Below are 144,179 nucleotides of genomic sequence, written 5' to 3'. Positions count from 1 at the left end.
TAAGTTACAAATCTTGTACCCCCCCTCCGCCCCGGAACTTTGTGAGAGCTATCTACTGAAATGTTAGGAGATAGAGAATGCTTGATGTGGAACTGAATCAGAGGAGTTAATCCTGTATGTAAAAGGGGAAACTGAGGGACTCCCAGCAGCTGCCAAAGCCCTGTTGATTCAGGGAATTACCTCCTTCCTTCCCTGCACTGTAAGGATTATGCCACCTCTGTCTTGTTAAAAAAAGAGAAAAAGAAAAAGGTGACACTAAATGCAGTAAAGTCACCATGGAGACACTTTATTTTACATTTCAGGTTGCCCTTCTGTGAAAACATCTGGTCCCCTTGTGGGGACATCTATGGTGCCACTGCTGTAGGAGATTTTTCTCTTATCTGCTCTGGTTTAAAGGGTTCTGTCTGACAGCCATAGTCTGGACCTCCTTTCTGTCTGTATTGTGTCTTAGTTTCTGGCCCTTTAAGACATCTGCAATAATGTGTTGATATTATAAATTGTTTTTGGGGAATGATCTTAGCTGAATGTGTGTCTAAATGATGATGTTTTATTTTAACAATCTGGTAACTGAATGGGTTTTTGAAGCATTGCACAATCTTGGAGTAAAAAGTCGGGTTTAGGTAATTGTTTAGTTTATGATTTCAGATAATTCATGCCAGAGAACTTAAATACTTAGGATGGATAACTGAAGAACTCTACTTCCAAGTTGGCAAGAAACTTCCCAATCATACGGTCTTTTCTTTTTTTTTTTTCACCAATTTTGAATTGGGTAGCCTGGGAAAATGTCACTGTGTGTACCAGTGCATTAATTTGGACATAAATAGTAAATCATAGTATGGTGTCTGTTGACAAAACAAGATGTAAAGATATAAAATTTTGTGAATTGTATCTTAAACTTGTATCATAATTTTCAACATCTGAACCTGAAAATTATGGTTAAAATGCCTTAGTCCTGAGATGTCTGTTCAGAATAGCAGTTTTTTTGCTGCTCCTTCCAGACCTCAGCCATGACTTATGTTGAAATGCAAATGAAAGAAGCCTGCAAGCTTTGTAGGAGAGTGATTTGAGGTCTAAGGGAAAAAAAGGTAAATTGTATGTTATTTACTAATTACTGGCAAGTCATTTTTTCTAGGACTCTTATTTTTTTTCTTAGATACTTTATGTTTTTTGACCTCATGATTTTGAGCATACAGACCTAGGTTAATGTTTTTCTGATCAGTTCTATCTTTGACCAACTGTGGACTTTTTGAAACATTGCAATAAAGATTTCAACTACGAAAAGCTACAAGGCCTTTACTATTATTATGTGTGCACAAATTGTTATGTGTTGTATGTCTATATATACATATATCCGTATATCATATATATGATACACAAATTAACATATATAAGGAGCGCTCATAAAAAAATAGCGCTCGTAAAAACAAATTTTAAAAACGTGGATCCAAAGATCTTTAATTCACGTGATTTAAATGTTTCAATTTAAATTGGATAAAGAGATAAAAACAAATGTCTTTAAATTTAAGCTTACAAAGTTTTCTAGGTGTTCAAACATCTAACAAAATATTAACATCTACAAAATGTCTAATATGCCTTGGCTCTAGTACCTTTCCTTCAACATAAAAATGGTTTACACTGTTCAATACATTTCTCTAACTTTTTGATAAATAAGTAAAGTAAATTTGATATGGGATTACTCATTCATGAGTAATTTTGTTAGATATCTGATTGATTTACTAAGATCTGTATTTTTTTTAGTAAACTCTGTATAAGATTGTAAAAATCAGTCATGTGTTAATGAGACAAAAATTTCTTAAAACATAAGTTTACCCATAACATTGAGTTTATTAAGATTTATGTTTTCTAGAGCAAGCAACCATAAAAATTAAACAACTGATTAAATAAAAACTGTTATTTTAGAGCACTGTACTGCCATTTCTTTAAAAGCCAAACTTGATTAATGTAGAAACATAAATGTAATTGTTATGCTATTAATGTTTTCATATCTTACAGGTATGGAAGTCTGTAAGGTAGAAACGTTTAAAGAGTATTATATCAAGCTGGTGCTCTGAAGTTGTGTGGTAAAAAATATATTGTGGATTTATTTACCTGTTATCAATAAGATATGTAAATTTTTATGTTACTTTTTACATTGGGGAACAATTTAAATGTATTTTTAAGTTAATTAGAGCCTAATCTTTGTAAAGGTTAAAAACTTTCAGCCTTTATTAATTCATGTTTTAAATGTGATATCATATGGTGTTAGCTAATGTTCATGTGACCTCAAACAATTTATTTAAACATTGTCAAATGATATTTAAAAATAAAGATCAGCTTTAGAACTAAAATAGTTAAGATTTATAAAGAGCCCTGCCTTTCCTGAGATAAGGCTGTGTGTCCCATTTTACTACATGTGAGAATGACTATGAAACGATTAGGTCAGATAATATTTCTTTAAAGTTATGTTAAAAAGTTTTTTTTTTATTGTCAATATTCCTAGGATCTCAAACAGGGGATATAATGTATAACTCAGCCAAAAAATTCAGGGAAGATATTACACGAACTAAGTATTTTTACTTTTGTTAATTTTAGTTTGAAATTTTCTTATAAGTGATCTAAAGATTCCCTGTTAGTGTTTTACAAATGCGTTGCTATAAGAACACAACATGGGTTTATTCAAGATAATAAGTCATCAACTACAATACAGACAGAATAATACAGATCCCAATTAATAAAAAGGTAATTATAAAGTTATAGACATTAAAGCCCAGTACTCTTAATGTAAGGCTGTTAAAATTTATTTGCTGGATTTTTAAGATTAGGATTTAAAATGAATGTTAAATGAAAAGGGCCAAGAAAACCAATATTTGGCTCTTGCCCTCTGAGTCAGTCTGAATCCAGGGAACAGGGGACTTCTCTAAAGAGCTTTGCAACTCTGGGCCACATAACCTCCTGATCAGGGAGATTAATGAGACCACTGGAGAACAGAAAGCCAATCAGTGCATTTGTTACAAAGAGGAGAGTCATCAGAGAAAGGAGACATCCCTGATGCTTCTGAGGGAAGCCAAATGGTCAAGCAAGACCTGGACCCACCTAGCGCAAATGGCACTAGCAGAACTGAGAATCTCCTCTCAAGTTTCCCCAGAATTGATTCCCACAAAAGCTCAGCTGACTGTTAACAATAGATAGAAACAAAAGTCAGTTTGACTGCTTCATCTTAAACACTTAGCAAAGACAGTTAAGACCAAAATACAGCCACTCCTGGGCATTTTAAATAATAATAATAATAATAATAATAATAATAATAAAATTTTAAGGTATGCACTTTATCTTATCCTCCCAAAATAAGTAAGACTGGAGGCTACAAAGAAGGATTCTCACACAGGAATGCCTAATACTTATAAAAAGAGACTATCAAGAAGAGCTGCCACAGGCAGAAGTTTTCAGTTTAAGACCTACAGATATTCCTAACCTACACAGGTAGGCTTGGTGTTTGCTAGTACGATTATCCAGCCCTGAGTAACAGAATTAAAGGTTTCTCTATTAGACGCAGAGGTCATACTAGTAAAAGGATTTTACAAGATCAGATGACATTAAATTATTAAACTGTGTCTTATTGGGAGGGCCAACTGTAACACTTAAAGTTAAATATTAAGTTGACAGTCCTGATAATTGGGGATATTAAAGACTGGTGAGGGAATTTCTATACAGTGACATGTTCCAGCTGCTGCAACATTTATTCAGTACTCATGGTTTTTGTTTCACTCATAGAAGAATCCATTCACAGATGACTTTACAACCTGTTCTTCCCCAACCTGACTTCAAACCGAACTGACTTCTAAAGGGCAACTCATGTCTCTCAACTGACTTCTAATAGTCAACTCATGTCCCTCACGACGAGCCCACTAACGTCACCCTGTCTCAGGAGAGAAGAAGAAAAAATTAGTGATGCCACTCTTTTTACAACAATGGAGAGAAAGATAAATAGACTATCAATATAAATAATTAATTAAGTCAGGTAAAATCAGGGAGATCGGTTTTGGGTGAGTTGTAAAATTTTGGAGACTCTTATCTGAGGGATAAAAATTTCCTCAGTGTTCTTCCCATAATCTATCAAAGATTTGAAAGGGACACAGAGAAAAGGGGGAAATTGTAGACCCAACCTGATCTTTTATTAAAATTGGGAGCCATCATGCCACAAAGCCATGAAAAGATAATTTTGGCTTTACCATAAATTACTTCAAATTCTGAACCTGCGTGGAATGCCTGCCCACGTCTTGAACTCACGCATGCCCAGCTCTCTGACCAGATAGCAGCCCTCTCTGAAACTTTAGTGACACATCATAAATATTTGCCTTCTCTGGCCAGACAACAACCCTCTCTGAGGCTCTAATGGTCCTCATGAATTCTGATGTAGTGACAGCAAAAAAATTGTAAACTACCTTTAATGTGATGTTTATCAGAGTTCTGTTATCTGTAACCCCCCTTTTGTGTAACTTTCTGGGCTATAAAACTGGGCTGTAGGAAAGCTGGGGATGCTGTCTTGTTCCCACCATTTTGGGAGGGAGAGGCAGCACGGCCGGTGGAAATAATAAGCTTAATTTTATTTGATTTTAATTTGAGTCAGTGGTCTTTTCTAGCGTCCTGGTCTAACAGGTAAACACTCCAAAGACGTGGAGTTCTGCCGGCCTAAAGACTTCTTGAGAAACTTCCTCTGAGGTTGGGCACTTGAAATATATGTTGTTGTAAGGAGATTTAGCTTCCTTTCTAGTGACACCATAAAAGCTGGGTCTGCATCTACGTGACCTGGAGGACATGGTTTTTTGTATTCTAATGAACATGAGGCAGCAGTGCTGAATTTTGTATTTATAGGTAAACTGTGGCCACTTGGTTCTCAGTGTCTCCCCGTGTGAACTGTGAAGCCATTTGGTCATCCTCCACTTTTCGTGGTGTTTCTTGCTGCTGCACTGGGAGTTTGGTATTTGCTTCATGAAATACAACGAGTTCAACTGGGACCCAGTATTGGAGGGAGTTCTGTCACTTGTGGTGACAGAGAATGCACCAACCAGGCTTCTATCTCACAAAGCTTGCCCATTTGTCCATAGAAATCTGACTCTGAACTTTGCCCAGAAACCTCTCCATGTAACAAGAAGGGTCTGCTGGCTGCACCATATCAGTCACAAGCCATTTTGAAGGCAATGGAAAATCCTCCTGGCCACACCACAGATGTATTATCACACACCTGCCCACCACTGCAATAGGCCCACTACTCAGCAGGGTCCAACTTACTGGCATCTTTGTTCTACACCATTTTCATGAAACCCCGTCAATCATGGCATTCTCTTGTACACTCATGATCAGGAAAAAGACATCCAAAGGTTCTCCAGTGCCACCTGGTTAAGGGAATTTCAAAAATTTTATTGTATTTATTTAGCCATTTTTCATGGATGAAGTTGGAGGCATTGTGGGTTTCAGTTCATTCAGGAACCATTAAATGGTGAGGAAACTCATTTCAATGAAATCTCTGGAGAAATCTCACAGGCAAGTCATCCCATAGAGTGGTCAAAAGGTCACATGAAGCCAGGCCCATTGAGGTCTTCAATGTGACGTCCATGGGTGTTCTGACTGTCAACTATGGCTGCCACATCTTTCAGAATAAAATCATGTGATATCTTAGCTGAGATTCCAAGGCTCTGTGGAAAGTCACCCTTCTTTTTTGATCTCAGTTTCCAAGGGGAAATCCAATGTGTGGCCTCCTAAAATCTGAACACAGTTCATGGCAATATTTCTCTGAGATCAGTTCCAGAACTCAGACTCTAAGGGGAATCACACCAGAGTTCAAGCCCAGGTAGACCCTGTCATCACTTCCAAGCACTACACAAATGACCACAATTAAAACCAAAACACTCCCACAAGGCCCTCATCTTCTTCCATATAGACACTCATCATAACCTGTGGCTGGAGGTTTCCATGAGGGGCTCAGCCCAAGACAGTGTACAAAATAAACTCCCTTGCCCATAATTTGCCTAAAGTCAGGGTTGCCTGGATACCCTTCCTGAGAACCAGGGGTGATCAAATAAGCCTGCCATAAATACTGCTCTGCTTCTCCAATTTGAGGCCTACTGACTCTCGGGTATAGACTCTTTATGTGAATTGGAATCATGAGAAAACCCAAGCACATATGGGCTATCATCTGCAGTGTTTTGAGAACTCATTTGACACAAAGGATCCCTATTTTCACTTGATGGAGGTTAGGAACGTTACAGAGGAAGGCGAGAGACTTCGTCCACAATGACTGCTTTTTTGGCCATTTTGGTTTTGGAAGCACACGTGGGAACTTTCTTTAGATCCATCAGGTGCTGAGAATCTATGCAACAGCCTCACACATGGCCAAGAGTCTGATGCAGACACATTCCTTTCCAAAGCAATTAAGCAAAGAGCAACAGATGATGCCCATTAATTCCCCTTGAAAACCGTTTCCTTCAGGCTTCACAAAGGAGTGGCCTGAGGCAAAGACCTTTCTGACATTCAGGGCAACAGAACAATAGATAAGCAAATGGCCCATTGCAGGGTTTCTGGAATGATATCTGAGTTTTCTGAGATGATCCCATTCCCTTCAGCTATCCAGTACATGGCCATGTCACAGAGCTTGGAGGTGGTACATATCGTGGACACAAAACCCTGAACCTATTCTGGAGAGTGGCCAGAATTCAAGAAGACATACAGGAACTTAGGAAGATAGTAGTTGTTGCCCATCCATTAGGAAAGCCACAGTCCATTCATAAATTGGGCAGGATGAATGCTGTGAAGTTTTCTACTAGACAGGACACATCCATTGATGCATTCTCTTTTCTAATGTCTACAACCACGGACACAGTGGGATAAACAGACATAGAAACACTCGCATTGTCAAAAGACTTACTAGAAACAGTCCACTCCAAATCAAACAAACCGACTTTCCTATATATTCTAAGATCATGAGACAAAACCACAAACTCACACGCACACCCACAAAGTCAACTCCTTCCCCCAAGTAGGTCTGTGACTATCCGGAGTGTCCTCTGACTGATGGGACATACTACGTTTCCCCGAAATGGGCTGTCCTATGTCACATCTGGTCTCCTTGGCCAACACTGTGAAGTTGTCAGGTGCCAGTAGTGAGACACTACCTGCTTTCTCAGGAAAGGCCCCTCTTCAGAGCTCTCCTGGAATTTGGCTATCCTCACATCAGTAGTTACACAGAAAGACCGATTCTGTCCTTGGTAAATCCAAACATGTGTGGCCACTGGGACTGGGACTGGGAATGACTCTGGGTACCTGGCTTCCTGGATCCCAAGTTCAGAGAGTTCCATCACCAAGAAAGTTATATAGGTCACTTCCTTCAGGAACTGAATGAGGTCACTGCCTTGGCAACATCTTTGTCCTAACAGTTGCTTCCAAGTGTCCCAATAGATGGAGGCTGCCCCTACTTCCTGTGACACTTTCACAAGTAAGAATGGTATATCAAACATAGGCACCCGTAAACAGCTCTCCACACAAGCCTGGTTTGGTCCATCTTCTCTACATTAAGAAGAGAGAGACTGCTTCAGACACACCCCTTCATCCTGACCTTTTTTTTTTTTTTTTTTTTGTCATGAAAGATGACTTTTGCTCTCTCAGGTCCTTCATAGCTTTCTATATCTTCCCCAGGGTTCACTTCTGCATGGACCTTTGAGGTTCTCAGCAGGTGGAAGATCTCTTACATTTCTATATAAGAACAACTTTGTCCTTGCTTTTCTGTAAAGTTAGGTTGAGGAAACAAAGTATGGTTAGGATTAATAACATGATTGATTTGGGTTAGGAATCATTCTGCTGCATGAATAATGGTATTGGGAACCTGCAATATTTATAAGGATATATAGAGGTGAAATATATGTATGAAAACACAAATCTAGGTAAGATTTGAAGCCCAAAAGGGCATTGGATCCTTGATTGGGATACTTTTCTCTGAATTATGTTGTGCACATGTGTCTCAGATAAATCTATACATAATGGCATAGGACCTTGTACCTTGGATAATTGAATGTTGAAGAGAACATCCAGTCAAAAAAGGATAGTTGGTAGGATTAGGAAGATACTTGATAGGATTAGAAAAAAGAGTCAGTATAGGATTTGGACAAAAACTTTTTTAGCAATAGGGTTTCAGGTAGACAGAAAATGTAAATGTCAGCACATTTGAAGAGTCAGTCACAATGATGAACTGGGGAAAATATGTAGGAAAGCAGATATCATTAGAGACATTAGGAAATCAGGCAAATGATGAAGTGATTGATAGGATTAGACATTTTCAACAGGCTTGAGGTTGAATACATAATCTTAGGAAGAAACAAATATGTAGTCACCAATAGGATTGACATTTGAGAGCATTAGGCAACATGGACATGGGTGATTTTCATAATCCATACTCACATTCCATTTAGGCTTTGGTACAATTGTAAGTGTGACTTTGCATTTTGTGGCCAGAATATTACTGTGATAAAATGTATATGTAGATCAGGTGACATGAGTCTTTCTTGCAGCATTTCTGGGAGCAATATTTAGAAGAGATATAAATTAGTATTGGGGCACAAATAGGTGTACCATGTGTGAATATATAATATAACAGATTCCAACTTTAGAAATTGGAATAAATTGATATCTGGAAATACACAGGAAATGTCATATTGACATACATACATTCATTCCAACCAGTTATACATCTAATGGTAATATTAGGGTTGTGGTTTATCATAAAGTGTGTGTGAGTTTTGCTTCAAAATTGATTATGGAAATCGAAAATAATGTGTTTGGAAAGAAGTCTCAATAAATAACCAGTCAAAAGCAAGGAGGAATACATGTGTCCTGAAGCAGGAAGTGATTGAATGTGTTTCAAATGTCTTTAAATTTGTGAACTTGTGGATGAAATGTATATACTATGATGTACAAAAACTGAAGAAATAGTAATGTACCAGTGTTAAATAAAAATGAACGTCAAAATACACATCATGCCCCTTTGGAATCTACTTGCATTGATGTTAAATTGGGTCAGTTACAGTAGAAATATAAGGATTTGTTTGCACCATTCAGTGAAGTGAGTTTTCAGTACTAGAAAACAAATATGTATTTCAGGTGGATGAATATTTCTGAAAATAATCGTATGAAAATTTGATTATAAAACCACATACATGAGCATGAGTGAATTATTTAGGGAGTGTATAATAGGACACATATATTTTATATTTGGAAAAATCTAGAGAATATATATATATATATATATATATATATATATATATATATATCTCACAGAGAAACATTAGAAAGTAGCAATATATATGCCAATCAAAATTCATCGTGAAATATATATCATCCACCGATCCAAAAATATTAATTTTACTGAACATGGATTTATGTATAATGTTGTTCAACTAAAAATCTCACTCATAGTTTGAATTTTCAGTTCCAAAAGCGTTTAGGAGGGGTGATCTCTTCTCATACTTTGTTTCTGCCAAGTTAGCCACCTCACAAAAATGTACGTGTGATGCCAGGTATGATTTTATACGTGCATATAAAAATACATGTGCTGAATTGGCTACAGAAAAAAGGAGACAGAAATTCACATATGTGTTAACTTTAAAAACACATGGAGTACTATTTCAACAAACAATTGACAAGATTTATAACTCCTACACTATATCATGCAAAAGGCAAGACCAACTATACACCATGCCTCCTCTGAACTGCTTGTATTAATATTATGTTTGGGTTATTTGTCTCCATCATATTAGGATTAGTAGTCAGAGTCTATTAGGGTATGGGTTACTGACAGGGATTCAGTATTTCGAATGGAAAATTGGAAAATGAATCCAATGTGTATGTAAATATGTGCTACACAAAAATCTTCCCACTCTCATCCAGAACAATACCTTGACAACACCTTCACCCCATGTAAGACACAATTAGAGGAGAAGAGTTAGAAAATCCATGAATACATATCTGGAATGGAATGCGATCAGAAGTTCACAACCTTGGAAGTGTTAGAGGAGTTTCCAAAAGTAAGGGACAGGGTAAACACTTCAAAAACATGGAGGTCTGTTGTCCTAGAGACTTCTTGAGATACTGCCTGTGAGGTTGGGCACTTGAAATATATGTTGTTGTCACGTGCTTTAGCTTCCTTTCTAGTGAAATCATCAACCTGGGTCTGCATCTATGTGACCTGGAGGACATGGTTTCTTATTTTCCATCCGTGGGTGGGCCCCTTGCTTAAGAGCTCTGGCTACTGGACAAATTTTACACAAAGAAGCCTCTAATCTGACTTTTGGGGCCCCTTGAACTATCTACTCCCCACATCACTTGAAAGATCTTTTACCTTAAAAGGGTCTTCAAACCCTCCCTACATCCAGAGTTCTGTCGCTCCTCACTTCCTTTCTGGAAAACCCTAATATTATTTTCCTCCCCTGCTCTGCACTGAACCCTGCCTCACTGCTCCCAATAACTCCCATGTCTCACACACCAACTCAAAATTGCTTGGAAAACTTAGGTGATTTCCTCCCCTGTCATTCTTCCATTTTTGAGAGACCACTCACCAAGCCTGACCTTATCTGGTTTACTGACAGCAGTTCCTTTAGGCAGAATGGAACTCATTACTCTGGATACGCTGTATTTTCAGCCACTGAGATTATAGAGGCCAAAGTTTTGCCTTCAGGAACTACAGACCAGCAGGCTGATTTTATAGCATCCACTCGTGCCTGCCTTCTAGCACAAGGCAAATCCCTCACCCTCTAAAATGATTCAAAATATGTCTTCCATATCTTATTATCCCATGCTGCAATTTGAAAGAAGCGAGGCCTACTTACCACCAAAGGTAATGCGATCACTAATTCAGCTCTTATAACCAATCTGATAGAGGCCTCCCACTTACCCACCCAGTTGGGAGATGTCCATTGTAGGTCCCATCAGAAGGACGGCTCTCTTATCACTGAGGGCAATGCCAAAGCTGACCAGGTGGCACGAATGGCTGCTACCACTTCCAATCATGGCCCCCATGGTGGACATATAATGGCCACTTTAGACAGCTCATCTGAAGCCCCCACTTCTTTCAGTAAGAACAAGCATCTTTTCAAGTTCCTTCATACTCTATTCCTTTCCAATTCTCAGTCTTTGACCCTCTTTTTACAGAGTTTCTTCTTCCTCACTCCCTCTGACAAGCCATGCTACAGAATATAGCCTCTAATTGTCAGATCTGTCAGCGGACCAACCCTCATACTCCTTTAAGGCCCAAACGTTTCCCTTCCCAACAAGCCCGGGGACACATTCCCTCTGCTGACTGGCAGGTAGACTTCACCAACATGCCCACAGTATGGCACACTAAATACCTCCTTGTCTTTGTGGACACTTTCTCTGGTTTGGTTGAGGCATTTCCCACTTCCAATAAAAAGGCTTCCACTTTAGCTTCAATCTTACTGACAGACATCATCCCCAGGTTTGGTATGCCCACTTCCCTACAATATGACAATGGCCCTGAGTTTACTTCTAGGATCACACAAAAGGTCTCTCAAGCCCTCTCCTTCAAGTGGCATTTCAACTGTCCATATTTCCCCCAGGCTTCAGGGAATGTGGAAAGGGTAAATCGTACTCTAAAGGAAGTCCTTACCAAATTGACAATGGAATTAAACATAGACTGGGTCAAACTCCTTCCCTTGGCTTTGCTTCGAATCAGAGCTCTCCCTAAGAAACCATCTTTACTGTCTCCTTTTGAGATAATGTATGAAAGACATCTTATAACCCCTGCGTTGGTCATTTCACAAGGACCTCTCACCCGAGATTTGTCTTTGCCTCTCTTGCTTCATCTCCGCTCGGAACTCTGGAAATATCAGGACTGGCTTCTTCCGGACCCAGTCTCCTCTCCAAACACTCCTCCCTTAACACCTGTTAGTCTAGTCAATTATAATACCCCAGAGGAGAAAGGGACTCTTGCCCCAAAATGGGAAGGCCCCTATCCTGTCATTCTCTGTACCCCCACCGCCGCCAAACTCTCCTTACCAGACAACCGTCTCACTCCCTGGAATCACATGTCTAGGTTGAAGCCACATCACCAGGAGGCCCCACCTGCTGACGACAGGGCCACCCCAGAGGAACTCCAAGAATCACCTCCTGAACCTCCCCTTTACTCCTGCTCTCCACACCCATCTCACCCATTTAAGTTGCGGCTCACACGGTTTTCCTTGCAGCCCAATTCCTTTTAAAGAAGGCACAATGAGCTCTCCCAACACCCTAGTCTTCTCTAACTGCTTGTTTTTTGTGCTCTGCTTATTTTCTGTGCTCTGTCAGGACTGGTCTTTACCCTCCTCACCTACCATGCATTTATTCACTCTTCGGGAACGATACTCAGAACATGGCATGCAGACGGTCCGCGGAGTGGATGCAACTACTTGCTTCATCCACAACTGCACCTCTATTTCCCTAAAATTGTCACCTTCAAGGACCTTCGTCCCTGGTAGCTGGAACTGGCCTTTCATTTGCTTCCTTTTTGATCAAACAAAAGATTATTGTCATTGGTGGCCTGAGATATATAATGGGTGCCCCTATTGGTCATGCAGGTTCCATGATGAACGTGGTAGCTATTCTTACCACTCACTCGGTTACCCTGAAGGGTGGACTTCTAGTTACATAAAGTGGCATAAAGGCTCTTCATCCAATAACAATGGATGGTATACTTTAGATAAACCTGACCACAAGGCCAAACGTTGGGGCTATGTTGAGTTTGCTGTCTATGCTCAGACAACCTCAGTCAGACCCACAGGGTGGATGACTATTGGCCGCACCCTGATTACGCCACCTAAGGCAACCATCCAGGTAGTCGAACACATTAAGGACTCAGAATCAAAACTTCGAGATCGTATCCATAGCTCATCCAAAGAGGATTCAGAGCCTTCAACCCCCTCAGGTCCCTCTCCCACATGGCTCAATTTGCTACACCAAACGTTTTGATTATTAAACTCCACCCGTCTTTCTTTGCCTACTTCTCAGTGCTTTCTCTGTGCTTCACTTAGTCGTCCACTTCTAGCAGCAGTCCCATTAGCGGCAGAAAATATTCCAGCAAAACCCTACAATTTCTCTAAAAAGGACAAACCCTACATGTGACACGTAACCCACTGTGGGAAAGTTATTCCACCAATACTTTATTTCCTTTCATCTGTTTCCACCTGCCAATAATGAATCCTTTACCCGTTTGTTCCTTGAGCTACAACACCCCATAGAGCCCTGTGTTTAGGCAACCTGAACATTTCCTCTGGTGTAATGGGTCTTTAAGTACCTCAACGATCAATGTCTCTGGCACCTGTTTCTTGGTTACTGTAGTTCCTCAGCTATCTTTGTATACTCCCACCGAATTCCGACAGTTGGCCCTACCTTCCCGCACCCGTAAGGTAGTCTTTCTGCCGGTTCTGGTAGGCCTCATTTTAACAACCTGAGTGACGAGTCTCGGACTCTCTGGTGGAGCTATAGGTCATGCTCTTTGGGCATCCAATGACCTTCAACAAAAACTGCAGGAAACACTCAATACCATGGCTGAGTCTCTGGGTTCCTTGCAGCGGCAGGTTACATCATTGGCACAAGTGGCTTTACAGAACCAAAGGGCAATTGATCTTCTCACTGCAGAAAAAGGGGTTACATGCCTATTCCTCAGAGAGGAATTTTGCTATTATGTTAATGAATCTGGGCTAATAAAAAAAAATGTTGTTAAATTGCAGGAATTATCGACCGAATTTCTCAAACATACCTCCTCCAATCCCATCATAGGGTTCTTCCAATCCTATCTTGCCATGTACTTACTACATATCTTGGGGCCCCTTATTGGGATGCTCCTTTTTGTGCTCTCTTGCCCTGCAAAATGAAGTGCCTTCAAACCCAACTGCAAAAAATTCCTAATCAAACTTTCAACCAGCTTTTGCTTAGGCACTACCAGCCTCTGATGACCGATGAACCCCCAACATCTCCAAGAGAACAGTAACTCAGTGATGAAGCTCACTACCAGGCATGATGGAATGCAATGGGTATCAGACAGCGGGAGACAACGAGCTCTGAGAACCTCTTAATCTGCCATCCTGGATTCATGAGTCTTTACCACCTTCTAAGATTTCTCATGGCCCTTGGCCTCTTCTATGTCAGTCCCCCAACATGGAACTTCTGCCAAAAAATGACATTTCCTTTAATTTTTATCTTCATTCTGTTTTTATTTTCTCTGATCTTCTTCAGGTGCTGGTGACGCCATGTCCAGGCAACGCTTCCAGTATTTCCTAGAGTCTCTGTTACAGGACCAGTGGCTGATACCAACAATCTCTTCCATCCAGGACTAGTTCCATGCCATCGACAACTTTGGCTTCAGGGAACATTCATTGACTTCACCCCTACGAAAGTAGCTGTCTATAGCCACTGGGTTTTATTTCTGGCTGCCATGATAATCCCAAACCTGCTCCATGAGCATTCCTCCACTTCTCTTTCTAGGCCCCACACCACCCCCACACAGCAGGAAGCAGCCGAATCTGACAAATGACGCCCCACTTCCTAAGAAAACAAAAAGGGTGGAATGTTGGGAAAAGAATAAATGGCAGCCATACCCCAGAGAAAAACCTCAACATGGCGCCTAAGGACTTCTTCTTCCTACCTTCTTCATTTCTGCAGTGGCGCAAAAAGTTCCCACCCTTGTGAACTCTCACGTCAGCGCCAATTTCAAATCTCACTTGTGGGGAACCTTAGCCCCAATGAGAACTAATTCCTGGGCTCTGGAGCTGATATCTGAAAGAACTTGCCAATAAACGGGTTGCTGCCATTTATCTAAGCCCTACCATCTCCCCCTTAGTTCTATATAAGCACACAGCTTTGAGCAATAAAATTGGAATTCTCCCAGTGAAGTGTCATTGCGTGGGGAATTATTTCACTCATGATCAGCAACAGGATATCCAAAGGTTCTCCAGTGCCACCTGGTCATGGGAATTTCAGAAATTTGATGGTATTTATTTAGCCATTTTTGAAGGATGAAGTTGGAGTCACTGTACGTTTCAATTAATGCAGGAACTATTATGTGGTGAGGAAGCTCATTTAAATTAAAACTCTGGAGAAATCTCACAGGCAAGGCTTCCCAAAGAGTGGCCAAAAGGTCACATGAAGCCAGGATCATTGAGGTCTACAATATGAGTTCCATATGTGTTTAGATTCTCAACTATGGCTGCCAAGTCTTTCAGAATAAAATCATGTGATATCCTGGCTGAGATTCTCACTGCACTGTGGAAAGACACCCTGGCACTCGATCTCAGTTTTCAAGGGAGGCTTCTCATGCGTGGCCTCCTAAAATCCCAACACATTTCATGGCAATACTTCTTTGAGGTAAATTCCAGAACTCAGTCTCTAAGAGGAATCATGCCAGAGTTCAAGCCCAGGTGGATCCAGTTATCTCTTCCAACCGCCAAACAAATGACCACAATTAAAACCAAACACTCCCACATGGCCCTCATCTTCTTCCATATAGACACTTATCATAACCTCTGGCTGGAGTTTTTCATGAGGGGTGCAGCCCAAGACAGTGTCAAAAATAAGCTCCCTTGCCCCTCATTTGCATAAAGTCAAGGTGGCCTGGACACCCATCCGGTGAACCAGGAGTGATCAGATAGGCTAGCTGTTAATACTGCTCTGCATCTCCAATTTGAGGCCTACTGACTGTCAGGTATAGATTCTTTATATGATTTGGAGCCATGAGAAAACCCAAAAACCTATGGGCTAGCCTCTGCAGGGCTGTGCATAACTCATTTGACCCAAAGGATCCGTATTCTCACGTGATGGTGGTCAGGAACCTTACAAATAAATGCGAGAGACTTCATTCACAATAATTGCTCTTTTGGCCATTTTGGTTTTGGATGCACACATGGGATCTCTCTTTATATCCATCAGGTGCTGAGAATCTAAGCCACAACCTCACACAGGGCCAAGAGGCTGATTTAGACACATCCCTTTCCAAAGCAATTAAGCAAAGAGCCACAGGTGGTGCCCATTCATTTTCATTTGAAAACTGTTTTCTTCAGGCTTCACAAAGGGGTGGCCTGAGGCAAAGACCTTCCTGACATTCAGGGAAACAGAACAATTGATAAGCAAAAGGCCGAAAGCATGGTTTCTCAACTGAGACTTTCTTGGTCACACTGATATCTGTGTTTTCTGAGATGCTCGCCATTCCCTTCAGCTATCCAGGACATGGCAATGTCACAGAGCTTGGAGGTGGTACATATTTTGGACACAAAACCATGAGAATATTCTGGAGAGTGGTGAGAATTCTGGAAGAAACAGGAACTTAGGAAGGTAGCAGGTGTTGCCCATGGATAAGGCAAGCTGCAGTCCATTCATAAATTGGGCAGGATGAATGCCGGGAATCTTTCTACTATACAGGACATATCAATTGTTGCATTCTATTTTCTAATGTCTACAACCACGGACACAGTGGGATACACAGACATAGAAACACTTGCCTTGTCCAACGACTTACTAGAAGAAGACCACTCCAAATCAAACAAACCGTCTTTCCTACCTATTCTCAGATCATGAGACAAAACCACAAAATCACACCCACACCCACAAAGACACCTCCTTCCCCCATGTAACTCTGTGACTATCCGGAGTTTTCTCTGAGTGGTGGGCCATACTATGTTCCCCCAAAATGGCCTGTCCTATCTCAGATCTGGTCTCCTTGGCCAACTCTGTGAAGTTGTCAGGAGCCTGCGGTGAACCACTACCTACTTTCTCAGGAAAGGCCCCTATGCAGAGCTCTCCTGGTATTTGGCCATCCTCACATCTGTAGGTACCAAGAAAGACTGACACTCTCCTTGGTAAATTCAAACAAGTGAGCCTACTGGGTCTGGGACTGGACTGGCTCCAGGTGCCTGGCTTCCTGGATCCCAAGTTAAGAGAGTTCCATCACCAAAGAAGTGAGGTAGATCACTTCTTCAGGAACTGAATGAGGTCATTGCCTTGACAACCACTTTGTCCTAACAGTTGCTTTCAAGAGTCCCATGAGATGGAGGCTGCCCCTACTTCCTGTGACACTTTCACAAGTTAGAATGGTATATAAACCATGGGCACCCGGGAACAGCTCTCCACCTAGCACTGTTTTGGTCCATCTTCTCTAAATTAAGAAGAGAGAGGCTGATTCATACACATCCCTTCATGCTGACAAGGTTGTTTGCCATAGAAGATGACTTTTCTCTCTCAGGTCTTTCGTAGCTGCCTACATCTTCTCAAGGGATCATTTCTGCATGGACCTTTGATGTTCTCAACAGCTGGAACATGCCCTACATTCCTGTATTTTAAGAGCAACCCTGTCCCTGCTGTTCTGTAAAGTTCGATTGAGAGAACAATGTATGGTTTTGGGTTAGTAACATGTTCAATTTGGGGTTAGGAATCCTTCTGCATGACGAATAATGGTATTGGGAAACTATGATATTTACAAGAATATATAGGTGAAATATAAGTATAAAAACAGATATCTATGGAAGATATGAAGTCCAGAAGGGCATTGGGCCCTTAATTGGTACACTTAGCTTTGAATTATTTAAGGGAAATTGCTTGGAAATGAAAGGAGACCCTCAGATAAATCTATATACAATGGCATAGGAGCTTGTACCTTGGATGATTAAATGTCGAAGAGAACATCCACTCAAAAAGGGATAGTCGGTAGGATTAGGAAGATAGTCAGTAGGTTTACAAAGAAGAGTGAGAATAGGATTTAGACCAAAAGTTCTTAAGCAATAGGGTTTCAGGTAGACAGTGAATGTAAATGTCAGCACAAGTGAAGAGTCAGTCACAATGATGAACAGGGGAAAATATGTAGGAAAATAGATATAAATAGAGACATTACTAAATCAGGCAAAGTATAAAGTGAGTGATAGGATTAGACATTTTCAACAGGCTTGAGGTTGAATATATAATCTTAGGAAGAAACAAAAATGTAGTCACCAATAAGATTGACATTTGAGAGCATTAGGCCACCTGGACATGGAAGGTTTTAGTAATCCATGCTCACTTTCCATTTAGGCTTTGGTACAAACTTAAGGGTGACCTTTGAATTTTTTGTACAGAATATTACTGTGATAAAATGTATATATAGATCAGGTGACATGAGTATTTCTTCCACCATTTTTTGAGGAATATTTTGAAAACGTATAAATTAGTATTGAGGGTAAAAATAGGTGTACCCTGTGTCTATGAATATAGAGATAATGCATGAATAGATCATACAGTTAATAAATAATATAACTGGTTCCCCTTTAAATAATGTATTGAATTGATATCTGAAAATATATAAGAAATCATATATTTTTTTAATTAATTTTTATTGTAGGTTGTTCAAAACATTACATAGTTCTTGATATATCATATTTCACACTTTGATTCAAGTGGGATATGAGCTCCCATTTTTACCCCATATACAGATTGCAGAATCACATCAGTTGCAGAACCATTGATTTACATATTGCCATTCTGGTGTCTGTTGTATTCTGCTGCCTTTTCTATCCTCTACTATCCCCCCTCCCCCCTCCCCTCCCCTCTTCTCTCTCTACCCCCTCTACTGTAGTTCATTTCTCCCCCTTATATTTTCCTCCTTTCCCCTCACATCCTCTTGTATGTAATTTTGTATACCCCTAAGGGTCTCCTTCCATTTACATGCAATTTCCCTTCTCTCTCCCTTTCCCTCCCACCTCTCGTCCCTCTTTAATGTTAATCTTCTTCTCATGCTCTTCGTCCCTACTCTGTTCTTAGTTACTCTCCTTATATCAAAGAAGACATTTGGCATTTGTTTTTAAGGGATTGGTTAGCTTCACTTAGCATAATCTGCTCTAATGCCATCCATTTCCCTCCAAATTCTATGATTTTGTCATTTCTTAATGCAGAGTAATACTCCATTGTGTATAAATGCCACATTTTTTTTATCCATTCGTCTATTGAAGGGCATCTAGGTTGGTTCCACAGTCTTGCTATTGTGAATTGTGCTGCTATGAACATGGATGTAGCAGTGTCCCTATAGTGTGCTCTTTTTAGGTCTTTAGGGAATAGACCGAGTAGGGGAATAGCTGGATCAAATGGTGGTTCCATTCCGAGCTTTCCAAGAAATCTCCATACTGCTTTCCAAATTGGCCGCACCAATTTGCAGTCCCACCAGCAATGTACAAGAGTATCCTTTTCCCCACATCCTCGCCAGCACTTGATGCTGTTTGACTTCCTAATGGCTGCCAATCTTACTGGAGTGAGATGGTATCTTAGGGTGGTTTTGATTTGCATTTCTCTGACTGCTAGAGATGGTGAGCATTTTTTCATATACTTGTTGATTGATTGTATGTCCTCCTCTGAGAAATTTCTGTTCAGGTCCTAGGCCCATTTGTTGATTGGGTTATTCGTTATCTCATTGTCTAATTTTTTTAGTTCTTTGTATATTCTGGATATTATGGCTCTGTCTGAAGTGTGAGGAGTAAAGATTTGTTCCCAGGACGTAGGCTCCCTATTTACCTCTCTTATTGTTTCTTTTGCTGAGAAAAAACTTTTTAGTTTGAGTAAGTCCCATTTGTTGATTCTAGTTATTAACTGTTGTGCTATGGGTGTCCTATTGAGGAATTTGGAGCCCGACCCCACAGTATGTAGATCATAGCCAACTTTTTCTTCTATCAAATGCCATGTCTCTGATTTGATATCAAGTTCCTTGATCCACTTTGAGTTAATTTTGTGCATGGCGAGAGAAAGGGATTCAGTTTCATTTTGTTGCAAATGGATTTCCAGTTTTCCCAACACCATTTGTTGAAGATGCTATCCTTCTTCCATTGCATGCTTTTAGCCCCTTTATCGAATATAAGATAGTTGTAGTTTTGTGGATTGGCTTCTGTGTCCTCTATTCTGTACCATTGGTCCACCCGCCGGTTTTGTTACCAGTACCATGGTGTTTTTGTTACTATTGCTCTGTAGTATAGTTTGAAGTCTGGTATAGCTATCCCGCCTGATTCACACTTCCTGCTTAGCATTGTTTTTGCTATTCTGGGTCTTTTATTTTTCCATATGAATTTCATGATTGCTTTCTCTATTTCTACAAGAAATGCCGTTGGGATTTTGATTGGCATTGGATTAAACCTATAGAGAACTTTTGGTATTATCGCCATTTTGATGTTGTTACTTCTACCTATCCATGAACAGGGTATATTTTTCCATCTTCTAAGATCTTCTTCTATTTCTTTCTTTAGGGTTCTGTAGTTTTCATTGTATAAGTCTTTCACCTCTTTTGTTAGGTTGATTCCCAAGTATTTTACTTTTATTGAGGATATTGTGAATGGGGTGGTTGTCCTCATTTCCATTTCAGAGGATTTGTCGCTGATATACAGTAATGCCTTTGATTTATGCGTGTTGATTTTATAGCCTGCCACTTTGCTGAATTCATTTATTAGCTCTAATAGTTTCTTTGTAGACCCTTTTCGGTCTGCTAGGTATCGAATCATGTCATCTGCAAATAGTGATAATTTGAGTTCTTCTTTTCTATTTTTATGCCTTTATTTTTTTTCGTCTGTCTAATTGCTCTGGCCAGTGATTCGAGAACTATGTTGAACAGAAGTGGTGAGATAGGGCATCCCTCTCTTGTTCCAGATTTTAGAGGGAATGCCTTCAGTTTTTCTCCATTCAGAATGATGCTAGCCTGAGGCTTAGCATAGATTGCTTTTACAATATTGAGGTATGTTCCTGTTATCCCTAGTTTTTCTAGAGTTTTGAATATAAAGGGATGCTCTACTTTGTCGAATGCTTTTTCCACATCTATCGAGATGATCATATGGTTCTTATTTTTAAGCCTATTGATGTGGTGAATAACATTTATTGATTTCCGTATATTGAACCAACCTTGCATCCCAGGGATAAATCCTACCAGATCATGTTGCACAATTTTTTTGATATGTTTTTGTATCCGGTTCGCCAGAAGTTTATTGAGGATTTTTGCATCTAGGTTCATTAGAGATATTGGTCTGTAGTTTTCTTTCTTTGAAGTGTCTTTGTCTGATTTAGGAATCAGGGTGATGTTGGCCTCATAGAATGAATTTGAAGTTCTCCCTCTTTTTCTATTTTCTGAAATAGCTTGAAAAGTATTGGTATTAGTTCCTCTTTAAAGGTTTTGTAAAACTCTGCTGTATACCCATCCGGTCCTGGGCTTTTCTTAGTTGGTAGTCTTTTGATGGTATCTTCTATTTCCTCAATTGATATTGGTCTGTTAAGGTTGTCAATATCCTCCTGACTCAATCTGGGCAAATCATATAACTTAAGAAATTTATCGATGCCTTCACTATCTTCTATTTTGTTGGAGTATAAGGATTCAAAATAATTTCTGATAATCTTCTGTATTTCTGAAGTGTCTGTTGTGATATTGCCTTTTTCATCCCGTATGCTGGTAATATGAGTTCTCTCTCTTCTTCTCTTCGTTAGCGTGGCTAAGGGTCTGTCGATTTTTTTTATTTTTTCAAAGAACCAACTTTTAGTTTTGTCAATTTTTTCTATTGTTTCTTTCGTTTCGATTTCATTAATTTCAGCTCTGATTTTAATTATTTCTTGTCTTCTACTTCTTTTGCTGTTGTTTTTCTCTTCTTTTTCTAGGATTTTGAGTTGAAGTATTAGATCATTTATTTGTTGGTTTTTTCTTTTTTTAAGGAATGAACTCCAAGCAATAAATTTTCCTCTTAGAACTGCTTTCAATGTGTCCCATAGATTCCAATATGTTGTGTCTGTGTTTTCATTTATCTTTAAGAATTTTTTAATTTCCTCCTTGATGTCTTCTATAACCCATTGATCATTCAGTAACCTATTGTTCATTCTCCAAGTGATGCATGATTTTTCCTTATTTCTTTTATCGTTAATTTTCAATTTCATTCCATTATGATCAGTTAAGATGCATAGTATTATCTCTACTCCTTTATAATATCTAAGAGTTGCCCTGTGACATAATATATGATCTATTTTTGAGAAGGATCCATGTGCTGCTGAGAAAAAAGTGTAACTGCTTGATGTTGGGTGGTATATTCTATATATGTCAGTTAAGTCTAGGTTATTAATTGTGTTATTGAGCTCTATAGTTTCCTTATTCAACTTTTGTTTGGAAGATCTGTCCAGTGGTGAGAGAGGTGTGTTGAAGTCTCCCATGATTATTGTATGGTGGTCTATTAGACTCTTGAACTTGAGAAGTGTTTGTTTGATGAACATAGCTGCACCATTGTTTGGGGCATATATATTTATGATTGTTATGTCTTGTTGGTGTATGGTTCCCTTGAGAAGTATGTAGTGTCCATCTTCATCCCTTTTGATTAACTTTGGCTTGAAATCTATTTTATTTGATATGAATATGGACACTCCTGCTTGTTTCCGAAGTCCATATGAGTGATATGATTTTTCCCAACCTTTCACCTTCAGTCTAAGTATGTCTTTTCCTATCAAATGCGTCTCCTGAAGGCAGCATATTGTTGGGTCTTGTTTTTTGATCCATTCTACTAGCCTGTGTCTCTTAATTGGTGAGTTTAAGCCATTAACATTTAGGGTTATTATTGAGATATGGGTGTTCTTCCAGCCATATTGGTTTATTTATGTTACTAAACATGGTTTGTTTTCCTCTTTGATTATTCCCCCCCCCTTCACTGTACTACCTCCCACTGTTGGTTTTCATTGACATTTTCCATTTTCTCTTCCTGTAATATTTTGCCGAGGATGTTTTGAAGAGATGGTTTTCTAGCTGCAAATTCTTTTAACTTTTGTTTATCATGAAAGGTTTTAATTTCATCTTCCATCCTGAAGCTTAATTTCACGGGATACACAATTCTTGGTTGTAACCCATTTTCTTTTAGTGTATGAAATATGTTATTCCAGGATCTTCTAGCTTTCAGAGTCTGTGTTAAAAGATCAGCTGTTATCCTGATTGGTTTACCCCTAAATGTAATCTGCTTCCTTTCTCTTGTAGCTTTTAAAATTCTCTCCTTATTCTGTATGTTGGGCATCTTCATTATAATGTGTCTAGGTGTGGATCTCTTATGATTTTGCACATTCGGCGTCCTGTAGGCTTCTAGGATTTGGGATTCTGTCTCATTCTTCAAGTCTGGGAAGTTTTCTCGTATTATTTCGTTGAATAGATTGCTCATTCCTTTGGTTTGGACCTCAATACCTTCCTGTATCCCAATGACTCTTAAGTTTGGTCTCTTTATGTTATCCCATATTTCTTGAATGTTCTGCTCATGGTTTCTTAACAGCTTTGCTGAGCTGTCTATGTTCTTCTCCAGTTGAAATACTTTGTCTTCATTGTCTGATGTTCTATCTTCTAAGTGTTCTACTCTGCTGGTAGTATTCTCAATTGAGTTTTTATGTTGGTTTATTGTTTCCTGAATTTCCAGGATTTCTGTTTGTTTGTTTTTTATAACCTCTATCTCCCTGAATAATTGATCTTTTGCTTCTTGGATTTGTTTATGTAATTCATTGTCGAAGTGGTCGAAGTGGTCTTTCATTGTCTGATTTTGCTGTCTAATGTCTTCCTTGAGACTCCAGATCATCTGAAGCATGTATATCCTGAATTCTTTATCTGACATTCCATCTGCTGCAGATATTACCTCTTCTAAAGTTGAATTGACCTGCATTGCTTGTGGTCCTTTTTTTCCTTGTCTTTTCATACTGATCGCGTTTCTTTCTGCTTGGTGAAACTGTTGTGTTATTGATTTTTCCCCCTATATATTTATATTGCTTTAGTATAGCTGCATCGTCTCCCTTGCAGGCTTTGGCGGTGGTTCTGCCCCTCCTTCAATTGAGGCAATGTGCCTACCACGCCGGGAGGCCGCTGTGCCTCTACTTTCGATGGGCCTGTTCTTTCGGTGGTCACAGGTCTGCCTACCTTGCAGGAGTGAGCAGCGGTTTTGCCCCTCCGCTGGCCACTAGGCCTGTTCTGTCTGTCGGTTGCAGGTATGTCTACCTAAAAGGCGCTGGTGGCGGCTCTGCCCCTCTCCCAACCGGGGTGATGTATCTGGCGGGCCACTGGGCCTGTTTTGTCGGTGGTCACGGTTCCGCCTACATTGCACGTGCGTGGAGCAGCTGTGTCCCTCTGAGAGTTGCTGAGCCTGACCTGCCGGTGGATGGCAAGTCTGCCTACCTTGCAGGCGCAGGGGTGGCTCTGCCGCTCCGCGGGTCACTGGGCCTGATCTGCTGGTGAGTTGCAGGTCTGCCTAACTTGCAGGCGCCCGGCGGCTCTGCCCCTCCCCCAACCGGGGCGGGGCGATGTGTCTGGCCGGCCGCTGGGCCTGTTCCGTTGGTGGTCATGGTTCAGCCTACCTAGCAGGCACGTGGGGCAGCTGTGTCCCTCCGCAGTTTTTTGGGCCTGACGTGTCGGTTGGTCGCAGGTCTGCCTACCTTGTAGGCTCGGGGGGTGGCTCTGCCGCTCTGTGGATTGCTGTGCCTGTTCTGCTGGTGGGTCGCGGGTCCGCCTACCTTGCAGGCACCCGGTGCCTCTTCCCCTCCCCCAACCGGAGCTATGTGTCTGGCGGTCCACTGGGCCTCTTTTGTCGGTGGTCACGGTTCCGCCTACCCTGCACGCGCGTGGAGCAGCTGGGTCTCTCTGAGAGTTGCTGGGCCTGACCTGTCGGTGGGTGGCAAGTGCGCCTACCTTGCAGGCCCAGGGGTGGCTCTGCCGCTCCGCGGGTTGCTGGGCCTGATATGCTGGTGAGATGCAGGTCTGCCTAACTTGCAGGCGCCCGGCGGCTCTGCCCCTCCCCCAACCGGGGTGGGGCAATGTGTCTGGCCAGCCTCTGAGCCTGTTCTGTTGGTGGTCAGCGTTCTGCCTACCTAGCAGGCTCGTGGGGCAGCTGTGCCCCTCTGCAGTTTCTTGGGCCTGACCTGCCGGTGGGTGGCAAGTGCGCCTATCTTGCAGGCCCGGGGGTGGCTCTGCCGCTCCACAGTTGCTGGGCCTGATCTGCTGGTGAGTCGCAGGTCTGCCTACCTTGCAGGCGCCCGGCTACTCTGCCCCTCCCCCAACCGGGGCGGGGCGATGTATCTGGCCGGCCTCTGGGCCTGTTCTGTCGGTGGTCAGGGTTCTGCCTACCTAGCAGGCTCGTGGAGCAGCTGTGCCCCTCCGCAGTTTGTTGGGCCTGACCTGCCGGTGGGTGGCAAGTGTGCCTACCTTGCAGGCCCGGGGGTGGCTCTGCCGCTCCGCGGTTGCTGGGCCTGATCTGCTGGTGATTCGCAGGTATGCCTAACTTGCAGGCGCCCGGCGGCTCTGCCCCTCCCCCAACCTGGGCGGGGCGATGTGTCTGGCCGGCCGCTGGGCCTGTTCTGTTGGTGGTCACGGTTCAGCCTACCTAGCAGGCACGTGGGGCAGCTGTGCCCCTCCGCAGGTTTTTGGGCATGACCTGCCGGTAGGTCACAGGTCTGCCTACCTTGTAGGCTCGGGGGGTGGCTATGCCGCTTTGTGGATTGCTGTGCATTTTCTGCTGGTGGGTCGCGGGTCCGCCTACCTTGCAGGCGCCCGGTGGCTCTGCCCCTCCCCCAACCGGAGGGATGTGTCTGGCGGTTCACTGGGCCTGTTTTGTCGGTGTTCACAGTTCCGCCTACCTTGCACACGCGTGGAGCAGCTGTTTCATTAGTGCCTGGGCACACTCTTCTTGTTGGCCTCCCTCAGGCCCTAAGTTTGTAGAGCTTGGGGCTGAGAAACCCCAGCCAATTTGCTTACCTTCTGGTAGCCACGCCCCCATATCTGGTGCAAGAGACCTCAGTTGTCAGCACTGGTGGGAGCGGTAGCCGTGAGTCCCACGCCGAGGCAAGTCGGTGCAAGAGACCTCAGTTGTCAGCACTGGTGGGAGCGGTAGCTGGGAGACCCGCGCCGCGCAGCTACCGCCGGCTCCTGTGCCAGTGCTGCCTCCGGGTTTTCTTGACTACCACGCCGGCAGGTCGCTGGACCTGTTACGGGCCCGGGCGGCGGCTCTGTTCGGCCCCTCTGGCCTCCACAGTATTCAGCAGGACCCGGACTGAGAAACAGTTTCCGCGGGTTCTTTATCACCGGGCCAAAACAGTTCCGGGAGCCAGAATTCGGCCTCTCCGGACTTGGTGCATGCTCCGACAGGAGCAGGCTCCAAGAAGCAGTTTCAGCGGGTTCTATAGCCCTGGGCCAGAGCAGCTCCGGGAGCCGGAACTCCGACACTCCGGGCTCGGTGCGTGTTCTGATAGGAGCAGGCTCCAAGAAGTAGTTTCCGCGGGTTATTTAGCACTAAGTCTGAGCAATTTGTCTGCGAGATGCAGACAATTGTCAGCCTGAAATTACCTGTTCTATAGCTTAAAGAGCTGCAATCAGTCGAAAACAAGGATGGTGACGTCAGCTCTCCAAGATGGTGGCCGCTGGCTTCCTCCGTGGTCTGACCGGTGTGGAGAACCAACCTGGACCGTTTCCTTTCCCTGTCTCCAACCCAGAATTCAGCTCCGAGCTCAGCAAATGCCTAGCTGGCAGGAGCCCACAGAATCAGCATTGCTGTATCTCTGCGCCACCAGCCTGTCATTTCCCAGCGCGCGCCGCAGACTCCAGCCATGGGGTGATCTGCCGAACAAGCAGCGCTCCATACAGACGGACAGATCGCTCGCATTTGAGCCCCTGAAGCTGATCCTCGTGCGATGAAAATCCTTCCACTAGGTTTTGGAGCACCCCAATTTTGCTGGAAATTCCTAACAAGATAGCTTTTAGCCGTTCTAACTCGTCATTTTCCCTCACAGTGACGCAGTACACGGAGTTACTGCACTCCCTTTGCGGCCATCTTGCCTCTCAAGAAATCATATATTGATATAGAATCATTCATAACAACTAGTTATACATCTAATTGTAATCCTAGGCTTATGGTTTATCATGAAGAGTGTGTGAGTTTTGCTTCAAAAGTGATTATGGAAATCAAAAATAATGTGTTTTGAAAGAAGTCTCATGAAAAGACCAGTTTGAAACATGGCGGAACACGTGTTTTCTGAAGCAGAAAGTGATTGAAAGTGAAATATATGCCTATAAATTTGTGAACTTGTGGATGAAATATATATCCTATAATGTGCATAAACTGAAGAAATAGTAATGTACCAGTGTTGAAATAAAAATGACCTTCAAAATACTTATCATGTCCCATAGGAATCTACTTGCATTGATGTGAAACTGGATCAGTTACTGTAGAAATATTAGGATTCATATGCACCATTCACTGAAGTTAGTTTTCAATACTAGGAAAAAAATATGTATATCAGGTGAATGAATATTTCTGAGAAAAATCTTGTGAAAAGTTTTTTATAAATCCACATACATATTCATGAATGAATTTAGGGAGTGTATAATAAGACACATATATTAAATATTTTGAAATATCTGGAGAGAATATATATATATATATATATATATATATATATATATATATATAACCACACACAGATTTTAAAAATTAGCAATATATATGCCAATCAAATTACACCGTGAAATACATATCATCCACAGATCCAAAAATATTCATTTTACTGGATATGGATTTATGTATAACTTTTTTCAACTAGGAAGCTCACCCATAGTTTGAATTTTCAGTTCAAACAGCGTTTAGGAGGAGTGATCTCTTCTCACACTTTGTATCTGCCAAGTTATGTAACTCACAAGAATGTTCGTGTGATACCAGGTAGGATTCTAAATGTGCATATAAAAATACATGTGCTGAATAGAATACAGAGAAAGGGAGACAGGAATTCACATATTTGTTAACTGTAAAAGCACATGGAAAACTATTTCAACAAAAAATTTACTAGATTTATAACTCCTACCCTATATAATGCAAAAGGCAAGTCCAAGTATACAACGTGCCTCCTCTGAACTGCTTGTATTTCTATTCTGTTTCGGTTATTTTTCTCCATCATATTAGGATTAGTATTCAGAATCTAGTAGGGTATGTGTTAGTGTCAGGGATTCAGTATATCAAATGTAAAATAGAAAAATGAAACCAATGTGTATGCAAATATGTGCTAAACAAAATCTTCCCACTCTCATCCAGAACAATTCCTTGACATTTCCTTCCCCCAAAGTAAGACACAATTAGAGGAGTAGAGTAATAAAATCTGTGAATAATATGCTCAGGAGTTTACAACCTTGGAAGTGGTAGAGGAGTTTTCCTAGTATGGGACAGGATAAAAACTCCATATATATGGAGCTCTGCTGGCCTAAATACTTCTTGAGAAACTGCCTCTGAGTTTGGGCACTTGAAATATATGTTTTTGTCAGGAGCTTTAGCTTCTTTCTAGTGAGACCATCAAAGCTGTGTCTGCATCTATGTGACCTGGAGGACATGATTTCTTATTTTCCAATGAACATGAGGCAGCAGTGCTGAATTCTCTCTTTGTAAGTAAACTGTGGCCACTGGGGGCTAAGGGTATTCCCATGTGGACTGGGAAGCCATTTGGTCATCCTCCACTTTTCGTGGTGTTTCTTGCTGCTGCACTGGGACTTTGGCATTTGCTTCATGAAATAAAAGAAGTTCAACTGGGACACAGTTCTGGAGGCAATTCTTTCATGTGTGGTTGGTCAGGGTCTGCAGGAGAATGCACCAACCAGGCTTCTATCCCACATAGCTTGGCCACATGTCTATAGCAACCTGATTCTGAACATTGCCCGGAAACATCTCCATATAACAAGAAGCCTTTACATGGAAGGGTCTGCTGGCTGCACCATGTCAGTCACAAGCCATTTGGAAGCCAATGGCAGATCCACATGGCCCCACCACAAATTTTTTATCACACATCTGCCTACCACTGCTCTAGGCCCACTGCTCAGCAGGTTCCAACATACTGGCATCTCTGTTCTACACCATTTTCATGAAACCCACTCAATCAAGGCACTGTCTTGCATATTTACGATCAGCAACAGGACATCCAAAGTTTCTCCAGTGCCACCTGGTCATGGGAATTTCAAAAATTTCATGGTATTTATCTAGGCATTTTTCAAGGATGACGTTGCAGGCACTGTGGGTTTCAATTCATTCAGGAACCATTAAATGGTGAGGAAGCTCATTTCAATGAATGCTCTGTAGAACTCTCACAGGCAAGGCTTCCCAAAGAGTGGCCAAAATGTCACATGAAGCCAGGCCCATTGAGGTCTACAATGTGACGTCCATGGGTGTTGTGACTCTCAACTATGGCTGCCTAGTCTTTCAGAATTAAATCATGTGATATCCTGGCTGAGATACCCAGGGCTCTGTGGAAAGCCAACCTGGGCCTAGATCTCAGTTTCCAAGGGTGATTCTCATGGGTGGACTCCTAAAATCCCAACAAAATTCATGGCAATACTTCTCTGAATTCAGTCTCTAAGGGGAATCACACCAGAGTTCAAGCCCAGGTGGTCCAGGTCATGTCTTCATACTGGACACAAATGACCAAATTTAAAACCAAAACCCTCCCATATGGCCCTCATCTTCTTCCATATAGACACTAATCACAACCTCTGGCTGAAGGTTTCCATGAGTGGCGGAGTCCAAGAGAGTGTCCAAAATAACTCCCTTGCCCCTCATTGGCGTAAATTCAGGGTGGTCTGGACACCCTTCATGTGAAACAGGAGTGATCAAATATGCTAGACGTTAATACTTCTATGCTTCTCCAATTTGTGGAAAACTGAGTGTCAGGTATATATTTTTATGTGATTTGCAGTCATGAGAAATCACAAGCACCTCTGCAGGTCTTTGAAGAACCCATTTCACCCAAAGGATCCCTATTCTCACTTGATGGAGTTCAAGAACTTTAAAGAGGAAGGCGACAGACTTCATCCACAAGGACTGCTTTTTGGCCGTTTTGGTTTTGGATGCACACATGGGATCTCTCTTTACATCCACCAGGTGCTGAGAATCTAAGCCACAACCTCACACAGGGCCAAGAGGCTGATTCAGACACATCCCTTTCCAAAGCAATTAAGCAAAGAGCCACAGGTGATGCCCATTCATTTCCATTTGAAAACTGTTTTCTTTAGGCTTCACAAAGGGGTGGCCTGAGGCAAAGACCTTCCTGACATTCAGGGGAACAGAACAATAGGTTAGCAAATGGCCCAAAGCAGTGTTTCTCCACTGAGACTTTCCTGGTCACACTGATATCTGAATTTTCTGAGATGCTCACCATTCCCTTCAGCTATCCAGTACATGGCCATGTCACAGAGCTTAGAGGCGGTACTTATCTTGGTCACAAAATCATGAGCCTATTCTGGAGAGTGGCCAGAATTCAGGAAGAAAACAGGAACTTAGGAAGATAGCAGGTGTTACCCATCCATAAGGCAAGCCGCATTCCTTTCATACATTGGGCAGAAAGAATTCTGGTAAGCTTTCTACTAGCCTGGACACATCCTTTGATGCATTCTCTTTTCTAATGTCTACAACCATGGACACAGTGGGATACACAGACTTAAAAACACTCGCCTTGTCAAATCACTTGTTAGAAATCGTCCACTCCAAACCAAACAAACTGCCTTTCCTACCTATTCTCAAAACATGAGACAAAATCACAAACACACACTCACACCCACAAAGTCACCTCCTTTCCCAAAGTAGGTCTCTGACTATCGGGTGTGACCTCTGACTGGTGGGCCGTACTATGTTCCCATCAAATGGCCTGTTCTGTCTCAGATCTGGTTTCCTTGGCCAACTCTGTGAAGTTGTCAGGAGACAGCGGTGAGCCACTTCCTGCTTACTCAGGAAAGGCCACTCTTCAGAGCTTTCCTGGCATTTGGCCATCCTCACATCAGTAGATACCAAGAAAGACTGACTCTGTCCTTGGTAAATCAAAAGAAGGGAGACCACTGGGACTGGGCCTGGGACTAGATTTGTGTGCCTGGATGCCTGGATCCCAAGTTCAGAGAGTTCCATCACCAAGAATGTGAGGTGAGGTCACTTCCTTCAGGAACTGAATGAGGTCAATGCCTTGGCAAGCACATTGTCCTAACATTTGCTTCCAAAGGTCCCATGAAATGGAGGCTGTCCCTAATTTTTTTGACACTTTCACAAGTTAGAATGGTATATCAAATATTGGTAACCAGGAACAGCTCTCCACAGAGGCCTCGTTTTGTCCTTCTTCTCTACATAAAGAAGAGAGAGGCTGATTCAGACACATCCCTTCATGCTGACCAGGTTGTTTGCAATGAAAGATGACTTTTGCTCTCTCAGTTCCTTCATAGGTGCCTACAACTTCTCTAGGGATCATTTGCGCATAGACCTTTGAGTTTCTCAGCAGTTGGAAGATCCCCTACATTCCTGTATTTTAAGACCAACTCTGTCCTTGCTCTTCTCTAAAGTTAGATTGAAGGAACAGTGTATGGTTAGGGTTAATAACAGGTTTGATTTGGAATAGAAATCATTCTGCTGGATGAATAATGGTATTGGGAATCTGCGATATTTTCAAGAATATATAGGTAAAATATAGGAATCTGAAAACAGAAATCTAGGTAAGATTTGAAGCCCAGAAGGGCATTGGGCCCTTGATTGCGGTATTAAGCATAGGACCTTGTAACTTGGATGATTGATTTTCAAAGAGAACTTCCAGTCAAAATGGATAGTCAGGAGTATTAGGAAGATAGTCGGTATGTTTATAAAGGAGAGTGAGTATAGGATTTGGACCAAAAGTTCTTTAGCTATAGGGTTTCGGGTATTGAGTGAATGTAAATGTCAGCACATGTGAAGAATTAATCACAGTGATGAACTGGGGAAAATATGTAGGAATGCAGATATCAATAGAGACTTTAGGAAATCTGGCAAAGTATAGTCGGTAGTGAAATGTTAATAAAATAGATTCTTGTCACTTCCTGTTTTTCTGTATGCTTAATAAAACACTGTTGAAATCTTGAGAAGTGTTTTCTAAACTTTTTCCCAGAATGTGCTGTCCCCAACAGCCAAACTTCAGAATGTACTCCCTCACCCAGTTGCACGCAAACTGCTCACCCGCCCAGGCCCATCAATAAACTTTCCTCCCTGCCCTCTTCAAGGAAAGTATATAAGCTCTGCTTAAGCTGTTCTCAGGGTTCTCTGCTCTATTCAAATGAGCTCTGAGCCCCAGCATGCTGGACCCCCAATAAACCCTTTGTTTTTGCATGAGAGAGTCTCTTAGTGGTCTCTTCCCCCAATGCTCTTCCGATCTTTATATATGGAGGTTCCACCGAAATCCAGCAGTGGTGAACTAGAGACCCCAATGGGCTACTCTCAGGGTAAGTAAGGCGCCTCTTTCTGGTTTCAGGTTTCAGGTTAGGGCTTGGCAAAATGGCTGTCGATGAAGTGTGTGAGCTCTCTTTGATGGTGGCTGGCAGACGTGTCACAGAGCCACAAGCCAAGTCCCTGGGGGAGGCCACAGAGGACTCGGGAATCGAGGAATAATAGTCCCCTTGACTCAGTGATACTTTGTTTCAGATTCGGTATTGCCAGCCCATCGGGTTTTGCCGCCTGCTCAGTCTTGGTCTCAGTGTTGGACGTCCATTGCCTGTCTTTATTGTTTTCTCTTGTCTGTGTCCTGTGTCGTTGTTTTTACTGTTTGTGTATCTTTCATTATGGGACAGATCACTTCAATGCCTCTGTCCCTGACCCTTGATCTATGGACCAAAGTCCGCTTAAGGGCTCAGAATGTTTCTTTTTCAGTAAAACACTGGACCTGGCAGACTCTGTGTGCCACAGAATGGCCCACCTTTGGATTCGGATGGCCCCTAGAAGGATCTTTCTACTTACCACTAATTTAAAAAGACAGAGATATTGTCTTACAGCCAGGGCCACATAGCCATACTGATAAACAGGAATATACCTTAACTTGGCAGGACCTCTGCAAATCTCCTCTTCCGTGGGTGAAGCCTTTCCTTGCTGTGTCCCCGTTCCTACTCCTTCCCCCATGATCTCTCAACCCCTCTGCTCCTCCTCCTCCTCCACCCTCTGTTCTCCCTGAGTCACAAGATTTGACTCTACTGGACTCTCCTCCCCTTCCTTATCTTCTACCCTTGTCCCACAACCCCCAACACCCTCTAAGTGATTCTCCAGCTGCTGACTCAGCCTCTCCGCAATTGGAGGACGCTAAGCCAGCCCAGGGCCCTCCAGATAACTCCCCTGCGTCACACACAGCCCCTCCTCCCCTGGAGGAAGCTGGACTTGCTAAAGGAACTCGCTGGTGGCAAATGATTGAAAACCCTGGAACTCCCGTGTTGCTTCCCTGCATCCCTAAGGGCCAATGATTGACGATGGCCATGGGGAAAAAAATGGAAGCCTACCAGTATTGGCCTTCTCCTCTTCAGACCTATATAAATGGAAAAATAACAATCCCCCTTTTACCGAGGACCCAACCTGGCTCTCAGGTCTGGTGAAGTCATTGATGTTTTCACACCAACCTACTTGGGATGACTGCCAACAACTCCTAGGCACTCTCTTCATGACAGAGGAACAAAAGAGAATCCTCCTGGAGGCTAGAAAAAAGTATCCTCGGACCAAATGCGTGACCGACACAACTTCCCAACATATTCAAAGCCGGCTTTCTCTTGAAACGACCCAACTGGGACCCCAACACCTTTGAAGGTAGGGAGCATCTGTCCACTTATCGCCGGGCTCTAATAGTGGGTATCTTAGTGGCCGCTAGGTGACCAACTAATTTGGCCAAGGTAAGAGAGATTATTTAAGGGCCTGATGAATCTCCCTGTATGTTCCTAGAGATAATTATGTAGGCATATAAGAGACATACTCCTTTCGATCCTCAGGCAGAGGACCAAAAGGCATCTGTCACAATGGCCTTTATTGGGAAAGCTGCCCTGGATATTAAAAGAAAGTTACAATGCTTAGATGGATTACAAGATATGACTTTGAGGGATTTAGTCAGAGAACCCGAGAAGGTATACTTTAAGAGAGAAACTGAGGAAGAGAAGGGAGCTGAGTGAGGATAAAAGAAACAAAAGACAGACTAAGGCATTGACTAAGGTCCTGGTCACAACAACAAATAGGCCAGAAACTAAGAAACAGAGAGACAGGAAGGGATACCTGGGCACACACTAGAGGCCACCCCTGGCCTCAGATCAATGTGCCTACTCTAAAGAAAAAGGACACTGGGCCAAAGAGTGCCCTAGAAAGAGACAGCCATGCCAGCCAGATATTCTGACTCTGGAGGAATACTAAGAAAGTCCGGGCTCAGATCCTCTCCCTGACCTCAAGGTAACTTTTGAAATGGAGGGGAACACAATAAACTTTGAAGTAGATACAGGGGCAATATACTCAGCCCATAAGGCCCATTGGGCCCTCTACCGAATAAAAGGTCTCTAATTCAAGAGTCTAACAGAAGTAAATATCGGGCTTTGACAACTAAGAGGACCATGGACCAGGGAAAAGGAAAAATCCATCACTCCTTCCTAGTAATCCCAGAATGCCTGGCCCCATTGATGGGCAGAGTTCTGCTCACCAAGCTCTGGGCCAAAATAACTTTTAACCCTGAAGGCCCCCAAGTGGAATTTTTTAATCCTTCAGTAACTACTCCTATAATCATGGCTCTAACTATGTCAGTAGCAAATGTTCATCAACTCACTCACCTTTGTTCAAAGAAACTGCATTCATTCGTGAAGGATCAAGAACACAGTTTTCCACTAACCTACTCACAGCAAAAGGAAATAACTGAATGGGTAACAAAAGCCTGTCAGGTCCATTAATTGGTTAAAGCTTACACTTCCAAGCTTCCTGCAGGAAAGCACCTATGAGGAACCAGACGAGGACAATTCTGGGAAGTGGACTTTACTGAAATTAAGCCAGTAAGGTATGGACTTAAATAACTCCTAGTCTTTGAACATACATTTTCAGGATGTATTGAAGCCTTCCCCACACACACAAAAAAAAGAAATAAAAAAGAAGAAAAAAGAAATATCGCAAATGGTTGTAAAGAAGATCCTGGAAGATATTTATTCTCCCCTTGACGACCAGTAGTCTTAACCCTCATCAGCCCCTTAAGCTGCGATGGCTGATCACAAATCCTACTGGACACGAAGTATGGCCTATCTCGAATACAGCCCCCTTACGAACCTGGTGGCCATCTCTCCACCCAGTCATTTGTCAGCTGGCTATAGGTCTTTCCTATTGGGATATCCCTGATTAACAGGATCCCACTAAAATTCCATTAAATCCCTTCCGTACCATAGATAATGGAAACAAACATTATAGATGTAGGGACACGTGAGCCAGATGCAGGTTGGCTAGCCTAGATTACTATGTTTGCCCGGCAGACTATCAAAGCCACAAACAGTCACGGCTGTGGGGGGGGAGAGCAGACTTCTATTGTAAGTCATGGGGATGTGAGCATACAGGGACTGTCAGATGGAACCCAAACTCCTCATCAAATTCTGTACACAGCATTGGCCATATTACGAATTAGATAACCAAAACCGATGGCCCCCAGAGGGGTCTCTAGATCCTCAAATTCTGTGTGACCTTTTTAAGTTCTGCAAGTGCTCAAAAGGGTGAAAGGAGATTCCGCTATGTGGAGGCCTTCTCTCTCCTTTGCTCACATCCTGAACTATGCTTCTCCAATAGATGCTCACCCTCAGCCTTGTGCTCTAGACTCTCTGCTGTCACTCCCACCTCAGCAACTTGATTTCTCCCCTCCAATATCTAGATCAAAAACCCAAATCTCGACTGGTTCTCAGACCATTGCTCCCTTGCTGAGGTTGCAGGTACTGAGGTACCACTCCATTCACTCACTCCTCTCCTCTCCTGTCAGTGCCCGCACCGGGTCCCACCCAGTCCTCTTACCACCTAATGGAAAGCTCAAACCCGCTGAGAAGAATCCTCAGACCCTAATACAAGATGTAATGAAAATGGCCTTTAATGTTGCTTTGTCATCACTAAAAACAGGTTACTAAGAATTTAAAGTCCCTCACAGGCTTTTTGGAATCTCACTCCCGTCTTCCCCTCTGTTCTATCTGTTCTACTGCTCAAGTTTTTGTTGCTATTAAGATCCCAAAGCCCTCTCCCAATATTCTTTTACATCTCTCCTTCCTCATTCTCAGATCCACAGAGCTGCTCTTATTTCTGCCTTCCAAATTGTCCCCCTCTGTACCAGGCCCACAGAAAAGTCTTAACTGACCTTCTCCAGAAGTCTTCACCATGGCTGATTTAGGACTTTCAGCAAAAGAGTCCCTATAAAAGAGTTCACTGTAGATAAACTTCCTATTTTTGTGTTGCCCTGGTCTCCTTGGCAACTGGCTAAAAAATTAAGCACTCCTGATCTAGACACACCCTTACTAGTTTTTCACAAAATATTTGAAAAAAAGTCCTCTGGCCTTGAGCTGGGGCTTCACAGAGATGGCTACATTTCTAAGATAAAGAAGTTACAAACTGGGCTGTATGGAAACAGCTGGAAGGGGGAAAAAAAGAAAGGGAAGACACCCACACCCAGGTGTCCTTGAAAAGTTAACTTGCCCAAACTGAGAAAAAAAGAGAAACAAAAACTGCTTTTTGTGAACTTCTGCAGACTGTGAACTTCTGAGCCCCTTCCCTTACGTGTTGGGTACAAAATTCTGAAACTACGTAACTTGGGTTTCAGGGGATTAATTGATTACAACAGAAGCAATGCCCTCTGAATCTGGTTGAAACCAAAAAAGACTGTTTCCGTGTCTTTGGTGCTATCTTAGGTGCCTTGCCTTGTCCATCCCTACAACAGTATAATTCTATATACTTAAACATTGTTTATGTTATCATGAAATGGTCAACAGATGTGATTAATTGTGAAATGGAGCAGATGTTTCCCAGAGTGCTCTATCATGACGCAGGTTCATCTGAAGATCAAAGAGGGGGACATACAACCCGGTTCCGCTGGGAACATATGTCCCTCACCTTAGCCATTCTATTACGAATAAGAGTTGCTGCAGGGTTGGGCACAAGAACCACTGCTCTGGTCCATGGGACACAACAAGTGACCCAATTAGAAGAAGCAATAGATCAAAACTTAAAGATTTTAGAAACCTCCATCACAGCTTTGCAGGAATCTTTAACCTCTCTCTCTGAAGTTGTTTTACAGAAAAGGCGAGGGTTGGACCTCCTTTTCATGACAGAAGGGGGCCTTTGTGCTTCATTGAGGGAAGAATGTTGTTTTTATGTTGACAATACTGGAGTTGTAAAAAAATCTATGAGTAAATTAAAAAGATGCCTTGAAGAGCAACAACGAGAGAGAGAGGCACAAAAACGGTAGTTTGAGTCTTTTTTTACACAGTCCCCCTGGTTAATTACGTTTTTATCAACCCTGGCTGGTCCAATAATAATCCTCAAAGTATTACTAACTATAAAACCCTGTTTCCTCAATCATGTAATTTCTTTTCTCCAAGCTCAAATTGGACAAATTAAAATTATGGTAATACCCCACTAGCAGACATAGAATGTGACACCCCACAATGATCACTTTTATGATTAAAAGTAGCCAGAAAAAGAAGTGGGGAATGAAAGGTTAATAAAATATGTACTTGTCACTTCCTGTTTTTCTGTACGCTTAACAAAACACTGTTGAAATCTTGAGAACTCTTTGCTAATCTTGTTGCCAGAATGTGCTGTCCCCAATTGCCACTGCAGAATCTACTCCCTCACCCGGTTGAATAGAAACCTGAACTGTACTTGGATCATTGAATGTAGAAGAGAACATCCATTCAAAAAGTTATAGTCAGTTGGATTAGAAAGATAGTCGGTAAGTTTAGGAAGAAAAGTGAGTATAGGATTTGGAACAAAAGTTCTTTAGCAATAGGGTTTTGGTTAGAGAGTCAATGTAAATGTCAACACAAGTGAAGAGTCAGTCACAATGATGCACAGGGCAAAATATGTAGGAAAGCAGATATCAATAGAGACATTAGGAAATCAGGAAAAGAATAAAGTGAGTGATGGGATTAGATATTTTCAACAGGGTTGAGGATGAATATGTGAGCTTAGGATAAAACAAATATGAAGTCAACAATAGGATTGACATTTGATAGCATTAGCGTAGCCCAAGACAGTGTCCAAAATAAGCTCTGTTGCCCCTCATTTGCCTAAATTCCCAGTGGCCTGTACACCCTTCCTGTGTACCAGGAGTGATCAAATAGGCCTGCCCTTAATACTGCTCTGCTTCTCCAATTTGAGTCCTACTGAGTGTCGGGTACAGATTCTTTATGTGAATTGGAAAGATGAGAAAACTCAAGCACCTATTGGATAGCCTCTGAATAGATTTGAAGAACTCATTTGACCCAAAAGATCCCTATTCTCACTTGATGGAATTCAGGAACCTTACAGAGGAAGGCAAAATACTTCATCAACAATGACTGCTCTTTGTGCCATTTTGGATTTTATGCACCCATGGGATCTTTCTTTAGATCCATCAGGTGCTGAGAATCTAAGTCAAAGAATCACACTGGGCCAAGAGGCTGATTCACACACATCTCTTTCCAAATCAATTAAGGAAAGAGCCAAAGGTAAAGCATATTCATTTCCATTTGAAAAATCTTTCCTTCAGGATTCACAAAGGGTTGGCCTGAGACAAAGACCTTCCTGACTCTCAGGGCAACAGAACAATAGGTAAGCAAATGGCCCAAAGCAGGGATTCTCCACTGAGACTTTACTGGTCACACTGATATCTGAGTTTTCTGAGATGCTCGCCATTCCATTCAGCTATCCAGTACATGGCCATGTCACAGAGCTTGGAGGTAGTACATATCTTGGACACAAAACCATGAGCCTATTCTGGAGATTGGCCATAATTCAGGAAGAAAACAGCAACTTAGGAAGGTAGCAGGTATCGCCCATCAATAAGGCAAGCCACATTCAATTCATAAATTGTGCTGGATGAATGCTGGGAAGCTTTCTATGAGACAGGACACATCCATTGATGCATTCTCTTTTCTAATGTCTACAAGCACGGACACAGTGGGATACACAGACATAGAAACACTTGCATTGTCAAACGACTTACTAGAAACAGTTCACTCCAAACCAAACAAACCGCCTTTTCTAACTATTCTCAGAACATGAGACAAAACCACAAACCCACACCCGCAATGGCACCTCCTTCCCCCAAATAGGTCTGTGACTCTCCGGAGTGTGCTCTGACTGATGGGCCATACTATGATCCTCCGAAATGGCCTGACCTGTCTCAGATCTGGTCTTCTTGGCCAACAATGTGAAGTTGTTAGAAGCCAGGAGTGAGCCACTATCTGCTTTCTCAGGAAGAGCCCCTCTTCCGAGCTTTCCTGACATTTGGCCATCCTCACATCAGTAGGTATCAAGAAAGACTGACTCTGTCCTTTGTAAATCCAAAAAAGTGAGACCACTGGGACTAGAACTGAGACTGGCTCTGGGTGCCTGGCTTTCTGTATCCCAAGTTCAGAGAGTTCCATCACCATGGAAGTGAGATGAGATCACGTCCTTCAGGAACTGAATGAGATCACTGCCTTGGCAACCACTTTGTCATAACAATTGCTTCCAACGGTCCCATGAGATGAGGGCTGCCCCTACTTCCTGTGACACTTTCACAAGTTAGAATGGTATATCACCCGTAGGCAAAAGGGAACAGCTCTCCACACAGGCCGGGTTTGGTCCATCTTCTCTACATTAAGAAGAGATTGGCTCATTCTGACTCAACCCTTAATCCTGACCAGGTTGTTTGCCATGGAAGATGATTTTTGCTCTCTCAGGTCTTACATAGCTGCCTACATCTTCTCCAGAGATCATTTCTGCATGGAGCTTTGAGGTTCTCAACAGATGGAAGATCCACTGCATTCCTGTATTGTAAGACCAACACTGTCCCTCCTCTTCTGTAAACATAGATGTGAATTGGAGTCATGAGAAAACCCACGAACCTATGGGATAGCCTCTGCAGAACTTTAAAGAATTCACTTGACCCAAATGATCCCTATTCTCACTTAATGGAGGTCAGGAACCTTACAGAGGAAGGCAAGAGACTCTATCCACCATGACAGTTCTTTTGTCCATTTTGGTTTTGGATGCACACATGGGATTTTTCTTTAGACCCATCATGTGCTGTGAATCTAAGCCACAGCCTCACATAGGGCCAAGAGGCTGATTCAGACACATCCATTTCCAAAGCAATTAACCGAAGAGGCACAGGTAATGACCATTCAATTCCATTTGAAAACTATTTTCTTCAGGCTTCACAAAGTGTGGCCTGAGGCAAAGACCTTCCTGACATTCAGGGCAACAGAATAGGTAAGCAAAAGGCCCAAAGCAGGGTTTCTCCACTGAGACTTTCTTGGGCATACTAATATCTGAGTTTTCTGAGATACTCACCATTCCCATCAGCTATCCAGTACATGGCCATGTCACAGAGATTGAGGTGGTACATATCTTGGACACAAAATCATGAGCGTATTCTGGAGAGTGTCCAGAATTCAGGAAGAAAACAGGAATTTAGAAAGATACCAGGAGTTGCCCATCCATACGGCAAGCTGCAGTCCATTCATAAATTGCTCAGGATGAATGCTTTGAAGCTTTCTCGTAGACAGGACACATCCATTGATGCATTCTCTTTTCTACTGTCTACAATCACGGACACAGTATGATATATAGACACAGAAACACTCACGTTGTCAAAGGACTTACTAGAAACAGTCCACTCCAAAACAAACAAACCAGCTTTCCTAACTATTCTCAGAACATGAGACAAAACCACAAACTCACACTCACACCCAAAAAGGCACCTCTTTCCCCCAAGTAGGTCTGTGTCTATCCGGAGTGTCCTCTGACTTGTGGGCCATACTATGTTCCCCAAAAGTGGCGTGTCCTGTCTCCGATCTGGTCTCTTTAGCAAACTCTGTGAAGTTGTCAGGAGCCCGTGGTGAGAAACTACCTGCTTTCTCTGGAAAGGCCAGTCTTCATAGTTTCCAGGCATTTGGCTGTCCTCACATCAGTAGGTACCAAGAAAGAGTGACTCTGTCTTGTTAAATCCAAACAAGGGAGCCCACTGGGACATGGAGTGGGTTTGACTCTGTGTGCCTGGTTTCCTGGATCCCAAGATCACAGACTTTCATCACCAATAATGTAAGGTGAGGTCACTTCCTTCAAGAACTGAATGAAGTCACTGCCTTGGAAACCACTTTGTTTTAACAGTTTCTTCCAAGGTTCCCAAAAGATGGAGTCTGCCTCTACTTGCTGTGACTCATTCATAAGTTAGGATGGTATATCAACCATAGGCACCGGGGAACAGCTCTCCACACAGCCATGGTTTGGTCCATCTTCTCTACATTAGGAAGAGAGAGGCTAATTCAGACACATCCCTTCAACCTGACCAGGTTGTTTGCCATGGAAGATGACTTTTGCTCTCTCAGATCCTTCATACCTGCCTACACCGACTCAAGGGATTATTTCTGCAGGGACTTTTGAGGTTCTCAGCTGGTGGATGATACCCTACCTTCCTGGATTTTAAGACCAACTCTGTCCCTGCTCTTCTGTAAAGTGAGATTGAGGGAACAGTGTATGGTTAGTGTTAATAGCATGTTCGATTTGGGTTAGGAGTCATTCTGCTGGATGAATTATGGTATTGGGAACCTGTGATATTTATAAGAATATAAATGTGAAATATATGTATGAGATCAGAGATCTAGGAAAGATTTGAAGCCCAGAAAGGCATTGGGCCCTTGATTGGTATACTTAGATTGAATTATGTTCTGCACCGAGGTCTCAGATAAATCGATATACAATGGCATAGGACCCTATACCTCGGATGATTGAAAGTAGAAGAGAACATCCAGTCAAAAAGGGATAGTCTGTAGGATTAGGAAGATAGTCAGTAGGTTTAGGAAGAAGAGTGAGTCTCGGAGTTGGACCAAAAGTTCTTTAGCAATTGGTTTTCAGTTAGAGGGTGAATGTAAATATCAGCACATGTGAAGAGACAGTCACAATGATGAACTGGGAAAAATATGTAGGAAAGCAGATATCAATAGGGGCATTAGGAAATCAGGAAAAGTATAAAGTGAGTGATAGGATTAGATATTTTCAACAGGCTTGAGGTTAAATATATAATCTTAGGAAGAAACAAATATGTAGTAACCAATAGGATTGACATTTGAGAGCAGTAGGCTCCCTGGACATAGATGCTTTTAGTAATCCATGGTCACTTTCTATTTAGGCTTTGGTACAATCATATGTGTGACCTTTGCATTTTGTGTCCAGAATACTACTGTGGTAAAATGTATATGTAGATCAGGTGACATAAGTATTTCTTCCACCATAAAGGGGAGTAATATTCTGGAAACTTATAAATTAGTACTGGGGATACAAATAGGTGTACCTTGTGTTGATGATTATTGAGATGATGCAGGAATAGACCATATTGTGAATAAAGTATGTAACTGGATCCAACATTAAATAATGGATTGAGTTTGCATCTGAAAATCTATTGGAAATCTTATATTGATATATATACCATCATTCCAACGAGTTATATATGCAATGGTATTATTAGGGTTACGGTTTATCGTGAAGAGTGAGTTTTGCTTCAAAAATGATTATGGAATCGAAAATAATGTGTTTAGAAAGAAGTCTAGTGAAAAGACCAGTAAAGAAACATGGAGGAATACATGTGTTCTGAAGTAGTAAGTAATTGAAAGTGAACCAAATGCCAAAAAAATTTGTGAAGTTGTGGATGAAAAAATACATCCTATGATGTCCATAAACTGAAGAAATAGTAATGTACCAGTGTTGAGTAAAAATGAACTTCAAATTACACATCATGTCCCATAGCAATCTACTTGCATTGATGTTAAACTGGGTCAGTTACTGTAGAAATATTAGGATTTTTAAGCACCATCCACTGAACTTAGTTTTCAGTAGTAGGAAACCAAAATATATTTCAGGTGTATGAATATTACTGAGAATAATCTTGTGAAAATTTGAATTTAAATGAACATAAATGAATATGAATGAATTTAGGGAGTGTATAATAAGACACATATTTTTCATATTTTTTTAAAATCCGTAGAATATACACACACACACACGCCCACACACACACACACATTAATATTTAGCAATATATATGCCAATCGATATTCATCATGAAATATAATTCATTCACAAATCCAAAAATATTCATTTTACTGAACATGGATTTATGTATAGTGTTTTTCACTAGGAAGCTCACCCATAGGTGGAATTTTCAGTTCCATCATTATTTAGGGAGAGTCATCTCTTCTCACAATTTTTATATTCCAAAGTCAGTGATCTTACAAGAATGCACGTGTGATACCAGGTAGGATATTGTATATGCATAAAAAAATTACATGTGCTGAATAGGATACAGAGAAAGGGAGACGGGAATTTACATATGTGATAACTTTAAAAAAATCATGGAGAAATATTAACATGAAAAGTTTACTAAATTTAAAACACATACTCTTGATAAAGAGGAAGACAAATACAAATATACACCATGCTTCCTATAAAAGGACTGTACTTCTATTCAGTTAGGTTTTTTTTTCTCCATGATATTAGGATTAGTAGTCAGAGTCTAGTAGGGTATGGGTTAGTGTCAGGGATTCAGTATTTCAAATGGAAAATAGGAAAATGAATCTAATGTGTATGCAAACATGTGATACACAAAAATCTTCCCTCTCTTATCCAGAACAATACCTTGACATAACCATCGCTAAAAGTAAGACACAATTAGAGGAGAGGAGTTAGAAAACCTGTGAATACATATGTGGAATGAAAAATGCTCAGGAGTTCACAACACTGGAGGTGGTAAAACAGTTTACAAAAGTATGGGAGATGGTAAACACTACAGAAACATGGAGCTGTGCTGACCTAAAGACTTATTGAGAAACTTCCTCTGAGGTTAGGCACAAGAAATATATGTATGGCAATATTTAAATCAATGGTTCTGCAACTGATGTGATTCTGCAATCTGGGTCTGCATCTATGTGACCTGGAGGACATGGTTCTTTATTTTGTAATGAACATGAGGCAGCAGGTCTGAAAACTCCCTTTGTAGGTAAACTGTTGCTACTGGGAGCTAAGTGTCTTCCCGTGTGGTCTGTGAAGCCATTTGGTCATCCTCCACTTTTCAGGGTGTTTCTTACTGCTGCACTGGGAATTTGGTATTTGCTTCATGAAATACAATATGTTCAACTGGGACACAATGCTGGAGGGAGTTCTGTCATGTGTGGTTGGTCAGGGTCGGCAAGAGAATGTACGAACCAGGCTTCTATCCCACATAGCTTTCCCCTTGACTATAGCAACCTGATTCTGAACATTGCCCTGAAACCTCTACATATAACAAGATGCCTTTACATATAAAGGTCTGCTGCCTGCACCATGTCAGTCGCAAGATTTGGAAGCCAATGGAAGATCCAGGTGGTCCTACCAAAAATATTTATTTACACACCTATAGTCCACTGCTCTACGCCCACTACCCAGCAGGCTCCAACTTACTGGCATCTCTGTTCTACACCATTTTCACGAAACTCAGTCAATCAAGGCAGTGTTTGTTATACTCATGATCAGCAACAGGATATCTTAAGGTTATCCAGTGCCACCTGGTCATGGGGATTTCAAAAATTTCATGGTATTAATCTAGTCATTTTTCAAGGATGAAGTTGGAGGCACTGTGTGTTTCATTTAATTCAGGAACCATTAAATGGTGAGGAAGCTCATTTCAATGAAAGCTCTGGAGAACACTCACAGGCAAGCCTTCCCAAAGAGTGGCCAAAAGGACACATGAATCCAGGCCCATTGAGGTATACAATGTGAGGTCCATGTGTGTTTGGACTCTCAACTATGGCTACCAAGTCTTTAAGAATTAAATCATGTGATATCCTGGCTCAGAATCCCTGAGCTCTGTGGAAAGCCATCCTGGGCCTAGATCTCAGTTTCCAAAAGCGATTCTCATGCGTGGTCTCCTAAAATCCCAACACTATTCATGGCAATACTTCTCTGAGGTCAGTTCCAGAACTCAGTCTCTAAGGAGAATCACACCAGAGTTCAAGCCCTGGTGGACCCAGTCATCTCTTCCAACTACCACACAAATTACCACAATTAAAACAAGAACCCTCCCATATGGCCCTCATCTTCTTTCATATAGACACTCATCATAATCTGGCTGGAGGTTTCCATGAGGGGTGCAGACCAAGACAGTGTCCCAAATAAGCTCCTTTGCCCCTCATTTGCCTAAAGTCAAGGTGGCCTGGACACCCATCCTGTGAACCAAAAGTGATCAAATAGGCCTGCCGTTAATAACTCTCCAATTTGAGGACTACTGTCTGTGGGGTTTAGATTCTTTATGTGAATTTTAGTCATGAGAAAACCCAAGCACAATGGGCTAGCCTCTGCAGGTTTTGTAGAACTCTTTTGACCCAAAGGATCCCATTCTCACTTGATGGAAGTCAGGAACCTTACAGAGGAAGTCGAGAGACTTCATCCCAATAATTGCTCTTTGGCGAATTTTCTTTTGGATGCACACATGGTAACTTTCTTTAGATCCATCAGGTGCTGAGAATCTAAGCCACAGCCACACACAGGGCCAAGGGCCTGATTCAGACACATCCCTTTCCAAAGCAATTAAGGAAAGTGCCACAGGTATGCCCATTCATTTCCATTTGAAAACTGTTTTCTTCAGGCTTCACAAAGGGGTGGCCTGAGGCAAAGACCTTCCTGACATTCAGGGCAACAGAACAATAGGTAAGCAAAAGGCCGAAAGCAGGGTTTCTCCTCTGAGACTTTTCTGGTCACACTGATATCTGAGTTTTCTGAGATGCTCGCCATCCCCTACAGCTATCCAGTACATGGCCATGTCACAGAGCTTGGAGGTGGTACATATCTTGGACACAAAACCATGGGCCTATTCTTGAGATTGGCCGGAATTCAAGACGAAAATAGAAACTTACGAAGGTAGCAGGTGTTGCTCATCGATAAGGCAAGCTACAGTCCATTCATAAATGGGGCAATATGAATGCTGAGAAGATTTCTACTAGACACGACACATCCATTGATGGATTCTCTTTTCTAATGTCTACAACCACGGAAACAGTGGAATACACAGACATAGAAACACTCGCCCTGTGAAAAGACTTACTAGAAACAGTCCACTTCAAATGAAACAAACCGACTGTCCTACCTATTCTCAGAAAATGAGACAAAACCACAAACCCACAACCACACCCACAAAGGCACCTCCTTCCCCTAAGTAGGTCTGTGACTATCCAGAGTGTCCTCTGACTTGTGGGCCATAATATGTTCCCCCAAAATGGCCTTTCCTGTCTCAGATCTTGTCTCCTTGGCCAACTCTGTGAACTTCTTAGGAGCCAACGGTGAGCTACTACCTGCTTTCTCATGAAAAGCCCTGCATCCGAGCTTTCCTGGCATTTGGCCTTCCTCACATCTGTAGGTACCAAAAAATACTGACCCTGTCCTTGGTAAATCCAAACAAGTGAGACCACTGGGACTGGGACTGGGACTGGCTCTGTGTGCCTGGCTTCCTGGATCCCACGTTCAGAGAGTTCCATCACCAAGAAAGTGAGGTGAGGTCACTTCCTTCCTGAACTGAATGAGGGCACTGTCTTGGCAGCCACTTTGTCCTAACTGTTGCTTCCAAGGGTCCCAAGAGATTGAGGCTGCCCCTACTTCCTGTGACATTTTCACAAGTTAGAATGGTATATCAACCAAAGGCACCCAGGAATAGATCTCCACACAGGCCTGGTTTGGTCCATGATCTCTACATTAAAAAAAATCTGATTCAGACACAACCTTTTATCCTGACCGGGTTGTTTGCCATGGAAGATGACTTTTGGTCTCTCAGGTCCTTTATTGCTTCCTTCATCTTCTCCAGGGATCATTTCTGCATGGACCTTTGAGGTTCTCAGCAGGTGGAAGTTTTTCTACATTTCTGTATTGTAATATCAACTCCTTCCCTGCTCTTCTGTAAAGTTAGATTGAGGGAACAGTGTCCGGTTATGGTTAAAAACATGCTCGATTTGGGTTAGAAATCATTTTCCTGGATGAATGATCGTATTGGGAACTTGCTATGTGTAGAAGAATATATAGGTGAAATATATGTATGAAAAAAGAAATTTAAGTCTGATTTGAAGCCCAGAAGGGCATTGGGCCCTTGATAGTGATACGTGGTGTTGAATTACGTTCTGCAGAGTTGTCTCAGATAAATCGATATACAATGGCATAGCACCTTGTACGTTGCATGAATTAATGTAGAAGGAACATCAAGTCAAAAAGGCATAGTCGGTAGTGAAAGGTTAATAAAATTAATAAAATAGGTACTTGTCACTTCCTGTTTTTCTGTATGCTTAACAAAACACTGTTGAAATCTTGAGAAATGTTTGCTAATCTTGTTCTAGAATGTACTGTTCCCAACAGCCGAACTGCAGAATGTACTCCCTCACTCGGTGTCATGCAAACCGCCCACTCGCCCTTACCCATCACTGAACTTCCCTCTCTTCCCTCTCCAAGGAAAGTACATAAGCTCTGCTTAAGCTGTTCTCAGAGGTCTCTGCTCTATTTAATTTAGCTCTGAGCTCCAGCATGCTGGACCACAAATAAACCCTTTGCTGTTGCATGAGACAGTCTCTTGGTAGTATCTTCCTCTGACACTCGCCTGACCTTTACATATTGAGGTTCCACTGAGTTCCAGCAGTGGCGGATGAGAGACCCCAACGGGCTCCTCTCAGAGCAAGTAAGGCGCCTCTTTCTGGTTTCAGGTTTCTTGTTAGGGCTTGGCAAAATTGCTGGCGATGAAGAGCCTGGGCTCTCTCCGACGGTGGCTGAGAGACATGTCACAGAGACAAAGGGCACCTCTCTGGAGGACCCCGCAGAGAACTCGGGAAGTCAAGGAACAATAGTCTTCTCGACTCAGTGATATTTTCTTTTAGATTCGTTATTGCCATACCATTGGGTTTTGCCGGCTACTCATTCCTGGTCTCAGTGTTGGACGTTCATTGCCTGTCTTTATGGTCTTGTCTTATCTGTGTCGTGTGTCCTTGCTTTTACTGTTTGTGGAACTTTCATTATGGAACAGAGCACGTCAATGCCTCTGTCCCTGACCCTTGATCACTGGACCAAAGTCCGCTTAAGGGCTCAGAATCTTTCTTTTTTTAGTAAAACGCTAGACCTGGCAGAATCTCTGTGCCTCAGAATGGCCCATCTTTGGAGTCGTATGGCCCCTAGACGGATCTTTCTACTTCCCACTAATTTAAAAAGTCAGAGGTATTGTCTTTCAGCCAGCGCCACATAGCCATCCAGATCAACAGCCATATATCTTAACTTGGCAGGACCTCTGCAAATCTCCTCCTCCATGGGTGAAGCCTTTCCTTGCCCCTACCTCTGCTCCTACTCCTTCCCCCATGATCTCTCAAACCCTCTCAACCTCCTCCTCCTCCACCCTCTGTTCTCCCTGAGTCACAGATTTGACTCTACTGGACTCTTCTCCCCCTCCTTATCCCCTGCCCTCGTCCCCTAACACACAACACACTCTAAGTGATTCCGCTGCTGCTGACTAAGCCTCTCTACCATTGGAGGAAGCTAAGCCGGTAATAGGATCTGACAATGGACCGATGTTCATGACCCAGGTAAGTCAGGAGTTAGCCAGGAACCTGGGGATTAATTGGAAGTTAAATTGTGCTTATAGACCACAGAGTTCAAGACAAGTAGAAAGAATGAATAGAACCATTAAAGAGACCTTAACGAAATTAAGCTTAGAGACCAGCATAAGATTGGACTATGCTCCTGCCTTATGCAATGTTTCATGCAAGAAAAAATCCCTTTGTTTCTTTGAGTAACCTTACCACATGTGAAATTCTTTATGGTGGCCCTCCTCCAGTAGGGGACCTAAGCCCAACTGTAAGACCTAAAGATCCTTTCCACACCCCCTTGCTTGACAGACTTAAAGATCTTGAAAGAACACAGTAATACCTGTGAAAACAGCTGGCCACTGCCTACCCAACTGGGAACCAGGGGATTCCACATTCATATCAAGTAAGAGATTTCATCTATGTAAGATGATATCAGGTGTCATCCCTGGTACCCCGCTGAAAAGGACCATACCAGGTGCTATTATAACACCTACAGTGGTAAACGTAAACAGAATCACTTCCTGGATCCATACCTCTCATCTCAAGCCTGCTGCCTATACAGAATCTTTCTGGAAACTGAAAAAGACTGGTAACAGTTTCAAATTGTGTATTGGCAATGTGAATAAGGTTATATACTCTCCCCTTGGCTACAAGTAGTCCTAACCCTCATCAGCCCATTAAGCAGTGATGGCTGATCACAAATCCTACTGGAAAAGAAGTATGGTCTATCTCGCATGCAGCCCCCTTAGGGACCTGGTGGCCATCTCTCCACCCAGACATTTGTTAGCTGGCTATAGGTATTTCCTATTGTGATATCCCTGATGAAGAGGATCCCACTAAAATACCATTAAATCCCTTCTGTACCATAGATAATGGAAACAAACATTATGGATGTAGGGACACGCGAGCCAGATGCAGATTGGCTAGTCTAGATTACTACGTTTGCCTGGCAGACTATCAAAGCCACAAAGAGTAATGGCTGTGTGGGGGAAAAGCCGACTTTTTCTGTATGTCATGGAAATGTGTGCATACAGGGGCTGCCTGATGAAACCCCAATTCTTCATCAAATTCAGTACACAGCATTGGCCACATTACCAATTAGACAACCAAAAACTATGGCACCCAGATGGGTCTCTAGATCCTCAAATTTTGCGTGACCTTTTTAACTTCTGCAAGTGCTCAAAAGAGTGAAAGGAAATTCCCCTATGTGGAAGCCTTTTCCCTCCCTCACTCACATCCTGAACTATGCTTCTCCAATAGATCATTATCCTCAGCCTTCTGCTCCAGACCCTCTGATGTCACTCCCATCTCAGCAACTTGATTTCTCCCCTCCAATAACTAGATCAGAAACCCAAAGCTCCACCAGTTCTCAGACCATCGGCCCCTTGCTGAGGTAGCAGGTACATAGGTACCGCTACACCGACTCATTCCTCTCATCTCCTGTCAGTGCCCTCACCGGGTCCCACCAGGTCCTCTTACCAGCTAACCCAATGCTCAAACGAGCTGAGGAGAGCCCTGAGACCCTTATCCAAGATGTAATATAATTGGCCTTTAAAGTTGCTTTGTCATCACTGAAAACAGGTTACTAAAATTTAAAGTCCCTCACAGGATTTTGGGATCCTCACTCCCGTCTTTCACTCTGCTCTACCTGATCTACTGCTCAAGTTTGCTGCTAGGAAATTCCCAATACCCTTTCGCATTATTCTTTTACATCTCTCTTTTCCCTCATTCTCAGATCCTCGGAGGTGCTCTCAGCCCCACCTTCCCCGTCTTTCCCCCTCTGTACCAGGCCCACAGAAAAGTCTTAAATGACCTTCTTCAGAAGTCTTCACCATGGCTGAGTTTTGAACTTTCAGCAAAACAGTCCCAATAAAGACTTTAATGTAGATAAACTTTCTCTTTCGTATTGCCCTGTTTTACTTGGCCACTGGCTAAAAATCTCAGTACTTCTAAGCTAGACAACCCCTAACTAGTTTTTCACAAAATATGTGAACAAGTCCTCTGGCCTTCAGCTGGGGCTTCACAGAGATGGCTACATTTCTAAGATAAAGAAATTACCAACCGGGCTCCATGGTAACAGCTGGCAGGGGGAAAATAAGAAATGGAAGAAAAAGCTCTCCTCCTCCCAGGTGTCCTTGAAAAGTTAACTTGCCCAGAACAGAAGGAAAAACAGAAACAAATACTGCTTTTTTAAACTTCTGAAGACTGTGAACTTCTGAGCCCCATCCCTTATATGTTGGGTACAAAATTCTGAAACTACCTAAACTTGAGTTTCAGGGGATTAATTGATTACAATAGAAGCAATGCCCTCTGAATCCGGTTTCAACCAAATAGGACTGTTTCCCTCTCTTGAGTGCTATCTTAGGTGCCTTGCTTTGTCAGTGCCTACAACAGCATAATTCTATATACTTAAACATCGTTTATGTTTTCATGAAATGATCAAGATATGTGATAAATTGTGTAATGGTGCAGATGTTTCCCAGAGTGCTCTATCATGACGCAGGTTCATTTGAAGATCAAATAGGGGGGGGGCATACAACCGGTTCCACTGGGAACATATATCCCTCACTTTAGCCATCCTATTAGGAATAGGAGTTGCTGCACGGGTGGGCAGAGGAACCAGTGGCATTGTCCATGGGACACAAAAGATGACCCAATTAGAAGCAGCAATAGAGCAAAAGTAAGATATTAGAAACCTCCTTCAGGGCTTTGCATGAAACTTTAACCTCTCTCTCTGAAGTTGTTTTACAGAACAGTTGAGGGTTGGACCTCCTCTTCATTAGAGAAGGGGGCCTTTGTGCTGCATTGAGGGAAGAATGTTGTTTTTATGCTGACTATACTGGAGTCGTAATAAAATCTATGAGTAAATTTAAAAGACACCTTGAAGAGCATCAACAAGTGAGAGAGGGCCCAAAAGGATGGCTTGAGTCTTGGTTCACACAGTCCCCCCGGTTAACTACGTTTTTATCAACCCTGGCCGGTCCAATAATAATCCTCATATTATTGCTAACTATAAAACCCTGTTTGCTCAACCGTGTAATGTCTTTTCTCCAGGCTCAAATTGGAGGAGTTAAACTTATGGTAATACCCCACTAGCAGACATTGAATGTGACACCCTCCAATGATCATTTTTATGATTAAAATTAGCCAGAAGAAGAAGTGGGGAATGAAATATTAATAAAATAGGTACTTGTCACATCTTGTTTTTCTGTATGCTTAACAGAACACTGTTGAAATCTTGAGAAATGTTTGCAAAACTTGTTCCCAGAATGTTCTATCCCCAGCTGCCAAATTGCAGAATGTACTCCCTCTCCCAGTTGCATGCAAACCGCCCACTCGCCCTGACACATCAATACAATTCCCTCCCTTCTCTCTCCAGGGAAAGTATATAAGCTCTACTTCAGCTATTCTCAGGGCTATCTGCACTATTCAGGTGAGCTCTGAACCCCAGCATTCTGGACACCCAATAAACCCTTTGATGTTGCATGAGATAGCCGGTTGGTAGTCTCCTCCTCTGAAGCTCGCACCACGTTTACTTGGATGATTGAATGTAGAAGAGAACATCCAGTCAAAAAGGGATAGTCTGTAGCATTAGGAAGATAGTCAGTAAGTTTAGGAAGAAGGGTGAGTATAAGATTTGGAACAAAAGTTTCTTAGCAATAGGATTTCGATTAGAGAGTGAATGTAAATGTCAGCACAAGTGAAGAGTCAGTCACAATGATGAAGTGGGGAAAATATGTAGGAAAGCATATATCAATAGAGACATTACAAAATCAGGCAGAGTATAAAGTGTGTGATAGGATTAGACATTTTGAACAGGGTTGAGTTTAAATATATAATCTTAGGAAGAAACAAATATGTAGTCACAAATAGGATTGACATTTGAGAGCATTGGGCAAATTTCAGGTGGATGAATATTTTGAGAATAATCTTGTGAATAGTTGATTATAAATCCACATACATGAACATGAATGAATTTAGGGAGTGAATATAAGACACATATATTTCATATTTTGAAAAATCTGGAGAGTGTATATATATATATATATATATATACACATATATACATATACATAAAACACACACACAGACAAAAAAAGTAGCAATATATATGTCAATCAAAATTCATTATAAAATATATACCATCCACAGATCTAAAAATATTCATTTTACTGAACATGGATTTATGTATAATGCTGTTCAACTAGCAAGCTCACCCATAGGTTGAATATTCAGTTCCAACAGGGTTTAGTAGGAGTGATCTCTTCTAACAATTTGTATCTGCCAAGTCAGCCACCTCACAAGAATGTACGTGTGGTACCAGATAGGAATCTATATGTGCATATAAGAATACAGAGAAAGGGAGACAGGAATTCACATATTTGTTAACCTTAAAAATACTAGGACAACTATTTCAACAAACAATTGACTAGATTTATAACTCCAACTCTGTATCATGCAAAAGGCAAGTCCATCTATACACCATGCCTACTCTGAACTGCTTGTATTTCTATTCTTTATGGGTTATTTTTCTCCATCATATTAGGATTAGTAGTCAGAGTCTGGTAGGGTATGGGTTAGAGTCAGGTATTCAGTATTTTGAATTGAAAATAGGACACTGAATCCAATGTGTATGCAAATATATGCTACGGAAAAATCTTCCCACTCTCCTCCAGAACAATGCCTTGACATTACCTTCGCCCCAAGTAAGACACAATTAGAGGAGAAGAGTTAGAAAATCTGTGAATACATATCTAGAATGGAAAATCCTCCAGATTTCACATCTTTGGAGGTGGTAGAGGAGTTTCCAAAAGTAAGAGACAGGGTAAACACTCCACAAACATGGAGCTCTGCTGGCCAAAAGACTTTTTGAGAATCTGCCGCTGAGGTTGGGCACTTGAAATATATGTTGTTGTCAGGAGCTTTAGCTTTATTTGTAGTGAAACCATCAAAGCTGGATCTGCATCTATGTGACCTGGAGGAAATGGTTACTTATTTTCAAATAAAAATGAGGCAGCAGTGATGAATTCTCTTTTTGTAGGTAAACTTTGGCCACTGAGGGCTAAGGGTCTTCCCGTGTGGACTGTGAAACCAATGGTCATCCTCCAATTTTCGTGGTGTTTCTTGCTGCTGCACTGGGAGTTTGGTATTTGCTTCATGAAATACAACGAGTTCAAATGGGACACAGTGCTGAAGGGAGTTCTGTCAGGTGTGGTTGGCAGGGTCTCCAGGAGAATGCACCAACCAGGGTTCTATCTCAAGTAGCTTGCCCCCTTGACAATTACAACATGATACTGAACATTGCTCTGAAACCTCTCCATATAAAAATATGCCTTTACATATATGGGTGTGATGGTTGCACCATGTGAGTCACAGCCATTTGGAAGCCAATGGAAGATCCACATGGCCCCACCACAGATGTTTTATCACACATTTGCATAACACAGCTCTAGGCCCACTACTTACCAGGCCCCAACTTACTGGCATCTCTGTTCTACACCATTTTCATGAAACCCAGTCAATCAAGGCCCTGTCTGTTATACTCATGATCATCAACAGGACATCAAAGGTCCTCCAGTGCCAGCTGGTCATCGGAATTTCTAAAATTTCATGGTAATTATCTAGCATTTTTTCACAGATGCATTTGGAGGCAATGTTGGTTTCAATTCATTCAGGAACCATTAAATGGTGAGGAAGCTAATTTCAGGGAAATCTCTGGAGCACTCTCACAGGCAAGTCTACCCAAAGAGTGGCCAAAAAGTCACATGAAGCCAGGCCCATTGAGGTCTACAAAGCGAGGTCCAAGTGTGTTTTGAATCTCAATTATGCCTGCCAAGTCTTTCAGAATAAAATCATGTAATATCCTGGCTGTGATTCCCAGTGTTCTGTGGAAAGCCACTCTGGGCCTTGATCCCAGGTTCCCAATGGCAACTCTCATTCCTGGCCTCCTAAAATCCCCACACAATTCATGTCAATACTTCTCTGAGGTCAGTTCCAGAACTCAGTCTCTAAGGGGAATCACAGCAGAATTCATGCCCAGGTGGACCCAGTCATCTCTTCCAACTGCCACACAAATGACCACAATTATAACCAAAACACTCCTACATGGCCCTCATCTTCTACCATAAAGATACTCATCATAACATCTGGATGGAGGTTTTCATGAGAGGCACATCCCAAGACAGTGTCCAAAATATGCTCCCTTGCCCCTCATTTGCTGAATGACAGGGTGGCTTGGACACCCTTCCTGTGAACCAGGAGTGATCAAATAGGCCTGCCCTTAATACTGCTTCGCTTCTCCAATTTGAGGCTCTCTGACTGTGGGGTCTAGATTCTTTTTGTGAATTGGAGTCATGAGAAAAGCCAAGCCCCTCTGCAGAGATTTGAAGAACTCATTTCACCCAAAGAATCCCTATTCTGACATGATGGATTTCAGAAACCTAACAAAGGAAGGCAATATACTTCATGCACATTGATTGAACGTTTTTCCATTTTGGTTTAGATGCACATATGGGATCTTTCTTTACTTCCATCAGGTGCTGAGAATCTAAGTCACAGCCTAAAACAGGGCAAAGGGCCTGAATCAGACACATCCTTTTCCAATGAAATTAAGCAAAGAGCCAGAGGTGATGCACATTCATTTCCATTTGAAAACTGTTTTCTTCAGGCTTAACAAAGGGGTTGCATGAGACAAAGACCTTCCTGATATTCAGGGCAATAGAACAATAGGTAAGCAAAAGGCCCAAAGCAGGGTATCTCCACTGAGACTTTCCTGGTCACACTGATATCTGAGTTTTCTGAGATGCTGGCCATTCCATTCAGGTATCCAGTACATGGCCATGTCAAAGACCTTGGATTTGGTACATATCTTGGACACATAACCATGAGCCTATTCTAGAGAGTGGCCAGAATTCAGGAAGAAAACAGGGACTTAGGAAGGTATTAGGTGTTGCCCGTGCATAAGGCAAGCCACACTCCATTCATAAATTGGGCAGGATGAATGCTGGGAAGCTTTATACTAGACATGACACATCCATTGCTGCATTCTCTTTTCTCATGTCTACTACCACAGGCACAGTGGGATACACAGACATGGAAACACTCACCTCTTCAAACGACTTACCGGAAACAGTTCACTCCAAAACAAACAAACCGCCATTCCTACCTATTTTCAGAACATGAGACAAACCACAAACCCACACCCACTCCCAAAAAGGCACCTCCTTCCCCATAGGTGTATGACTAACCAGAGTGTCCTCTGACTGGTGGCCATACTCTGTTCTTCCGAAATGGCCTGTCCTCTCTCAGATCTGTTTTCCTTGGCCAACTCTGTAAAGTTGTAAGGAAAAAGTGGAGAGCCACTACCTGCTTTCTCAGGAAAGCTCCCTATTCAGAGCTCTCCAGGCATTTGGTAATCCTCACTTCAGTAGGTACCAAGAATGACTGACTCTATCTTTGGTAAATCCAAACAAGTGAGCCCACTGGGACTGGGACTGGGACTGCCTCTGGGTGCCTGGCTCCTTGGATACAAAGTTCAGAGAGTTCCATCACCAAGGAAATGAGGTATGTCACATTCTGTGGAACTGAATGAGGTCACTGCCTTGGCAAAGGTATATCTTATGATGTGCAAAAACTGAAGAAATAATAATGTACCAGTGTCGAATACAAATGAATGACAAATTACATATCATGTCCCATAGGAGTCTACTTGCATTGATGTTAGACTGGGTCAGTTACTGTAGAATAATTAGGATTTGTATGCACCATTCACTGAAGTTAGTTTTCAGTACTAGGAAACAAATATGTATTTCAGGTGGATGAATATTTCTGATTATCATCTTGTGAAAAGTGGATTATAAATCCACATACATGAACATGAATGAATTTAGAGAGTGTATATTAGACACATATATTTCATATTTTGAAAAATTTGGAGAGTATATCTATATCTATATCTATATCTATACACACACACACACACACACACACACAACTCACAGACATTAAAAAGTACCAATATTAATGCCAATCGAAATTCATCAGTAAATATGTATCATCCACAAATGCAAAAATATTTATTTTACTGAACATGAGTTAATGTATAATGTTGTTCTACTAGGACGCTCTCCTATAGGTTGAATTTTCATTTCCAACAGCATTTAGGAGGAGTGAACTCTTCTCACAATTTTTATCTGCCAAGACAGCCACCTCACAAAAATGTACGTGTGATACCTGGTAGGATTCTATATATGCATATAAATATACATGTGTGAATAGGCTACAGAAAAGGGAAATAAGAATTCACATATTTGTTAAGCTTAAAAACACATGGAGAATAATTCAAATAAATTTGACTAGATTTATAACTCCTACCTTATATAATGCAAATGTCAAGTCCAACTATACAACATGTCTCCTCTGAAGTACTTGTATTTCTAATGTGTTGGGCTAATTTTCTCCATTATATTAGGATGAATAGTCTGAGTCTACTAGGTATGGGTTAGTGTCAGGGATTCAGTACTTCAAATGGAAATTTGGAAAATGAATCCAATGTGTATGTAAAAATATGCTGCACAAATATCCTCCCGCTCTCATCCAGAACAATGCCTTGACATTACCTTCACCCCAAGTAAGACACAATTAGAGGAGAAGAGTTACAAAATCAGTGAATACATATCTGGAATGGAAAATGCTCAGGAGTTCACAACCTTGGAGGTGGTAGAGGAGTTTCCAAAACTAAGGGACAGGGTAAACACTCCACAAACATGGAGCTCTGCTGGCCTAAAAACTTTTTGAGAAACTGCCTCTGAGCTTCCACACTTGAAATATATGTAGTTTTCAGGAGATTTGGCTTCCTCTGTAGTGAGACCATCAAAGCTGGGTCTGCATCTATGTGACCTGGAGGACATGGTTTCTTATTTTCCAATGAACAAGATGAAGCAGTGCTGAATCCTCTCTTTGTAGGTAAACTGAGGCCACTGGGGACTAAGTGTCTCCCCGTGTGGACTGTGAAGCCATTTGGTCCTCTTCCACTTTTTGTGGTGTTTTTGCTGCTGCACTGTGAGTTTGGTATTTGTTTCACGAAATACTAGGAGCTAAACTGGGACACAGTGCTGGAGGGAGTTCTGTCACGTGTGGTGGGTCAGGGTCTGCAAGAGAATGCACCAACTAGGCTCCTATCTCTCACAGCTTGCCCCATTGCCCCCTTGTCCATATCAACCTGATTCTTAATTTTCCTCTGAAAACTCTCCATATAACAAGATGCCTTTACATATAAGGGTCTGTTGGCTGCACCATGTCAGTTAGAAGCCATTTGGAATCCAATGGTAGATCCACATGGCCCTACCACGGATTTTTTAGCAAACACCTCCCCACCACTGCTCTAGACCCACTACTCAGCAGGCTCCAAATTTCTGGCATCTCTGTTCTACACCATTTTCATGAAACTCAGTAAATCAAGGCACTGTCTGGCATACTCATGATCAGCAACAGGATATCCAATGTTTCTCCAGTGCCACCTGGTCATAGGAATTTCAAAAATTTCATGGTATTTATCTAGCCATTTTTCAAGCATGAAGTTGGAGGCACTGTGGGTTTCAGTTCATTCAGCAAACATTAAATGGTGAGGAAGCTCATTTCAATGAAATCTCTGGAGAACTCTCACAGGCACGGCTTCCCAAAAAGTGGACAAAAGGTCACATTAGGCCATGCCCATTGAGGTCTACAATGTGAGGTCCATGTGTGTTTTGACTCTCAACTATGGCTGCCATTTCTTTAAGAATAAAATCATGTGATATCCTTGCTGAGATTCCCAGGCCTCTGTGGAAATCCACCCGGGGCCTAGGTCTCAGTTTCCAAGAGCGACTTTCATGCGTGGCCTCTTAAAATCCCAACAAAATTCATGGCAATGCTTCTCTGAGTTCAGTTCCAAAACCCAGTCTCTAAGGGGAATCACACCAGAGTTCAAGCTCACGTGGACCCAGTCATTTTTTCCAATGCAACACAAATGACCAAAATTAAAACCAAAACACTCCCACATGGCCTTCATCTTATTCCATATAGTCAATCATCTTAACCTCTGGCTGGAGGTTTCCATGAGGGGCGCAGCCCAAGACAGTGTCCAAAATCAGCTCGTTTGCCCCTCATTTGCCTAAAGTCAGGGTAGCCTGGACACCGTTTCTCTGAAACAGGAGCGAACAAATAAGCCTGCCGTTAATACTTCTTTGTTTCTCCAATTTGAGGCCTACTGATTTTAGGTATCGATTCTTTAGGTGATTTAGAGTCATGCGAAAACACAAGCACCTCTGCAGGGCTTTGAAGAACTCATTTGACCCAAAGAATCCCTATTGTCATTTGATGGAGTGCAGGAACCTAACAGAGGAAGGCAAGAGACTTCATCCACAATGAATGATATTTTTTGCCATTTTGGTTTTGGAAGCTCACGTGGGATCATTCTTAAGATCCATCAGGTGCTGAGAATCTAAGTCACAGCCACACACAGGTCCAAGAGGCTGATAAAGAGCCACAGGTGAGGCCCATTCATTTCCATTTGAAAACTGTTTTCTTCAGGCTTCACAAAGGGGTGGCCTGAGGCAAAGACCTTCCTGACATTCAGTGCAACACAACAATAAGTAAGCAAAAGGCCCAAAGCAGGGTTTCTGCACTGAGACTTTCCTGGTCACACTGATATCTGAGTTTTTTGAGATGCTCGCCATTCTCTTCAGCTATCCAGTACATGGCCATGTCACAGAGCTTGGAGGTGGTACATATTTTGTACACAAATCCATGAGCCTATTCTGGAGAGTGGCCAGAATTCAGGAAGAAAACAAGAACTTAGAAAGATAGCAGGTGTTGCACATTGATAAGACAAGCTGCAGTCCATTCATATATTGGGCAGGATGAATTATGGGAAGATTTATACTAGACAGGACACATCCATTAATGCATTCTCTTTTCTAATGTCTACAACAACGGACACAGTGGGATACACAGAAAGAGAAACACTCGCCATGTCAAATGACTTACTAGAAACTGTCCACTCCAAACCAAACAAACCGCCTTTTCTATCTATTCTCAGAACATGAGACAAAACAACAAACCCACACCCACTCCCACAAAGGCACCTCCTTCCCCCAAGTACGTCTGTGACTATCCGGAGTGTCCTCTGACTGGTGGGCCATACTATGTTCCCCCGAAATGGCCTGTCTTCTCTCAGATGTGATTCCTTGACCAACTCTGTGAAGATGTCAGGAAAAAGTGGTTAGCCACTACCTGTTTTCTCAGGAAAGGTTCATCTTCAGAGCTCTCCTGGCATTTGGCCATCCTCACATCATTAGGTACCAAGAAAACTGACTCTGTCCTTGGTAAATCCAAACAAGTGAGCCCACTGGGACTGGGACTGGGACTGCCTCTGGGTGTCTGGCTTCTTGGATACCAAGTTCAGAGAGTTCCATCACCAAGGAAATGAGGTATTTCACATTCTTTGGAACTGAATGAGGTCACTGCCTTGGCAACCACTTTGTCCTAACAGTTGCTTCCAAGGGTAACATAAGATGGAGGTTGCCAGAACTTCCTGTGACACTTTCATAAGGTAGAATGTATATCACCATTGGCACCCGGAAACAGCTCTCCACTCAGCCCTGGTTTGGTCCATCTTCTGTACAATAAGAAGAGAGAGAGGCAGATTCAGACACATCCCTTCATCCTGACCAGGTTGTTTGCCATGGAAGATGACTTTTGCTCTCTCAGGTGCTTCATACCTGCCTACAACTTCTCCAGGTACCATTTGTGCATGGACATTTGAGGTTCTCATCAGGTTGAAGGTCCCCAACTTTCCTGTATTGTAAGAACCACTCTGTCTCTGCTCTTCTGTAAAATGACTGACGGAACAGTGTATACTTGGGGTTAAAAACAGGTTTGATTTGGATTACGAGTGATTCTGTGTGATGAATAATGGTATTGGGAACCTGCAATATTTACAAGAATATAGAGGTGAAATATAAGTAGGAAAACAGAAATCTAGGTATGATTTGAAGGCCAGAAGGATTTTGCCCTTGATTGGGATACTTAGCTTTGAATGATATTCTGCAAAAATGCCTCAGATAATTCCATATACAATGGCATAGGACCTTGTACATTGGATGATTGAATTTAGAAGAGAACATCCAGTCAAAAAGGGATATTCAGTAGGATTAGGAAGATAGTCGGTAGGTTTAGGAAGAAGAGTGAGTATAGGATTTGGACCAAAAGTTCTTTAGCAATAGACTTTCGGTTGTTGAGTGAATGTAAATGTCAGCACATATGAAGAGTCAGTCACTATGTTGAACTGGGGAAAATATGTAGAAAAGCAGATATCAATAGAAACATTACGAAATCAGGCAAAGTATAAAGTGAGTGATAGAATTAGACATTTTCAACAGGGTTGAGTTTGAATATATAAATTAGGAAAAAAACAAATATGTAGTCACCAATAGGATTGACAATTGACAGCATTAGGCAACCTGGACATGGATGTTTTTAGAAATCCATGTTCACTTTCCATTTAGGCTTTGGTACAATCATAAGTGTGACCTTTCCATTTTTTGTCCAGAATATTACTGTGATAATGAGGTGACATGAGTATTTCTTTCACCATTTCTGGGAGCAATATATTGAAGATGTAAAATGAGAATCGGGGGTACAAAGAGGTGTACCCTGTTTCTAGGAACATAGAGAAAAAGCATGAATAGACCATACAGTGAATAAAAAATATAACTTTTTTGAACTTTAAATAATGAATTGAACTGATATCTGAAAAATTAAAGGAAATCGTATATTGATATACAATCATTCATTCCAACCAGGTATATATGTAATAGAAATATTTGTGTTTAGGTTTATCTAAAGAGTGTGTGAGTTTTGCTTCAAAATGATTATGGAAATTCAAAATAATGTGTTTGGAAGCAGTCTCATGAAAAGACCAGTCAAGAATACCCTGACAATACATGTGTTCTGAAGCAAGAAGTGGTGAAAGTTGAAACAAATGCTTATTAATTTGTGAACTTGTGGATGAAATGTATATCCTGTGATGTGCAAAAACTGAAGAAACAACAATGTACCAGTGTCGAATACAAATGAATGACAAATTACATATCATGTCCCATAGGAGTCTACTTGCATTGATGTTAGACTGGGTCAGTTACTGTAGAATAATTAGGATTTGTATGCACCATTCACTGAAGTTAGTTTTCAGTACTAGGAAACAAATATGTATTTCAGGTGGATGAATATTTCTGATTATAATCTTGTGAAAAGTGGATTATAAATCCACATACATGAACATGAATGAATTTAGAGAGTGTATATTAGACACATATATTTCATATTTTGAAAAATTTGCAGAGTATATCTATATCTATATCTGTATATACACACACACACACACAACACTCACAGACATTAAAAAGTACCAATATAAATGCCAATCGAAATTCATCAGTAAATATGTATCATCCACAAATGCAAAAATATTTATTTTACTGAACATGAGTTAATGTATAATGTTGTTCTACTAGGACGCTCTCCTATAGGTTGAATTTTCATTTCCAACAGCATTTAGGAGGAGTGAACTCTTCTCACAATTTGTATCTGCCAAGACAGCCACCTCACAAAAATGTACGTGTGATACCTGGTAGGATTCTATATATGCATATAAATATACATGTGTGAATAGGCTACAGAAAAGGGAAATAAGAATTCACATATTTGTTAAGCTTAAAAACACATGGAGAATAATTCAAATAAATTTGACTAGATTTATAACTCCTACCTTATATAATGCAAATGTCAAGTCCAACTATACAACATGTCTCCTCTGAAGTACTTGTATTTCTAATGTGTTGGGCTAATTTTCTCCATTATATTAGGATGAATAGTCTGAGTCTACTAGGTATGGGTTAGTGTCAGGGATTCAGTACTTCAAATGGAAATTTGGAAAATGAATCCAATGTGTATGTAAAAATATGCTGCACAAATATCCTCCCGCTCTCATCCAGAACAATGCCTTGACATTACCTTCACCCCAAGTAAGACACAATTAGAGGAGAAGAGTTACAAAATCAGTGAATACATATCTGGAATGGAAAATGCTCAGGAGTTCACAACCTTGGAGGTGGTAGAGGAGTTTCCAAAACTAAGGGACAGGGTAAACACTCCACAAACATGGAGCTCTGCTGGCCTAAAAACTTTTTGAGAAACTGCCTCTGAGCTTCCACACTTGAAATATATGTAGTTTTCAGGAGATTTGGCTTCCTCTGTAGTGAGACCATCAAAGCTGGGTCTGCATCTATGTGACCTGGAGGACATGGTTTCTTATTTTCCAATGAACAAGATGAAGCAGTGCTGAATCCTCTCTTTGTAGGTAAACTGAGGCCACTGGGGACTAAGTGTCTCCCCGTGTGGACTGTGAAGCCATTTGGTCCTCTTCCACTTTTTGTGGTGTTTTTGCTGCTGCACTGTGAGTTTGGTATTTGTTTCACGAAATACTAGGAGCTAAACTGGGACACAGTGCTGGAGGGAGTTCTGTCATGTGTGGTGGGTCAGGGTCTGCAAGAGAATGCACCAACTAGGCTCCTATCTCTCACAGCTTGCCCCATTGCCCCCTTGTCCATATCAACCTGATTCTTAATTTTCCTCTGAAAACTCTCCATATAACAAGATGCCTTTACATATAAGGGTCTGTTGGCTGCACCATGTCAGTTACAAGCCATTTGGAATCCAATGGTAGATCCACATGGCCCTACCACGGATGTTTTATCAAACACCTCCCCACCACTGCTCTAGACCCACTACTCAGCAGGCTCCAAATTTCTGGCATCTCTGTTCTACACCATTTTCATGAAACTCAGTAAATCAAGGCACTGTCTGGTATACTCATGATCAGCAACAGGACATCCAATGTTTCTCCAGTGCCACCTGGTCATAGGAATTTCAAAAATTTCATGGTATTTATCTAGCCATTTTTCAACCATGAAGTTGGAGGCACTGTGGGTTTCAGTTCATTCAGCAAACATTAAATGGTGAGGAAGCTCATTTCAATGAAATCTCTGGAGAACTCTCACAGGCACGGCTTCCCAAAGAGTGGACAAAAGGTCACATTAAGCCAGGCCCATTGAGGTCTACAATGTGAGGTCCATGTGTGTTTTGACTCTCAACTATGGCTGCCATTTCTTTAAGAATAAAATCATGTGATATCCTTGCTGAGATTCCCAGGCCTCTGTGGAAATCCACCCGGGGCCTAGGTCTCAGTTTCCAAGAGCGACTTTCATGCGTGGCCTCTTAAAATCCCAACAAAATTCATGGCAATGCTTCTCTGAGTTCAGTTCCAAAACCCAGTCTCTAAGGGGAATCACACCAGAGTTCAAGCTCACGTGGACCCAGTCATTTTTTCCAATGCAACACAAATGACCAAAATTAAAACCAAAACACTCCCACATGGCCTTCATCTTATTCCATATAGTCAATCATCTTAACCTCTGGCTGGAGGTTTCCATGAGGGGCGCAGCCCAAGACAGTGTCCAAAATCAGCTCGTTTGCCCCTCATTTGCCTAAAGTCAGGGTAGCCTGGACACCGTTTCTCTGAAACAGGAGCGAACAAATAAGCCTGCCGTTAATACTTCTTTGTTTCTCCAATTTGAGGCCTACTGATTTTAGGTATCGATTCTTTAGGTGATTTAGAGTCATGCGAAAACACAAGCACCTCTGCAGGGCTTTGAAGAACTCATTTGACCCAAAGAATCCCTATTGTCATTTGATGGAGTGCAGGAACCTAACAGAGGAAGGCAAGAGACTTCATCCACAATGAATGATATTTTTTGCCATTTTGGTTTTGGAAGCTCACGTGGGATCATTCTTAAGATCCATCAGGTGCTGAGAATCTAAGTCACAGCCACACACAGGTCCAAGAGGCTGATAAAGAGCCACAGGTGAGGCCCATTCATTTCCATTTGAAAACTGTTTTCTTCAGGCTTCACAAAGGGGTGGCCTGAGGCAAAGACCTTCCTGACATTCAGTGCAACACAACAATAAGTAAGCAAAAGGCCCAAAGCAGGGTTTCTGCACTGAGACTTTCCTGGTCACACTGATATCTGAGTTTTTTGAGATGCTCGCCATTCTCTTCAGCTATCCAGTACATGGCCATGTCACAGAGCTTGGAGGTGGTACATATTTTGGACACAAATCCATGAGCCTATTCTGGAGAGTGGCCAGAATTCAGGAAGAAAACAAGAACTTAGAAAGATAGCAGGTGTTGCACATTGATAAGACAAGCTGCAGTCCATTCATATATTGGGCAGGATGAATTATGGGAAGATTTATACTAGACAGGACACATCCATTAATGCATTCTCTTTTCTAATGTCTACAACAACGGACACAGTGGGATACACAGAAAGAGAAACACTCGCCATGTCAAATGACTTACTAGAAACTGTCCACTCCAAACCAAACAAACCGCCTTTTCTATCTATTCTCAGAACATGAGACAAAACAACAAACCCACACGCACTCCCACAAAGGCAACTCCTTCCCCCAAGTACGTCTGTGACTATCCGGAGTGTCCTCTGACTGGTGGGCCATACTATGTTCCCCCGAAATGGCCTGTCTTCTCTCAGATCTTGATTCCTTGACCAACTCTGTGAAGATGTCAGGAAAAAGTGGTTAGCCACTACCTGTTTTCTCAGGAAAGGTCCATCTTCAGAGCTCTCCTGGCATTTGGCCATCCTCACATCATTAGGTACCAAGAAAACTGACTCTGTCCTTGGTAAATCCAAACAAGTGAGCCCACTGGGCCTGGGACTGGGACTGCCTCTGGGTGTCTGGCTTCTTGGATATCAAGTTCAGAGAGTTCCATCACCAAGGAAATGAGGTATTTCACATTCTTTGGAACTGAATGAGGTCACTGCCTTGGCAACCACTTTGTCCTAACAGTTGCTTCCAAGGGTAACATAAGATGGAGGTTGCCCCTACTTCCTGTGACACTTTCATAAGGTAGAATGTATATCATCATTGGCACCCGGGAACAGCTCTCCACTCAGCCCTGGTTTGGTCCATCTTCTGTACAATAAGAAGAGAGAGAGGCAGATTCAGACACATCCCTTCATCCTGACCAGGTTGTTTGCCATGGAAGATGACTTTTGCTCTCTCAGGTGCTTCATACCTGCCTACAACTTCTCCAGGTACCATTTGTGCATGGACATTTGAGGTTCTCATCAGGTTGAAGGTCCCCAACTTTCCTGTATTGTAAGAACCACTCTGTCTCTGCTCTTCTGTAAAATGATTGAGGGAACAGTGTATACTTGGGGTTAAAAACAGGTTTGATTTGGATTACGAGTGATTCTGTGTGATGAATAATGGTATTGGGAACCTGCAATATTTACAAGAACATAGAGGTGAAATATAAGTAGGAAAACAGAAATCTAGGTATGATTTGAAGCCCAGAAGGGTTTTGCCCTTGATTGGGATACTTAGCTTTGAATGATGTTCTGCAAAGATGCCTCAGATAATTCCATATACAATGGCATAAGATCTTGTACATTGGATGATTGAATTTAGAAGAGAACATCCAGTCAAAAAGGGATATTCAGTAGGATTAGGAAGATAGTCGGTAGGTTTAGGAAGAAGAGTGAGTATAGGATTTGGACCAAAAGTTCTTTAGCAATAGACTTTCGGTTGTTGAGTGAATGTAAATGTCAGCACATATGAAGAGTCAGTCACTATGTTGAACTGGGGAAAATATGTAGAAATGCAGATATCAATAGAAACATTACGAAATCAGGCAAAGTATAAAGTGAGTGATAGAATTAGACATTTTCAACAGGGTTGAGTTTGAATATATAAATTAGGAAAAAAACAAATATGTAGTCACCAATAGGATTGATAATTGACAGCATTAGGCAACCTGGACATGGATGTTTTTAGAAATCCATGTTCACTTTCCATTTAGGCTTTGGTACAATCATAAGTGTGACCTTTCCATTTTTGTCCAGAATATTACTGTGATAATGAGGTGACATGAGTATTTCTTTCACCATTTCTGGGAGCAATATATTGAAGATGTAAAATGAGAATCGGGGGTACAAAGAGGTGTACCCTGTTTCTAGGAACATAGAGAAAAAGCATGAATAGACCATACTGTGAATAAATAATATAACTTTTTTGAACTTTAAATAATGAATTGAACTGATATCTGAAAAATTAAAGGAAATCGTATATTGATATACAATCATTCATTCCAACCAGGTATATATGTAATGGAAATATTTGTGTTTTGGTTTATCATGAAGAGTGTGTCAGTTTTGCTTCAAAATGATTATGGAAATTCAAAATAATGTGTTTGGAAAGAAGTCTCATGAAAAGACCAGTCAAGAAACCCTGACAATACATGTGTTCTGAAGCAAGAAGTGGTGAAAGTTGAAACAAATGCATATTAATTTGTGAACTTGTGGATGAAATGTATATCCTGTGATGTGCAAAAACTGAAGAAACAATAATGTACCAGTGTCGAATACAAATGAATGACAAATTACATATCATGTCCCATAGGAGTCTACTTGCATTGATGTTAGACTGGGTCAGTTACTGTAGAATAATTAGGATTTGTATGCACCATTCACTGAAGTTAGTTTTCAGTACTAGGAAACAAATATGTATTTCAAGTGGATGAATATTTCTGATTATAATCTTGTGAAAAGTGGATTATAAATCCACATATATGAACATGAATGAATTTAGAGAGTGTATATTAGACACATATATTTCATATTTTGAAAAATTTGGAGAGTATATCTATATCTATATCTATACCTATACACACACACACACACACACACACACACACACACACACACACACAACTCACAGACATTAAAAATTACCAATATAAATGCCAATCGAAATTCATCAGTAAATATGTATCATCCACAAATGCAAAAATATTTATTTTACTGAACATGAGTTAATGTATAATGTTGTTCTACTAGGACGCTCTCCTATAAGTTGAATTTTCATTTCCAACAGCATTTAGGAGGAGTGAACTCTTCTCACAATTTGTATCTGCCAAGACAGCCACCTCACAAACATGTACGTGTGATACCTGGTAGGATTCTATATATGCATATAAATATACATGTGTGAATAGACTACAGAATAAGGAAACAAGAATTCACATATTTGTTAAGTTTAAAACACATGGAGAATATTTCAAATAAATTTGACTAGATTTATAACTCCTACCTTATATAATGCAAATGTCAAGTCCAACTATACAACATGTCTCCTCTGAAGTACTTGTATTTCTACTGTGTTGGGTTAATTTTCTCCATTATATTAGGATGAATAGTCTGAGTCTACTAGGTATGGGTTAGTGTCAGGGATTCAGTATTTCGAATGGAAAATTGGAAAATGAATCCAATGTGTATGTAAATATATGCTGCACAAATATCCTCCCGCTCTCATCCAGAACAATGCCTTGACATTACCTTCACCCCAAGTAAGACACAATTAGAGGAGAAGAGTTACAAAATCAGTGAATACATATCTGGAATGGAAAATGCTCAGGAGTTCACAACCTTGGAGGTGGTAGAGGAGTTTCCAAAACTAAGGGACAGGGTAAACACTCCATAAACATGGAGCTCTGCTGGCCTAAAAACTTTTTGAGAAACTGCCTCTGAGCTTCCACACTTGAAATATATGTAGTTTTCAGGAGATTTGGCTTCCTCTGTAGTGAGACCATCAAAGCTGGGTCTGCATCTATGTGACCTGGAGGACATGGTTTCTTATTTTCCAATGAACAAGATGAAGCAGTGCTGAATCCTCTCTTTGTAGGTAAACTGAGGCCACTGGGGACTAAGTGTCTCCCCGTGTGAACTGTGAAGCCATTTGGTCCTCTTCCACTTTTTGTGGTGTTTTTGCTGCTGCACTGTGAGTTTGATATTTGTTTCACAAAATACTAGGAGCTAACCGGGGACACAGTGCTGGAGGGAGTTCTGTCACGTGTGGTGGGTCAGGGTCTGCAAGAGAATGCACCAACTAGGCTCCTATCTCTCACAGCTTGCCCCATTGCCCCCTTGTCCATATCAACCTGATTCTTAATTTTCCTCTGAAAACTCTCCATATAACAAGATGCCTTTAGATATAAGGGTCTGTTGGCTGCACCATGTCAGTTACAAGCCATTTGGAATCCAATGGTAGATCCACATGGCCCTACCACGGATGTTTTATCAAACACCTCCCCACCACTGCTCTAGACCCACTACTCAGCAGGCTCCAAATTTCTGGCATCTCTGTTCTACACCATTTTCATGAAACTCAGTAAATCAAGGCACTGTCTGGTATACTCATGATCAGCAACAGGACATCCAATGTTTCTCCAGTGCCACCTGGTCATAGGAATTTCAAAAATTTCATGGTATTTATCTAGCCATTTTTCAAGCATGAAGTTGGAGGCACTGTGGGTTTCAGTTCATTCAGCAAACATTAAATGGTGAGGAAGCTCATTTCAATGAAATCTCTGGAGAACTCTCACAGGCACGGCTTCACAAAGAGTGGACAAAAGGTCACATTAGGCCAGGCCCATTGAGGTCTACAATGTGAGGTCCATGTGTGTTTTGACTCTCAACTATGGCTGCCATTTCTTTAAGAATAAAATCATGTGATATCCTTGCTGAGATTCCAAGGCCTCTGTGGAAATCCACCCGGGGCCTAGGTCTCAGTTTCCAAGAGCGACTTTCATGCGTGGCCTCTTAAAATCCCAACAAAATTCATGGCAATGCTTCTCTGAGTTCAGTTCCAAAACCCAGTCTCTAAGGGGAATCACACCAGAGTTCAAGCTCACGTGGACCCAGTCATTTTTTCCAATGCAACACAAATGACCAAAATTAAAACCAAAACACTCCCACATGGCCTTCATCTTATTCCATATAGTCAATCATCTTAACCTCTGGCTGGAGGTTTCCATGAGGGGCGCAGCCCAAGACAGTGTCCAAAATCAGCTCGTTTGCCCCTCATTTGCCTAAAGTCAGGGTAGCCTGGACACCGTTCCTCTGAAACAGGAGCGAACGAATAAGCCTGCCGTTAATACTTCTTTGTTTCTCCAATTTGAGGCCTACTGATTTTAGGTATCGATTCTTTAGGTGATTTAGAGTCATGCGAAAACACAAGCACCTCTGCAGGGCTTTGAAGAACTCATTTGACCCAAAGAATCCCTATTGTCATTTGATGGAGTGCAGGAACCTAACAGAGGAAGGCAAGAGACTTCATCCACAATCAATGATATTTTTTGCCATTTTGGTTTTGGAAGCTCACATGGGATCATTCTTAAGATCCATCAGGTGCTGAGAATCTAAGTCACAGCCACACACAGGTCCAAGAGGCTGATAAAGAGCCACAGGTGAGGCCCTTTCATTTCCATTTGAAAACTGTTTTCTTCAGGCTTCACAAAGGGGTGTCCTGAGGCAAAGACCTTCCTGACATTCAGTGCAACACAACAATAAGTAAGCAAAAGGCCCAAAGCAGGGTTTCTGCACTGAGACTTTCCTGGTCACACTGATATCTGAGTTTTTTGAGATGCTCGCCATTCTCTTCAGCTATCCAGTACATGGCCATGTCACAGAGCTTGGAGGTGGTACATATTTTGGACACAAATCCATGAGCCTATTCTGGAGAGTGGCCAGAATTCAGGAAGAAAACAACAACTTAGAAAGATAGCAGGTGTTGCACATTGATAAGACAAGCTGCAGTCCATTCATATATTGGGCAGGATGAATTATGGGAAGATTTATACTAGACAGGACACATCCATTAATGCATTCTCTTTTCTAATGTCTACAACAACGGACACAGTGGGATACACAGAAAGAGAAACACTCGCCATGTCAAATGACTTACTAGAAACTGTCCACTCCAAACCAAACAAACCGCCTTTTCTATCTATTCTCAGAACATGAGACAAAACAACAAACCCACACCCACTCCCACAAAGGCACCTCCTTCCCCCAAGTACGTCTGTGACTATCCGGAGTGTCCTCTGACTGGTGGGCCATACTATGTTCCCCCGAAATGGCCTGTCTTCTCTCAGATCTTGATTCCTTGACCAACTCTGTGAAGATGTGAGGAAAAAGTGGTTAGCCACTACGTGTTTTCTCAGGAAAGGTCCATCTTCAGAGCTCTCCTGGCATTTGGCCATCCTCACATCATTAGGTACCAAGAAAACTGACTCTGTCCTTGGTAAATCCAAACAAGTGAGCCCACTGGGACTGGGACTGGGACTGCCTCTGGGTGTCTGGCTTCTTGGATACCAAGTTCAGAGAGTTCCATCACCAAGGAAATGAGGTATTTCACATTCTTTGGAACTGAATGAGGTCACTGCCTTGGCAACCACTTTGTCCTAACAGTTGCTTCCAAGGGTAACATAAGATGGAGGATGCCAGAACTTCCTGTGACACTTTCATAAGGTAGAATGTATATCACCATTGGCACCCGGGAACAGCTCTCCACTCAGCCCTGGTTTGGTCCATCTTCTGTACAATAAGAAGAGAGAGAGGCAGATTCAGACACATCCCTTCATCCTGACCAGGTTGTTTGTCATGGAAGATGACTTTTGCTCTCTCAGGTGCTTCATACCTGCCTACAACTTCTCCAGGTACAATTTGTGCATGGACATTTGAGGTTCTCATCAGGTTGAAGGTCCCCAACTTTCCTGTATTGTAAGAACCACTCTGTCTCTGCTCTTCTGTAAAATGATTGAGGGAACAGTGTATACTTGGGGTTAAAAACAGGTTTGATTTGGATTACGAGTGATTCTGTGTGATGAATAATGGTATTGGGAACCTGCAATATTTACAAGAATATAGAGGTGAAATATAAGTAGGAAAACAGAAATCTAGGTATGATTTGAAGCCCAGAAGGGTTTTGCACTTGATTGGGATACTTAGCTTTGAATGATGTTCTGCAAAGATGCCTCAGATAATTCCATATACAATGGCATAGGATCTTGTACATTGGATGATTGAATTTAGAAGAGAACATCCAGTCAAAAAGGGATATTCAGTAGGATTAGGAAGATAGTCGGTAGGTTTAGGAAGAAGAGTGAGTATAGGATTTGGACCAAAAGTTCTTTAGCAATAGACTTTCGGTTGTTGAGTGAATGTAAATGTCAGCACATATGAAGAGTCAGTCACTATGTTGAACTGGGGAAAATATGTAGAAAAGCAGATATCAATAGAAACATTACGAAATCAGGCAAAGTATAAAGTGAGTGATAGAATTAGACATTTTCAACAGGGTTGAGTTTGAATATATAAATTAGGAAAAAAAACAAATATGTAGTCACCAATAGGATTGACAATTGACAGCATTAGGCAACCTGGACATGGATGTTTTTAGAAATCCATGTTCACTTTCCATTTAGGCTTTGGTACAATCATAAGTGTGACCTTTCCATTTTTTGTCCAGAATATTACTGTGATAATGAGGTGACATGAGTATTTCTTTCACCATTTCTGGGAGCAATATATTGAAGATGTAAAATGAGAATCGGGGGTACAAAGAGGTGTACCCTGTTTCTAGGAACATAGAGAAAAAGCATGAATAGACCATACAGTGAATAAAAAATATAACTTTTTTGAACTTTAAATAATGAATTGAACTGATATCTGAAAAATTAAAGGAAATCGTATATTGATATAAAATCATTCATTCCAACCAGGTATATATGTAATGGAAATATTTGTGTTTTGGTTTATCATGAAGAGTGTGTGACATTTTGCTTCAAAATGATTATGGAAATTCAAAATAATGTGTTTTTTAAAGAAGTCTCATGAAAAGACCAGTCAAGAAACCCTGACAATACATGTGTTCTGAAGCAAGAAGTGGTGAAAGTTGAAACAAATGCTTATTAATTTGTGAACTTGTGGATGAAATGTATATCCTGTGATGTGCAAAAACTGAAGAAACAATAATGTACCAGTGTCGAATACAAATGAATGACAAATTACATATCATGTCCCATAGGAGTCTACTTGCATTGATGTTAGACTGGGTCAGTTACTGTAGAATACTTAGGATTTGTATGCACCATTCACTGAAGTTAGTTTTCAGTACTAGGAAACAAATATGTATTTCAGGTGGATGAATATTTCTGATTATCATCTTGTGAAAAGTGGATTATAAATCCACATACATGAACATGAATGAATTTAGAGAGTGTATATTAGACACATATATTTCATATTTTGAAAAATTTGGAGAGTATATCTATATCTATATCTATATCTATACACACACACACACACACACACACACACACACACAAACTCACAGACATTAAAAAGTACCAATATAAATGCCAATCGAAATTCATCAGTAAATATGTATCATCCACAAATGAAAAAATATTTATTTTACTGAACATGAGTTAATGTATAATGTTGTTCTACTAGGACGCTCTCCTATAAGTTGAATTTTCATTTCCAACAGCATTTAGGAGGAGTGAACTCTTCTCACAATTTGTATCTGCCAAGACAGCCACATCACAAAAATGTACGTGTGATACCTGGTAGGATTCTATATATGCATATAAATATACATGTGTGAATAGACTACAGAAAAAGGAAACAAGAATTCACATATTTGTTAAGTTTAAAACACATGGAGAATATTTCAAATAAATTTGACTAGATTTATAACTCCTACCTTATATAATGCAAATGTCAAGTCCAACTATACAACATGTCTCCTCTGAAGTACTTGTATTTCTAATGTGTTGGGTTAATTTTCTCCATTATATTAGGATGAATAGTCTGAGTCTACTAGGTATGGGTTAGTGTCAGGGATTCAGTATTTCGAATGGAAAATTGGAAAATGAATCCAATGTGTATGTAAATATATGCTGCACAAATATCCTCCCGCTCTCATCCAGAACAATGCCTTGACATTACCTTCACCCCAAGTAAGACACAATTAGAGGAGAAGAGTTACAAAATCAGTGAATGCATATCTGGAATGGAAAATGCTCAGGAGTTCACAACCTTGGAGGTGGTAGAGGAGTTTCCAAAACTAAGGGACAGGGTAAACACTCTACAAACATGGAGCTCTGCTGGCCTAAAAACTTTTTGAGAAACTGCCTCTGAGCTTCCACACTTGAAATATGTTGTTGTCAGGAGATTTGGCTTCCTCTGTAGTGAGAACATCAAAGCTGGGTCTGCATCTATGTGACCTGGAGGACATGGTTTCTTATTTTCCAATGAACAAGATGAAGCAGTGCTGAATCCTCTCTTTGTAGGTAAACTGAGGCCACTGGGGACTAAGTGTCTCCCCGTGTGGACTGTGAAGCCATTTGGTCCTCTTCCACTTTTTGTGGTGTTTTTGCTGCTGCACTGTGAGTTTGGTATTTGTTTCACGAAATACTAGGAGCTAAACTGGGACACAGTGCTGGAGGGAGTTCTGTCACGTGTGGTGGGTCAGGGTCTGCAAGAGAATGCACCAACTAGGCTCCTATCTCTCACAGCTTGCCCCATTGCCCCCTTGTCCATATCAACCTGATTCTTAATTTTCCTCTGAAAACTCTCCATATAACAAGATGCCTTTACATATAAGGGTCTGTTGGCTGCACCATGTCAGTTACAAGCCATTTGGAATCCAATGGTAGATCCACATGGCCCTACCACGGATGTTTTATCAAACACCTCCCCACCACTGCTCTAGACCCACTACTCAGCAGGCTCCAAATTTCTGGCATCTCTGTTCTACACCATTTTCATGAAACTCAGTAAATCAAGGCACTGTCTGGTATACTCATGATCAGCAACAGGACATCCAATGTTTCTCCAGTGCCACCTGGTCATAGGAATTTCAAAAATTTCATGGTATTTATCTAGCCATTTTTCAAGCATGAAGTTGGAGGCACTGTGGGTTTCAGTTCATTCAGCAAACTTTAAATGGTGAGGAAGCTCATTTCAATGAAATCTCTGGAGAACTCTCACAGGCACGGCTTCCCAAAGAGTGGACAAAAGGTCACATTAGGCCAGGCCCATTGAGGTCTACAATGTGAGGTCCATGTGTGTTTTGACTCTCAACTATGGCTGCCATTTCTTTAAGAATAAAATCATGTGATATCCTTGCTGAGATTCCCAGGCCTCTGTGGAAATCCACCCGGGGCCTAGGTCTCAGTTTCCAAGAGCGACTTTCATGCGTGGCCTCTTAAAATCCCAACAAAATTCATGGCAATGCTTCTCTGAGTTCAGTTCCAAAACCCAGTCTCTAAGGGGAATCACACCAGAGTTCAAGCCCACGTGGACCCAGTCATTTTTTCCAATGCCACACAAATGACCAAAATTAAAACCAAAACACTCCCACATGGCCCTCATCTTATTCCATATAGTCAATCATCTTAACCTCTGGCTGGAGGTTTCCATGAGGGGCGCAGCCCAAGACAGTGTCCAAAATCAGCTCGTTTGCCCCTCATTTGTCTAAAGTCAGGGTAGCCTGGACACCGTTTCTGTGAACCAGGAGTGAACAAATAAGCCTGCCGTTAATACTTCTGTGTTTCTCCAATTTGAGGCCTACTGATTTTAGGTATCGATTCTTTAGGTGATTTAGAGTCATGCGAAAACACAAGCACCTCTACAGGGCTTTGAAGAACTCATTTGACCCAAGGAATCCCTATTGTCATTTGATGGAGTGCAGGAACCTAACAGAGAAAGGCAAGAGACTTCATCCACAATGAATGAAATTTTTTGCCATTGTGGTTTTGGAAGCTCACATGGGATCATTCTTAAGATCCATCAGGTGCAGAGAATCTAAGTCACAGCCACACACAGGCCCAAGAGGCTGATAAAGACACATCCCTTTCCAAAGCAATTAAGCAAAGAGCCACAGGTGAGGCCCATTCATTTCCATTTGAAAACTGTTTTCTTCAGGCTTCACAAAGGGGTGGCCTGAGGCAAAGACCTTCCTGACATTCAGTGCAACACAGCAATAAGTAAGCAAAAGGCCCAAAGCAGGGTTTCTGCACTGAGACTTTCCTGGTCACACTGATATCTGAGTTTTTGGAGATGCTCGCCATTCTCTTCAGCTATCCAGTACATGGCCATGTCACAGAGCTTGGAGGTGGTACATTTTTGGACACAAATCCATGAGCCTATTCTGGAGAGTGGCCAGAATTCAGGAAGAAAACTACAACTTAGAAAGATAGCAGGTGTTGCACATCGATAAGACAAGCTGCAGTCCATTCACATATTGGGCATGGGAAGATTTTTACTAGACAGGACACATCCATTAATGCATTCTCTTTTCTAATGTCTACAACAACGGACACAGTGGGATACACAGAAACAGAAACACTCGCCGTGTCAAATGACTTACTAGAAACTGTCCACTCCAAACCAAACAAACCGACTTTTCTATCTATTCTCAGAACATGAGACAAATCAACAAACCCACACCCACTCCCACAAAGGCACCTCCTTCCCCCAAGTAGGTCTGTGACTATCCGGAGTGTCCTCTGACTGGTGGGCCATACTATGTTCCCCCGAAATGGCCTGTCTTCTCTCAGATCTTGTTTCCTTGACCAACTCTGTGAAGATGTCAGGAAAAAGTGGTTAGCCACTACCTGTTTTCTCAGGAGAGGTCCATCTTCAGAGCTCTCCTGGCATTTGGCCATCCTCACATCATTAGGTTCCAAGAAAACTGACTCTGTCCTTGGTAAATCCAAACAAGTGAGCCCACTGGGACTGGGACTGGGACTGCCTCTGGGTGCCTGGCTTCTTGGATACCAAGTTCAGAGAGTTCCATCACCAAGGAAATGAGGTATGTCACATTCTTTGGAACTGAATGAGGTCACTGCCTTGGCAACCACTTTGTCCTAACAGTTGCTTCCAAGGGTAACATAAGATGGAGGTTGCCCCTACTTCCTGTGACACTTTCATAAGGTAGAATGTATATCACCATTGGCACCCGGGAACAGCTCTCCACTCAGCCCTGGTTTGGTCCATCTTCTGTACAATAAGAAGAGAGAGAGGCAGATTCAGACACATCCCTTCATCCTGACCAGGTTGTTTGCCATGGAAGATGACTTTTGCTCTCTCAGGTGCTTCATACCTGCCTAAAACTTCTCCAGGTATCATTTGTGCATGGACATTGGGGTTCTCATCAGGTGGAAGGTCCCCAACTTTCCTGTATTGTAAGAACCACTCTGTCCCTGCTCTTCTGTAAAATGATTGAGGGAACAGTGTATACTTGGGGTCAAAAACAGGTTTGATTTGGGTTATGAGTGATTCTGTGTGATGAGTAATGGTATTGGGAACCTGCAGTATTTACAAGAATATTGAGGTGAAATATAAGTAGGAAAACAGAAATCTAGGTATGATTTGAAGCCCAGAAGGGTTTTGCCCTTGATTGGGATACTTAGCTTTGAATGATGTTCTGCAAAGATGCCTCAGATAATTCGATATACAATGGCATAGGACCTTGTACATTGGATGATTGAATTTAGAAGAGAACATCCAGTCAAAAAGGGATATTCAGTAGAATTAGGAAGATAGTCGGTAGGTTTAGGAAGAAGAGTGAGTATAGGATTTGGACCAAAGTTCTTTAGCAATAGACTTTCGGTTGTTGAGTGAATGTAAATGTCAGCACATATGAAGAGTCAGTCACTATGTTGAACTGGGAAAAATATGTAGAAAAGCAGATATCAATAGAAAAATTACGAAATCAGGCAAAGTATAAAGTGAGTGATAGAATTAGACATTTTTAACAGGGTTGAGTTTGAATATATAAATTAGGAAAAAAACAAATATGTAGTCACCAATAGGATTGACAATTGACAGCATTAGGCAACCTGGGCATGGATGTTTTTAGAAATCCATGTTCACTTTCCATTTAGGCTTTGGTACAATCATAAGTGTGACCTTTCCATTTTTTGTCCAGAATATTACTGTGATAATGAGGTGACATGAGTATTTCTTTCACCATTTCTGGGGGCAATATATTGAAGATGTAAAATGAGAATCGGGGGTACAAAGAGGTGTACCCTATTTCTAGGAATATAGAGAAAAAGCATGAATAGACCATACTGTGAATAAATAATATAACTTTTTTGAACTTTAAATAATGAATTGAACTGATATCTGAAAAATTAAAGGAAATCGTATATTGATATACAATCATTCATTCCAACCAGGTATATATGTAATGGAAATATTTGTGTTTTGGTTTATCATGAAGAGTGTGTGAGTTTTGCTTCAAAATGATTATGGAAATTCAAAATAATGTGTTTGGAAAGAAGTCTCATGAAAAGACCAGTCAAGAAACCCTGACAATACATGTGTTCTGAAGCAAGAAGTGGTGAAAGTTGAAACAAATGCTTATTAATTTGTGAACTTGTGGATGAAATGTATATCCTGTGATGTGCAAAAACTGAAGAAACAATAATGTACCAGTGTCGAATACAAATGAATGACAAATTACATATCATGTCCCATAGGAGTCTACTTGCATTGATGTTAGACTGGGTCAGTTACTGTAGAATAATTAGGATTTGTATGCACCATTCACTGAAGTTAGTTTTCAGTACTAGGAAACAAATATGTATTTCAGGTGGATGAATATTTCTGATTATCATCTTGTGAAAAGTGGATTATAAATCCACATACATGAACATGAATGAATTTAGAGAGTGTATATTAGACACATATATTTCATATTTTGAAAAATTTGGAGAGTATATCTATATCTATATCTATATCTATACACACACACACACACACACACACACACACACAACTCACAGACATTAAAAAGTACCAATATAAATGCCAATCGAAATTCATCAGTAAATATGTATCATCCACAAATGCAAAAATATTTATTTTACTGAACATGAGCTAATGTATAATGTTGTTCTACTAGGACGCTCTCCTATAAGTTGAATTTTCATTTCCAACAGCATTTAGGAGGAGTGAACTCTTCTAACAATTTGAATCTGCCAAGACAGCCACCTCACAAAAATGTACGTGTGATACCTGGTAGGATTCTATATATGCATATAAATATACATGTGTGAATAGACTACAGAAAAAGGAAACAAGAATTCACATATTTGTTAAGTTTAAAACACATGGAGAATATTTCAAATAAATTTGACTAGATTTATAACTCCTACCTTATATAATGCAAATGTCAAGTCCAACTATACAACATGTCTCCTCTGAAGTACTTGTATTTCTAATGTGTTGGGTTAATTTTCTCCATTATATTAGGATGAATAGTCTGAGTCTACTAGGTATGGGTTAGTGTCAGGGATTCAGTATTTCGAATGGAAAATTGGAAAATGAATCCAATGTGTATGTAAATATATGCTGCACAAATATCCTCCCGCTCTCATCCAGAACAATGCCTTGACATTACCTTCACCCCAAGTAAGACACAATTAGAGGAGAAGAGTTACAAAATCAGTGAATACATATCTGGAATGGAAAATGCTCAGGAGTTCACAACCTTGGAGGTGGTAGAGGAGTTTCCAAAACTAAGGGACAGGGTAAACTCTCCACAAACATGGAGCTCTGCTGGCCTAAAAACTTTTTGAGAAACTGCCTCTGAGCTTCCACACTTGAAATATATGTTGTTTTCAGGAGATTTGGCGTCCTCTGTAGTGAGAACATCAAAGCTGGGTCTGCATCTATGTGACCTGGAGGACATGGTTTCTTATTTTCCAATGAACAAGATGAAGCAGTGCTGAATCCTCTCTTTGTAGGTAAACTGAGGCCACTGGGGACTAAGTGTCTCCCCGTGTGGACTGTGAAGCCATTTGGTCCTCTTCCACCTTTTGTGGTGTTTTTGCTGCTGCACTGTGAGTTTGGTATTTGTTTCACGAAATACTAGGAGCTAAACTGGGACACAGTGCTGGAGGGAGTTCTGTCACGTGTGGTGGGTCAGAGTCTGCAAGAGAATGCACCAACTAGGCTCCTATCTCTCACAGCTTGCCCCATTGCCCCCTTGTCCATATCAACCTGATTCTTAATTTTCCTCTGAAAACTCTCCATATAACAAGATGCCTTTACATATAAGGGTCTGTTGGCTGCACCATGTCAGTTACAAGCCATTTGGAGTCCAATGGTAGATCCACATGGCCCTACCACGGATGTTTTATCAAACACCTCCCCACCACTGCTCTAGACCCACTACTCAGCAGGCTCCAAATTTCTGGCATCTCTGTTCTACACCATTTTCATGAAACTCAGTAAATCAAGGCACTGTCTGGTATACTCATGATCAGCAACAGGACATCCAATGTTTCTCCAGTGCCACCTGGTCATAGGAATTTCAAAAATTTCATGGTATTTATCTAGCCATTTTTCAAGCATGAATTTTTAGGCACTGTGGGTTTCAGTTCATTCAGCAAACATTAAATGGTGAGGAAGCTCATTTCAATGAAATCTCTGGAGAACTCTCACAGGCATGGCTTCCCAAAGAGTGGACAAAAGGTCACATTAGGCCAGGCCCATTGAGGTCTACAATGTGAGGTCCATGTGTGTTTTGACTCTCAAATATGGCTGCCATTTCTTTAAGAATAAAATCATGTGATATCCTTGCTGAGATTCCCAGGCCTCTGTGGAAATCCACCCGGGGCCTAGGTCTCAGTTTCCAAGAGCGACTTTCATGCGTGGCCTCTTAAAATCCCAACAAAATTCATGGCAATGCTTCTCTGAGTTCAGTTCCAAAACCCAGTCTCTAAGGGGAATCACACCAGAGTTCAAGCCCACGTGGACCCAGTCATTTTTTCCAATGCCACACAAATGACCAAAATTAAAACCAAAACACTCCCACATGGCCCTCATCTTATTTCATATAGTCAATCATCTTAACCTCTGGCTGGAGGTTTCCATGAGGGGCGCAGCCCAAGACAGTGTCCAAAATCAGCTCGTTTGCCCCTCATTTGTCTAAAGTCAGGGTAGCCTGGACACCGTTTCTGTGAACCAGGAGTGAACAAATAAGCCTGCCGTTAATACTTCTGTGTTTCTCCAATTTGAGGCCTACTGATTTTAGGTATCGATTCTTTAGGTGATTTAGAGTCATGCGAAAACACAAGTACCTCTGCAGGGCTTTGAAGAACTCATTTGACCCAAAGAATCCCTATTGTCATTTGATGGAGTGCAGGAACCTAACAGAGGAAGGCAAGAGACTTCATCCACAATGAATGAAATTTTTTGCCATTTTGGTTTTGGAAGCTCACATGGGATCATTCTTAAGATCCATCAGGTGCTGAGAATCTAAGTCACAGCCACACACAGGCCCAAGAGGCTGATAAAGACACATCCCTTTCCAAAGCAATTAAGCAAAGAGCCACAGGTGAGGCCCATTCATTTCCATTTGAAAACTGTTTTCATCAGGCTTCACAAAGGGGTGGCCTGAGGCAAAGACCTTCCTGACATTCAGGGCAACACAACAATAAGTAAGCAAAAGGCCCAAAGCAGGGTTTCTGCACTGAGACTTTCCTGGTCACACTGATATCTGAGTTTTCTGAGATGCTCGCCATTCTCTTCAGCTATCCAGTACATGGCCATGTCACAGAGCTTGGAGGTGGTACATATTTTGGACACAAATCCATGAGCCTATTCTGGAGAGTGGCCAGAATTCAGGAAGAAAACTACAACTTAGAAAGAGAGCAGGTGTGGCACATCGATAAGACAAGCTGCAGTCCATTCATATATTGGGCATGGGAAGATTTATACTAGACAGGACACATCCATTAATGCATTCTCTTTTCTAATGTCTACAACAACGGACACAGTGGGATACACCGAAACAGAAACACTCGCCGTGTCAAATGACTTACTAGAAACTGTCCACTCCAAACCAAACAAACCGCCTTTTCTATCTATTCTCAGAACATGAGACAAAACAACAAACCCACACCCACTCCCACAAAGGCACCTCCTTCCCCCAAGTACGTCTGTGACTATCCGGAGTGTCCTCTGACTGGTGGGCCATACTATGTTCCCCCGAAATGGCCTGTCTTCTCTCAGATCTTGTTTCCTTGACCAACTCTGTGAAGATGTCAGGAAAAAGTGGTTAGCCACTACCTGTTTTCTCAGGAAAGGTCCATCTTCAGAGCTCTCCTGGCATTTGGCCATCCTCACATCATTAGGTACCAAGAAAACTGACCCTGTCCTTGGTAAATCCAAACAAGTGAGCCCACTGGGACTGGGACTGGGACTGCCTCTGGGTGCCTGGCTTCTTGGATACCAAGTTCAGAGAGTTCCATCACCAAGGAAATGAGGTATGTCACATTCTTTGGAACTGAATGAGGTCACTGCCTTGGCAACCACTTTGTCCTAACAGTTGCTTCCAAGGGTAACATAAGATGGAGGTTGCCCCTACTTCCTGTGACACTTTCATAAGGTAGAATGTATATCACCATTGGCACCCGGGAACAGCTCTCCACTCAGCCCTGGTTTGGTCCATCTTCTGTACAATAAGAAGAGAGAGAGGCAGATTCAGACACATCCCTTCATCCTGACCAGGTTGTTTGCCATGGAAGATGACTTTTGCTCTCTCAGGTGCTTCATACCTGCCTACAACTTCTCCAGGTATCATTTGTGCATGGACATTTGAGGTTCTCATCAGGTGGAAGGTCCCCAACTTTCCTGTATTGTAAGAACCACTCTGTCCCTGCTCTTCTGTAAAATGATTGAGGGAACAGTGTATACTTGGGGTTAAAAACAGGTTTGATTTGGGTTACGAGTGATTCTGTGTGATGAATAATGGTATTGGGAACCTGCAATATTTACAAGAATATAGAGGTGAAATATAAGTAGGAAAACAGAAATCTAGGTATGATTTGAAGCCCAGAAGGGTTTTGCCCTTGATTGGGATACTTAGCTTTGAATGATGTTCTGCAAAGATGCCTCAGATAATTCGATATACAATGGCATAGGACCTTGTACATTGGATGATTGAATTTAGAGAGAACATCCAGTCAAAAAGGGATATTCAATAAGATTAGGAAGATAGTCGATAGGTTTAGGAAGAAGAGTGAGTATAGAATTTGGACCAAAAGTTCTTTAGCAATAGGCTTTCGGTTGTTGAGTGAATGTAAATGTCAGCACATATGAAGAGTCAGTCACTATGTTGAACTGGGGAAAATATGTAGAAAAGCAGATATCAATAGAAATATTAGGAAATCAGGCAAAGTTTCAAGTGAGTGATAGAATTAGACATTTTCAACAGGGTTGAGTTTGAATATATAAATTAGGAAAAAAACAAATATGTAGTCACCAATAGGATTGACAATTGACAGCATTAGGCAACCTGGACATGGATGTTTTTAGAAATCCATGTTCACTTTCCATTTAGGCTTTGGTACAATCATAAGTGTGACCTTTCCATTTTTTGTCCAGAATATTACTGTGATAATGAGGTGACATGAGTATTTCTTTCACCATTTCTGGGAGCAATATATTGAAGATGTAAAATGAGAATCGGGGTTACAAAGAGGTGTACCCTGTTTCTAGGAATATAGAGAAAAAGCATGAATAGAACATACTGTGAATAAATAATATAACTTTTTTGAACTTTAAATAATGAACTGAACTGATATCTGAAAAATTAAAGGAAATCGAATATTGATATACAATCATTCATTCCAACCAGGTATATATGTAATGGAAATATTTGTATTTTGGTTTATCATGAAGAGTGTGTGACGTTTGCTTCAAAATGATTATGAAAATTCAAAATAATGTGTTTGGAAAGAAGTCTCATGAAAAGACCAGTCAAGAAACCCTGACAATACATGTGTTCTGAAGCAAGAAGTGGTGAAAGTTGAAACAAATGCTTATTAATTTGTGAACTTGTGGATGAAATGTATATCCTGTGATGTGCAAAAACTGAAGAAACAATAATGTACCAGTGTCGAATACAAATGAATGACAAATTACATATCATGTCCCATAGGAGTCTACTTGCATTGATGTTAGACTGGGTCAGTTACTGTAGAATAATTAGGATTTGTATGCACCATTCACTGAAGTTAGTTTTCAGTACTAGGAAACAAATATGTATTTCAGATGGATGAATATTTCTGATTATCATCTTGTGAAAAGTGGATTATAAATCCACATACATGAACATGAATGAATTTAGAGAGTGTATATTAGACACATATATTTCATATTTTGAAAAATTTGGAGAGTATATCTGTATCTATATCTACACACACACACACACACACACACACACACACACACACACAACTCACAGACATTAAAAAGTACCAATATAAATGCCAATCGAAATTCATCAGTAAATATGTATCATCCACAAATGCAAAAATATTTATTTTACTGAACATGAGCTAATGAATAATGTTGTTCTACTAGGACGCTCTCCTATAAGTTGAATTTTCATTTCCAACAGCATTTAGGAGGAGTGAACTCTTCTAACAATTTGAATCTGCCAAGACAGCCACCTCACAAAAATGTACGTGTGATACCTGGTAGGATTCTATATATGCATATAAATATACATGTGTGAATAGACTACAGAAAAAGGAAACAAGAATTCACATATTTGTTAAGTTTAAAACACATGGAGAATATTTCAAATAAATTTGACTAGATTTATAACTCCTACCTTATATAATGCAAATGTCAAGTCCAACTATACAACATGTCTCCTCTGAAGTACTTGTATTTCTAATGTGTTGGGTTAATTTTCTCCATTATATTAGGATGAATAGTCTGAGTCTACTAGGTATGGGTTAGTGTCAGGGATTCAGTATTTCGAATGGAAAATTGGAAAATGAATCCAATGTGTATGTAAATATATGCTGCACAAATATCCTCCCGCTCTCATCCAGAACAATGCCTTGACATTACCTTCACCCCAAGTAAGACACAATTAGAGGAGAAGAGTTACAAAATCAGTGAATACATATCTGGAATGGAAAATGCTCAGGAGTTCACAACCTTGGAGGTGGTAGAGGAGTTTCCAAAACTAAGGGACAGGGTAAACTCTCCACAAACATGGAGCTCTGCTGGCCTAAAAACTTTTTGAGAAACTGCCTCTGAGCTTCCACACTTGAAATATATGTTGTTTTCAGGAGATTTGGCGTCCTCTGTAGTGAGAACATCAAAGCTGGGTCTGCATCTATGTGACCTGGAGGACATGGTTTCTTATTTTCCAATGAACAAGATGAAGCAGTGCTGAATCCTCTCTTTGTAGGTAAACTGAGGCCACTGGGGACTAAGTGTCTCCCCGTGTGGACTGTGAAGCCATTTGGTCCTCTTCCACCTTTTGTGGTGTTTTTGCTGCTGCACTGTGAGTTTGGTATTTGTTTCACGAAATACTAGGAGCTAAACTGGGACACAGTGCTGGAGGGAGTTCTGTCACGTGTGGTGGGTCAGAGTCTGCAAGAGAATGCACCAACTAGGCTCCTATCTCTCACAGCTTGCCCCATTGCCCCCTTGTCCATATCAACCTGATTCTTAATTTTCCTCTGAAAACTCTCCATATAACAAGATGCCTTTACATATAAGGGTCTGTTGGCTGCACCATGTCAGTTACAAGCCATTTGGAGTCCAATGGTAGATCCACATGGCCCTACCACGGATGTTTTATCAAACACCTCCCCACCACTGCTCTAGACCCACTACTCAGCAGGCTCCAAATTTCTGGCATCTCTGTTCTACACCATTTTCATGAAACTCAGTAAATCAAGGCACTGTCTGGTATACTCATGATCAGCAACAGGACATCCAATGTTTCTCCAGTGCCACCTGGTCATAGGAATTTCAAAAATTTCATGGTATTTATCTAGCCATTTTTCAAGCATGAATTTTTAGGCACTGTGGGTTTCAGTTCATTCAGCAAACATTAAATGGTGAGGAAGCTCATTTCAATGAAATCTCTGGAGAACTCTCACAGGCATGGCTTCCCAAAGAGTGGACAAAAGGTCACATTAGGCCAGGCCCATTGAGGTCTACAATGTGAGGTCCATGTGTGTTTTGACTCTCAAATATGGCTGCCATTTCTTTAAGAATAAAATCATGTGATATCCTTGCTGAGATTCCCAGGCCTCTGTGGAAATCCACCCGGGGCCTAGGTCTCAGTTTCCAAGAGCGACTTTCATGCGTGGCCTCTTAAAATCCCAACAAAATTCATGGCAATGCTTCTCTGAGTTCAGTTCCAAAACCCAGTCTCTAAGGGGAATCACACCAGAGTTCAAGCCCACGTGGACCCAGTCATTTTTTCCAATGCCACACAAATGACCAAAATTAAAACCAAACACTCCCACATGGCCCTCATCTTATTTCATATAGTCAATCATCTTAACCTCTGGCTGGAGGTTTCCATGAGGGGCGCAGCCCAAGACAGTGTCCAAAATCAGCTCGTTTGCCCCTCATTTGTCTAAAGTCAGGGTAGCCTGGACACCGTTTCTGTGAACCAGGAGTGAACAAATAAGCCTGCCGTTAATACTTCTGTGTTTCTCCAATTTGAGGCCTACTGATTTTAGGTATCGATTCTTTAGGTGATTTAGAGTCATGCGAAAACACAAGTACCTCTGCAGGGCTTTGAAGAACTCATTTGACCCAAAGAATCCCTATTGTCATTTGATGGAGTGCAGGAACCTAACAGAGGAAGGCAAGAGACTTCATCCACAATGAATGAAATTTTTTGCCATTTTGGTTTTGGAAGCTCACATGGGATCATTCTTAAGATCCATCAGGTGCTGAGAATCTAAGTCACAGCCACACACAGGCCCAAGAGGCTGATAAAGACACATCCCTTTCCAAAGCAATTAAGCAAAGAGCCACAGGTGAGGCCCATTCATTTCCATTTGAAAACTGTTTTCATCAGGCTTCACAAAGGGGTGGCCTGAGGCAAAGACCTTCCTGACATTCAGGGCAACACAACAATAAGTAAGCAAAAGGCCCAAAGCAGGGTTTCTGCACTGAGACTTTCCTGGTCACACTGATATCTGAGTTTTCTGAGATGCTCGCCAATCTCTTCAGCTATCCAGTACATGGCCATGTCACAGAGCTTGGAGGTGGTACATATTTTGGACACAAATCCATGAGCCTATTCTGGAGAGTGGCCAGAATTCAGGAAGAAAACTACAACTTAGAAAGAGAGCAGGTGTGGCACATCGATAAGACAAGCTGCAGTCCATTCATATATTGGGCATGGGAAGATTTATACTAGACAGGACACATCCATTAATGCATTCTCTTTTCTAATGTCTACAACAACGGACACAGTGGGATACACAGAAACAGAAACACTCGCCGTGTCAAATGACTTACTAGAAACTGTCCACTCCAAACCAAACAAACCGCCTTTTCTATCTATTCTCAGAACATGAGACAAAACAACAAACCCACACCCACTCCCACAAAGGCACCTCCTTCCCCCAAGTACGTCTGTGACTATCCGGAGTGTCCTCTGACTGGTGGGCCATACTATGTTCCCCCGAAATGGCCTGTCTTCTCTCAGATCTTGTTTCCTTGACCAACTCTGTGAAGATGTCAGGAAAAAGTGGTTAGCCACTACCTGTTTTCTCAGGAAAGGTCCATCTTCAGAGCTCTCCTGGCATTTGGCCATCCTCACATCATTAGGTACCAAGAAAACTGACCCTGTCCTTGGTAAATCCAAACAAGTGAGCCCACTGGGACTGGGACTGGGACTGCCTCTGGGTGCCTGGCTTCTTGGATACCAAGTTCAGAGAGTTCCATCACCAAGGAAATGAGGTATGTCACATTCTTTGGAACTGAATGAGGTCACTGCCTTGGCAACCACTTTGTCCTAACAGTTGCTTCCAAGGGTAACATAAGATGGAGGTTGCCCCTACTTCCTGTGACACTTTCATAAGGTAGAATGTATATCACCATTGGCACCCGGGAACAGCTCTCCACTCAGCCCTGGTTTGGTCCATCTTCTGTACAATAAGAAGAGAGAGAGGCAGATTCAGACACATCCCTTCATCCTGACCAGGTTGTTTGCCATGGAAGATGACTTTTGCTCTCTCAGGTGCTTCATACCTGCCTACAACTTCTCCAGGTATCATTTGTGCATGGACATTTGAGGTTCTCATCAGGTGGAAGGTCCCCAACTTTCCTGTATTGTAAGAACCACTCTGTCCCTGCTCTTCTGTAAAATGATTGAGGGAACAGTGTATACTTGGGGTTAAAAACAGGTTTGATTTGGGTTACGAGTGATTCTGTGTGATGAATAATGGTATTGGGAACCTGCAATATTTACAAGAATATAGAGGTGAAATATAAGTAGGAAAACAGAAATCTAGGTATGATTTGAAGCCCAGAAGGGTTTTGCCCTTGATTGGGATACTTAGCTTTGAATGATGTTCTGCAAAGATGCCTCAGATAATTCGATATACAATGGCATAGGACCTTGTACATTGGATGATTGAATTTAGAGAGAACATCCAGTCAAAAAGGGATATTCAATAAGATTAGGAAGATAGTCGATAGGTTTAGGAAGAAGAGTGAGTATAGAATTTGGACCAAAAGTTCTTTAGCAATAGGCTTTCGGTTGTTGAGTGAATGTAAATGTCAGCACATATGAAGAGTCAGTCACTATGTTGAACTGGGGAAAATATGTAGAAAAGCAGATATCAATAGAAATATTAGGAAATCAGGCAAAGTTTCAAGTGAGTGATAGAATTAGACATTTTCAACAGGGTTGAGTTTGAATATATAAATTAGGAAAAAAACAAATATGTAGTCACCAATAGGATTGACAATTGACAGCATTAGGCAACCTGGACATGGATGTTTTTAGAAATCCATGTTCACTTTCCATTTAGGCTTTGGTACAATCATAAGTGTGACCTTTCCATTTTTTGTCCAGAATATTACTGTGATAATGAGGTGACATGAGTATTTCTTTCACCATTTCTGGGAGCAATATATTGAAGATGTAAAATGAGAATCGGGGTTACAAAGAGGTGTACCCTGTTTCTAGGAATATAGAGAAAAAGCATGAATAGAACATACTGTGAATAAATAATATAACTTTTTTGAACTTTAAATAATGAACTGAACTGATATCTGAAAAATTAAAGGAAATCGAATATTGATATACAATCATTCATTCCAACCAGGTATATATGTAATGGAAATATTTGTGTTTTGGTTTATCATGAAGAGTGTGTGACGTTTGCTTCAAAATGATTATGGAAATTCAAAATAATGTGTTTGGAAAGAAGTCTCATGAAAAGACCAGTCAAGAAACCCTGACAATACATGTGTTCTGAAGCAAGAAGTGGTGAAAGTTGAAACAAATGCTTATTAATTTGTGAACTTGTGGATGAAATGTATATCCTGTGATGTGCAAAAACTGAAGAAACAATAATGTACCAGTGTCGAATACAAATGAATGACAAATTACATATCATGTCCCATAGGAGTCTACTTGCATTGATGTTAGACTGGGTCAGTTACTGTAGAATAATTAGGATTTGTATGCACCATTCACTGAAGTTAGTTTTCAGTACTAGGAAACAAATATGTATTTCAGATGGATGAATATTTCTGATTATCATCTTGTGAAAAGTGGATTATAAATCCACATACATGAACATGAATGAATTTAGAGAGTGTATATTAGACACATATATTTCATATTTTGAAAAATTTGGAGAGTATATCTGTATCTATATCTACACACACACACACACACACACACACACACACACACAACTCACAGACATTAAAAAGTACCAATATAAATGCCAATCGAAATTCATCAGTAAATATGTATCATCCACAAATGCAAAAATATTTATTTTACTGAACATGAGCTAATGAATAATGTTGTTCTACTAGGACGCTCTCCTATAAGTTGAATTTTATTTCCAACAGCATTTAGGAGGAGTGAACTCTTCTCACAATTTGTATCTGCCAAGACAGCCACCTCACAAAAATGTACGTGTGATACCTGGTAGGATTCTATATATGCATATAAATATACATGTGTGAATAGACTACAGAAAAAGGAAACAAGAATTCACATATTTGTTAAGTTTAAAACACATGGAGAATATTTCAAATAAATTTGACTAGATTTATAACTCCTACCTTATATAATGCAAATGTCAAGTCCAACTATACAACATGTCTCCTCTGAAGTACTTGTATTTCTAATGTGTTGGGTTAATTTTCTCCATTATATTAGGATGAATAGTCTGAGTCTACTAGGTATGGGTTAGTGTCAGGGATTCAGTATTTCGAATGGAAAATTGGAAAATGAATCCAATGTGTATGTAAATATATGCTGCACAAATATCCTCCCGCTCTCATCCAGAACAATGCCTTGACATTACCTTCACCCCAAGTAAGACACAATTAGAGGAGAAGAGTTACAAAATCAGTGAATACATATCTGGAATGGAAAATGCTCAGGAGTTCACAACCTTGGAGGTGGTAGAGGAGTTTCCAAAACTAAGGGACAGGGTAAACACTCCACAAACATGGAGCTCTGCTGGCCTAAAAACTTTTTGAGAAACTGCCTCTGAGCTTCCACACTTGAAATATATGTTGTTTTCAGGAGATTTGGCTTCCTCTGTAGTGAGAACATCAAAGCTGGGTCTGCATCTATGTGACCTGGAGGACATGGTTTCTTATTTTCCAATGAACAAGATGAAGCAGTGCTGAATCCTCTCTTTGTAGGTAAACTGAGGCCACTGGGGACTAAGTGTCTCCCCATGTGGACTGTGAAGCCATTTGGTCCTCTTCCACTTTTTGTGGTGTTTTTGCTGCTGCACTGTGAGTTTGGTATTTGTTTCACGAAATACTAGGAGCTAAACTGGGACACAGTGCTGGAGGGAGTTCTGTCACGTGTGGTGGGTCAGGGTCTGCAAGAGAATGCACCAACTAGGCTCCTATCTCTCACAGCTTGCCCCATTGCCCCCTTGTCCATATCAACCTGATTCTTAATTTTCCTCTGAAAACTCTCCATATAACAAGATGCCTTTACATATAAGGGTCTCTTGGCTGCACCATGTCAGTTACAAGCCATTTGGAATCCAATGGTAGATCCACATGGCCCTACCACGGATGTTTTATCAAACACCTCCCACCACTGCTCTAGACCCACTACTCAGCAGGCTCCAAATTTCTGGCATCTCTGTTCTACACCATTTTCATGAAACTCAGTAAATCAAGGCACTGTCTGGTATACTCATGATCAGCAACAGGACATCCAATGTTTCTCCAGTGCCACCTGGTCATAGGAATTTCAAAAATTTCATGGTATTTATCTAGCCATTTTTCAAGCATGAAGTTGGAGGCACTGTGGGTTTCAGTTCATTCAGCAAACATTAAATGGTGAGGAAGCTCATTTCAATGAAATCTCTGGAGAACTCTCACAGGCATGGCTTCCCAAAGAGTGGACAAAAGGTCACATTAGGCCAGGCCCATTGAGGTCTACAATGTGAGGTCCATGTGTGTTTTGACTCTCAAATATGGCTGCCATTTCTTTAAGAATAAAATCATGTGATATCCTTGCTGAGATTCCCAGGCCTCTGTGGAAATCCACCCGGGGCCTAGGTCTCAGTTTCCAAGAGCGACTTTCATGTGTGGCCTCTTAAAATCCCAACAAAATTCATGGCAATGCTTCTCTGAGTTCAGTTCCAAAACCCAGTCTCTAAGGGGAATCACACCAGAGTTCAAGCCCACGTGGACCCAGTCATTTTTTCCAATGCCACACAAATGACCAAAATTAAAACCAAAACCCTCCCACATGGCCCTCATCTTATTTCATATAGTCAATCATCTTAACCTCTGGCTGGAGGTTTCCATGAGGGGCGCAGCCCAAGACAGTGTCCAAAATCAGCTCGTTTGCCCCTCATTTGTCTAAAGTCAGGGTAGCCTGGACACCGTTTCTGTGAACCAGGAGTGAACAAATAAGCCTGCCGTTAATACTTCTGTGTTTCTCCAATTTGAGGCCTACTGATTTTAGGTATCGATTCTTTAGGTGATTTAGAGTCATGCGAAAACACTAGTACCTCCGCAGGGCTTTGAAGAACTCATTTGACCCAAAGAATCCCTATTGTCATTTGATGGAGTGCAGGAACCTAACAGAGGAAGGCAAGAGACTTCATCCACAATGAATGAAATTTTTTGCCATTTTGGTTTTGGAAGCTCACATGGGATCATTCTTAAGATCCATCAGGTGCTGAGAATCTAAGTCACAGCCACACACAGGCCCAAGAGGCTGATAAAGACACATCCCTTTCCAAAGCAATTAAGCAAAGAGCCACAGGTGAGGCCCATTCATTTCCATTTGAAAACTGTTTTCTTCAGGCTTCACAAAGGGGTGGCCTGAGGCAAAGACCTTCCTGACATTAAGTGCAACACAACAATAAGTAAGCAAAAGGCCCAAAGCAGGGTTTCTGCACTGAGACTTTCCTGGTCACACTGATATCTGAGTTTTCTGAGATGCTCGCCATTCTCTTCAGCTATCCAGTACATGGCCATGTCACAGAGCTTGGAGGTGGTACATATTTTGGACACAAATCCATGAGCCTATTCTGGAGAGTGGCCAGAATTCAGGAAGAAAACTACAACTTAGAAAGATAGCAGGTGTTGCACATCGATAAGACAAGCTGCAGTCCATTCATATATTGGGCATGGGAAGATTTATACTAGACAGGACACATCCATTAATGCATTCTCTTTTCTAATGTCTACAACAACGGACACAGTGGGATACACCGAAACAGAAACACTCGCCGTGTCAAATGACTTACTAGAAACTGTCCACTCCAAACCAAACAAACCGCCTTTTCTATCTATTCTCAGAACATGACACAAAACAACAAACCCACACCCACTCCCACAAAGGCACCTCCTTCCCCCAAGTACGTCTGTGACTATCTGGAGTGTCCTCTGACTGGTGGGCCATACTATGTTCCCCCGAAATGGCCTGTCTTCTCTCAGATCTTGTTTCCTTGACCAACTCTGTGAAGATGTCAGGAAAAAGTGGTTAGCCACTACCTGTTTTTTCAGGAAAGGTCCATCTTCAGAGCTCTCCTGGCATTTGGCCATCCTCACATCATTAGGTACCAAGAAAACTGACTCTGTCCTTGGTAAATCCAAACAAGTGAGCCCACTGGGACTGGGACTGGGACTGCCTCTGGGTGCCTGGCTTCTTGGATACCAAGTTCAGAGAGTTCCATCACCAAGGAAATGAGGTATGTCACATTCTTTGGAACTGAATGAGGTCACTGCCTTGGCAACCACTTTGTCCTAACAGTTGCTTCCAAGGGTTACATAAGATGGAGGTTGCCCCTACTTCCTGTGACACTTTCATAAGGTAGAATGTATATCACCATTGGCACCCGGGAACAGCTCTCCACTCAGCCCTGGTTCGGTCCATCTTCTGTACAATAAGAAGAGAGAGAGGCAGATTGAGACACATCCCTTCATCCTGACCAGGTTGTTTGCCATGGAAGATGACTTTTCCTCTCTCAGGTGCTTCATACCTGCCTACAACTTCTCCAGGTATCATTTGTGAATGGACATTTGAGGTTCTCATTAGGTGGAAGGTCCCCAACTTTCCTGTATTGTAAGAACCACTCTGTCCCTGCTCTTCTGTAAAATGATTGAGGGAACAGTGTATACTTGGGGTTAAAAACAGGTTTGATTTGGGTTACGAGTGATTCTGTGTGATGAATAATGGTATTGGGAACCTGCAATATTTACAAGAATATAGAGGTGAAATATAAGTAGGAAAACAGAAATCTAGGTATGATTTGAAGCCCAGAAGGGTTTTGCCCTTGATTGGGATACTTAGCTTTGAATGATGTTCTGCAAAGATGCCTCAGGTAATTCGATATACAATGGCATAGGACCTTGTACATTGGATGATTGAATTTAGAAGAGAACATCCAGTCAAAAAGGGATATTCAGTAGAATTAGGAAGATAGTCTGTAGGTTTAGGAAGAAGAGTGAGTATCGAATTTGGACCAAAAGTTCTTTAGCAATAGACTTTCGGTTGTTGAGTGAATGTAAATGTCAGCACATATGAAGAGTCAGTCACTATGTTGAACTGGGGAAAATATGTAGAAAAGCAGATATCAATAGAAACATTACGAAATCAGGCAAAGTATAAAGTGAGTGATAGAATTAGACATTTTCAACAGGGTTGAGTTTGAATATATAAATTAGGAAAATAACAAATATGTAGTCACCAATAGGATTGAAAATTGACAGCATTAGGCAACCTGGACATGGATGTTTTTAGAAATCCATGTTCACTTTCCATTTAGGCTTTGGTACAATCATAAGTGTGACCTTTCCATTTTTTGTCCAGAATATTACTGTGATAATGAGGTGACATGAGTATTTCTTTCACCATTTCTGGGAGCAATATATTGAAGATGTAAAATGAGAATCGGGGGTACAAAGAGGTGTACCCTGTTTCTAGGAAAATAGAGAAAAAGCATGAATAGACCATACAGTGAATAAAAAATATAACTTTTTTGAACTTTAAATAATGAATTGAACTGATATCTGAAAAATTAAAGGAAATCGTATATTGATATACAATCATTCATTCCAACCAGGTATATATGTAATGGAAATATTTGTGTTTTGGTTTATCATGAAGAGTGTGTGAGTTTTGCTTCAAAATGATTATGGAAAATCAAAATAATGTGTTTGGAAAGAAGTCTCACGAAAAGACCAGTCAAGAAACCCTGACAATACATGTGTTCTGAAGCAAGAAGTGGTGAAAGTTGAAACAAATGCTTATTAATTTGTGAACTTGTGGATGAAATGTATATCCTGTGATGTGCAAAAACTGAAGAAACAATAATGTACCAGTGTCGAATACAAATGAATGACAAATTACATATCATGTCCCATAGGAGTCTACTTGCATTGATGTTAGACTGGGTCAGTTACTGTAGAATAATTAGGATTTGTATGCACCATTCACTGAAGTTAGTTTTCAGTACTAGGAAACAAATATATATTTCATGTGGATGAATATTTCTGATTATCATCTTGTGAAAAGTGGATTATAAATCCACATACATGAACATGAATGAATTTAGAGAGTGTATATTAGACACATATATTTCATATTTTGAAAAATTTGGAAAGTATATCTATATCTATATGTATATCTATACACACACACACACACACACACACACACACACACACACACACACACACACAACTCACAGACATTAAAAAGTACCAATATAAATGCCAATCGAAATTCATCAGTAAATATGTATCATCCACAAATGCAAAAATATTTATTTTACTGAACATGAGTTAATGTATAATGTTGTTCTACTAGGACGCTCTCCTATAAGTTGAATTTTCATTTCCAACAGCATTTAGGAGGAGTGAACTCTTCTAACAATTTGTATCTGCCAAGACAGCCACCTCACAAAAATGTACGTGTGATACCTGGTAGGATTCTATATATGCATATAAATATACGTGTGTGAAGAGATTACAGAAAAAGGAAATAAGAATTCACATATTTGTTAAGTTTAAAACACATGGAGAATATTTCAAATAAATTTGACTAGATTTATAACTCCTACCTTATATAATGCAAATGTCAAGTCCAACTATACAACATGTCTCCTCTGAAGTACTTGTATTTCTAATGTGTTGGGTTAATTTTCTCCATTATATTAGGATGAATAGTCTGAGTCTACTAGGTATAGGTTAGTGTCAGGGATTCAGTATTTCGAATGGAAAATTGGAAAATGAATCCAATGTGTATGTAAATATATGCTGCACAAATATCCTCCCGCTCTCATCCAGAACAATGCCTTGACATTACCTTCACCCCAAGTAAGACACAATTAGAGGAGAAGAGTTACAAAATCAGTGAATACATATCTGGAATGGAAAATGCTCAGGAGTTCACAACCTTGGAGGTGGTAGAGGAGTTTCCAAAACTAAGGGACAGGGTAAACACTCCACAAACATGGAGCTCTGCTGGCCTAAAAACTTTTTGAGAAACTGCCTCTGAGCTTCCACACTTGAAATATATGTTGTTTTCAGGAGATTTGGCTTCCTCTGTAGTGAGAACATCAAAGCTGGGTCTGCATCTATGTGACCTGGAGGACATGGTTTCTTATTTTCCAATGAACAAGATGAAGCAGTGCTGAATCTTCTCTTTGTAGGTAAACTGAGGCCACTGGGGTCTAAGTGTCTCCCCGTGTGGACTGTGAAGCCATTTGGTCCTCTTCCACTTTTTGTGGTGTTTTTGCTGCTGCACTGTGAGTTTGGTATTTGTTTCACGAAATACTAGGAGCTAAACTGGGACACAGTGCTGGAGGGAGTTCTGTCACGTGTGGTGGGTCAGGGTCTGCAAGAGAATGCACCAACTAGGCTCCTATCTCTCACAGCTTGCCCCATTGCCCCCTTGTCCATATCAACCTGATTCTTAATTTTCCTCTGAAAACTCTCCATATAACAAGATGCCTTTACATATAAGGGTCTGTTGGCTGCACCATGTCAGTTACAAGCCATTTGGAATCCAATGGTAGATCCACATGGCCCTACCACGGATGTTTTATCAAACACCTCCCCACCACTGCTCTAGACCCACTACTCAGCAGGCTCCAAATTTCTGGCATCTCTGTTCTACACCATTTTCATGAAACTCAGTAAATCAAGGCACTGTCTGGTATACTCATGATCAGCAACAGGACATCCAATGTTTCTCCAGTGCCACCTGGTCATAGGAATTTCAAAAATTTCATGGTATTTATCTAGCCATTTTTCAAGCATGAAGTTGGAGGCACTGTGGGTTTCAGTTCATTCAGAAAACTTTAAATGGTGAGGAAGCTCATTTCAATGAAATCTCTGGAGAACTCTCACAGGCATGGCTTCCCAAAGAGTGGACAAAAGGTCACATTAGGCCAGGCCCATTGAGGTCTACAATGTGAGGTCCATGTGTGTTTTGACTCTAAACTATGGCTGCCATTTCTTTAAGAATAAAATCATGTGATATCCTTGTTGAGATTCCCAGGGCTCTGTGGAAATCCACCCGGGGCCTAGGTCTCAGTTTCCAAGAGCGACTTTCATGCATGGCCTCTTAAAATCCCAACAAAATTCATGGCAATGCTTCTCTGAGGTCAGTTCCAAAACCCAGTCTCTAAGGGGAATCACACCAGAGTTCAAGCCCACGTGGACCCAGTCATTTTTTCCAATGCCACACAAATGACCAAAATTAAAACCAAAACACTCCCACATGGCCCTCATCTTATTTCATATAGTCAATCATCTTAATCTCTGGCTGGAGGTTTCCATGAGGGGCGCAGCCCAAGACAGTGTCCAAAATCAGCTCGTTTGCCCCTCATTTGTCTAAAGTCAGGGTAGCTTGGACACCGTTTCTGTGAACCAGGAGTGAACAAATAAGCCTGCCGTTAATACTTCTGTGTTTCTCCAATTTGAGGCCTACTGATTTTAGGTATCGATTCTTTAGGTGATTTAGAGTCATGCGAAAACACAAGCACCTCTGCAGGGCTTTGAAGAACTCATTTGACCCAAAGAATCCCTATTGTCATTTGATGGAGTGCAGGAACCTAACAGAGGAAGGCAAGAGACTTCATCCACAATGAATGAAATTTTTTGCCATTTTGGTTTTGGAAGCTCACATGGGATCATTCTTAAGATCCATCAGGTGCTGAGAATCTAAGTCACAGCCACACACAGGCCCAAGAGGCTGATAAAGACACATCCCTTTCCAAAGCAATTAAGCAAAGAGCCAGAGGTGAGGCCCATTCATTTCCATTTGAAAACTGTTTTCTTCAGGCTTCACAAAGGGGTGGCCTGAGGCAAAGACCTTCCTGACATTCAGTGCAACACAACAATAAGTAAGCAAAAGGCCCAAAGCAGGGTTTCTGCACTGAGACTTTCCTGGTCACACTGATATCTGAGTTTTCTGAGATGCTCGCCATTCTCTTCAGCTATCCAGTACATGGCCATGTCACAGAGCTTGGAGGTGGTACATATTTTGGACACAAATCCATGAGCCTATTCTGGAGAGTGGCCAGAATTCATGAAGAAAACTACAACTTAGAAAGATAGCAGGTGTTGCACATCGATAAGACAAGCTGCAGTCCATTCATATATTGGGCATGGGAAGATTTATACTAGACAGGACACATCCATTAATGCATTCTCTTTTCTAATGTCTACAACAACGGACACAGTGGGATACACAGAAAGAGAAACACTCGCCGTGTCAAATGACTTACTAGAAACTGTCCACTCCAAACCAAACAAACCGCCTTTTCTATCTATTCTCAGAACATGAGACAAAACAACAAACCCACACCCACTCCCACAAAGGCACCTCCTTCCCCCAAGTAGGTCTGTGACTATCCGGAGTGTCCTCTGACTGGTGGGCCATACTATGTTCCCCCGAAATGGCCTGTCTTCTCTCAGATCTTGTTTCCTTGACCAACTCTGTGAAGATGTCAGGAAAAAGTGGATAGCCACTACCTGTTTTCTCAGGAACGGTCCATCTTCAGAGCTCTCCTGGCATTTGGCCATCCTCACATCATTTGGTACCAAGAAAACTGACTCTGTCCTTGGTAAATCTAAACAAGTGAGCCCAATGGGACTGGGACTGGGACTGCCTCTGGGTGCCTGGCTTCTTGGATACCAAGTTCAGAGAGTTCCATCACCAAGGAAATGAGGTATGTCACATTCTTTGGAACTGAATGAGGTCACTGCCTTGGCAACCACTTTGTCCTAACAGTTGCTTCCAAGGGTTACATAAGATGGAGGTTTCCCATACTTCCTGTGACACTTTCATAAGGTAGAATGTATATCAACCATTGGAACCCGGGAACAGCTCTCCACTCAGGCCTGGATCGTTCCACCTTGTCTACAATAAGAAGAGAGAGGCAGATTCAGACACATCCCTTCATCCTGACCAGGTTGTTTGCCATGGAAGATGACTTTTGCTCTCTCAGGTGCTTCATACCTGCCTAGAACTTCTCCAGGTATCATTTGTGCATGGACATTTGAGGTTCTCATCAGGTGGAAGGTCCCCAACTTTCCTGTATTGTAAGAACCACTCTGTCCCTGCTCTTCTGTAAAATGATTGAGGGAACAGTGTATACTTGGGGTTAAAAACAGGTTTGATTTGGGTTACAAGTGATTCTGTGTGATGAATAATGGTATTGGGAACCTGCAATATTTACAAGAATATAGAGGTGAAATATAAGTAGGAAAACAGAAATCTAGGTATGATTTGAAGCCCAGAAGGGTTTTGCCCTTGATTGGGATACTTAGCTTTGAATGATGTTCTGCAAACTTGCCTCAGATAATTCGATATACAATGGCATAGGACCTTGTACATTGGATGATTGAATTTAGAAGAGAACATCCAGTCAAAAAGGGATATTCAGTAGGATTAGGAAGATAGTCTTTAGGTTTAGGAAGAAGAGTGAGTATAGGATTTGGACCAAAAGTTCTTTAGCAATAGAGTTTCGGTTGTTGAGTGAATGTAAATGTCAGCACATATGAAGAGTCAGTCACTATGTTGAACTGGGGAAAATATGTAGAAAAGCAGATATCAATAGAAACATTACGAAATCAGGCAAAGTATAAAGTGAGTGATAGAATTAGACATTTTCAACAGGGTTGAGTTTGAATATATAAATTAGGAAAAAAACAAATATGTAGTCACCAATAGGATTGACAATTGACAGCATTAGGCAACCTGGACATGGATGTTTTTAGAAATCCATGTTCACTTTCCATTTAGGCTTTGGTACAATCATAAGTGTGACATTTCCATTTTTTGTCCAGAATATTACTGTGATAATGAGGTGACATGAGTATTTCTTTCACCATTTCTGGGAGCAATATATTGAAGATGTAAAATGAGAATCGGGGTTACAAAGAGGTGTACCCTGTTTCTAGGAACATAGAGAAAAAGCATGAATAGACCATACAGTGAATAAAAAATATAACTTTTTTGAACTTTAAATAATGAATTGAACTGATATCTGAAAAATTAAAGGAAATCGTATATTGATATACAATCATTCATTCCAACCAGGTATATATGTAATGGAAATATTTGTGTTTTGGTTTATCATGAAGAGTGTGTGAGTTTTGCTTCAAAATGATTATGGAAATTCAAAATAATGTGTTTGGAAAGAAGTCTCACGAATAGACCAGTCAAGAAACCCTGACAATACATGTGTTCTGAAGCAAGAAGTGGTGAAAGTTGAAACAAATGCTTATTAATTTGTGAACTTGTGGATGAAATGTATATCCTGTGATGTGCAAAAACTGAAGAAACAATAATGTACCAGTGTCTAATACAAATGAATGACAAATTACATATCATGTCCCATAGGAGTCTACTTGCATTGATGTTAGACTGGGTCAGTTACTGTAGAATAATTAGGATTTGTATGCACCATTCACTGAAGTTAGTTTTCAGTACTAGGAAACAAATATGTATTTCAGGTGGATGAATATTTCTGATTATCATCTTGTGAAATGTGGATTATAAATCCACATACATGAACCTGAATGAATTTAGAGAGTGTATATTAGACACATATATTTCATATTTTGAAAAATTTGGAGAGTATATCTATATCTATATCTATATCTATACACACACACACACACACACACACACACATACACAACTCACAGACATTAAAAAGTACCAATATAAATGCCAATCGAAATTCATCAGTAAATATGTATCATCCACAAATGCAAAAATATTTATTTTACTGAACATGAGTTAATGTATAATGTTGTTCTACTAGGACGCTCTCCTATAAGTTGAATTTTCATTTCCAACAGCATTTAGGAGGAGTGAACTCTTCTCACAATTTGTATCTGCCAAGACAGCCACCTCACAAAAATGTACGTGTGATACCTGGTAGGATTCTATATATGCATATAAATATACATGTGTGAATAGACTACAGAAAAAGGAAACAAGAATTCACACATTTGTTAAGTTTAAAACACATGGAGAATATTTCAAATAAATTTGACTAGATTTATAACTCCTACCTTATATAATGCAAATGTCAAGTCCAACTATACAACATGTCTCCTCTGAAGTACTTGTATTTCTACTGTGTTGGGTTAATTTTCTCCATTATATTAGGATGAATAGTCTGAGTCTACTAGGTATGGGTTAGTGTCAGGGATTCAGTATTTCGAATGGAAAATTGGAAAATGAATCCAATGTGTATGTAAATATATGCTGCACAAATATCCTCCCGCTCTCATCCAGAACAATGCCTTGACATTACCTTCACCCCAAGTAAGACACAATTAGAGGAGAAGAGTTACAAAATCAGTGAATACATATCTGGAATGGAAAATGCTCAGGAGTTCACAACCTTGGAGGTGGTAGAGGAGTTTCCAAAACTAAGGGACAGGGTAAACACTCCACAAACATGGAGCTCTGCTGGCCTAAAAACTTTTTGAGAAACTGCCTCTGAGCTTCCACACTTGAAATATATGTTGTTTTCAGGAGATTTGGCTTCCTCTGTAGTGAGAACATCAAAGCTGGGTCTGCATCTATGTGACCTGGAGGACCTGGTTTCTTATTTTCCAATGAACAAGATGAAGCAGTGCTGAATCCTATCTTTGTAGGTAAACTGAGGCCATTGGGGACTAAGTGTCTCCCCGTGTGGACTGTGAAGCCATTTGGTCCTCTTCCACTTTTTGTGGTGTTTTTGCTGCTGCACTGTGAGTTTGATATTTGTTTCATGAAATACTAGGAGCTAACCGGGGACACAGTGCTGGAGGGAGTTCTGTCACGTGTGGTGGGTCAGGGTCTGCAAGAGAATGCACCAACTAGGCTCCTATCTCTCACAGCTTGCCCCATTGCCCCCTTGTCCATATCAACCTGATTCTTAATTTTCCTCTGAAAACTCTCCATATAACAAGATGCCTTTACATATAAGGGTCTGTTGGCTGCACCATGTCAGTTACAAGCCATTTGGAATCCAATGGTAGATCCACATGGCCCTACCACGGATGTTTTATCAAACACCTCCCCATCACTGCTCTAGACCCACTACTCAGCAGGCTCCAAATTTCTGGCATCTCTGTTCTACACCATTTTCATGAAACTCAGTAAATCAAGGCACTGTCTGGTATACTCATGATCAGCAACAGGACATCCAATGTTTCTCCAGTGCCACCTGGTCATAGGAATTTCAAAAATTTCATGGTATTTATCTAGCCACTTTTCAAGCATGAAGTTGGAGGCACTGTGGGTTTCAGTTCATTCAGCAAACATTAAATGGTGAGGAAGCTCATTTCAATGAAATCTCTGGAGAACTCCCACAGGCATGGCTTCCCAAAGAGTGGACAAAAGGTCACATTAGGCCAGGCCCATTGAGGTCTACTATGTGAGGTCCATGTGTGTTTTGACTCTCAACTATGGCTGCCATTTCTTTAAGAATAAAATCATGTGATATCCTTGCTGAGATTCCCAGGCCTCTGTGGAAATCCACCCGGGGCCTAGGTCTCAGTTTCCAAGAGCGACTTTCATGCGTGGCCTCTTAAAATCCCAACAAAATTCATGGCAATGCTTCTCTGAGTTCAGTTCCAAAACCCAGTCTCTAAAGGGAATCACACCAGAGTTCAAGCCCACGTGGACCCAGTCATTTTTTCCAATGCCACACAAATGACCAAAATTAAAACCAAAACACTCCCACATGGCCCTCATCTTATTCCATATAGTCAATCATCTTAACCTCTGGCTGGAGGTTTCCATGAGGGGCGCAGCCAATGACAGTGTCCAAAATCAGCTCGTTTGCCCCTCATTTGTCTAAAGTCAGGGTAGCCTGGACACCGTTTCTGTGAACCAGGAGTGAACAAATAAGCCTGCCGTTAATACTTTGATTTGAGGCCTACTGATTTTAGGTATCGATTCTTTAGGTGATTTAGAGTCATGCGAAAACACAAGCACCTCTGCAGGGCTTTGAAGAACTCATTTGACCCAAAGAATCCCTATTGTCATTTGATGGAGTGCAGGAACCTAACAGAGGTAGGCAAGAGACTTCATCCACAATCAATGATATTTTTTGCCATTTTGGTTTTGGAAGCTCACATGGGATCATTCTTAAGATCCATCAGGTGCTGAGAATCTAAGTCACAGCCACACACAGGCCCAAGAGGCTGATAAAGACACATCCCTTTCCAAAGCAATTAAGCAAAGAGCCAGAGGTGAGGCCCATTCATTTCCATTTGAAAACTGTTTTCTTCAGGCTTCACAAAGGGGTGGCCTGAGGCAAAGACCTTCCTGACATTCAGTGCAACACAACAATAAGTAAGCAAAAGGCCCAAAGCAGGGTTTCTGCACTGAGACTTTCCTGGTCACACTGATATCTGAGTTTTCTGAGATGCTCGCCATTCTCTTCAGCTATCCAGTACATGGCCATGTCACAGAGCTTGGAGGTGGTACATATTTTGGACACAAATCCATGAGCCTATTCTGGAGAGTGGCCAGAATTCAGGAAGAAAACTACAACTTAGAAAGATAGCAGGTGTTGCACATTGATAAGACAAGCTGCAGTCCATTCATATATTGGGCATGGGAAGATTTATACTAGACAGGACACATCCATTAATGCATTCTCTTTTCTAATGTCTACAACAACGGACACAGTGGGATACACCGAAACAGAAACACTCGCCGTGTCAAATGACTTACTAGAAACTGTCCACTCCAAACCAAACAAACCGCCTTTTCTATCTCTTCTCAGAACATGAGACAAAACAACAAACCCACACCCACTCCCACAAAGGCACCTCCTTGCCCCAAGTACGTCTGTGACTATCCGGAGTGTCCTCTGACTGGTGGGCCATACTATGTTCCCCCGAAATGGCCTGTCTTCTCTCAGATCTTGTTTCCTTGACCAACTCTGTGAAGATGTCAGGAAAAAGTGGTTAGCCACTACCTGTTTTCTCAGGAAAGGTCCATCTTCAGAGCTCTCCTGGCATTTGGCCATCCTCACATCATTAGGTACCAAGAAAACTGACCCTGTCCTTGGTAAATCCAAACAAGTGAGCCCACTGGGACTGGGACTGGGACTGCCTCTGGGTGCCTGGCTTCTTGGATACCAAGTTCAGAGAGTTCCATCACCAAGGAAATGAGGAATGTCACATTCTTTGGAACTGAATGAGGTCACTGCCTTGGCAACCACTTTGTCCTAACAGTTGCTTCCAAGGGTAACATAAGATGGAGGTTGCCCCTACTTCCTGTGACACTTTCATAAGGTAGAATGTATATCACCATTGGCACCCGGGAACAGCTCTCCACTCAGCCCTGGTTTGGTCCCTTTTCTGTACAATAAGAAGAGAGAGAGGCAGATTCAGACACATCCCTTCATCCTGACCAGGTTGTTTGCCATGGAAGATGACTTTTGCTCTCTCAGGTGCTTCATACCTGCCTAGAACTTCTCCAGGTATCATTTGTGCATGGACATTTGAGGTTCTCATCAGGTGGAAGGTCCCCAACTTTCCTGTATTGTAAGAACCACTCTGTCCCTGCTCTTCTGTAAAATGATTGAGGGAACAGTGTATACTTGGGGTTAAAAACAGGTTTGATTTGGGTTACGAGTGATTCTGTGTGATGAATGATGGTATTGGGAACCTGCAATATTTACAAGAATATAGAGGTGAAATATAAGTAGGAAAACAGAAATCTAGGTATGATTTGAAGCCCTGAAGGGTTTTGCCCTTGATTGGGATACTTAGCTTTGAATGATGTTCTGCAAAGATGCCTCAGATAATTCGATATACAATGGCATAGGACCTTGTACATTGGATGATTGAATTTAGAGAGAACATCCAGTCAAAAAGGGATATTCAATAGGATTAGGAAGATAGTCGGTAGGTTTAGGAAGAAGAGTGAGTATAGAATTTGGACCAAAAGTTCTTTAGCAATAGACTTTCGGTTGTTGAGTGAATGTAAATGTCAGCACATATGAAGAGTCAGTCACTATGTTGAACTGGGGAAAATATGTAGAAAAGCAGATATCAATAGAAATATTAGGAAATCAGGCAAAGTATAAAGTGAGTGATAGAATTAGACATTTTCAACAGGGTTGAGTTTGAATATATAAATTAGAAAAAAAACAAATATGTAGTCACCAATAGGATTGACAATTGACAGCATTAGGCAACCTGGACATGGATGTTTTTAGAAATCCATGTTCACTTTCCATTTAGGCTTTGGTACAATCATAAGTGTGACCTTTCCATTTTTTGTCCAGAATATTACTGTGATAATGAGGTGACATGAGTATTTCTTTCACCATTTCTGGGAGCAATATATTGAAGATGTAAAATGAGAATCGGGGTTACAAAGAGGTGTACCCTGTTTCTAGGAATATAGAGAAAAAGCATGAATAGACCATACTGTGAATAAATAATATAACTTTTTTGAACTTTAAATAATGAACTGAACTGATATCTGAAAAATTAAAGGAAATCGTGTATTGATATACAATCATTCATTCCAACCAGGTATATATGTAATGAAAATATTTGTGTTTTGGTTTATCATGAAGAGTGTGTGACGTTTGCTTCAAAATGATTATGGAAATTCAAAATAATGTGTTTGGAAAGAAGTCTCATGAAAAGACCAGTCAAGAAACCCTGACAATACATGTGTTCTGAAGCAAGAAGTGGTGAAAGTTGAAACAAATGCTTATTAATTTGTGAACTTGTGGATGAAATGTATATCCTGTGATGTGCAAAAACTGAAGAAACAATAATGTACCAGTGTCGAATACAAATGAATGACAAATTACATATCATGTCCCATAGGAGTCTACTTGCATTGATGTTAGACTGGGTCAGTTACTGTAGAATACTTAGGATTTGTATGCACCATTCACTGAAGTTAGTTTTCAGTACTAGGAAACAAATATGTATTTCAGGTGGATGAATATTTCTGATTATCATCTTGTGAAAAGTGGATTATAAATCCACATACATGAACATGAATGAATTTAGAGAGTGTATATTAGACACATATATTTCATATTTTGAAAAATTTGGAGAGTATATCTATATCTATATCTACATCTATACACACACACACACACACACACACACACACACACACACAACTCACAGACATTAAAAAGTACCAATATAAATGCCAATCGAAATTCATCAGTAAATATGTATCATCCACAAATGCAAAAATATTTATTTTACTGAACATGAGCTAATGAATAATGTTGTTCTACTAGGACGCTCTCCTATAAGTTGAATTTTCATTTCCAACAGCATTTAGGAGGAGTGAACTCTTCTCACAATTTGTATCTGCCAAGACAGCCACCTCACAAAAATGTATGTGTGATACCTGGTAGGATTCTATTTATGCATATAAATATACATGTGTGAATAGACTACAGAAAAAGGAAACAAAAATTCACATATTTGTTAAGTTTAAAACACATGGAGAATATTTCAAATAAATTTGACTAGATTTATAACTCCTACCTTATATAATGCAAATGTCAAGTCCAACTATACAACATGTCTCCTCTGAAGTACTTGTATTTCTAATGTGTTGGGTTAATTTTCTCCATTATATTAGGATGAATAGTCTGAGTCTACTAGGTATGGGTTAGTGTCAGGGATTCAGTATTTCGAATGGAAAATTGGAAAATGAATCCAATGTGTATGTAAATATATGCTACACAAATATCCTCCCGCTCTCATCCAGAACAATGCCTTGACATTACCTTCACCCCAAGTAAGACACAATTAGAGGAGAAGAGTTACAAAATCAGTGAATACATATCTGGAATGGAAAATGCTCAGGAGTTCACAACCTTGGAGGTGGTAGAGGAGTTTCCAAAACTAAGGGACAGGGTAAACACTCCACAAACATGGAGCTCTGCTGGCCTAAAAACTTTTTGAGAAACTGCCTCTGAGCTTCCACACTTGAAATATATGTTGTTTTCAGGAGATTTGGCTTCCTCTGTAGTGAGAACATCAAAGCTGGGTCTGCATCTATGTGACCTGGAGGACATGGTTTCTTATTTTCCAATGAACAAGATGAAGCAGTGCTGAATTCTCTCTTTGTAGGTAAACTGAGGCCACTGGGGACTAAGTGTCTCCCCGTGTGGACTGTGAAGCCATTTGGTCCTCTTCCACTTTTTGTGGTGTTTTTGCTGCTGCACTGTGAGTTTGGTATTTGTTTCACGAAATACTAGGAGCTAAACTGGGACACAGTGCTGGAGGGAGTTCTGTCACGTGTGGTGGGTCAGGGTCTGCAAGAGAATGCACCAACTAGGCTCCTATCTCTCACAGCTTGCCCCATTGCCCCCTTGTCCATATCAACCTGATTCTTAATTTTCCTCTGAAAACTCTCCATATAACAAGATGCCTTTACATATAAGGGTCTGTTGGCTGCACCATGTCAGTTACAAGCCATTTGGAATCCAATGGTAGATCCACATGGCCCTACCACGGATGTTTTATCAAACACCTCCCCACCACTGCTCTAGACCCACTACTCAGCAGGCTCCAAATTTCTGGCATCTCTGTTCTACACCATTTTCATGAAACTCAGTAAATCAAGGCACTGTCTGGTATACTCATGATCAGCAACAGGACATCCAATGTTTCTCCAGTGCCACCTGGTCATAGGAATTTCAAAAATTTCATGGTATTTATCTAGCCATTTTTCAAGCATGAAGTTGGAGGCACTGTGGGTTTCAGTTCATTCAGCAAACTTTAAATGGTGAGGAAGCTCATTTCAATGAAATCTCTGGAGAACTCTCACAGGCATGGCTTCCCAAAGAGTGGACAAAAGGTCACATTAGGCCAGGCCCATTGAGGTCTACAATGTGAGGTCCATGTGTGTTTTGACTCTCAACTATGGCTGCCATTTCTTTAAGAATAAAATCATGTGATATCCTTGCTGAGATTCCCAGGCCTCTGTGGAAATCCACCCGGGGCCTAGATCTCAGTTTCCAAGAGCGACTTTCATGCGTGGCCTCTTAAAATCCCAACAAAATTCATGGCAATGCTTCTCTGAGTTCAGTTCCAAAACCCAGTCTCTAAGGGGAATCACACCAGAGTTCAAGCCCACGTGGACCCAGTCATTTTTTCCAATGCCACACAAATGACCAAAATTAAAACCAAAACACTCCCACATGGCCCTCATCTTATTTCATATAGTCAATCATCTTAACCTCTGGCTGGAGGTTTCCATGAGGGGCGCAGCCCAAGACAGTGTCCAAAATCAGCTCGTTTGCCCCTCATTTGTCTAAAGTCAGGGTAGCCTGGACACCGTTTCTGTGAACCAGGAGTGAACAAATAAGCCTGCCGTTAATACTTCTGTGTTTCTCCAATTTGAGGCCTACTGATTTTAGGTATTGATTCTTTAGGTGATTTAGATTAATGCGAAAACAAAGCACCTCTGCAGGGCTTTGAAGAACTCATTTGACCCAAAGAATCCCTATTGTCATTTGATGGAGTTCAGGAACCTAACAGAGGAAGGCAAGAGACTTCATCCACAATGAATGAAATTTTTTGCCATTTTGGTTTTGGAAGCTCACATGGGATCATTCTTAAGATCCATCAGGTGCTGAGAATCTAAGTCACAGCCACACACATCCCCAAGAGGCTGATAAAGACACATCCCTTTCCAAAGCAATTAAGCAAAGAGCCACAGGTGAGGCCCATTCATTTCCATTTGAAAACTGTTTTCTTCAGGCTTCACAAAGGGGTGGCCTGAGGCAAAGACCTTCCTGACATTCAGTGCAACACAACAATAAGTAAGCAAAAGGCCCAAAGCAGGGTTTCTGCACTGAGACTTTCCTGGTCACACTGATATCTGAGTTTTCTGAGATGCTCGCCATTCTCTTCAGCTATCCAGTACATGGCCATGTCACAGAGCTTGGAGGTGGTACATATTTTGGACACAAATCCATGAGCCTATTCTGGAGAGTGGCCAGAATTCAGGAAGAAAACTACAACTTAGAAAGATAGCAGGTGTTGCACATCGATAAGACAAGCTGCAATCCATTCATATATTGGGCATGGGAAGATTTATACTAGACAGGACACATCCATTAATGCATTCTCTTTTCTAATGTCTACAACAACGGACACAGTGGGATACACAGAAACAGAAACACTCACCGTGTCAAATGACTTACTAGAAACTGTCCACTCCAAACCAAACAAACCGCCTTTTCTATCTATTCTCAGAACATGAGACAAAACAACAAACCCACACCCACTCCCACAAAGGCACCTCCTTCCCCCAAGTAGGTCTGTGACTATCCGGAGTGTCCTCTGACTGGTGGGCCATACTATGTTCCCCCGAAATGGCCTGTCTTCTCTCAGATCTTGTTTCCTTGACCAACTCTGTGAAGATGTCAGGAAAAAGTGGTTAGCCACTACCTGTTTTCTCAGGAAAGGTCCATCTTCAGAGCTCTCCTGGCATTTGGCCATCCTCACATCATTAGGTACCAAGAAAACTGACTCTGTCCTTGGTAAATCCAAACAAGTGAGCCCACTGGGACTGGGACTGGGACTGCCTCTGGGTGCCTGGCTTCTTGGATACCAAGTTCAGAGGAGAGTTCCATCACCAAGGAAATGAGGTATGTCACATTCTTTGGAACTGAATGAGGTCACTGCCTTGGCAACCACTTTGTCCTAACAGTTGCTTCCAAGGGTTACATAAGATGGAGGTTGCTCCTACTTCCTGTGACACTTTCATAAGGTAGAATGTATATCACCATTGGCACCCGGGAACAGCTCTCCACTCAGCCCTGGTTCGGTCCATCTTCTGTACAATAAGAAGAGAGAGAGGCAGATTCAGACACATCCCTTCATCCTGACCAGGTTGTTTGCCATGGAAGATGACTTTTGCTCTCTCAGGTGCTTCATACCTGCCTACAACTTCTCCAGGTATCATTTGTGCATGGACATTTGAGGTTCTCATCAGGTGGAAGGTCCCCAACTTTCCTGTATTGTAAGAACCACTCTGTCCCTGCTCTTCTGTAAAATGATTGAGGGAACAGTGTATACTTGGGGTTAAAAACAGGTTTGATTTGGGTTACGAGTGATTCTGTGTGATGAATGATGGTATTGGGAACCTGCAATATTTACAAGAATATAGAGGTGAAATATAAGTAGGAAAACAGAAATCTAGGTATGATTTGAAGCCCTGAAGGGTTTTGCCCTTGATTGGGATACTTAGCTTTGAATGATGTTCTGCAAAGATGCCTCAGATAATTCGATATACAATGGCATAGGACCTTGTACATTGGATGATTGAATTTAGAGAGAACATCCAGTCAAAAAGGGATATTCAATAGGATTAGGAAGATAGTCGGTAGGTTTAGGAAGAAGAGTGAGTATAGAATTTGGACCAAAAGTTCTTTAGCAATAGACTTTCGGTTGTTGAGTGAATGTAAATGTCAGCACATATGAAGAGTCAGTCACTATGTTGAACTGGGGAAAATATGTAGAAAAGCAGATATCAATAGAAATATTAGGAAATCAGGCAAAGTATAAAGTGAGTGATAGAATTAGACATTTTCAACAGGGTTGAGTTTGAATATATAAATTAGAAAAAAAACAAATATGTAGTCACCAATATGATTGACAATTGACAGCATTAGGCAACCTGGACATGGATGTTTTTAGAAATCCATGTTCACTTTCCATTTAGGCTTTGGTACAATCATAAGTGTGACCTTTCCATTTTTTGTCCAGAATATTACTGTGATAATGAGGTGACATGAGTATTTCTTTCACCATTTCTGGGAGCAATATATTGAAGATGTAAAATGAGAATCGGGGTTACAAAGAGGTGTACCCTGTTTCTAGGAATATAGAGAAAAAGCATGAATAGACCATACTGTGAATAAATAATATAACTTTTTTGAACTTTAAATAATGAACTGAACTGATATCTGAAAAATTAAAGGAAATCGTGTATTGATATACAATCATTCATTCCAACCAGGTATATATGTAATGAAAATATTTGTGTTTTGGTTTATCATGAAGAGTGTGTGACGTTTGCTTCAAAATGATTATGGAAATTCAAAATAATGTGTTTGGAAAGAAGTCTCATGAAAAGACCAGTCAAGAAACCCTGACAATACATGTGTTCTGAAGCAAGAAGTGGTGAAAGTTGAAACAAATGCTTATTAATTTGTGAACTTGTGGATGAAATGTATATCCTGTGATGTGCAAAAACTGAAAAAACAATAATGTACCAGTGTCGAATACAAATGAATGACAAATTACATATCATGTCCCATAGGAGTCTACTTGCATTGTTGTTAGACTGGGTCAGTTACTGTAGAATACTTAGGATTTGTATGCACCATTCACTGAAGTTAGTTTTCAGTACTAGGAAACAAATATGTATTTCAGGTGGATGAATATTTCTGATTATCATCTTGTGAAAAGTGGATTATAAATCCACATACATGAACATGAATGAATTTAGAGAGTGTATATTAGACACATATATTTCATATTTTGAAAAATTTGGAGAGTATATCTATATCTATATCTACATCTATACACACACACACACACACACACACACACACACACACACACACACACAACTCACAGACATTAAAAAGTACCAATATAAATGCCAATCGAAATTCATCAGTAAATATGTATCATCCACAAATGCAAAAATATTTATTTTACTGAACATGAGTTAATGTATAATGTTGTTCTACTAGGACGCTCTCCTATAAGTTGAATTTTCATTTCCAACAGCATTTAGGAGGAGTGAACTCGTCTCACAATTTGTATCTGCCAAGACAGCCACCTCACAAAAATGTACGTGTGATACCTGGTAGGATTCTATATATGCATATAAATATACGTGTGTGAATAGACTACAGAAAAAGGAAACAAGAATTCACATATTTGTTAAGTTTAAAACACATGGAGAATATTTCAAATAAATTTGACTTGATTTATAACTCCTACCTTATATAATGCAAATGTCAAGTCCAACTGTACAACATGTCTCCTCTGAAGTACTTGTATTTCTACTGTGTTGGGTTAATTTTCTCCATTATATTAGGATGAATAGTCTGAGTCTACTAGGTATGGGTTAGTGTCAGGGATTCAGTATTTCGAATGGAAAATTGGAAAATGAATCCAATGTGTATGTAAACATATGCTGCACAAATATCCTCCCGCTCTCATCCAGAACAATGCCTTGACATTACCTTCACCCCAAGTAAGACACAATTAGAGGAAAAGAGTTACAAAATCAGTGAACACATATCTGGAATGGAAAATGCTCAGGAGTTCACAACCTTGGAGGTGGTAGAGGAGTTTCCAAAACTAAGGGACAGGGTAAACACTCCACAAACATGGAGCTCTGCTGGCCTAAAAACTTTTTGAGAAACTGCCTCTGAGCTTCCGCACTTGAAATATATGTTGTTTTCAGGAGATTTGGCTTCCTCTGTAGTGTGAACATCAAAGCTGGGTCTGCATCTATGTGACCTGGAGGACATGGTTTCTTATTTTCCAATGAACAAGATGAAGCAGTGCTGAATCCTCTCTTTGTAGGTAAACTGAGGCCACTGGGGACTAAGTGTCTCCCCGTGTGGACTGTGAAGCCATTTGGTCCTCTTCCACTTTTTGTGGTGTTTTTGCTGCTGCACTGTGAGTTTGATATTTGTTTCACGAAATACTAGGAGCTAACCGGGGACACAGTGCTGGAGGGAGTTCTGTCACGTGTGGTGGGTCAGGGTCTGCAAGAGAATGCACCAACTAGGCTCCTATCTCTCACAGCTTGCCCCATTGCCCCCTTGTCCATATCAACCTGATTCTTAATTTTCCTCTGAAAACTCTCCATGTAACAAGATGCCTTTACATATAAGGGTCTGCTGGCTGCACCATGTCAGTTACAAGCCATTTGGAATCCAATGGTAGATCCACATGGCCCTACCACGGATGTTTTATCAAACACCTCCCCACCACTGCTCTAGACCCACTACTCAGCAGGCTCCAAATTTCTGGCATCTCTGTTCTACACCATTTTCATGAAACTCAGTAAATCAAGGCACTGTCTGGTATACTCATGATCAGCAAAAGGACATCCAATGTTTCTCCAGTGCCACCTGGTCATAGGAATTTCAAAAATTTCATGGTATTTATCTAGCCATTATTCAAGCATGAAGTTGGAGGCACTGTGGGTTTCAGTTCACTCAGCAAACATTAAATGGTGAGGAAGCTCATTTCAATGAAATCTCTGGAGAACTCTCACAGGCATGGCTTCCCAAAGAGTGGACAAAAGGTAACATTAGGCCAGGCCTATTGAGGTCTACAATGTGAGGTCCATGTGTGTTTTGACTCTCAACTATGGCTGCCATTTCTTTAAGAATAAAATCATGTGATATCCTTGCTGAGATTCCCAGGCCTCTGTGGAAATCCACCCGGGGCCTAGATCTCAGTTTCCAAGAGCGACTTTCATGCGTGGCCTCTTAAAATCCCAACAAAATTCATGGCAATGCTTCTCTGAGTTCAGTTCCAAAACCCAGTCTCTAAGGGGAATCACACCAGAGTTCAAGCCCACGTGGACCCAGTCATTTTTTCCAATGCCACACAAATGACCAAAATTAAAACCAAAACACTCCCACATGGCCCTCATCTTATTCCGTATAGTCAATCATCTTAACCTCTGGCTGGAGGTTTCCATGAGGGGCGCAGCCAATGACAGTGTCCAAAATCAGCTTGTTTGCCACTCATTTGTCGAATGTCAGGGTAGCCTGGACACCGTTTCTGTGAACCAGGAGTGAACAAATAAGCCTGCCGTTAATACTTCTGTGTTTCTCCAATTTGAGGCCTACTGATTTTAGGTATCGATTCTTTAGGTGATTTAGAGTCATGCGAAAACACAAGCACCTCTGCAGGGCTTTGAAGAACTCATTTGACCCAAAGAATCCCTATTGTCATTTGATGGAGTGCAGGAACCTAACAGAGGAAGGCAAGAGACTTCATCCACAATGAATGAAATTTTTTGCCATTTTGGTTTTGGAAGCTCACATGGGATCATTCTTAAGATCCATCAGGTGCTGAGTATCTAAGTCACAGCCACACACAGGCCCAAGAGGCTGATAAAGACACATCCCTTTCCAAAGCAATTAAGCAAAGAGCCAGAGGTGAGGCCCATTCATTTCCATTTGAAAACTGTTTTCTTCAGGCTTCACAAAGGGGTGGCCTGAGGCAAAGACCTTCCTGACATTCAGTGCAACACAACAATAAGTAAGCAAAAGGCCCAAAGCAGGGTTTCTGCACTGAGACTTTCCTGGTCACACTGATATCTGAGTTTTCTGAGATGCTCGCCATTCTCTTCAGCTATCCAGTACATGGCCATGTCACAGAGCTTGGAGGTGGTACATATTTTGGACACAAATCCATGAGCCTATTCTGGAGAGTGGCCAGAATTCAGGAAGAAAACAACAACTTAGAAAGATAGCAGGTGTTGCACATCGATAAGACAAGCTGCAGTCCATTCATATATTGGGCAGGATGAATTTTGGTATGATTTATACTAGACAGGACACATCCATTAATGCATTCTCTTTTCTAATGTCTACAACAACGAACACAGTGGGATACACAGAAACAGAAACACTCGCCGTGTCAAATGACTTACTAGAAACTGTCCACTCCAAACCAAACAAACCGCCTTTCCTATCTATTCTCAGAACATGAGACAAAACAACAAACCCACACACACTCCCACAAAGGCACCTCCTTCCCCCAAGTAGGTCTGTGACTATCCGGAGTGTCCTCTGACTGGTGGGCCATACTATGTTCCCCCGAAATGGCCTGTCTTCTCTCAGATCTTGTTTCCTTGACCAACTCTCTGAAGATGTCAGGAAAAAGTGGTTAGCCACTACCTGTTTTCTCAGGAAAGGTCCATCTTCAGAGCTCTCCTGGCATTTGGCCATCCTCACATCATTAGGTACCAAGAAAACTGACTCTGTCCTTGGTAAATCCAAACAAGTGAGCCCACTGGGACTGGGACTGCGAATGCCTCTGGGTTCCTGGCTTCTTGGATACCAAGTTCAGAGAGTTCCATCACCAAGGAAATGAGGTATGTCACATTCTTTGGAACTGAATGAGGTCACTGCCTTGGCAACCACTTTGTCCTAACAGTTGCTTCAAAGGGTAACATAAAATGGAGGTTGCCCCCGCTTCCTGTGACACTTTCATAAGGTAGAATGTATATCACCATTGGCACCCGGGAACAGCTCTCCACTCAGGCCTGGTTTGGTCCATCTTCTCTACAATAAGAAGGGAGAGATTCAGATTCAGACACATCCCTTCATCCTGACCAGGTTGTTTGCCACGGAAGATGACTTTTGCTCTCTCAGGTGCTTCATCCCTGCCTACAACTTCTCCAGGTATCATTTGTGCATGGACATTTGAGGTTCTCATCAGGTGGAAGGTCCCCAACTTTCCTGTATTGTAAGAACCACTCTGTCCCTGCTCTTCTGTAAAATGATTGAGGGAACAGTGTATACTTGGGGTTAAAAACAGGTTTGATTTGGGTTACGAGTGATTCTGTGTGATGAATAATGGTATTGGGAACCTACAATATTTACAAGAATATAGAGGTGAAATATAAGTAGGAAAACAGAAATCTAGGTATGATTTGAAGCCCAGAAGGGTTTTGCCCTTGATTGGGATACTTAGCTTTGAATGATGTTCTGCAAAGATGCCTCAGATATTTCGATATACAATGGCATAGGACCTTGTACATTGGATGATTGAATTTAGAAGAGAACATCCAGTCAAAAAGGGATATTCAGTAGGATTAGGAAGATAGTCTGTAGGTTTAGGAAGAAGAGTGAGTATAGGATTTGGACCAAAAGTTCGTTAGCAATAGACTTTCGGTTGTTGAGTGAATGTAAATGTCAGCACATATGAAGAGTCAGTCACTATGTTGAACTGGGGAAAATATGTAGAAAAGCAGATATCAATAGAAACATTACGAAATCAGGCAAAGTATAAAGTGAGTGATAGAATTAGACATTTTCAACAGGGTTGAGTTTGAATATATAAATTAGGAAAAAAACAAATATGTAGTCACCAATAGGATTGAAAATTGACAGCATTAGGCAACCTGGACATGGATGTTTTTAGAAATCCATGTTCACTTTCCATTTAGGCTTTGGTACAATCATAAGTGTGACCTTTCCATTTTTTGTCCAGAATATTACTGTGATAATGAGGTGACATGAGTATTTCTTTCACCATTTCTGGGAGTAATATATTGAAGATGTAAAATGAGAATCAGGGGTTACAAAGAGGTGTACCCTGTTTCTAGGAACATAGAGAAAAAGCATGAATAGACCATACTGTGAATAAATAATATAACTTTTTTGAACTTTAAATAATGAATTGAACTGATATCTGAAAAATTAAAGGAAATCGTATATTGATATACAATCATTCATTCCAACCAGGTATATATGTAATGGAAATATTTGTGTTTAGGTTTATCATGAAGAGTGTGTGAGTTTTCCTTCAAAATGATTATGGAAATTCAAAATAATGTGTTTGGAAAGAAGTCTCATGAAAAGACCAGTCAAGAAACCCTGACAATACATGTGTTCTGAAGCAAGAAGTGGTGAAAGTTGAAACAAATGCTTATTAATTTGTGAACTTGTGGATGAAATGTATATCCTGTGATGTGCAAAAACTGAAGAAACAATAATGTACCAGTGTCGAATACAAATGAATGACACATTACATATCATGTCCCATAGGAGTCTACTTGCATTGATGTTAGACTGGGTCAGTTACTGTAGAATAATTAGGATTTGTATGCACCATTCACTGAAGTTAGTTTTCAGTACTAGGAAACAAATATGTATTTCAGGTGGATGAATATTTCTGATTATCATCTTGTGAAAAGTGGATTATAAATCCACATACATGAACCTGAATGAATTTAGAGAGTGTATATTAGACACATATATGTCATATTTTGAAAAATTTGGAGAGTATATCTATATCTATATCTATATCTATACACACACACACACACACACACACACACACACACAACACTCACAGACATTAAAAAGTACCAATATAAATGCCAATCGAAATTCATCAGTAAATATGTATCATCCACAAATGCAAAAATATTTATTTTACTGAACATGAGTTAATGTATAATGTTGTTCTACTAGGACTCTCTCCTATAGGTTGAATTTTCATTTCCAAAAGCATTTAGGAGGAGTGAACTCTTCTCACAATTTGTATCTGCCACGACAGCCATCTCACAAAAATGTACGTGTGATACCTGGTAGGATTCTATATATGCATATAAATATACATGTGTGAATCGGCTACAGAAAAGGGAAACAAGAATTCACATATTTGTTAAGTTTAAAAACACATGAGAATATTTCAATTAAAATTTGACTAGATTTATAACTCCTACCTTATATAATGGAAATGTCAAGTCCAACTATACAACATGTCTCTGGAGAACCTTTGGATGTCCTGTTGTTTATCATGAGTATACTAGACAGTGCCTTGATTGACTGTGTTTCATGAAAATGATCTAGAACAGACATGCCAGTAAGTTGGTGCCTGCTGAGTAGTGTGCCTAGAGCAGTGGTGTGTATGTGTGTCATAATACATCTCTGATGTGGCCATATGGATTTGCCATTGGCTTCCAAATGGCTTGTGACAGACATGGTGAGGCCAGCAGACACTAATATGTAAGGGCGTCTTGTTATATGGAGAGGTTTCATGGCAATGTTAAGAATCAGGTTGCAATAGACAAGGGAAAAAGATATGTGGGATAGAAGCCTGGTTGGTGCATTCTCCTGCAGACCCTGACCCACCACATGTGGCAGAACTCCATCCAGCACTGTGTCCCTTTTGAACTCCTTGTATTTCGTGAAGCAAATACCAAACTACCAATGCAGGAGAAAGAAAAACCATGAAAAAGTGGAGGATGACCAAATGGCTTCACAGCCCAGATGGGGAGAGACTTAGCACGCACTGGTCACATTTTACTTTAAAGAGAGAATTCACCACTGCTGCCTCATGTTCATTAGAAAATAAGAAACCATGTCCTCCAGGTCACATAGAATCAGACCCAGCTTTGATGGTCTCACGACAAAGGAAGCTAAAGCTCCTGAAAACAACATATATTTCAAGTGCCCAACCTCAGAGGCAGTTTATCAAGAAGTCCTTTAGGCCAGCAGAGCTCCATGTTTGTGGAGTTTTTAACCTGTCACTTACTTATGGAAACTTCTCTACCACATCCAAGGTTGTGAACTCCTGAGCATTTTCCATTCCAGTTATATATTCACATATTTTATAACTCTTCTCCACTAATTGTGTCTTACTTGGGGTGAAGGTAATGTCAAGGCATTGTTCTGGATGAGAGAGGGAAAATATTTTGTGTAGCACATATTTGATAGACATTGGATTCTTTTTCCTATTTTCCATTCAAAATACTGAATCCCTGACACTAACACATACCCTACTAGACTCTGACTACTAATCCTAATATGATGGAGAAAAATAACCCAAATAGAACAGAAATACAAGCAGGTCAGAGGAGGCATGGTGTATTTTTGAACTTTTCTTTTGCATAATAAATGGTAGGTGTTATAAATCTAGTGAATTTTTATTTGGAATAGTTTTTCATGTGTTTTTAAAATTAACAAATATGTGAATCCCTGCCTCCCTTTCTCTCTAGCCTATACAGCACATGTATTTTTATATGTACATATAGAATCCTACCTGGTATCACACGTACATTTTTGTGAGGTTGCTGACTCGGCAGATATAAATTGTGTGAAGAGACTACCCCTCTTAAACGCTGTTGGAACTAAAAATTCAACCTATGGGTGAGCTTCCTAGTACAACAACATTATACATAATTTCATGTTCAGTAAAGTATATATTTTTGCATCAGTAGATGTTATATATTTCATTATAAATTTCATTTGGCATATATTGCTACTTTTTTATGTTTCTCTGTGTGTTTTTTTGGTATATATATATATATATATATATATATATATATATATATATACTCTCCTGATTTATCAAAACATGAAATATATGTGTCTTATATACACTCTCTACATTCATACATTCATTCATGTTCATGCATGAGGAAATATAATCAACTTTTCTCAAGATTATTATTGGAAATATTCATCCACCTGAAATACATATTTGTTTCCTTGTACTGACAACTCACTTCTGTGAATGGTGCATACAAATCCTAATAATTCTACAGTATCTGACCCAGTTTAACATCAATGCAAGTAGATTCCTATGGGACATGATGTGTATTTTGAAGTTCATTTATATTCCACACTGCTACATTAATATTTCTGCAGTTTTTGCACATCATAGGATATATATTTCATCCACAAGTTCACAACTTTATAGGTATTTTTTCACTTTTAATCATTTCCTGCTTCAGAACACATGTATTCCTCCCGGTTTCTTGACTGGTCTTTTCATGAGACTTCTCTGCAAACACATTTTTTTTTAATTTCATAATCAGTTTTGAAGCAAAACTCACACACTTTTCATGATAAACCATAAATCTAATATCACCATTAGATGCATAACTGTTTGGAATGGATGATTGTATATCAATATTAGGTTTCCTCTATATTTTCAGAAATCAATTCAATCCATTATTTAAAGTTCGAACCAGTTATATTATTTATTCACAGTATGGTCTATTCATGCATTATCTCTATATTCATAGGCACAAGGTACACCTATTTGTACCCCCAATTAATTTATACGTCTTCAAAATATTGCTTTCCTACATATTTTACCCAGTTCATCATTGTGACTGACTCTTCACATGTGCTGACATTTACATTCACTCTCTACCTGAAACCCTATTGCTAAAGAACTTTTGGTCCAAATCCTATACTCACTCTTTTATCTAAACCCACCGACTATTTTCCAAATCCTACCGAATATCCCTTTTTGACTGGATGTTCTCTTCCACATTCAATCATCCAAATTAGAAGGTCCTATGCCATAGTATATTGATTTAACTGAGACAACTGTGCAGGACATAAATCAATGCTAAGTATCCCAATCAAGGGCCCAATGCCCTTCTGGGCTTCAAAACTTACCTAGATTTCTGTTTTCATACTTATATTTCACCTATATATTCTTATAAATATCGCAGGTTCCTAATACAAATATTCATTCCAGAGAATGATTCCTAACCCAAATTGAACATGTTATTAACCCTAACCATACACTTTTCCCTCAATCTAATTTTACAGAAGAGCAGGGACAGAGTTGGTCTTACAATACAGGAATATAGGCGATCTTCCAGCTGCTGAAAACCTAAAAGGTCCATGCTGAAATGATCCTTGGAGAAGATGTAGGCATCTATGAAGGACATGAGAGAGCAAAAGTCATCTTCCATGGCAAACAACCTGGTCAGGTTGATGGGATGTGTCTGAATTAGCCTCTCTCTTCCTAATGTAGAGAAGATGGACCAAACCATGCCTGTGTGGAGAGCTGTTCCCCGGTGCCTATGGTTGATATACCATTCTAACATATGAATGAGTCACAGCAAGTAGAGGCAGCCTCCATCTTTTGGGAACCATGTAAGCAACTGTTAAAACAAAGTGGTTTCCAAGGCAGTGACTTCATTCAGATCTTGAAGAAAGTGACATCACCTTACAGTTTTGGTAATGAAAGTCTGTGATCTTGGGATCCAGGAAACCAGGCACACAGAGTCAAACCAACTCCATGTCCCAGTGGGCTAACTTGTTTGGATTTAACAAGACAGAGTTACTCTTTCTTTGTACCTACTGATGTGAGGACAGCCAAATGCCTGGAAACTATGAAGACTGGCCTTTCCAGAGAAAGCAGGTAGTTTCTCACCATGGGCTCCTGACAACTTCACAGAGTTGGCCAAAGAGAACAGATTGGAGACAGGACACGCCATTTTGGGGGAACATAGTATGGCCCACAAGTCAGAGGACACTCCGGATAGTCACAGACCTACTTGGGGAAAGGAGGTGACTTTTTGGGTGTGAGTGTGAGTTTGTGGTTTTGTCTCATGTTCTGAGAATAGTTAGGAAAGCTGGTTTGTTTGTTTTGGAGTGGACTGTGTCTAGTAAGTCCTTTGACAAGGTGAGTGTTTCTGTGTCTATATATCATACTGTGTCCGTGATTGTAGACATTAGAAAAGAGAATGCATCAATGGATGTGTCCTGTCTACAAGAAAGCTTCAAAGCATTCATCCTGTGCAATTAATGAATGGACTGCAGGTTGCCGTATGGATGGGCAACTCCTGCCATCTTTCTAAATTCCTGTTTTCTTCCTGAATTCTGGACACTCTCCAGAATACGCTCATGATTTTGTGTCCAAGATATGTACCACCTCCATCTCTGTGACATGGCCATGTACTGGATAGCTGAAGGGAATGGCGAGTATCTCAGAAAACTCAGATATCAGTATGCCCAAGAAAGTCTCAGTGGAGAAACCCTGCTTTGGGCCTTTTGCTTACCTATTCTGTTGCCCTGAAAGTCAGGAAGGTCTTTGCCTCAGGCCACACTTTGTGAAGCCTGCAGAAAATAGTTTTCAAATGGAAAAGAATGGTCATTACCTGTGCCTCTTTGCTTAATTGCTTTGGAAATGGATGTTTCTGAATCAGCCTCTCAGCCGTATGTGAGGCTGTGGCTTAGATTCACAGCACATGATGGGTCTAAAGAAAAATCCCATGTGTGCATCCCAAACCAAAATGGGCAAAAGAGCTGTCAGAGTGGTTCTTACAATACAGGAAAGTTGGGGACCTTCCACCTGATGAGAACCTCAAATGTCCATGCACAAATGATACCTGGAGAAGTTGTAGGCAGGAATGAAGCACCTGAGAGAGCAAAAGTCATCTTCCATGGCAAACAACCTGGTCAGGATGAAGGGATGTGTCTGAATCTGAATCTCTCTCTTCTTATTGTAGAGAAGATGGACCTAACCAGGCCTGAGTGGAGAGCTGTTCCCGGGTGCCAATGGTGATATACATTCTACCTTATGAAAGTGTCACAGGAAGTAGGGGCAACCTCCATCTTATGTTACCCTTGGAAGCAACTGTTAGGACAAAGTGGTTGCCAAGGCAGTGACCTCATTCAGTTCCAAAGAATGTGACATACCTCATTTCCTTGGTGATGGAACTCTCTGAACTTGGTATCCAAGAAGCCAGGCACCCAGAGGCAGTCCCAGTCCCAGTCCCAGTGGGCTCACTTGTTTGGATTTACCAAGGACAGAGTCAGTTTTCTTGGTACCTAATGATGTGAGGATGGCCAAATGCCAGGAGAGCTCTGAAGATGGACCTTTCCTGAGAAAACAGGTAGTGGCTAACCACTTTTTCCTGACATCTTCACAGAGTTGGTCAAGGAAAGAATGTCTGAGAGAAGACAGGCCATTTCGGGGGAACATAGTATGGCCCACCAGTCAGAGGACACTCCGGATAGTCACAGACCTACTTGGGGCAAGGAGGTGCCTTTGTGGGAGTGGGTGTGGGTTTGTTGTTTTGTCTCATGTTCTGAGAATAGATAGGATAGGCGGTTTGTTTGGTTTGGAGTGGACAGTTTCTAGTAAGTCATTTGACACGGCGAGTGTTTCTGTTTCTGTGTATCCCACTGTGTCTGTTGTTGTAGACATTACAAAAGAGAATGCATTAATGGATGTGTCCTGTCTAGTATAAATCTTCCCATAATTCATCCTGCCCAATATATGAATGGACTGCAGCTTGTCTTATCGATGTGCAACACCTGCTATCTTTCTAAGTTGTTGTTTTCTTCCTGAATTCTGGCCACTCTCCAGAATAGGCTCATGGATTTGTGTCCAAAATATGTACCACTGCCAAGCTCTGTGACATGGCCATGTACTGGATAGCTGAAGAGAATGGCGAGCATCTCAGAAAACTCAGATATCAGTGTGACCAGAAAAATCTCAGTGCAGAAACCCTGCTTTGGGCCTTTTGCTTACTTATTGTTGTGTTGCACTGAATGTCAGGAAGGTCTTTGCCTCATGCCACCCCTTTGTGAAGCCTGAAGAAAACAGTTTTCAAATGGAAATGAATGGGCCTCACCTGTGGCTCTTTGCTTAATTGCTTTGGAAAGAGATGTGTCTTTATCAGGCTTTGGACCTGTGTGTGGCTGTGACTTAGATTCTCAGCACCTGATAGATTTTAAGAATGATCCCATGTGAGCTTCCAAAACCAAAATGGCAAAAAATATCATTCATTGTGGATGAAGTCTCTTGCCTTCCTCTGTTAGGTTCCTGCACTCCATCAAATGACAATAGGGATTCTTTGGGTCAAATGAGTTCTTCAAAGCCCTGCAGAGGTGCTTGTGTTTTCACATGACTCTAAATCACCTAAAGAATTGATACCTAAAATCAGTAGGCCTGAAATTGGAGAAACAAAGAAGTATTAAAGGCAGGCTTATTTGTTCACTCCTGGTTCACAGAAACGGTGTCCACGCTACCCTGACTTTAGGCAAATGAGGGGCAAAAGAGCTGATTTTGGACACTGTCTTGGGCTGCGCCCCTCATGGAAACCTCCAGCCAGAGGTTAAGATGATTGACTATATGGAATAAGATGAGGGCCATGTGGGAGTGTTTTGGTTTTGATTTTGGTCATTTGTGTGGCATTGGAAAAAATGACTGGGTACACGTGGGCTTGAACTCTGGTGTGATTCCCCTTAGAGACTGGATTTTGGAAGTGAACTCAGAGAAGCATTGCCATGAATTTTGTTGGGATTTTAAGAGGCCACGCATGAAAGTCGCTCTTGGAAACTGAGACCTAGGCCCCGGGTGGATTTCCACAGAGGCCTGGGAATCTCAGCAAGGATATCACATGATTTTATTCTTAAAGAAATGGCAGCCATAGTTGAGAGTCAAAACGCACATGGACCTCACATTGTAGACCTCAATGGGCCTGGCCTAATGTGAACGTTTGTCCACTCTTTGGGAAGCCGTGCCTGTGAGAGTTCTCCAGAGATTTCATTGAAATGAGCTTCCTCACCATTTAATGTTTTCTGAATGAACTGAAATCCACAGTGCCTCCAACTTCATGCTTGAAAAATGGCTAGATAAATACCATTAAATTTTTGAAATTCCTATGACCAGGTGGCACTGGAGAAACATTGGATGTCCTGTTGCTGATCATGATTATACCACACAGTGCCTTGACTTACTGATTTTCATGAAAATGGTGTAGAACAGAGATGCCAGTAAGTTGGAGCCTGCTGAGTAGTGGGTCTAGAGCAGTGGTGGGGAGGTGTTTGATAAAACATCCGTGGTAGGGCCATGTGGATCTACCATTGGATTCCAAATGGCTTGTAACTGACATGGTGCAGCCAGCAGACCCTTGTATGTAAAGGCATCTTGTTACATGGAGAGTTTTCAGAGGAAAATTAAGAATCAGGTTGATATGGACAAGGGGGCAATGGGGCAAGGTGTGAGAGATAGGAGCCTAGTTGGTGCATTCTCTTGCAGACCCTGAACCACCACACGTGACAGAACTCCCTCCAGCACTGTGTCCCAGTTTAGCTCCTAGTATTTCGTGAAACAAATACCAAACACACAGTGCAGCAGCAAAAACACCACAAAAAGTGGAAGAGGACCAAATGGCTTCACAGTCCACACGGGGAGACACTTAGTCCCCAGTGGCCTCAGTTTACCTAGAAAGAGAGGATTCAGCACTGCTTCATCTAGTTCATTGGAAATAAGAAACCATGTCCTCCAGGTCACATAGATTCAGACCCAGCTTTGATGGTCTCACTACAAAGGAAGCCAAATCTCCTGAAAACAACATATATTTCAAGTGCAAAACTCAGTGGCAGTTTCTCAAAAAATTTTTAGGCCAGCAGAGCTCCATGTTTGTGGAGTGTTTACCCTGTCCCTTAGTTTTGGAAACTGCTCTACCACCTCCAAGGTTGTGAACTCCTGAGCATTTTCCATTCCAGATATGTATTCACTGATTTTGTAACTCTTCTCCTCTAATTGTGTCTTACTTGGGGTGAAGGTAATGACAAGGCATTGTTCTGGATGAGAGCAGGAGGATATTTGTGCAGCATATATTTACATACACATTGGATTCATTTTCCAATTTTCCATTCGAAATACTGAATCCCTGACACTAACCCATACCTAGTAGACTCAGACTATTCATCCTAATATAATGGAGAAAATTAACCCAACACAATAGAAATACAAGCACTTCAGAGGAGACATGTTGTATTGTTGGACTTGACATTTGCATTATATAAGGGAGGAGTTATAAATCTAGTCAAATTTTAATTGAAATATTCTCCATGTGTTTTTAAACTTAACAAATATGTGAATTCTTGTTTCCCTTTTCTGTAGCCTATTCACACATGTATATTTATATGCATATATAGAATCCTACCAGGTATCACACGTACATTTTTGTGAGGTGAATGTCTTGGCAGATACAAATTGTGAGAAGAGTTCACTCCTCCTAAATGCTGTTGGAAATGAAAATTCAACCGATAGGAGAGCGTCCTAGTAGAACAACATTATACATTAACTCATGTTCAGTAAAATAAATATTTTTGCATTTGTGGATGATATATATTTACTGATTAATTTCGATTGGCATTTATATTGGTACTTTTTAATGTCTGTGAGTGTTGTGTGTGTGTGTTTGTGTGTGTGTGTGTGTGTATATATAGATATAGATATAGATATAGATATAGATATAGATATACTCTCCAAATTTTTCAAAATATGAAATATATGTGTCTAATATACACTCTCTAAATTCATTCATGTTCATGTATGTGGATTTATAATCCACTTTTCACAAGATGATAATCAGAAATATTCATCCACCTGAAATACATATTTGTTTCCTAGTACTGAAAACTAACTTCAGTGAATGGTGCATACAAATCCTAATTATTCTACAGTAACTGACCCAGTCTAACATCAATGCAAGTAGACTCCTATGGGACATGATATGTAATTTGTCATTCATTTGTATTCGACACTGGTACATTATTATTTCTTCAGTTTTTGCACATCATAAGATATACCTTTGCCAAGGCAGTGACCTCATTCAGTTCCACAGAATGTGACATACCTCATTTCCTTGGTGATGGAACTCTCTGAACTTTGTATCCAAGGAGCCAGGCACCCAGAAGCAGTCCCAGTCCCAGTCCCAGTGGGCTCACTTGTTTGGATTTACCAAAGATAGAGTCAGTCATTCTTGGTACCTACTGAAGTGAGGATTACCAAATGCCTGGAGAGCTCTGAATAGGGAGCTTTCCTGAGAAAGCAGGTAGTGGCTCTCCACTTTTTCCTTACAACTTTACAGAGTTGGCCAAGGAAAACAGATCTGAGAGAGGACAGGCCATTTCGGAAGAACAGAGTATGGCCACCAGTCAGAGGACACTCTGGTTAGTCATACACCTATGGGGAAGGAGGTGCCTTTTTGGGAGTGGGTGTGGGTTTGTGGTTTGTCTCATGTTCTGAAAATAGGTAGGAATGGCGGTTTGTTTGTTTTGGAGTGAACTGTTTCCGGTAAGTCGTTTGAAGAGGTGAGTGTTTCCATGTCTGTGTATCCCACTGTGCCTGTGGTAGTAGACATGAGAAAAGAGAATGCAGCAATGGCTGTGTCATGTCTAGTATAAAGCTTCCCAGCATTCATCCTGCCCAATTTATGAATGGAGTGTGGCTTGCCTTATGCACGGGCAACACCTAATACCTTCCTAAGTCCCTGTTTTCTTCCTGAATTCTGGCCACTCTCTAGAATAGGCTCATGGTTATGTGTCCAAGATATGTACCAAATCCAAGGTCTTTGACATGGCCATGTACTGGATACCTGAATGGAATGGCCAGCATCTCAGAAAACTCAGATATCAGTGTGACCAGGAAAGTCTCAGTGGAGATACCCTGCTTTGGGCCTTTTGCTTACCTATTGTTCTGTTGCCCTGAATATCAGGAAGGTCTTTGTCTCATGCAACCCCTTTGTTAAGCCTGAAGAAAACAGTTTTCAAATGGAAATGAATGTGCATCACCTCTGGCTCTTTGCTTAATTTCATTGGAAAAGGATGTGTCTGATTCAGGCCCTTTGCCCTGTTTTAGGCTGTGACTTAGATTCTCAGCACCTGATGGAAGTAAAGAAAGATCCCATATGTGCATCTAAACCAAAATGGAAAAACTTTCAATCAATGTGCATGAAGTATATTGCCTTCCTTTGTTAGGTTTCTGAAATCCATCATGTCAGAATAGGGATTCTTTGGGTGAAATGAGTTCTTCAAATCTCTGCAGAGGGGCTTGACTTTTCTCATGACTCCAATTCACAAAAAGAATCTAGACCCCACAGTCAGAGAGCCTCAAATTGGAGAAGCGAAGCAGTATTAAGGGCAGGCCTATTTGATCACTCCTGGTTCACAGGAAGGGTGTCCAAGCCACCCTGTCATTCAGCAAATGAGGGGCAAGGGAGCATATTTTGGACACTGTCTTGGGATGTGCCTCTCATGAAAACCTCCATCCAGATGTTATGATGAGTATCTTTATGGTAGAAGATGAGGGCCATGTAGGAGTGTTTTGGTTATAATTGTGGTCATTTGTGTGGCAGTTGGAAGAGATGACTGGGTCCACCTGGGCATGAATTCTGCTGTGATTCCCCTTAGAGACTGAGTTCTGGAACTGACCTCAGAGAAGTATTGACATGAATTGTGTGGGGATTTTAGGAGGCCAGGAATGAGAGTTGCCATTGGGAACCTGGGATCAAGGCCCAGAGTGGCTTTCCACAGAACACTGGGAATCACAGCCAGGATATTACATGATTTTATTCTGAAAGACTTGGCAGGCATAATTGAGATTCAAAACACACTTGGACCTCGCTTTGTAGACCTCAATGGGCCTGGCTTCATGTGACTTTTTGGCCACTCTTTGGGTAGACTTGCCTGTGAGAGTGCTCCAGAGATTTCCCTGAAATTAGCTTCCTCACCATTTAATGGTTCCTGAATGAATTGAAACCAACATTGCCTCCAAATGCATCTGTGAAAAAATGCTAGATAATTACCATGAAATTTTAGAAATTCCGATGACCAGCTGGCACTGGAGGACCTTTGATGTCCTGTTGATGATCATGAGTATACCAGACAGGGCCTTGATTGACTGGGTTTCATGAAAATGGTGTAGAACAGAGATGCCAGTAAGTTGGGGCCTGGTAAGTAGTGGGCCTAGAGCTGTGTTATGCAAATGTGTGATAAAACATCTGTGGTGGGGCCATGTGGATCTTCCATTGGCTTCCAAATGACTGTGACTCACATGGTGCAACCATCACACCCATATATGTAAAGGCATATTTTTATATGGAGAGGTTTCAGAGCAATGTTCAGTATCATGTTGTAATTGTCAAGGAGGCAAGCTACTTGAGATAGAACCCTGGTTGGTGCATTCTCCTGGAGACCCTGCCAACCACACCTGACAGAACTCCCTTCAGCACTGTGTCCCATTTGAACTCGTTGTATTTCATGAAGCAAATACCAAACTCCCAGTGCAGCAGCAAGAAACACCACGAAAATTGGAGGATGACCATTGGTTTCACAGTCCACACGGGAAGACCCTTAGCCCTCAGTGGCCAAAGTTTACCTACAAAAAGAGAATTCATCACTGCTGCCTCATTTTTATTTGAAAATAAGTAACCATTTCCTCCAGGTCACATAGATGCAGATCCAGCTTTGATGGTTTCACTACAAATAAAGCTAAAGCTCCTGACAACAACATATATTTCAAGTGCCCAACCTCAGCGGCAGATTCTCAAAAAGTCTTTTGGCCAGCAGAGCTCCATGTTTGTGGAGTGTTTACCCTGTCTCTTACTTTTGGAAACTCCTCTACCACCTCCAAAGATGTGAAATCTGGAGCATTTTCCATTCTAGATATGTATTCACAGATTTTCTAACTCTTCTCCTCTAATTGTGTCTTACTTGGGGCGAAGGTAATGTCAAGGCATTGTTCTGGAGGAGAGTGGGAAGATTTTTCCGTAGCATATATTTGCATACACATTGGATTCAGTGTCCTATTTTCAATTCAAAATACTGAATACCTGACTCTAACCCATACCCTACCAGACTCTGACTACTAATCCTAATATGATGGAGAAAAATAACCCATAAAGAATAGAAATACAAGCAGTTCAGAGTAGGCATGGTGTATAGATGGACTTGCCTTTTGCATGATACAGAGTTGGAGTTATAAATCTAGTCAATTGTTTGTTGAAATAGTTGTCCTAGTATTTTTAAGGTTAACAAATATGTGAATTCCTGTCTCCCTTTCTCTGTATTCTTATATGCACATATAGATTCCTATCTGGTACCACACGTACATTCTTGTGAGGTGGCTGACTTGGCAGATACAAATTGTTAGAAGAGATCACTCCTACTAAACCCTGTTGGAACTGAATATTCAACCTATGGGTGAGCTTGCTAGTTGAACAGCATTATACATAAATCCATGTTCAGTAAAATGAATATTTTTAGATCTGTGGATGGTATATATTTTATAATGAATTTTGATTGACATATATATTGCTACTTTTTTTGTCTGTGTGTGTGTTTTATGTATATGTATATATATATATATATATATATATATATATATATATATATATATACACTCTCCAGATTTTTCAAAATATGAAATATATGTGTCTTATATTCACTCCCTAAATTCATTCATGTTCATGTATGTGGATTTATAATCAACTATTCACAAGATTATTCTCAAAATATTCATCCACCTGAAATTTGCCCAATGCTCTCAAATGTCAATCCTATTTGTGACTACATATTTGTTTCTTCCTAAGATTATATATTTAAACTCAACCCTGTTCAAAATGTCTAATCCTATCACACACTTTATACTCTGCCTGATTTTGTAATGTCTCTATTGATATATGCTTTCCTACATATTTTCCCCACTTCATCATTGTGACTGACTCTTCACTTGTGCTGACATTTACATTCACTCTCTAATCGAAATCCTATTGCTAAGAAACTTTTGTTCCAAATCTTATACTCACCCTTCTTCCTAAACTTACTGACTATCTTCCTAATGCTACAGACTATCCCTTTTTGACTGGATGTTCTCTTCTACATTCAATCATCCAAGTAAACGTGGTGCGAGCTTCAGAGGAGGAGACTACCAACCGGCTATCTCATGCAACATCAAAGGGTTTATTGGGTGTCCAGAATGCTGGGGTTCAGAGCTCACCTGAATAGTGCAGATAGCCCTGAGAATAGCTGAAGTAGAGCTTATATACTTTCCCTGGAGAGAGAAGGGAGGGAATTGTATTGATGTGTCAGGGCGAGTGGGCGGTTTGCATGCAACTGGGAGAGGGAGTACATTCTGCAATTTGGCAGCTGGGGATAGAACATTCTGGGAACAAGTTTTGCAAACATTTCTCAAGATTTCAACAGTGTTCTGTTAAGCATACAGAAAAACAAGATGTGACAAGTACCTATTTTATTAATATTTCATTCCCCACTTCTTCTTCTGGCTAATTTTAATCATAAAAATGATCATTGGAGGGTGTCACATTCAATGTCTGCTAGTGGGGTATTACCATAAGTTTAACTCCTCCAATTTGAGCCTGGAGAAAAGACATTACACGGTTGAGCAAACAGGGTTTTATAGTTAGCAATAATATGAGGATTATTATTGGACCGGCCAGGGTTGATAAAAACGTAGTTAACCGGGGGGACTGTGTGAACCAAGACTCAAGCCATCCTTTTGGGCCCTCTCTCACTTGTTGATGCTCTTCAAGGTGTCTTTTAAATTTACTCATAGATTTTATTACGACTCCAGTATAGTCAGCATAAAAACAACATTCTTCCCTCAATGCAGCACAAAGGCCCCCTTCTCTAATGAAGAGGAGGTCCAACCCTCAACTGTTCTGTAAAACAACTTCAGAGAGAGAGGTTAAAGTTTCATGCAAAGCCCTGAAGGAGGTTTCTAATATCTTACTTTTGCTCTATTGCTGCTTCTAATTGGGTCATCTTTTGTGTCCCATGGACAATGCCACTGGTTCCTCTGCCCACCCGTGCAGCAACTCCTATTCCTAATAGGATGGCTAAAGTGAGGGATATATGTTCCCAGTGGAACCGGTTGTATGCCCCCCCCCTATTTGATCTTCAAATGAACCTGCGTCATGATAGAGCACTCTGGGAAACATCTGCACCATTACACAATTTATCACATATCTTGATCATTTCATGAAAACATAAACGATGTTTAAGTATATAGAATTATGCTGTTGTAGGCACTGACAAAGCAAGGCACCTAAGATAGCACTCAAGAGAGGGAAACAGTCCTATTTGGTTGAAACCGGATTCAGAGGGCATTGCTTCTATTGTAATCAATTAATCCCCTGAAACTCAAGTTTAGGTAGTTTCAGAATTTTGTACCCAACATATAAGGGATGGGGCTCAGAAGTTCACAGTCTTCAGAAGTTTAAAAAAGCAGTATTTGTTTCTGTTTTTCCTTCTGTTCTGGGCAAGTTAACTTTTCAAGGACACCTGGGAGGAGGAGAGCTTTTTCTTCCATTTCTTATTTTCCCCCTGCCAGCTGTTACCATGGAGCCCGGTTGGTAATTTCTTTATCTTAGAAATGTAGCCATCTCTGTGAAGCCCCAGCTGAAGGCCAGAGGACTTGTTCACATATTTTGTGAAAAACTAGTTAGGGGTTGTCTAGCTTAGAAGTACTGAGATTTTTAGCCAGTGGCCAAGTAGAACAGGGCAATACGAAAGAGAAAGTTTATCTACATTAAAGTCTTTATTGGGACTGTTTTGCTGAAAGTTCAAAACTCAGCCATGGTGAAGACTTCTGAAGAAGGTCATTTAAGACTTTTCTGTGGGCCTGGTACAGAGGGGGAAAGACGGGGAAGGTGGGGCTGAGAGCACCTCCGAGGATCTGAGAATGAGGGAAAAGAGAGATGTAAAAGAATAATGCGAAAGGGTATTGGGAATTTCCTAGCAGCAAACTTGAGCAGTAGATCAGGTAGAGCAGAGTGAAAGACGGGAGTGAGGATCCCAAAATCCTGTGAGGGACTTTAAATTTTAGTAACCTGTTTTCAGTGATGACAAAGCAACTTTAAAGGCCAATTATATTACATCTTGGATAAGGGTCTCAGGGCTCTCCTCAGCTCGTTTGAGCATTGGGTTAGCTGGTAAGAGGACCTGGTGGGACCCGGTGAGGGCACTGACAGGAGATGAGAGGAATGAGTCGGTGTAGCGGTACCTATGTACCTGCTATCTCAGCAAGGGGCCGATGGTCTGAGAACTGGTGGAGCTTTGGGTTTCTGATCTAGTTATTGGAGGGGAGAAATCAAGTTGCTGAGATGGGAGTGACATCAGAGGGTCTGGAGCAGAAGGCTGAGGATAATGATCTATTGGAGAAGCATAGTTCAGGATGTGAGTGAGGGAGGGAAAAGGCTTCCACATAGGGGAATTTCCTTTCACTCTTTTGAGCACTTGCAGAAGTTAAAAAGGTCACGCAAAATTTGAGGATCTAGAGACCCATCTGGGTGCCATAGTTTTTGGTTGTCTAATTGGTAATGTGGCCAATGCTGTGTACTGAATTTGATGAAGAATTGGGGTTTCATCAGGCAGCCCCTGTATGCACACATTTCCATGACATACAGAAAAAGTCGGCTTTTCCCCCACACAGCCATTACTCTTTGTGGCTTTGATAGTCTGCCAGGCAAACTTAGTAATCTAGACTAGCCAATCTGCATCTGGCTCGCGTGTCCCTACATCCATAATGTTTGTTTCCATTATCTATGGTACAGAAGGGATTTAATGGTATTTTAGTGGGATCCTCTTCATCAGGGATATCACAATAGGAAATACCTATAGCCAGCTAACAAATGTCTGGGTGGAGAGATGGCCACCAGGTCCCTAAGGGGGCTGCATGCGAGATAGACCATACTTCTTTTCCAGTAGGATTTGTGATCAGCCATCACTGCTTAATGGGCTGATGAGGGTTAGGACTACTTGTAGCCAAGGGGAGAGTATATAACCTTATTCACATTGCCAATACACAATTTGAAACTGTTACCAGTCTTTTTCAGTTTCCAGAAAGATTCTGTATAGGCAGCAGGCTTGAGATGAGAGGTATGGATCCAGGAAGTGATTCTGTTTACGTTTACCACTGTAGGTGTTATAATAGCACCTGGTATGGTCCTTTTCAGCGGGGTACCAGGGATGACACCTGATATCATCTTACATAGATGAAATCTCTTACTTGATATGAATGTGGAATCCCCTGGTTCCCAGTTGGGTAGGCAGTGGCCAGCTGTTTTAACAGGTATTACTGTGTTCTTTCAAGATCTTTAAGTCTGTCAAGCAAGGGGGTGTGGAAAGGATCTTTAGGTCTTACAGTTGGGCTTAGGTCCCCTACTGGAGGAGGGCCACCATAAAGAATTTCACATGTGGTAAGGTTACTCAAAGAAACAAAGGGATTTTTTCTTGCATGAAACATTGCATAAGGCAGGAGCATAGTCCAATCTTATGCTGGTCTCTAAGCTTAATTTCGTTAAGGTCTCTTTAATGGTTCTATTCATTCTTTCTACTTGTCTTGAACTCTGTGGTCTATAAGCACAATTTAACTTCCAATTAATCCCCAGGTTCCTGGCTAACTCCTGACTTACCTGGGTCATGAACATCGGTCCATTGTCAGATCCTATTACCGGCTTAGCTTCCTCCAATGGTAGAGAGGCTTAGTCAGCAGCAGCGGAATCACTTAGAGTGTGTTGTGTGTTAGGGGACGAGGGCAGGGGATAAGGAGGGGGAGAAGAGTCCAGTAGAGTCAAATCTGTGACTCAGGGAGAACAGAGGGTGGAGGAGGAGGAGGTTGAGAGGGTTTGAGAGATCATGGGGGAAGGAGTAGGAGCAGAGGTAGGGGCAAGGAAAGGCTTCACCCATGGAGGAGGAGATTTGCAGAGGTCCTGCCAAGTTAAGATATATGGCTGTTGATCTGGATGGCTATGTGGCGCTGGCTGAAAGACAATACCTCTGACTTTTTAAATTAGTGGGAAGTAGAAAGATCCGTCTAGGGGCCATACGACTCCAAAGATGGGCCATTCTGAGGCACAGAGATTCTGCCAGGTCCAGCGTTTTACTAAAAAAAGAAAGATTCTGAGCCCTTAAGCGGACTTTGGTCCAGTGATCAAGGGTCAGGGACAGAGGCATTGATGTGCTCTGTTCCATAATGAAAGTTCCACAAACAGTAAAAGCAAGGACACACGACACAGATAAGACAAGACCATAAAGACAGGCAATGAACGTCCAACACTGAGACCAGGAATGAGTAGCCGGCAAAACCCAATGGTATGGCAATAACGAATCTAAAAGAAAATATCACTGAGTCGAGAAGACTATTGTTCCTTGATTTCCCGAGTTCTCTGCGGGGTCCTCCAGAGAGGTGCCCTTTGTCTCTGTGACATGTCTCTCAGCCACCGTCGGAGAGAGCCCAGGCTCTTCATCGCCAGCAATTTTGCCAAGCCCTAACAAGAAACCTGAAACCAGAAAGAGGCGCCTTACTTGCTCTGAGAGGAGCCCGTTGGGGTCTCTCATCCGCCACTGCTGGAACTCAGTGGAACCTCAATATGTAAAGGTCAGGCGAGTGTCAGAGGAAGATACTACCAAGAGACTGTCTCATGCAACAGCAAAGGGTTTATTTGTGGTCCAGCATGCTGGAGCTCAGAGCTAAATTAAATAGAGCAGAGACCTCTGAGAACAGCTTAAGCAGAGCTTATGTACTTTCCTTGGAGAGGGAAGAGAGGGAAGTTCAGTGATGGGTAAGGGCGAGTGGGCGGTTTGCATGACACCGAGTGAGGGAGTACATTCTGCAGTTCGGCTGTTGGGAACAGTACATTCTAGAACAAGATTAGCAAACATTTCTCAAGATTTCAACAGTGTTTTGTTAAGCATACAGAAAAACAGGAAGTGACAAGTACCTATTTTATTAATTTTATTAACCTTTCACTACCGACTATGGCTTTTTGACTTGATGTTCCTTCTACATTAATTCATGCAACGTACAAGGTGCTATGCCATTGTATATCGATTTATCTGAGACAACTCTGCAGAACGTAATTCAACACCACGTATCACTATCAAGGGCCCAATGCCCTTCTGGGCTTCAAATCAGACTTAAATTTCTTTTTTCATACATATATTTCACCTATATATTCTTCTACACATAGCAAGTTCCAATACGATCATTCATCCAGGAAAATGATTTCTAACCCAAATCGAGCATGTTTTTAACCATAACCGGACACTGTTCCCTCAATCTAACTTTACAGAAGAGCAGGGAAGGAGTTGATATTACAATACAGAAATGTAGAAAAACTTCCACCTGCTGAGAACCTCAAAGGTCCATGCAGAAATGATCCCTGGAGAAGATGTAGGAAGCAATAAAGGACCTGAGAGACCAAAAGTCATCTTCCATGGCAAACAACCCGGTCAGGATAAAAGGTTGTGTCTGAATCAGATTTTTTTTAATGTAGAGATCATGGACCAAACCAGGCCTGTGTGGAGATCTATTCCTGGGTGCCTTTGGTTGATATACCATTCTAACTTGTGAAAATGTCACAGGAAGTAGGGGCAGCCTCAATCTCTTGGGACCCTTGGAAGCAACAGTTAGGACAAAGTGGCTGCCAAGACAGTGCCCTCATTCAGTTCAGGAAGGAAGTGACCTCACCTCACTTTCTTGGTGATGGAACTCTCTGAACGTGGGATCCAGGAAGCCAGGCACACAGAGCCAGTCCCAGTCCCAGTCCCAGTGGTCTCACTTGTTTGGATTTACCAAGGACAGGGTCAGTATTTTTTGGTACCTACAGATGTGAGGAAGGCCAAATGCCAGGAAAGCTCGGATGCAGGGCTTTTCATGAGAAAGCAGGTAGTAGCTCACCGTTGGCTCCTAAGAAGTTCACAGAGTTGGCCAAGGAGACAAGATCTGAGACAGGAAAGGCCATTTTGGGGGAACATATTATGGCCCACAAGTCAGAGGACACTCTGGATATTCACAGACCTACTTAGGGGAAGGAGGTGCCTTTGTGGGTGTGGTTGTGGGTTTGTGGTTTTGTCTCATTTTCTGAGAATAGGTAGGACAGTCGGTTTGTTTCATTTGAAGTGGACTGTTTCTAGTAAGTCTTTTCACAGGGCGAGTGTTTCTATGTCTGTGTATTCCACTGTTTCCGTGGTTGTAGACATTAGAAAAGAGAATCCATCAATGGATGTGTCGTGTCTAGGAGAAATCTTCTCAGCATTCATATTGCCCCATTTATGAATGGACTGTAGCTTGCCTTATCGATGAGCAACACCTGCTACCTTCGTAAGTTTCTATTTTCGTCTTGAATTCCGGCCAATCTCAAGAATAGGCCCATGGTTTTGTGTCCAAGATATGTACCACCTCCAAGCTCTGTGACATGGCCATGTACTGGATAGCTGTAGGGGATGGCGAGCATCTCAGAAAACTCAGATATCAGTGTGACCAGAAAAGTCTCAGAGGAGAAACCCTGCTTTCGGCCTTTTGCTTACCTATTGTTCTGTTGCCCTGAATGTCAGGAAGGTCTTTGCCTCAGGCCACCCCTTTGTGAAGCCTGAAGAAAACAGTTTTCAAATGGAAATGAATGGGCATACCTGTGGCACTTTCCTTAATTGCTTTGGAAAGGGATGTGTCTGAATCAGGCCCTTGGCCCTGTGTGTGGCTGTGGCTTAGATTCTCAGCACCTGATGGATCTAAAGAAAGTTACCATGTGTGCATCCAAAAGAAAATTCGCCAAAGAGCAATTATTGGGATGAAGTCTCTCGACTTCCTCTGTAAGGTTCCTGACTTCCATCAAGTGAGAATGGGATCCTTTGGGTCAAAAGAGTTCTACAAAACCTGCAGAGGCTAGCCCATTGTGCTTGGGTTTTCTCATGACTAAAATTCACATAAAGAATCTAAACCCCACAGACAGTAGTCCTCAAATTGGAGAGTTATTAACGGCAGGCCTATTTGATCACTTTTGGTTCACAGGATGGGTGTCCAGGCCACCTTGACTTTAGGCAAATGAGGGGCAAAGGAGCTTATTTGGGACACTGTCTTGGTCTGCACCCCTCATGGAAACCTCCAGCCAGATTATGATGAGTGTCTATATGAAAGAAGATGAGGGCCATATGGGAGGGTTCTTGTTTTAATTGTGGTAATTTGTGTGGTAGTTGGAAGAGATGACTGGGTCCACCAGGGCTTGAACTCTGGTGTGATTCTCCTTAGAGACTGAGTTCTGGAACTGACCTCAGAGAAGTATTGCCATGAATAGTGTTGGGATTTTAGGAGACCACGCATGAGAATCGCTTTTGGAAACTGAGATCTAGGCCCAGGATGGCTTTCCACAGAGCTCAGGGATTCTGAGCCAGGATATCACATGATTTAATTCTTAAAGACTTGGTAGCCATAGTTGAGAGTCCAAACACACATGGACCTCACATTGTATACCTCAATGGGCCTGGATTCATGTGTCCTTTTGGCCACTCTTTGGGAAGGCTTGCCTGTGAGTGTTCTCCAGAGCTTTCATTGAAATGAGCTTCCTCACCATTTAATGGTTCCTGAATTAAATGAAACACACAGTGCCTCCAACTTCATCCTTGAAAAATGACTAGATTAATACCATGAAATTTTTGAAATCCCCATGACCAGGTGGCACTGGATAACCTTAAGATATCCTGTTGCTGATCATGAGTATAACAAACACTGCCTTGATTGACTGAGTTTCGTGAAAATGGTGTAGAACAGAGATGCCAGTAAGTTGGCGCCTGCTGGGTAGTGGGCGTAGAGCAGTGGACTATAGGTGTGTAAATAAATATTTTTGGTAGGACCACCTGGATCTTCCATTGGCTTCCAAATCTTGCGACTGACATGGTGCAGGCAGCAGACCTTTATATGTAAAGGCATCTTGTTATATGTAGAGGTTTCAGGGCAATGTTCAGAATCAGGTTGCTATAGTCAAGGGGAAAGCTATGTGGGATAGAAGCCTGGTTCGTACATTCTCTTGCCGACCCTGACCAACCACACATGACAGAACTCCCTCCAGCATTGTGTCCCAGTTGAACATATTGTATTTCATGAAGCAAATACCAAATTCCCAGTGCAGCAGTAAGAAACACCCTGAAAAGTGGAGGATGACCAAATGGCTTCACAGACCACACGGGAAGACACTTAGCTCCCAGTAGCAACAGTTTACCTACAAAGGGAGTTTTCAGACCTGCTGCCTCATGTTCATTACAAAATAAAGAACCATGTCCTCCAGGTCACATAGATGCAGACCCAGATTGCAGAATCACATCAGTTGCAGAACCATTGATTTAAATATTGCCATACATATATTTCTTGTGCCTAACCTCAGAGGAAGTTTCTCAATAAGTCTTTAGGTCAGCACAGCTCCATGTTTCTGTAGTGTTTACCATCTCCCATACTTTTGTAAACTGTTTTACCACCTCCAGTGTTGTGAACTCCTGAGCATTTTTCATTCCACATATGTATTCACAGGTTTTCTAACTCCTCTCCTCTAATTGTGTCTTACTTTTAGCGATGGTTATGTCAAGGTATTGTTCTGGATAAGAGAGGGAAGATTTTTGTGTATCACATGTTTGCATACACATTAGATTCATTTTCCTATTTTCCATTTGAAATACTGAATCCCTGACACTAACCCATACCCTACTAGACTCTGACTACTAATCCTAATATCATGGAGAAAAAAAAACCTAACTGAATAGAAGTACAGTCCTTTTATAGGAAGCATGGTGTATATTTGTATTTGTCTTCCTCTTTATCAAGAGTATGTGTTTTAAATTTAGTAAACTTTTCATGTTAATATTTCTCCATGATTTTTTTAAAGTTATCACATATGTAAATTCCCGTCTCCCTTTCTCTGTATCCTATTCAGCACATGTAATTTTTTTATGCATATACAATATCCTACCTGGTATCACACGTGCATTCTTGTAAGATCACTGACTTTGGAATATAAAAATTGTGAGAAGAGATGACTCTCCCTAAATAATGATGGAACTGAAAATTCCACCTATGGGTGAGCTTCCTAGTGAAAAACACTATACATAAATCCATGTTCAGTAAAATGAATATTTTTGGATTTGTGAATGAATTATATTTCATGATGAATATCGATTGGCATATATATTGCTAAATATTAATGTGTGTGTGTGTGTGGGCGTGTGTGTGTGTGTATATTCTACGGATTTTAAAAAAATATGAAAAATATGTGTCTTATTATACACTCCCTAAATTCATTCATATTCATTTATGTTCATTTAAATTCAAATTTTCACAAGATTATTCTCAGTAATATTCATACACCTGAAATATATTTTGGTTTCCTACTACTGAAAACTAAGTTCAGTGGATGGTGCTTAAAAATCCTAATATTTCTACAGTAACTGACCCAGTTTAACATCAATGCAAGTAGATTGCTATGGGACATGATGTGTAATTTGAAGTTCATTTTTACTCAACACTGGTACATTACTATTTCTTCAGTTTATGGACATCATAGGATGTATTTTTTCATCCACAACTTCACAAATTTTTTTGGCATTTGGTTCACTTTCAATTACTTACTACTTCAGAACACATGTATTCCTCCATGTTTCTTTACTGGTCTTTTCACTAGACTTCTTTCTAAACACATTATTTTCGATTCCATAATCATTTTTGAAGCAAAACTCACTCTTCACGATAAACCGTAACCCTAATAATACCATTGCATATATAACTCGTTGGAATGATGGTATATATATCAATATAAGATTTCCAATAGATTTTCAGATGCAAACTCAATCCATTATTTAATGTTGGATCCAGTTACATACTTTATTCACAATATGGTCTATTCCTGCATCATCTCAATAATCATCAACACAAGGTACACCTATTTGTATCCCCAGTACTAATTTATAAGTTTCCAGAATATTACTCCCCTTTATGGTGGAAGAAATACTTATGTCACCTGATCTACATATACATTTTACCACAGTAGTATTCTGGACACAAAATGCAAAGGTCACACATATGATTGTACCAAAGCCTAAATAGAAAGTGACCATGGATTACTAAAAGCATCTATGTCCAGGGAGCCTACTGCTCTCAAATGTCAATCCTATTGGTTACTACATATTTGTTTCTTCCTAAGATTATATATTTAACCTCAAGCCTGTTGAAAATATCTAATCCTATCACTCACTTTATACTTTTCCTGATTTCCTAATGCCCCTATTGATATCTGCTTTCCTACATATTTTTCCCAGTTCATCATTGTGACTGTCTCTTCACATGTGCTGATATTTACATTCACCCTCTAACTGAAAACCAATTGCTAAAGAACTTTTGGTCCAACTCCGAGACTCACTCTTCTTCCTAAACCTACTGACTATCTTCCTAATCCTACAGACTATCCCTTTTTGACTGGATGTTCTCTTCTACTTTCAATCATCCGAGGTATAGGGTCCTATGCCATTGTATATCGATTTATCTGAGACCTCGGTGCAGAACATAATTCAATCTAAGTATACCAATCAAGGGCCCAATGCCTTTCTGGGCTTCAAATCTTTCCTAGATCTCTGATCTCATACATATATTTCACATTTATATTCTTATAAATATCACAGGTTCCCAATACCATAATTCATCCAGCAGAATGACTCCTAACCCAAATCGAACATGCTATTAACACTAACCATACACTGTTCCCTCAATCTCACTTTACAGAAGAGCAGGGACAGAGTTGGTCTTAAAATCCAGGAAGGTAGGGTATCATCCACCAGCTGAGAACCTCAAAAGTCCCTGCAGAAATAATCCCTTGAGTCGGTGTAGGCAGGTATGAAGGATCTGAGAGAGCAAAAGTCATCTTCCATGGCAAACAACCTGGTCAGGTTGAAGGGATGTGTCTGAATTAGCCTCTCTCTTCCTAATGTAGAGAAGATGGACCAAACCATGGCTGTGTGGAGAGCTGTTCCCCGGTGCCTATGGTTGATATACCATCCTAACTTATGAATGAGTCACAGCAAGTAGAGGCAGACTCCATCTTTTGGGAACCTTGGAAGAAACTGTTAAAACAAAGTGGTTTCCAAGGCAGTGACTTCATTCAGTTCTTGAAGGAAGTGACCTCACCTTACATTATTGGTGATGAAAGTCTGTGATCTTGGGATCCAGGAAACCAGGCACACAGAGTCAAACCCACTCCATGTCCCAGTGGGCTCCCTTGTTTGGATTTAACAAGACAGAGTCACTCTTTCTTGGTACCTACTGATGTGAGGACAGCCAAATGCCTGGAAACTATGAAGACTGGCCTTTCCAGAGAAAGCAGGTAGTTTCTCACCACGGGCTCCTGACAACTTCACAGAGTTTGCTAAAGAGACCAGATCGGAGACAGGACACGCCACTTTTGGGGAACATAGTATGGCCCACAAGTCAGAGGACACTCCGGATAGACACAGACCTACTTGGGGGAAAGAGGTGCCTTTTTGGGTGTGAGTGTGAGTTTGTGGTTTTGTCTCATGTTCTGAGAATAGTTAGGAAAGCTGGTTTGTTTGTTTTGGAGTGGACTGTTTCTAGTAAGTCCTTTGACAACGTGAGTGTTTCTGTGTCTATATATCATACTGTGTCCGTGATTGTAGACAGTAGAAAAGAGAATGCATCAATGGATGTGTCCTGTCTACGAGAAAGCTTCAAAGCATTCATCCTGAGCAATTTATGAATGGACTGCAGCTTGCCGTATGGATGGGCAACTCCTGGTATCTTTCTAAATTCCTGTTTTCTTCCTGAATTCTGGACACTCTCCAGAATACGCTCATGATTTTGTGTCCAAGATATGTACCACCTCAATCTCTGTGACATGGCCATGTACTGGATAGCTGATGGGAATGGTGAGTATCTCAGAAAACTCAGATATTAGTATGCCCAAGAAAGTCTCAGTGGAGAAACCCTGCTTTGGGCCTTTTGCTTACCTATTCTGTTGCCCTGAATGTCAGGAAGGTCTTTGCCTCAGGCCACACTTTGTGAAGCCTGAAGAAAATAGTTTTCAAATGGAATTGAATGGTCATTACCTGTGCCTCTTCGGTTAATTGCTTTGGAAATGGATGTGTCTGAATCAGCCTCTTGGCCCTATGTGAGGCTGTGGCTTAGATTCACAGCACATGATGGGTCTAAAGAAAAATCCCATGTGTGCATCCAAAACCAAAATGGACAAAAGAACTGTCATGGTGGATAGAGTCTCTTGCCTTCCTCTGTAAGGTTCCTGACCTCCATTAAGTGAGAATAGGGATCATTTGGGTCAAGTGAATTCTTTAAAGTTCTGCAGAGGCTATCCCATAGGTTCGTGGGTTTTCTCATGACTCCAATTCACATCTATGTTTACAGAAGAGCAGGGACAGTGTTGGTCTTACAATACAGGAATGCAGTGGATCTTCCATCTGTTGAGAACCTCAAAGCTCCATGCAGAAATGATCTCTGGAGAAGATGTAGGCAGCTATGTAAGACCTGAGAGAGCAAAAATCATCTTCCATGGCAAACAACCTGGTCAGGATTAAGGGTTGAGTCAGAATGAGCCAATCTCTTCTTAATGTAGAGAAGATGGACCAAACCCGGCCTGTGTGGAGAGCTGTTCCCTTTTGCCTACGGGTGATATACCATTCTAACTTGTGAAAGTGTCACAGGAAGTAGGGGCAGCCCTCATCTCATGGGACCGTTGGAAGCAATTGTTATGACAAAGTGGTTGCCAAGGCAGTGATCTCATTCAGTTCCTGAAGGACGTGATCTCATCTCACTTCCATGGTGATGGAACTCTCTGAACTTGGGATACAGAAAGCCAGGCACCCAGAGCCAGTCTCAGTTCTAGTCCCAGTGGTCTCACTTTTTTGGATTTACAAAGGACAGAGTCAGTCTTTCTTGATACCTACTGATGTGAGGATGGCCAAATGTCAGGAAAGCTCGGAAGAGGGGCTCTTCCTGAGAAAGCAGATAGTGGCTCACTCCTGGCTTCTAACAACTTCACATTGTTGGCCAAGAAGACCAGATCTGAGACAGGTCAGGCCATTTCGGAGGATCATAGTATGGCCCATCAGTCAGAGCACACTCCGGAGAGTCACAGACCTATTTGGGGGAAGGAGGTGCCATTGCGGGTGTGGGTTTGTGGTTTTGTCTCATGTTCTGAGAATAGTTAGAAAAGGCGGTTTGTTTGGTTTGGAGTGAACTGTTTCTAGTAAGTCGTTTGACAATGCAAGTGTTTCTATGTCTGTGTATCCCACTGTGTCCGTGCTTGTAGACATTAGAAAAGAGAATGCATCAATGGATGTGTCCTGTCTCATAGAAAGCTTCCCAGCATTCATCCAGCACAATTTATGAATTGAATGTGGCTTGCCTTATTGATGGGCGATACCTGCTACCTTCCTAAGTTGCTGTTTTCTTCCTGAATTATGGCCAATCTCCAGAATAGGCTCATGGTTTTGTGTCCAAGATATGTACTACCTCCAAGCTCTGTGACATGGCCATGTACTGGATAGCCGAATGGAATGGCGAGCATCTCAGAAAACTCAGATATCAGTGTGACCAGTAAAGTCTCAGTGGAGAATCCCTGCTTTGGGCCATTTGCTTACCTATTGTTCTGTTGCCCTGAGAGTCAGGAAGGTCTTTGTCTCAGGCCAACCCTTTGTGAATCCTGAAGGAAAAATTTTTCAAATGGAAATGAATATGCTTTACCTTTGGCTCTTTCCTTAATTGATTTGGAAAGAGATGTGTGTGAATCAGCCTCTTGGCCCAGTGTGATTCTTTGACTTAGATTCTCAGTACCTGATGGATCTAAAGAAAGATCCCATGGGTGCATAAAATCCAAAATGGCAAAAAGAGCAGTCATTGTTGATGAAGTATTTTGCCTTCCTCTGTAAGGTTCCTGAATTCCATCAAGTGAGAATAGGGATCTTTTGGGTCAAATGAGTTCTTCAAATGTATTCAGAGGCTATCCAATAGGTGCTTGAGTTTTCTCATCTTTCCAATTCACATAAAGAATCTGTACCCGACACTCAGTAGGACTCAAATTGGAGAAGCAGATCAGTATTAAGGGCAGGCCTATTTGATCACTTCTGGTACACAGGAAGGGTGTACAGGCCACTGGGAATTTAGGCAAATGAGGGGCAACAGAGCTTATTTTGGACACTGTCTTGGGCTACGCTAATGCTATCAAATGTCAATCCTATTGTTGACTTCATATTTGTTTTATCCTAAGCTCATATATTCATCCTCAACCCTGTTGAAAATATCTAATCCCATCACTCACTTTATTCTTTTCCTGATTTCCTAATGTCTCTATTGATATCTGCTTTCCTACATATTTTGCCCTGTGCATCATTGTGACTGAC

The sequence above is a fragment of the Callospermophilus lateralis genome, unplaced genomic scaffold, assembly GCF_048772815.1.
Source record: "Callospermophilus lateralis isolate mCalLat2 unplaced genomic scaffold, mCalLat2.hap1 Scaffold_97, whole genome shotgun sequence".
Taxonomy (NCBI): Eukaryota; Metazoa; Chordata; class Mammalia; order Rodentia; family Sciuridae; genus Callospermophilus; species Callospermophilus lateralis.
This window is presented reverse-complemented; position numbering follows the sequence as displayed.